Raw genomic sequence first — 144179 nt, 5'->3', positions numbered from 1 at the left:
ATATATATATATATATAACTACATCACAATATGCAGAACAGCCTCTGTGGAAACATTATTTTTTTCTGAATAGGTATATATTCAAGGAGAATATTTGACTAGTCCATCACACAAGGTGTACACCTGACCAGCACATCACACAAGGTGTACACCTGACCAGCACATCGCACAAGGTGTATACCTGACCAGCACATCACACAAGGTGTACACCTGGCCAGCACATCACACAAGGTGTACACCTGACTAGCACATCACACAAGGTGTACACCTGACCAGCACATCACACACGGTGTACACCTGACCAGCACATCGCACACGGTGTACACCTGACCAGCACATCACACAAGGTGTACACCTGACCAGCACATCAGAGAAGGTGTACACCTGACCAGCACATCACACAAGGTGTACACCTGACCAGCACATCACAGAAGGTGTACACCTGACCAGCACATCACACAAGGTGTACACCTGACCAGCACATCACACACAGTGTACACCTGACCAGCACATCACACAATGTGTACACCTGACCAGCACATCACACAAGGTGTACACCTGACCAGCACATCACACAAGGTGTACACCTGACCAGCACATCACACACGGTGTACACCTGACCAGCACATCGCACACGGTGTACACCTGACCAGCACATCACACAAGGTGTACACCTGACCAGCACATCACACACAGTGTACACCTGACCAGCACATCACACAAAGTGTACACCTGACCAGCACATCACACAAGGTGTACACCTGACCAGCACATCACACAAGGTGTACACCTGACCAGCACATCACACACGGTGTACACCTGACCAGCACATCGCTCACGGTGTACACCTGACCAGCACATCACACAAGGTGTACACCTGACCAGCACATCACACACGGTGTACACCTGACCAGCGCATCGCACAAGGTGTACGCCTGACCAGCACATCACACAAGGTGTACACCTGACCAGCACATCACACACAGTGTACACCTGACCAGCACATCACACAAAGTGTACACCTGACCAGCACATCACACAAGGTGTACACCTGACCAGCACATCACACAATGTGTACACCTGACCAGCACATCACACAAGGTGTACACCTGACCAGCACATCACACAAGGTGTACACCTGACCAGCACATCGCACAAGGTGTACACCTGACCAGTACATCACACACGGTGTACACCTGACCAGCACATCACACAAGGTGTGCACCTGACCAGCACATCACCCAAGGTGTACACCTGACCAGCACATCACACAAGGTGTACACCTGACCAGCACATCACACAAGGTGTGCACCTGACCAGCACATCACACAAGGTGTACACCTGACCAGCACATCACACAAGGTGTACACCTGACCAGCACATCACACAAGGTGTACACTGACCAGCACATCACACAATGTGTACACCTGACCAGCACATCACATAAGGTGTACACATGACCAGCACATCACACAAGGTGTACACCTGACCAGCACATCACACAAGGTGTACACCTGACCAGCACATCACAGAAGGTGTACACCTGACCAGCACATCACACAAGGTGTACACCTGACCAGCACATCACACAAGGTGTACACCTGACCAGCACATCACACAAGGTGTACACCTGACCAGCACATCACACACAGTGTACACCTGACCAGCACATCACACAAAGTGTACACCTGACCAGCACATCACACACGGTGTACACCTGACAAGCACATCGCACACGGTGTACACCTGACCAGCACATCACACAAGGTGTACACCTGACCAGCACATCACACACGGTGTACACCTGATCAGCGCATCGCACAAGGTGTACGCCTGACCAGAACATCACACAAGGTGTACACCTGACCAGCACATCACACACAGTGTACACCTGACCAGCACATCACACAAAGTGTACACATGACCAGCACATCACACAAGGTGTACACCTGACCAGCACATCACACAATGTGTACACCTGACCAGCACATCACACAAGGTGTACACCTGACCAGCACATCACACAAGGTGTACACCTGACCAGCACATCGCACAAGGTGTACACCTGACCAGTACATCACACACGGTGTACACCTGACCAGCACATCACACAAGGTGTGCACCTGACCAGCACATCACACAAGGTGTACACCTGACCAGCACATCACACAAGGTGTACACCTGACCAGAACATCACCCAAGGTGTACACCTGACCAGCACATCGCACAAGGTGTACACCTGACCAGCACATCGCACAAGGTGTACACCTGACCAGCACATCACCCAAGGTGTACACCTGACCAGCACATCACACAAGGTGTACACCTGACCAGCACATCACACAAGGTGTACACCTGACCAGCACATCGCACAAGGTGTACACCTGACCAGCACATCACCCAAGGTGTTTACCTGACCAGCACATCACCCAAGGTGTACACCTGACCAGCACATCACACAAGGTGTACACCTGACCAGCACATCACACAAGGTGTACACCTGACCAGCACATCGCACAAGGTGTGCACCTGACCAGCACATCACCTGGCCACAAGTGTCTCATTCTTCACCTGCCTTTGTATTTGACCAACATTAATACCACCACAAATGTTTAAAGTCCTCTGATTCACTAGAAAGTACAATAAATTGTTGTTGCAAAAATTCCACTAAGTTCTAAGTAATTTTAAAGTTGCCCGAGATGCTCCTCTCTCTACTGAACGTAAACACTTCTTTATGAAATAAAGATTATTTCTTCAGCTTCACGATTATGTCTACAGACATTATTACAGTGTGAGAACTGGGTCACCCATTGTGAACTTGCTTGTACAGCCTCAGCACTTAAAACTTGCTTATACAACCTCAGCACTTAAAACTTGCTTATACAGCCTCAGCACTTAAAACTTGCTTATACAGCCTCAGCACTTGAAACTTGCTTATACAACCTCAGCACTTAAAACTTGCTTATACAGCCTCAGCACTTAAAACTTGCTTATACAGCCTCAGCACTTAAAACTTGCTTATACAGCCTCAGCACTTAAAACTTGCTTATACAGTCTCAGCACTTAAAACTTGCTTATACAGCCTCAGCACTTAAAACTTGCTTATACAGCCTCAGCACTTAAAACTTGCTTATACAGCCTCAGCACTTAAAACTTGCTTATACAGCCTCAGCACTTAAAACTTGCTTATACAGCCTCAGCACTTAAAACTTGCTTATACAGCCTCAGCACTTAAAACTTGCTTATACAGCCTCAGCACTTAAAGCTTGCTTATACAGCCTCAGCACTTAAAACTTGCTTATACAGCCTCAGCACTTAAAACTTGCTAATACAGCCTCAGCACTTAAAACTTGCTTATACAGCCTCAGCACTTAAAGCTTGCTTATACAGCCTCAGCACTTAAAACTTGCTTATACAGCCTCAGCACTTAAAACTTGCTTATACAGCCTCAGCACTTAAAACTTGCTTATACAGCCTCAGCACTTAAAGCTTGCTTATACAGCCTCAGCACTTAAAACTTGCTTATACAGCCTCAGCACTTAAAACTTGCTTATACAGCCTCAGCACTTAAAACTTGCTTATACAGCCTCAGCACTTAAAACTTGCTTATACAGCCTCAGCACTTAAAACTTGCTTATACAACCTCAGCACTTAAAACTTGCTTATACAGCCTCAGCACTTAAAACTTGCTTATACAGCCTCAGCACTTAAAACTTGCTTATACAGTCTCAGCACTTAAAACTTGCTTATACAGCGTCAGCACTTAAAACTTGCTTATACAGCCTCAGCACTTAAAACTTGCTTATACAGCCTCAGCACTTAAAGCTTGCTTATACAGCCTCAGTACTTAAAACTTGCTTATACAGCCTCAGCACTTAAAACTTGCTTATACAGCCTCAGCACTTAAAGCTTGCTTATACAGCCTCAGCACTTAAAACTTGCTTATACAGCCTCAGCACTTAAAACTTGCTTATACAGCCTCAGCACTTAAAACTTGCTTATACAGCCTCAGCCCTTAAAACTTGCTTATACAGCCTCTGCACTTAAAACTTGCTTATGCAACCTCAGCACTTAAAACTTGCTTATACAGCCTCAGCATTTAAAACTCATTAACAGTGACATCCTCACTAACTTAAATTGATTATGTCACCTGAATCATAAACTTGTTATCGCCTATAAATGTTTGGACACCGAAGATTTAAATGGAAAACTTAACCAAACAGAATCTCTCATCCAATAGAACCTCTCTTCCAGTAGCACCTTCCATCCAGTGGAACCTCCCATCCAATAGAACCTCTCATCCAATAGGACCTCTTATCCAATAGAACCTCTCATCCAGTTGAACCTTCCATTCGCTAGAGCCTCCTTTTCTAACCATATAAACACCAAGAACAGATCTCTCAGACTGTAGTTGAAGGCTTCCCACAACACGCCATGAAGAATGATTCCCTACACTTTCATTCACCAACTAAGCTAGCAGTGGCAATAGGCTTTTCTCATCGTGCACACCCGGCCCAGGAATAAGCCTTGTTTCACCTGAATTCTCAGAATTGTAATTCCCATCATTTTTCTTCTCTGTAAGTCTGGGGAGCGGACTTTGCAGATTCTCTCAACATGCCTGGGACAAGAGTCTCTCATACATGATGTAGCTGAGAACATTATCAACATATGATAACTAGAGTCAACACTGGCACTCCCATCCCAACAAAATCTTAGCTAAAATTAAAGCAATTATCCGTGGTGTCAACAATGTCGGTGTATGAATTATGCTGTGTATGGTTGCCACATGGTATATGTGGCCCAAACATCCAAGGGATTTGAAAACGCGTATTGGAGAGCATAAATGCGCATGCACCATCTATAATGTGAATAACTGGCGCATGATCCCTCACTGCTCTGAAAGTCACCTCCTAAAATAGAAGAAAAATTAGAAAAAGAAACCATGAAAGACAACACAGCTTCACAGAAGGTGTCCAGACGCAGAACTCTCTCCAATTTCAGATACAGTTTCCCAGAGTAATGACAACTGTAATACTAGGAATAGACTTGAGGAGACACCTCAACATGGACGTCGCCAGCCACTGGTTGGCCAAACGTTTCCAGAATGAATATACCCAAATGTTGCAAAAGTGTCTCATTTATTAACCCTGTCGGTTTTCTAAAGGAATTTACGAATTTTGTCGGACAGAGCAACATCTTGGGATCTTGCTGACAAGGGGAAATTCTTCAACATTTGCCTAGCCTAAAGGCATGTCCTACTTCCACTACTGGGTTTTTACACTGAGGTCTCAGCGTACCAGTGTTTAAATTGTCTACAGTATATAAGTTGTGAATATGCTGCACTTTTATCAAGATTGATGGACTGAACACATTGACTCCAGGCTGAGGGACTGATTACCTCAAACTCCTCCTCATCTTCCTCCTTTCTTCTCTGTATGGGACTGAAGAAGCCACTGGTTGGCGAAACATTTCCACAATGAATGTACCCAAATGTTGCACTAGTGTCTCATTTATCAACTTGTCGGTTTTCTAAAACCAAGTTATTTGTACTAGAGCCCCACAAAAGTTGATAGTTGTGGGTCCCCAAAAGATACTTGTCCTAGGGCTTCTATAAACTGCTTATCCTGGGGCCCCCCATAAATTACCTTTTCTTGGCCCCAAGAAATTGCTTATGTCCTATTGCCCACACAAGTTTCTTGTTCAAGGGGCCCCATATGTTGCTTGCCCCAAGTCATCTACTAGTTACTTGTGTTGGGGACCCAATTTACTTGTTCTGGGGACCCCGTAAAAATTGTTTGTTCCTGGGCCCCACAAGTTGTTTGTCCTAGACCCCGGAAGTTGCTTGTCCCAGGACCTCCACAAATTGCTTGTTCTGGGTCCCAAGTGGTTTGTTCTGGGTCACAAGTTGCTTGTCCTGAGATACGCAAGCTGCTTGTCCTAGGGCACCTACAAATTACTAATCCTGGGGCCCCCTGGAGTTCCCAGCTTTAATGGCCCTACAACCCACAATACCGACATTATTTTGTCTTCGTTACAATGACACCTATCTCCTCCCTCGTGATTAGTAAGTAAGTACCTTCATTCAGGTAAACACATACAGTTACATAGATTATCATACATAGCAGCATGTGTAGAGAACCTTGGATAACCCCCAAAAAAGTCAGACAAAGTGATTTATTTCCATTGAGGCATAATACAACCTATATCTGAACCTTATTTTAACATTCAGGCCGCAAGTAACGTCTAGATTTCAACATGTGAAGTGCTACATAATGCAGCAGAGTCCAAACTCCATCATGTGAGGTGCTGGATGATGCAGTAGTGCCCAGATTCCATCATATGAGCTGCTGGATGATGCAGCGGTGTCCAGACTCCATCATATGATGTGTTGGATGATGCAGTAAAGTTCCAAGTCCATTATATGAGGTACAGGATGTTGCATTAGTAACCAGACTCCATCATGTCAGGTTATGCGTCACAATGATATAAAGATTTTTAATTTTGGACCAAAATTAGCTTACAAATCTTACCAAACATAACTTAAACTTAAGTTTGTAGATGAATGGTTCAGAGAACCGACATGTTGATAAATTAGACACATGTGCAACTCCTGTTCTTCAAGATTCTCCTTTGTATGGACTGATGAAGCCACTGTGTGGCGAAACGTTTCCTGAATAAAGATACCCAAGAGTTGCACATGTGTCTAATTTATTATACTAAAGTAATTATTTTCAGCAATATTCTGATATATGTATGTTTGACATATACATATGCCGTGCACGACATATGTATATATGCCTACACAAATAACCCGCACGTAAAAAACGTCGTCGTAAGCTTCTCTCTTTTATGTGCGGGTTATTTGTGTATCGTTCCAGTCACGGTATTGTGCCTTTTTTTGTTATTTAAGTATATATGCCTATTTAGCAAGGGTGTGTCTTCCCGAATTAACAGAATCAATTTTTTTTTTTTGCCATAAAGTGTCGGAAATCGATCAAGTATTATTGAAAAAAAATGCATATTATTAATTATAAGTAATATTAAGTGAATTTAAAATAATCCATAATATATATAGCAGAATTTAGCTTAGAAAAGTGACGTTAGTTGAAGCTTCAAAATTATTTTTCTTACAAAAATACAAATCTTCACATTATTGTTAGTGAAAAAAATCATATCATATTCTTTATAAGAATTTTTGGGAAAAGTTTATTTTTTAAGGGAGTTCAGCCTATTGGGCAAGTTTGTGTTATTAGGTACGACACACACACACACACACACACACACACACACACACACACACACACACACACACACACACACACACACACACACACACACACACGTATTTAAGAAAGGAAACAGAAACGAGGCACTAAACTACAAACCTGTGTCTCTGACATGTATTGTGTGCAAAGTCATGGAGAAGATTATCAGGAGGAGAGTGGTCGAACACCTGGAAAGGAACAAGATTATGAATGAAAACCAGCATGGGTTCATGGAAGGCAAATCTTGTATCACAAACCTCCTGGAGTTTTATGACAAGGTAACAGAAGTAAGACACGAGAGAGAGGGGTGGGTAGATTGCGTTTTCCTAGACTGCAGGAAGGCCTTTGACACAGTTCCCCACAAGAGATTAGTGCAGAAGCTGGAGGATCAGGCGCACGTAAAAGGGAGGGCACTGCAACGGATAAGAGAATACCTGACAGGGAGGCAGCAACGAGTCATGGTACGTGAAGAGGTACCACAGTGGGCGCCTGTTACGAGCGGGGTCCCACAGGGGTCAGTTCTAGGACCAATGCTATTTTTGATATATGTGAACGACATGATGGAAGGAATAGACTCTGAAGTGTCCCTGTTCGCAGATGACGTGAAGTCGATGAGAAGAATTAAATCGGACGAGGATGAGGCAGGACTGGAGTTTACCTGGAGTTTACCTGGAGAGAGTTCCGGGGGTCAACGCCCCCGCGGCCCGGTCTGTGACCAGGCCTCCTGGTGGATCAGAGCCTGATCAACCAGGCTGTTGCTGCTGGCTGCACGCAAACCAACGTACGAGCCACAGCCCGGCTGATCAGGAACTGACTTTAGGTGCTTGTCCAGTGCCAGCTTGAAGACTGCCAGGGGTCTGTTGGTAATCCCCCTTATGTGTGCTGGGAGGCAGTTGAACAGTCTCGGGCCCCTGACACTTATTGTATGGTCTCTTAACGTGCTAGTGACACCCCTGCTTTTCATTGGGGGGATGGTGCATCGTCTGCCAAGTCTTTTGCTTTCGTAGTGAGTGATTTTCGTGTGCAAGTTCGGTACTAGTCCCTCTAGGATTTTCCAGGTGTATATAATCATGTATCTCTCCCTCCTGCGTTCCAGGGAATACAGATTTAGGAACCTCAAGCGCTCCCAGTAATTGAGGTGTTTTATCTCCGTTATGCGCGCCGTGAAAGTTCTCTGTACATTTTCTAGGTCGGCAATTTCACCTGCCTTGAAAGGTGCTGTTAGTGTGCAGCAATATTCCAGCCTAGGTAGAACAAGTGACCTGAAGAGTGTCATCATGGGCTTGGCCTCCCTAGTTTTGAAGGTTCTCATTATCCATCCTGTCATTTTTCTAGCAGATGCGATTGATACAATGTTATGGTCCTTGAAGGTGAGATCCTCCGACATAATCACTCCCAGGTCTTTGACGTTGGTGTTTCGCTCTATTTTGTGGCCAGAATTTGTTTTGTACTCTGATGAAGATTTAATTTCCTCATGTTTACCATATCTGAGTAATTGAAATTTCTCATCGTTGAACTTCATATTGTTTTCTGCAGCCCACTGAAAGATTTGGTTGATGTCCGCCTGGAGCCTTGCAGTGTCTGCAATGGAAGACACTGTCATGCAGATTCGGGTGTCATCTGCAAAGGAAGACACGGTGCTGTGGCTGACATCCTTGTCTATGTCGGATATGAGGATGAGGAACAAGATGGGAGCGAGTACTGTGCCTTGTGGAACAGAGCTTTTCACCGTAGCTGCCTCGGACTTTACTCTGTTGACGACTACTCTCTGTGTTCTGTTAGTGAGGAAATTATAGATCCATCGACCGACTTTTCCTGTTATTCCTTTAGCACGCATTTTGTGCGCTATTACGCCATGGTCACACTTGTCGAAGGCTTTTGCAAAGTCTGTATATATTACATCTGCATTCTTTTTGTCTTCTAGTGCATTTAGGACCTTGTCGTAGTGATCCAATAGTTGAGACAGACAGGAGCGACCTGTTCTAAACCCATGTTGCCCTGGGTTGTGTAACTGATGGGTTTCTAGATGGGTGGTGATCTTGCTTCTTAGGACCCTTTCAAAGATTTTTATGATATGGGATGTTAGTGCTATTGGTCTGTAGTTCTTTGCTGTTGCTTTACTGCCCCCTTTGTGGAGTGGGGCTATGTCTGTTGTGTTTAGTAACTGTGGGACGACCCCCGTGTCCATGCTCCCTCTCCATAGGATGGAAAAGGCTCGTGATAGGGGCTTCTTGCAGTTCTTGATGAACACAGAGTTCCATGAGTCTGGCCCTGGGGCAGAGTGCATGGGCATGTCATTTATCGCCTGTTTGAAGTCATTTGGCGTCAGGATAACATCGGATAGCCTTGTGTTAATCAAATTTTGTGGCTCTCTCATAAAAAATTCATTTTGATCTTCGACTCTCAGTCTGGTTAGCGGCTTGCTAAAAACTGAGTCATATTGGGACTTGAGTAGCTCACTCATTTCCTTGCTGTCATCTGTGTAGGACCCATCTTGTTTAAGTAGGGGCCCAATACTGGACGTTGTTCTCGATGTTGATTTGGCATAGGAGAAGAAATCCTTTCGGTTTCTTTCGATTTCATTTATAGCTTTTAGTTCTTCCCGCGATTCCTCACTCCTAAAGGATTCTTTTAGCTTAAGTTCGATGCTTGCTATTTCTCTGACCAGTGTCTCCCTACGCATTTCAGATATATTGACCTCTTTTAGCCGCTCTGTTATTCTTTTCCGTCGCCTGTAAAGGGAGCGCCTGTCTATTTCTATTTTACAGCTACTCCTCCTTTTTCTTAGAGGAATAAGCCTTGTACATACATCGAGTGCCACCGAGTTAATCTGTTCTAGGCATAAGTTGGGGTCTGTGTTGCTTAGTATATCTTCCCAGCTTATATCGGTTAGGACTTGGTTTACTTGGTCCCACTTTATGTTTTTGTTATTGAAGTTGAATTTGGTGAATGCTCCCTCGTGACTAGTCTCATTTTGTCGGTCTGGGGCTCCACGCATACATGTCTGAACCTCAATTATGTTGTGATCTGAGTATATTGTTTTTGATATGGTGACATTTCTTATCAGATCATCATTGTTAGTGAAGATGAGGTCTAGTGTATTCTCCAGTCTAGTAGGCTCTATTATTTGCTGGTTTAAATTGAATTTTGTGCAGAGATTTAAAAGCTCGCGTGAGTGTGAGTTTTCATCAGAGCTTCCTCCTGGTGTTATTACTGCAACAATATTATTTGCTATATTCCTCCATTTTAGGTGCCTTAAGTTGAAATCCCCCAGGAGCAAGATGTTGGGTGCAGGAGCTGGAAGATTTTCCAGACATTGGTCAATTTTTAACAGCTGTTCCTGGAATTGCTGGGATGTTGCATCCGGAGGCTTGTAGACTACAACAATGACTAGGTTTTGGTTCTCGACCTTTACTGCTAAAACTTCCACTACATCATTTGAGGCATTAAGCAGTTCTGTGCAAACAAGTGACTCTGCAATGTATAGTCCAACTCCCCCCCTTTTGCCTGTTCACTCTGTCACATCTGTATAGGTTGTAACCTGGGATCCATATTTCGTTGTCCAAGTGATCCTTTATGTGGGTCTCAGTGAAAGCCGCGAACATTGCCTTTGCCTCTGCAAGCAGTCCACGGATGAAAGGTATTTTGTTGTTTGTTGCTGGCTTTAGACCCTGTATATTTGCAAAGAAGAATGTTATCGGACTGGTGGTATTGTTGGTACTGGGGGGGATTTTTTTTCCGGCATTAGTATCTGTATCTGTTGGTTTGGAGTGGAGGCCATCGACTGTGGTTCCACTCCAGGAATGACTGGATTTGGTGTACGATTTTTGCCATTTCCTGCCAGTTTTTTTTCCTTCCTGGCACTAAAAAACCTCTCCCTCTTGAGTGGCTGTGGCTACCCAGGTTTTCCCATGGCCTGGATGTTTTGTATCTTTTTGTCCCCTTTAGATGGTATGCCTGGCAATTTAAGTTATAGCACAGACTTTCCTGTACTGAAGAGGTACACAGTTCAGGGTGAAAAAGCTTACAGGAAGGGAGTTTGCATTTTCCTGTTGTCATATGTGCATGGCATTTTCTAGGGTGGTCATAGTTGCACGTCCCATCTGTTTTTCCAGATTTCCCATGCCAGCAGATACCAAGTGCATAGTATGTACACAAGCTTGGTTTCCGCTTGCCTTGGGTTTCTGTGACTGTATTCCCTGTTGGTGCATGTTTCCCTGTCTTACTTCTATCCTCCCTAGCACCAACAATGGAGCTCCCACCAGTTGTTTTTGGTAATATATCCTCACTATTGCTATTGGAGTCCTCTTGTTTGCTATTTCCTGCGGTATTTCTAGTTTGCAATATTGGTTTTATCTTATCTTTGACTACACTTGTTTCTCTACTATGGCTCCTGTCCCCTATGAGGTCACTTATATGTATTCCTTCCTGCGTATAATTCCCGACTACCTGGACAAAATCTCCAGCTTCACCATTACTGTCTCCCAGGACAGCATCTCCAGCTTCACCATTTCTGTCTCCCAGGACAGCACCTCCAGCTTCACCATTACTGTCTCCCAGGACAGCACCTCCAGCTTCACCATTACTGTCTCCCAGGACAGCACTATCAGCCCCACATTTACTGACTACCACATCACCTCCAGCCTTACAGTTTGTGACTACATGGCCAGTATCAAGGGCAGTACCATTCAGCCCAGACTTTTTATGTTCCCATCTGTTGTAGAAAGCTTCCAGGTTTTCTATGAAAGCAGCTTTGATGTTGTCCTCTTTTAATACCCTTGTGATTTTAGTCCACAGATTTTCCTCATTTGGGCATACCCAAAAACACTTCTCTGTTTTAATACTGCTTGTAGCTAGTTCTTGGATATCTGCACAAGGGGCGTGACACCAATTTCCACAAAAATGACAATTTATCCATGTGGAAGCCCGTTTGTTTGACTGACCACAGACTACACACAGCTTCATAATGATTTGAATGGTTGATTTACTGCAATTCTACTAGCAACCTCTTGAATATTCTATTAATAACCTTAAATGAAGCTCTAGCTATTTGTATTTCTGTTTCTGTTTTTGTATATTGGACAGCTTACCGTCACGTTCCTGATTTTTTTATGTTTGTGTTTATAAGGGCGCCTACAACCCCATCCGTTTACAGTCTGCTTTATTGTCCAACGAAACCGTTTGAAATCAGTCAAGGGTTCGGACCATCAAGGGTTCGGACCAGTCAAGGGTTCGGACCAGTCAAGGGTTCGGACCAGTCAAGGGTTCGGACCAGTCAAGGGTTCGGACCAGTCGATCTGATCTGATCAGTGGGTCACTTATTTAAAACATACTGGTCGGTGAATTGAGCTAACACATGAAGGATCTACTGGAAATTATCTACCCGAGTAATATGTGATTTGATTGATACAAAAGTATAACTTGCGTGTTGAAGAGCCGGTGACTGCTGGCAACTCCTACAGTGACGAACGGTCGACCTCAACCTTTGTTTATCAATCGCTGTATCTAGCTTTTCTATTTTTTTTTCCGTCTCCACCACAATAAATGCTATATTATCACTATAGTTGACTGGTGGAAATTTTGGAGGAAGGACGCTTTTTCTGTAGTAATAATTGCTTCTCGTAGTGTATATTGCGACCGCTGGTAACTACAGGTTATATGAAATTCACAGTATACGTCTGGTATTTCAAGAAAAAAGAAACTAATGAAAGTCACTCCACTCCACTAAGTACCATTATAATACTGGTTAGTTGCTACTACAACACTGTATTCTGCTATTCACTGGTATCACTAGATTATATGCGAGTACACTAGCAAGCCAGGAAGATTATTAAAAACAGCTGACCAGTGGTAAGTTTCTGGCGACTTCTGGCACCTGCCTCTATAGGCTTATCACTTCATTTACAAATTCACCTGTTTTCAAATGACACTTTAGCCTTTATCATCAATATACTAGGGAGCCACTGTAGTATACACTATACACTATGTATACTCAATGTTATCAGGGAGACTTTCTTTCCTCTGACACGAAAAGTTCAATTATTATTTTTTTTTCCACACGGGACACAGGCCTATGATTCCCCTCTGGCAGTAAACTGCAAAGAGACCTGGGCAGGCTGGACATGTGGTCCAACAACTGGCTTCTCGAATTCAATCCAGCCAAATGCAAAGTCATGAAGATTGGGGAGGGGCAAAGAAGACCGCAGACAGAGTATAGGCTAGGTGGACAAAGACTACAGACCTCACTCAGGGAGAAAGACCTTGGGGTGACCATAACACCGAGCACATCACCGGAGGCACACATCAACCAAATAACCGCTGCAGCATACGTGCGCCTAGCAAACCTGAGAATAGCGTTCCGATACCTTAATAAGGAATCGTTCAAGACACTGTACACTGTGTATGTTAGGCCCATACTGGAGTATGCAGCACCAGTCTGGAACCCACACCTGGTCAAGCACGTCAAGAAGTTAGAGAAAGTACAAAGGTTTGCAACAAGGCTAGTCCCAGAGCTCAAGGGAATGTCGTACGAGGAAAGGTTAAGGGAAATCGGACTGACGACACTGGAGGACAGAAGGGTCAGGGGAGACATGAAAACGACATACAAGATACTGCGGGGAATAGACAAGGTGGACAGAGATAGGATGTTCCAGAGAGGGGACACAGGGACAAGGGGTCACAACTGGAAGCTGAAGACTCAGACGAGTCACAGGGACGTTAGGAAGTATTTCTTCAGTCATAGAGTTGTCAGCAAGTGGAATAGCCTAGCAAGTGAAGTAGTGGAGGCAGGAACCATACATAGTTTTAAGAAGAGGTATGACAAAGCTCAGGAAGCAGAGAGAGAGAGGATCCAGTAGCGATCAGTGAAGAGGCGGGGCCAGGAGCTGAGTCTCGACCCCTGCAACCACAATTAGGTGAGTACTATTAGGTGAGTACACACACATATACACATACACATACACACACACACACACTCACACACACACACACACACACACACACACACACACACACACACACACACACACACACACACACACACACACGACACTGGAGGACAGGAGAGATAGGGGGGACATGATAACGACATACAAAATACTGAGAGGAATTGACAAGGTGGACAAAAACAGGATGTTCCAGAGATTGGACACAGTAACAAGGGGACACAGTTGGAAGCTAAAGACACAGATGAATCACAGGGATGTTAGGAAGTATTTCTTCAGCCACAGAGTAGTCAGTAAGTGGAATAGTTTGGGAAGCGATGTAGTGGAGGCAGGATCCATACATAGCTTTAAGCAGAGGTACGATAAAGCTCACGGCTCAGGGAGAGTGACCTAGTAGCGATCAGTGAAGAGGCGGGGCCAGGAGCTCGGACTCGACCCCCGCAACCTCAACTAGGTGAGTACAACTAGGTGAGTACACACACACACACACACATACACACACACACAGTTATGTATAACCCACCACAGAAATGCAGGAGGCCAAGAGAGGAATACGATGAATGCAACAGAGCAATGGTGGACACTAGCTGAGGTGGCAAGAAGGGCCCACTCAAGTAGAGCGAAGTTACTGGTCATGGGTGACTTCAATCACAGGGAGATTGATTGGGAAAACCTGGAGCCACATGGGGGTCCCGAAACATGGAGAGCAAAGATAATGGATGTGGTGGTAACAAATCTCATGCACCAACATGTTAGGGATACTACCAGAGAGAGAGGGGAGGATGAACCAGCAAGACTGGACCTCGTGTTCACCCTGAGTAGCTCAGGCATTGAGCACATCACATATGAAAGGCCCCTTGGGGCTAGTGACCACGTAGTTATGAGCTTTGAATACATCGTGGAGCTAAAAGTGGAGAGGGTAACAGGAGTAGAAAGAGAAAAGCTGAACTATAAAAGGGGGACTACACAAGAATGAGGACCTTCCTGCAGGAGGTACAGTGGGAACCGGAGTTGGTAGGAAAATCAGTAAACAAAATGATGGACTTTGTAACAACAAAATGCAAGGAGGCAGAGGAAAGGTTTGTTCCCAAGGGTAACAGAAATAACAGGAAGGACAGAACGAGCCCTTGGTTTATCCGATGGTGTAGGGAGGCAAAAACTAAGTGCCCTAGAGAATGGAAAAAGTACAGAAGGTAAAGGACTCAGGAGAATAAAGAGATTAGTCGACGAGCCAGAAACGAGTATGCACAGTTAAGAAGGGAGGCGCAGCGGCAGTATGAAAACGACATAGCATCGAAAGTCAAGTCTGACCCGAAACTACTCTACAGCCACATCAGGAGGAAGACAACAGTCAAGGACCAGGTAATCAGGCTGAGGAAAGAAGGTGGGGAGCTCACAAGAAACGACCAGGAGGTATGTGAAGAGCTCAACATGAGATTTCAGGAAGTATTTACAGAGGAGGCTGAAGGAACAACGGGAGGACAAAACAGTGGCGTACAGCAGGAAGGGATAAACCAACAAGTGTTGGATGAATTACACACAACTGAGGAGGAGGTGGAGAAGCTCCTAAGTGACCTTGATACCACAAAGGCGGTGGGACCGGACAACATCTCTCCGTGGGTCCTTAGAGAGGGAGCAGGGACACTATGTGTGCCACTAACCAAAATCTTCAACACTTCCCATGAAACTGGGCAACTACCTGAAGTATGGAAGAAGGCAAATGTAATCCCCATCTTTAAGAAGGGAAACAGAAATGAAGCACTAAATTATAGACCAGTGTCACTGACATGTATAGTATGCAAAGTCTTGGAAAAGATTATCAGGAGGAGAGTGGTGGAGCACCTAGAGTGGAACAAGATTATAAACGACAGCCAACACGGATTCATGGAGGGCAAATCCTGTGTCACAAACCTACTAGAGTTTTACGACAAGGTAACTGAAGTAAGAAATGAGAGGGAGGGGTGGGTTGATTGCATTTTCTTGGACTGCAAGAAGGTCTTCGACACAGTTCCTCACACGAGATTAGTACAGAAGCTAAAGGAACAGGCACGTATAACAGGAAGGGCACTGCAACGGATCAGAGAATACCTAACAGGGAGGCAACAGCGAGTCATGGTCCGTGATGAGGTATCACAGTGGGCGCTAGTGACGAGCGGGGTCCCACAGGGGTCATTCATGGGACCAGTGCTATCCTTGGTGTATGTGAACGACATGACGGAAGGGATAGACTCAGAAGTGTCCCTGTTTGCAGATGACGTGAAGTTAATGAGGAGAATTAAATCAGACGCGGACCACACAGGTCTACAAAGAGACCTGGACAGGCTGAATGTGTGGTCCAGAAACTGGCTCCTAGAATTTAACCCCGCCAAATGCAAAGTCATGAAGATCGGAGGAGGGCAAAGAAGACTGCAGACAGAGTATAGGCTAGGTGGCCAAAGGCTCCAAACCTCACTCAAGGAGATAGACCTAGGAGTGAGTATAATATCGAGCACATAGTCAGAAGCACACATTAACCAGATAACTGCTGCGGCATATGGGCGCTTGGCAAACCTGAGAATAGCGTTCCGGTACCTCAGTAAGGAATCGTTCAAGACTTTATACACTGTGTACGTCAGGCCCATACTGGAGTACGCAGCACCAGTTTGGAACCCACACCTGGTCAAACACGTCAAGAAATTAGAGAAAGTGCAAAGGCTGGCAACAATGCTAGTTCCAGAGCTAAGGGAATGTCCTATGAAGAAAGGTTAAGGGAAATCGGTCTGACAACACTGGAGGACAGGAGGGTCAGGGGAGACATGATAACGACATACAGAATACTGCGTGGAATAGACAAGGTGAACAGAGACAGGATGTTCCAGAGATGGGACACAGAAACAAGGGGTCACAATTGGAAGCTGAAGACTCAGATGAGTCAAAGGGATGTTGGGAAGTATTTCTTCAGTCATAGAGTAGTTAGGAAGTGGAATAGTCTGGCAAGTGATGTAATGGAGGCAGGAACTATACATAGTTTTAAGACGAGGTATGATGAAGCTCATGGAGCAGGGGGAGAGAGGACCTAGTAGCGGTCGGTGAAGAGGCGGGGCCAGCAGCTGAGTCTCGACCCCTGCAACCACAATTAGGTGAGTACACACACACACACACAGATAGGGGGTGGACATGATAACGACATACAAAATACTGAGAGAAATTGACAAGGTGGACAAAGACAGGATGTTCCAGAGATGGGACACAGCAACAAGGGGACAGTTGGAAGTTGAAGACACAGATGAATCACAGGGATGTTAAGAAGTATTTCTTCAGCCACAGAGTAGTCAGGAAGTGGAATAGTTTGGGAAGCTAATGTAGTGGAGGCAGGATCCATACATAGCTTTAAGCAGAGGTATGATAAAGCTCACGGCTCAGGGAGAGTGACCTAGTAGTGACCAGTGAAGAGGCTGGGCCAGGAGCTTGGACTCGGCCCCTGCAACCTCAACTAGGTGAGTACAACTAGGTGAGTACACACACACACACACACACACACACACACACACACACACACACACACACACACACACACACACACCCACAATTAGGTGAGTACACACACTACAAAATCTAGCCCATTATAAATAAAAAAAATGTGGCCCCAGCGAAGTCGAAGGCTCAGGGGATCAGAGGATGATGGGCTTGGAAAGGAAAAATGGTGGATGGAAGAGCAATGTAAAAGGATGGAACAAGAGTGGGAAAGTAAACAAAGCAAGCTTTCCGTGAAAATGGAGAATAGGCTGGAGGCAGAGAAGAAATGGGACTTGCGAGCTGAAGCTGCAGAAGCCAAGATACGGGTCCAAGAAGATGAAGTAAATATGCTGAAGCGGGTTACAGGGTCAGTGCCCAGCGGAGACATGATATCTGGAGCAGATACACCCCTATTAAAGGAAAGGAAGGAGACAAAACTTACATTAGGCCACCAGGCAAGGCTGAGGAATGAAGGGGTGAGCTGTTGGGTGCAGGGATAGTAGTATGTGAGGGGGTGCAGGTAGAGAAGGTGGCATGACCAGACCACCAAGAGTTAGGGGAAATAATAAGGGAGACAATGACTATGTACAAATGGGACCCAGAGGGAGGAGGAGAAGGAGAGGTCAGAATTTATTCGTGGGCTTCAGGAGAGCGAAATTAGGACATATAATGAAAGACAGCAGAAAGAAAAACGAAAGATTAAAAACATCATCTAACACATAAAATTTTAAGAGAATAGGGAGGTATTTGAAGGGGAGAAATTAGCCGGTCAAATCGATTCTCAAGACAGAAACAAGATCTTGCAACCACAACTAGGTGAGAAATAGGTGAGTACACACACACACAAGTACTGAAACTTTGGCACATCTCTTATATATATATATATATATATATATATATATATATATATATATATATATATATATATATATATATATATATATATATATATATATATATATATATATATATATATATATATATATATATATATATATATATATATATATATATATATATATATATATATATATATATATATTTATATATATACCAGAGTTTCAGTATTGGTTATAAAACATCCTATACCAGCCGATATTTGTAAACTATTAATATTACATATGTGCTTAAAAATATTAAAAATATCAATAATAGCATTCTAACTCACGACTGAGAGAGGAAAAGTAGGAAAACATACTGCAATGGATCAGGGAATACCTGAGAGGAAGGAAAGAACAAGTGTTGGTACGTAATGAAGTGTCAGAGTGGGCGCACATGTCTAGTGGGATTCCACAAGGGTCACTCCTTGGTCCGGCGCTGTTTCATGTAAATGTGAATGACGTGACATAAGGGACACATTCAGAGGTGTCCTTGTTCACAGACAATGTGAATGTAATGAAGAATGCATAAGTGTGCGAGGATCAGGTAAGCCTACGAGGGAATCTGGACAGGCTGCAAGCATGATCTGACAAATGGCTCCTGGAGTTTAACCCCAACAAGTGCAAAGTTATGAAGCTTGGGCAAGGACACAGGAGAATGCGGACTGAGTACAGCCTAAGAGGTCAAAGACTGCAAAACTCTCTCAAGAAAATGGATCTTGGGACGAGCGTCATACCAGACACATCTCCTGAGGGAGACTTCTACCAAGTAACTGCTGCAACATATGGGTGCCTGGCAAGCATGAGAATAGCGTTTCGACAGCTAAGTAAGGAATCATTCACGACACTGTACACCGTGTACGTCAGGCCCATGTTGGAGTATGCAGCACCAGTATGGAACCCATATCTGGTCATACACGTCAAGAAATTAGAGAAGGTGCAAAGGTTTGCAATAAGATTAGTCCCGGAGCTGAGGGGTATGTCCTACGAGGAGAGGTTAAGAGAACTCAATCTGACAACACTGGAGGACAGGCGAGATTGGAGGGTCATGATAACGACATAAAATTCTGTGACGAATTGACAAGGTGGAAAGGGACGTAATGTTTCAGAGATGAGACACTGCAACAAGCGGTAACAGCTGGAAGTTGAAAACTCAGGTGAGTCATGGGGATGTTAGGGAGTACTTCTTCAGTCACAGAGTTGTCAGGAAGTGAAACAGTCAGAAGATTGATGTAGTGAAGAATATATATGAATATAAATAGAGGGAGAGATAGAGAGAGAGAGATTGTTGCGCGTGAAAATCCCAGGAGATCAGCATTTTCTGAGATTCTCAAACCACCCCGACTGTCTGGCACCAACAATCATTCCACAGTCAAAGTCTTAACAACAACCGAACCTCCTGACCACGTCTGCATGCTTTTAGACAGTGAGGTGCATCCACGTGACTGGATGATTACACACACACATATATATATATATATATATATATATATATATATATATATATATATATATATATATATATATATATAAATATATATATATATATATATATATATATATATATATATATATATATATATATATATATATATATATATATATATATATATATATATATATATAGGTAGTAGGTTGGTAGACAGCAACCGCCCAGGGAGGTACTACCGTCCTGCCAAGTGAGTGTAAAACGAAAGCCTGTAATTGTTTTACATGATGGTAGGATTGCTGGTGTCCTTTTTTCTGTCTCATGAACATGCAAGATTTCAGGTACGTCTTGCTACTTCTACTTACACTTAGGTCACACTACACATACATGTACAAGCACATATATACACACCCCTCTGGGTTTTCTTCTATTTTCTTTCTAGTTCTTATTCTTGTTTATTTCCTCTTATCTCCATGGGGAAGTGGAACAGAATTCTTCCTCCGTAAGCCATGCGTGTTGTAAGAGGCAACTAAAATGCCGGGAGCAAGGGGCTAGTAACCTCTTCTCCTGTATATATTACTAAATGTAAAAGGAGAAACTTTCGTTTTTCCTTTTGGGCCACCCCGCCTCGGTGGGATACGGCCGGTGTGTTGAAAGAAAGAAAGAATATATATATATATATATATATATATATATATATATATATATATATATATATATATATATATATATATCCCACATGATGAGCTCTTACTGCCAGGAGGCGGGTTCCCTCCTTCCCCGAGACACTTTATTGAGACTATATTCACCATCATTGGGCCTTCCCAGTGTGACTGCTGTCAGAGCCTGGCTCCATTAATGAACTTTTGTCACAAACCCCAACATCGTCCCTTAGGTGTACAGGTGTGTAGCAGGTACACATGAAGACAGGAAAGCAGAGAGGGCCTTGTGGACAACAATACGTGCTTTATTGAAAAACGATATTCCTCTCAGTTTATTTACATTTACTGATAAATACATTTTTCTCGAGATATATACTACGATATACATAACGATAAGATAAGATTTTGGTCGGATTTTTAATCCTGAGGGGACAGCCACCTTGGTTAACCCAATCAAGTCTGGTCCTTTAATCTTCTCCCCCAGGATGCCACCCATATCAGTAAATTAACACCCAGGTGCCGGAAAGCGATCCCAAGCCCTCAGAGTGTGAGATGAGAACACTCTCACTGTGTGAACTTATTACATCAGTATGTGAGCTGAGGACACTATCAGCGTGTGAGCTTAGGACACTATGAGTGTGTGAGCTTAGGACACTATCAGTCTATGAGCTTAGGACTCTAACAGTGTGTGAGCTTAGGACACTATCAGTCTGTGAGCTTAGGACACTATCAGTATGTGAGCTGAGGACACAATCAGTATGTGAGCTGAGGACACTATCAGCGTGTGAGCTTAGGACAATATCAGTCTGTGAGCTTAGGACACTATCAGTCCATGAGCTTAGGACACTAACAGTGTGTGAGCTTAGGACACTATCAGTCTGTGAGCTTAGGACACTCTCGGTGTGTGAGCTTAGGACACTATCAGTGTGTGAGCTTAGGACTCTATCAATGTGTGAGCTTAGGACACTATCAGTGTGTGAGCTAAGAACACTCTCAGTGTGTGAGCTTAGGACACTATCAGTGTTTGAGCTTAGGACACTATCAGTGTGTGAGCTTAGGACTCTATCAGTGTGTGAGCTTAGGACACTATCAGTGTGTGAGCTTAGGACACTATCAGTGTGTGAGCTTAGGACACTATCAGTGTGTGAGCTTAAGACACTATCAGTCTGAGAGCTTAGGACACTCTCAGTGTGTGAGATTAGGACGCTATCAGTGTGTGACCTTAGGACACTATCAGTGTGTGACCTTAGGACACTATCAGTGTGACCTTAGGACACTATCAGTGTGACCTTAGGACACTATCAGTGTGTGAGCTTAGGACACTATCAGTGTGTAAGCTTAGGACACTATCAATCTGTGAGCTTAGGACACTCTCAGTGTGTGTGAGCTTAGGACACTACCAGTGTGTGAGCTTAGGACACTATAAGTGTGTGAGCTTAGGACTCTATCAGTGTGTGAGCTTAGGACACTATCAGCATGTGAGCTTAGGACACTATCAGCATGTGAGCTTAGGACACTATCAGCATGTGAGCTTAGGACACTATCAGCATGTGAGCTTAGGACACTATCAGCATGTGAGCTTAGGACACTATCAGCATGTGAGCTTAGGACACTATCAGCATGTGAGCTTAGGACACTATCAGCATGTGAGCTTAGGACACTATCAGTTGCAAGAAACACAAACATCTTGGTGTCTGTCCTCTGAGATTTACATGTCTTTCATTAAGTGTATACACACTTATAAGGTCTCTTGGCAATTATTCAGAGAGAGAGAGAGATACCTCGAGAGATAGACACCTCTCGGTGTATATACACTTATCGAAATTTTATTCTTGGTATTTATGCAGATAGAGATATACCTCTAATGTGTATTCGTTGAGAGATATACATCTCTCGGTGTATATACTCTAAAAGAAACAATCATTTTCCTGTTTTTTTATACACTGATATTTATACTCTGAGAGATACGAACTATTTGGTATATATATATTGAGGGTGGCACACCACGATGTAAATACACAGGAATACGAAAGTAAATGATATAGTGATCTGAAAGTATATTCAGTAGGGGACATGCAGCTCTCTGTATAAAAAATACTGATAGATTTTTCTGTGTATATACACTGACGGATACATGCGTTAAGAAGAGATAAAAACATGAGTTGGGGATACTGCAGCAGGTCCATGGAAGGTACTGTTGCTGTAAATAGTTGAGAGAGGTCAGGGAGAGCTTTACGCTGTGTACTGCGTGATAATATTCTGATGGGACCAACGTCTGTCTGGACCAGTCTTACTCAGGCCGTGATCGGGTGAAGGTTTCCAACATTGCTCTCTCTCTCTCTCACTCTAACTCACAAGCTCCTCCCTGTGTTGTGTACTGAGCGTTTGGCAGCTCAGTTCTGACGGGGGTGTTAGCAGCTGGCTGGATCAGTTGCACTCCAGCTGTGGTCAGGTGAAAGTCACTGTCCACCTCTGTCACACGCTCTCATCTTTGCTGCTCTCTGAGGCAGTGTTGGTAAGTACAACTTAAGAACACTGCAGTAGGCCTACTGGCCTATGCTACATAGATCTTTCTCGAACCAAACCCTTCTCGCTGATATTTATCCAACCCATTTTTAAAGCCACAAATATAATCTCATTTCTAGATACAAATAAATCTTTTTTTTTTTACTTTATTTAACCCAGTGTCTCGTCTGGATTTATTTTTTATTCATAAATTTGGTATTCTAATTAGTAATGCAATAAGCTTATTCTTGAAGTATATGGGATGGCAAACTTATCAAAAAAATATTTATATTAAAAAAAGATTTTAAAAAAATTAATATCGCGATGTTTTTCGCTCACGAAAAAACAATGTACATTATGAAAAAATATTTTTTTTTTTTGTGTGTGTGTGTACTCACCTATTTGTGGTTGCAGGGGTCATGTCATAGTTCCAGGCCTTCGCCTCTTCACTGGTCGCTACTAGGTCCTCTCCTGCCCCATGAGTTTTGTTGGATCACTTCTTAAAGCTATGTAAGGATCCTTCTTCCACTACATCACTCTCCAGATTGTTCCACTTCCTGACAACCCTGTGACTGAAGAAATACTTCCTAACATCCGTGTGACTCATCTAACTTTTCAACTTCCGATTGTGACCCCTTGTTGCTGTGTCCCATCTCTAAAACATCCTGTCCCTGTCCACCTTGTCAATTCCTCTCAGTATTTTATATTTTGATATTATGTCTCCCCTTCCTAACCGTTTAATTCCTTTCAGTGGCTTACCATACACTTACAATATCTCTTTTCAAAATCCTTAAATGCAACAAAAATTTCTTTTCTCTCATCTAAATACTGTTCACTTATTTGCTTCATTGTAAACGCTTGGTGTATACATCCTCTACTCTTCTTCCTTGTTGATCTGCGATCCTGTTCTGCGTTTTGCTCTTAATTCTTTCAATAATAACTCAGCCATACACCTTACTAGGTATACTCAACAGGTTTATTTTCCAATAATTCTTACAGTCTCTTTTGTCCCCTTTGTTTTTATACAAAGGAGTTATACACCGGGCCGCGAGGAGGCTGAGCCCTGGAACACCCTGCAGGCAACGCTCACTGCCAATCCCTAGGTACCTTCCCTTCCTTCATCCATTTATTAAATAAAAGCACCAGCCACTACAGAACTATATCTCCACCTGCTTTTAACATTTCTGCCATGATCCTGTCAATCCCAGCTGCTTTCATTATACCTAAATGCCTCAAGTTGCTCCCCCATGCCCACATCTGGCTCTTCCTTACTCCTAAAAGATGTTATACCTCCCTGGCTGATGCATAAAAATCACAGCTTCCCTCTCTTCATCAAAATGTCAAAATTAAAGTTTTTCTGATACCTCCAACTCCTCATGTAATAACTCTCCTCTTCTGATTTTAACAGTCAAATCCATTCGTTCCCTAGGCTTTCTTAACTTATTAATCTTACGCCAAAACTTTTTCTTATCCTCACATTTGTTGACAGCACCTCACCCACTCTCTTATTTGCTCTCTTACTGCATTCCCTTACCGCTCTCTTAACCTCTCTTTTTCTCCTCATATACTCCTCTCTCTTTATATCACTTTTGCCTTGTAATATGCTAACTTTTTCTCTCTTATCACTCTATTTACCTCATCATCCCACCAGGCGTTCCTCTTCCCTCCCGCACCCACCCTCCTATATTCTTAAATCTATCCCCTACCTCTTCAGCCTCGTTACCTATATTCTCACTAGCCCATCTCTACCAATAGTTGCTTACATTTTACCCAAACTACCTCGTCCTTTAGTTTATAAACCTTCACGTCTGTCTTACTTTCTGATACCATTCTCCCTGTATCCCATCTACCTTTCACTCTCACTATACCTACAACTAAATAATAATCTGATATATCCGCTGTCCCTTTATAAACATGCACATCATGAAGTCTACCCATCATCCTTTCATCCTCCAGCACATAATCCAACAACTACTGTCATTACGCCCTATATCATATCTTGTATACTTATTTATCGATTTTTTTTATTAAAATAGGTATTACCTATTTCTAAACCTCTTTCAGCACAAAATTCAGTTAAAGGTCCTCATTATTATTTACACTTGGCACCCAAAATTTGCCTACCACACCTTCTATAACAGATTCTCCCACTTTAGCATTCAGGTCCTTTCTCACTCTCACTTGGTTCAGAACTTTCTGAATACGCAGTTAACATCTCCAAAGAATCTGTCTCTCTCTCCTCTACACTCCTCTCTTCTCCAGGTGCATAAACGCTTATAATAACCTACTTTTTTACATCTGACCCTTATTTTAATCCACATAATCTTTGAATGTATACATTTGTATTCCCTCTTCTCCTGCCATAACTGATCCTTCATTATTATTGCTACCCCTTCTTTAGCTCTAACTCTCTCATACACCTGACTTAATCTCACTTATTTCTTCCCACTGAAACTCCCCTACTTCCTTCAGCTTTGTTTCTTTTAGAGCTACGACATCCAACTTCTTATCATTCATAACAATGGCAACCATTTCTTTCTTATCATCTGCACTACACCCACGCACATTCGAACATCCCAGTTTTATAAAGATTTTCTTCTGATTATTTTTCGAAATTTATAGAGGAGATTGGGGTTACTAGTCCATCCTCCCTTCGTAAGCCCGGCTTACGAAGGAAGGATTATTCTCCACTTCCCCACTGAAATGAAAGTATAATTACTAAGAACAAGAACTATTTAGAAAGTAGAAGAAAATTCAGATGGGTGTGTTTACATATACATGTACATGCATGAACAATACGACCTAAATGTAAGTAGAAACAGGAAGATGTACCTGAAATCTTGCGTTTTTATAAGACTTTAAAGAAAGGACGCCAGCAAACCTACCACTGTGTAAAACAATTACAAGTTACTCCCCGGCAGTGTCTCACCGAGGCAGGGTGATCAGAAAAAGAAGAAACACTTTCACTATCACTCACTCCATCACTTGTCCTGCCAGAGGCACGCCGATACTACAGTTCAGATCCGGAATCTGAAGTAGGTGTGTTTGAATGTGCGTGAGGGAAGCATGAAGGAGAAATAAGAATTGGTAATGCTATGACTGAGAAGACAGACGTCTTAGCTCCTAGCAAGACAAGGATATTCAAGATGCGATAAATTCATTGGGAAGAAGTAATTAAGGGTTATATTAGGAGTATTTGAGAGAACTACACCTAAGATGAAGTGTTGATATTACGAATTATTAACTCTGGAAGGAGAGACGGGTGTATAGGTGTTTATATGTAGTTGTCAGAGAGCGAGTAAATGATCACTGTGACACACTCTAAGACTGACTCTCACTAAGCTCTATAACACCACTCTTACTTGATGTTAACTCTTGTTGATGCTCGCTCTCTTGATGTTCACTCTCGTTGATGTTAGTAGTAATAAATGTGCCAGAGTGATGTATCAACGATGCCGCCTTTTTCACACCAAGATGTGAAAAATCGGACGTTTGTGTTAATGAACCTTCCGGTCCCATGCCGCGCGCCCGCGCCCACCCGCGCCCACCCGCGCCCCCCATCTGCGCCCCCACCTGCGCCCCCACCTGCGCCTACCCGCGTCCACCCGCGCCCACCCGCGCCCGCACCGATCCGCGCCACCTTTGCAGCGACTTCTGTAGCGCCGCCCGGATCGCCCCCGCTCCCCGATTTTTTCGAATTTTCAGATTTTTTTAAGTTTTACCCATTTTTCGAGAATGACACAAAATGTTTTCGAATTTTGACTTCACCCTCCATCTCCTTGGATCAAGATTTATCCCCCTTCTCCCCCCACCTCCCACCACCCACTTCCATCTCCCATACCCTCTATGCCCAAATATTCCTGCTCCACTTCCTTGGATCAAGATTTACTCTCCACCTCCTCGAATCAAGATCACCCCCACACCTCCCCCCACCCTCTCCATACCCCCAAATATTTCGGTTTTTTAATTTTCTTGTAATCTCCACTTCCTTGGATCAAGATCACCACCATCATCCTCTAAAACTCAATATTCCTGCTCCATCCCCTTGGATCAACTTTTACTCAATATCAATAATACAAAGATTTGAGTTACCCTCCACTTCCTCGGATCAACACCTCCCTCACACCTACCACCACCCTCTCCATCCCCCCAATTTCTTTTTCATTTTCTTGTAATCTCCATTTCCTTGGATCAAGATCACCCTCCCCATCTTCCTTACCCTCTAAAACAAAATGTCTCTGCTCCATCTCCTTGGATCAACATTTTCTCGATATCAATAATACAAAGATTTGAGTTGCTCTCCATCTCCTTGGATCAAATTGTTGGGTCCTCCCTATGGAGGTGCTCATACGTATGCCGGTCTAAACAAGTAACTTCCTCTTATTGACTTAAACCAACTACCATGCGTGACGTCACTGACCGATGAGTAAACACAGGTGGGGTATGACGTCACGTGACAACCAACCGTGACCTCACTCAGGACAGAACAGGTCGAACCAGGTCCGTCACCACAACCCCCACATCAACAACCCACAACTTATAACCTCTTTTCGGTTTCTATAATTCAAACACAACAATCCACAATTTTCAACATAATACGACAAAAGATTCACTTGTGAATTAAGATTTCAATTCTACAAACAAATTAAGAAAACTTAGGGAACAAATAGATTTGTAAGTTAAAAACAGAGTAGAGGAGTTAGTAGATGGAGAGCTGAAGGTATTGGGTAGCTGGCAGGAATATTTTGAGGAACTTTTAAATATCGATGAAGAAAGGGAGGCACTAATTCTATGCACTGGTCAGGGAGGTATAACATCTTTTAGGAGTGAAGAACAGGATGTGAGTTTGGGGGAGGTGTGTGACGCATTATGTAGAATGAAAGGGGGTAAAGTTAGTTGGGCGGTGTCTGTGTGTATTAGTTTTTTGGTGATGTTTCAAGTTATAAATGTATGACTTAGTTATGTCATGTCGTTCACAAATACCAGAAACAGCACTGGTCCTAGGACTGACCCCTGTGGGACCCCGCTGGTCACAGGTGCCCACTCTGACACCTCGCCACGTACCATGACTCGCTGCTGTCTTCCTGACAAGTATTCCCTGATCCATTGTAGCGCCTTCCCTGTTATCCCTGCTTGGTCCTCCAGTTTTTGCATCAATCTCTTGTGTAGAACCGTGTCAAACGCCTTTTTGCAGTCCAAGAATATGCAATCCACCCACCCCCCTCCCTCTTGTCTTACTGCTGTCACCATGTCATAGAACTCCAGTAGGTTTGTGACACAGGATTTCCCGTCCCTGAAACCATGTTGGCTGCTGTTGATGAGATCATTCTTTTCTAGATGTTCCACCACTCTTCTGATAATTTTCTCCATGATTTTGCATACTATACATGTCAGTGACACTGATCTGTAGTTTAGTGCTTCATGTCTGTCTCCTTTTTTAAAGATTGGGACTACATTTGCTGTCTTCCATGCCTCAGGCAATCTCCCTGTTTCGATAGATGTATTGAATATTGTTGTTAGGAGTATACATAGCGCCTCTGCTCCCTCTCTCAGGACCCATGGAGAGATGTTATCTGACCCCATTGCCTTTGAGGTATCTAGCTCACTCAGAAGCCTCTTCACTTCTTCCTCGGTTGTGTGGACTGTCCAGCACTTGGTGGTGTGCCCCGCCTCTCCGTCTTTCTGGAGCCCCTTCTGTCTCCTCTGTGAACACTTCTTTGAATCTCTTGTTGAGTTCCTCACATACTTCACGGTCATTTCTTGTTGTCTCTCCTCCTTCCTTCCTTAGCCTGATTACCTGGTCCTTGACTGTTGTTTTCCTCCTGATGTGGCTGTACAACAGTTTTGGGTCAGATTTGGCTTTCGCTGCTATGTCGTTTTCATATTATCTTTGGGCCTCCCTTCTCATCTGTGCATATTCGTTTCTGGCTCTATGACTGCTCTCCTTATTCTCCTGGGTCCTTTGCCTTCTATATTTCTTCCATTCCCTAGCACATTTGGTTTTTGCCTCCCTGCACCTTTGGGTGAACCATGGGCTCATCCTGGCTTTTTCATTATTACTGTTACCCTTGGGTACAAATCTCTCCTCAGCCTCCTTGCATATTGTTGCTACATATTCCATCATCTCATTAACTGGCTTCCCTGCCAGTTCTCTGTCCCACTGAACCCCGTTCAGGTAGTTCCTCATTCCTGTGTAGTCCCCTTTCTTGTAGTTTGGCTTCATTCGTCCTGGCCTTCCTGCTTCTCCCTCCACTTGTAGCTCTACTGTGTATTCGAAGCTTAAAACCACATGATCGCTGGTCCCAAGGGGTCTTTCATATGTGATGTCCTCGATATCTGCACTACTCAAGGTGAATACTAAGTCCAGCCTTGCTGGTTCATCCTCTCCTCTCTCTCTTGTAGTGTCCCTTACGTGTTGGTACATGAAGTTTTCCAGTACCACCTCCATCATCTTAGCCCTCCATGTATCTTGGCCCCCATGCGGCTCCAAGTTCTCCCAATCGATCTCCTTGTGGTTAAAGTCACCCATGATCAGGAGCTTTGCCCTGCATGCATGAGCTCTTCTGGCCACTGCAGCCAGTGTGTCAACCATCTCTCTATTGCTCTAGTCGTACTCTTGCCTTGGCCTCCTGCTGTTCTGTGGTGGGTTATACATCACTGCTATTGTCGTATTATGTAGAAAATTGTGGATTGTTGTGTTTGAATTATAGAAACCGAAAAGAGGTTATAAGTTGTGGGTTGTTGATGTGGGTGTTGTGGTGACGGACCTGGTTCGACCTGTTGTGTCCTGAGTGAGGTCACGGTTGGTTGTCACGTGACGTCATACCCCACCTGTGTTTACTCAGCGGTCAGTGACGTCACGCATGGTAGTTGGTTTAAGTCAATAAGAGGAAGTTACTTGTTTAGACCGGCATACGTATGAGCACCTCCATAGGGAGGACCCAACAATTTGATCCAAGGAGATGGAGAGTAACTCAAATCTTTGTATTATTGATATCGAGAAAAAGTTGATCCAAGGAGATGGAGCAGAGACATTTTGCTTTAGAGGGTAAGGGAGATGGGGAGGGTGATCTTGATCCAAGGAAATGGAGATTACAAGAAAATGGGGGAAAAAATGGGGGGATGGAGAGGGTGGTGGTAGGTGTGAGGGAGGTGTTGATCCGAGGAAGTGGAGGGTAATTCAAATCTTTGTATTATTGATATTGAGTAAAAGTTGATCCAAGGAGATGGAGCAGGAATATTGGGTTTTAAAGGATGATGGTGGTGATCTTGATCCAAGGAAGTGGAGATTACAAGAAAATTAAAAAATCGAAATATTTGGGGGTATGGAGAGGGTGGTGGGAGGTGTGGGGGTGATCTTGATTCGAGGAGGTGGAGAGTAAATCTTGATCCAAGGAAGTGGAGCAGGAATATTTGGGCATAGAGGGTATGGGAGATGGAAGTGGGTGGTGGGAGGTGGGGGGAGAAGGAGTGTAAATCTTGATCCAAGGAGATGGAGGGTGAAGTCAAATTTCGAAAATATTTTGTGTCATTCTCGAAAGAGAGTAAAACTCAAAAAATCTGAAAATTCGAAAAAAAAAATCGAAGAAATCGGGGAGCGGGGGCGATCCGGGCGGCGCTGCAGAAGTCGCTGCAGGGGTGGCGCGGGTCGGTGCGGGCGCGGGTGGGCGCGGGTGGGCGCGGGTGGGCGCGGGTGGGCAATGATCACTGTGACACACTCTCAGACTGACTCTCACTAAGCTCTATAACACCACTCTTACTTGATGTTCACTCTTGTTGATGTTCACTCTTGTTGATGTTCACTCTTGTTGATGTTCACTCTTGTTGATGTTCACTCTTGTTGATGTTCACTCTTGATGTTCACTCTTGTTGATGTTCACTCTTGTTGATGTTCACTCTTGTTGATGTTCACTCTTGTTGATGTTCACTCTTGTTGATGTTCACTCTTGTTGATGTTCACTCTTGTTGATGTTCACTCTTGTTGATGTTTCTTGTTGACACTCTTACTTGATGTTCACTCTTGTTGATGTTCACTCTTGTTGATGTTCACTCTTGATGTTCACTCTTGTTGATGTTCACTCTTGTTGATGTTCACTCTTGTTGATGTTCACTCTTGTTGATGTTCACTCTTGTTGATGTTCACTCTTGTTGATGTTCACTCTTGTTGATGTTCACTCTTGTTGATGTTCACTCTTGTTGATGTTCACTCTTGTTGATGTTCACTCTTGTTGATGTTCACTCTTGTTGATGTTCACTCTTGTTGATGTTCACTCTTGTTGATGTTCACTCTTGTTGATGTTCACTCTTGTTGATGTTCACTCTTGTTGATGTTCACTCTTGTTCTTCACTCTTGTTGACGTTCACTCTTGTTCTTCACTCTTATTGATGTTTACTCTTGTTGATGTTCACTCTTGTTGATGTTCACTCTTGTTCTTCACTCTTGTTGATGTTCACTCTTGTTGATGTTCACTCTTGTTGATGTTCACTCTTGTTGATGTTCACTCTTGTTGATGTTCACTCTTGTTGATGTTCACTCTTGTTGATGTTCACTCTTGTTGATGTTCACTCTTGTTGATGTTCACTCTTGTTGATGTTCACTCTTGTTGATGTTCACTCTTGATGTTCACTCTTGTTGATGTTCACTCTTGTTGATGTTCACTCTTGTTGATGTTTACTCTTGTTGATGTTCACTCTTGTTGATGTTCACTCTTACTTGATGTTCACTCTTGTTGATGTTCACTCTTGTTGATGTTCACTCTTACTTGATGTTCACTCTTGTTGATGTTCACTCTTGTTGATGTTCACTCTTGATGTTCACTCTTGTTGATGTTCACTCTTGTTGATGTTCACTCTTGTTGATGTTCACTCTTGTTGATGTTCACTCTTGTTGATGTTCACTCTTGTTGATGTTCACTCTTGTTGATGTTCACTCTTGTTGATGTTCACTCTTGTTGATGTTCACTCTTGTTGATGTTCACTCTTGTTGATGTTCACTCTTGATGTTCACTCTTGTTGATGTTCACTCTTGTTGATGTTCACTCTTGTTGATGTTCACTCTTGTTGATGTTCACTCTTGTTGATGTTCACTCTTGTTGATGTTCACTCTTGTTGATGTTCACTCTTGTTGATGTTCACTCTTGATGTTCACTCTTGTTGATGTTCACTCTTGTTGATGTTCACTCTTACTTGATGTTCACTCTTGTTGATGTTCACTCTTGTTGATGTTCACTCTTGATGTTCACTCTTGTTGATGTTCACTCTTGTTGATGTTCACTCTTGTTGATGTTCACTCTTGTTGATGTTCACTCTTACTTGATGTTCACTCTTGTTGATGTTCACTCTTGTTGATGTTCACTCTTACTTGATGTTCACTCTTGTTGATGTTCACTCTTGTTGATGTTCACTCTTGATGTTCACTCTTGTTGATGTTCACTCTTGTTGATGTTCACTCTTGTTGATGTTCACTCTTGTTGATGTTCACTCTTGTTGATGTTCACTCTTGTTGATGTTCACTCTTGTTGATGTTCACTCTTGTTGATGTTCACTCTTGTTGATGTTCACTCTTGTTGATGTTCACTCTTGTTGATGTTCACTCTTGTTGATGTTCACTCTTGTTGATGTTCACTCTTGTTGATGTTCACTCTTGTTGATGTTCACTCTTGATGTTCACTCTTGTTGATGTTCACTCTTGTTGATGTTCACTCTTGTTGATGTTCACTCTTGTTGATGTTCACTCTTACTTGATGTTCACTCTTGTTGATGTTCACTCTTGTTGATGTTCACTCTTGTTGATGTTCACTCTTGTTGATGTTCACTCTTGTTGATGTTCACTCTTGTTGATGTTCACTCTTGTTGATGTTCACTCTTGTTGATGTTCACTCTTGTTGATGTTCACTCTTGTTGATGTTCACTCTTGATGTTCACTCTTGTTGATGTTCACTCTTGTTGATGTTCACTCTTGTTGATGTTCACTCTTGTTGATGTTCACTCTTACTTGATGTTCACTCTTGTTGATGTTCACTCTTGATGTTCACTCTTGTTGATGTTCACTCTTGTTGATGTTCACTCTTGTTGATGTTCACTCTTGTTGATGTTCACTCTTGTTGATGTTCACTCTTGTTGATGTTCACTCTTGTTGATGTTCACTCTTGTTGATGTTCACTCTTGTTGATGTTCACTCTTGTTGATGTTCACTCTTGTTGATGTTCACTCTTGTTGATGTTCACTCTTGTTGATGTTTACTCTTGTTGATGTTCGCTCTTGTTGATGTTCACTCTTGTTGATGTTCACTCTTGTTGATGTTCACTCTTGTTCTTCACTCTTGTTGATGTTCACTCTTGCTGATGTTCACTCTTGTTGATGTTCACTCTTGTTGATGTTCGCTCTTGTTGATGTTCACTCTTGTTGATGTTCACTCTTGTTGATGTTCACTCTTGTTGATGTTCACTCTTGATGTTCACTCTTGTTGATGTTCACTCTTGCTGATGTTCACTCTTGTTGATGTTCACTCTTGTTGATGTTCACTCTTGTTGATGCTCAGGCACCAATCTTACGGGTTTAGCGCTTCCCCCTTAATTATAATAATAACGTTCTTATTGATGTTCACTCTTGTTGATGTTCACTCTTGTTGATGTTCATTCTTCTTGATGTTCACTCTTGTTGATGTTCACTCTTGTTGATGTTCATTCTTGTTGATGCTCACTCTTGTTGATGTTCATTCTTGTTGATGCTCACTGTTGTTGATGTTCATTCTTGTTGATGCTCACTCTTGTTGATGTTCATTCTTGTTGATGCTCACTGTTGTTGATGTTCATTCTTCTTGATGTTCACTCTTGTTGATGTTCACTCTTGTTGATGTTCACTCTTGTTGATGTTCATTCTTGTTGATGTTCATTCTTGTTGATGTTCATTCTTGTTGATGTTCATTCTTGTTGATGCTCACTCTTGTTGATGTTCACTCTTGTTGATGCTCACTCTTGTTGATGTTCATTCTTGTTGATATTAAGTCTTGTTTATATTCACTCTTGATGTTCACTCGATGTTCACTTCTGTTGATGTTTACTTTTGTTGATGTTCGCTTTTGTTGATGTTAACTCTTGTTGATGTTCACTCTTGCTGATGTTCACTCTTGTTTATTAAGTTTCGCCAGCCAGTTGCTTCTTCAGTCCCATACAGAGAAGAGCGATGGGAGATAAGGACGAATCTGAGATAATCAGTCTTTAGGTGTCTCAGTCTTCAATTAAAGAGAGAAATAAAAACAGGAATAAGAAAAGCAAAAAGGGATTACGAGGTTAAGGTCGCAAGGGATTCACACATTAACCCAAAAGGGTTCTTTCTGGTATACAGACGTAAGATAAGAGACAAGATAGGCCCACTTAAGAGTAACTCAGATCAGATCACTAACAGTGATAAGGATATGTGTGAAATTTTCAATACCTACTTCCTCTCAGTTTTTGCCCAGGAAAATACTAGTGAAATTCCTGAAATACTAATAGATTATGTAAAACAGAACGCTAATAAACTATTGCGGTAACTAGTGACATGATCCTCAGATAAATAGAGAAAATAAAACCTAACAAATCCCCAGGCCCTGATGAACTGTTTGCAAGGGTGTTAAAGGAATGTAAAGAAGAACATAGCAAACCGGCTAATCTTTTCAACATATCACTACAAGATGAAAGTTAAGACACATGTGTAACATCTGTTTATCTTTATTGTAGACGTTTCGTCATGCAGTGACTTTATCATTACAGATTCTGACATAATTAGAAGACAGTAGAATTATATACAAAAGTTGAGGTAACCAGTCCCTCAGCCTTGCAGTTGGTGTTGAGAGCACCGTGGTGGAAGAGAATCTGGAGCAAAGGCAAGAAGACTGGCGTTTATTTAGGCGTCAGTGGATAGGGACGTGTAGCAGACGCAGACCTGTCTTGCACAACATATCACTACAAACTGGCATAGCGCCTGATAAGTGGAAAATGACAAATGTAATACCACAGTGGGAAAATTTATGCAATCAATAATTGCCGAAGCAATTCGTAGCCATCTTCATAGGCATAACTTGATTAATGAATCTCAACACGGTTTTACAGAAGGGCGTTCCTGTCTTACGAATTTACTAACTTTTTTCACTAAGGTGTCTGAGGAGGTAGATTATGGTAATGAATATGATATTGTGTATATGGACTTCAGAAAAGTTTTCGATGGAGTTTCACATCAGAAGCTATTGAGGAAACTTAAGGCACACGGAATAGGAGGAGAAAATTTTTCCTGGGTAGAAGCATGGGTGACAAATAGGCAGCAGAGAGTTTGCATAAATGGGGAGAAATCAGAATGTTGGGCCCGTTGTTATTCACAATTTACATAAACGACATAGGTGAGGGAATAAATAGCTACATAAGCAAATTTGCTGATGACACGAAAATAGGCCGTTCAATTCATTCTAATGAGGACACTAGAACACTTCAGGATGATTTGAATAGACTGATGAAATGGTCGGAGAAATAGCAGATGCAGTTTAATATAGACAAATGCAAAGTTCTAAATGTTGGACAGGAAAATAACCATGCCACATATAAACAAAATAATGTAGATCTTAATACTATTGATGGCGAGAAGGATTTAGGAGTTCTGGTTAGCAGTAATCTAAAACCAAGACAACAGTGCATTAGTGTTCGCAATAAAGCTGAAGGAATCCTTGGCTTCATAACTAGAAGTATAAATAATAGAAGTCCTCAGGTTGTTCTTCAACTCTATATATTCTTGGTTAGGCCTCATTTAGACTATGCTGCACAGTTCTGGTCACCGTATTACAGAATGGATATAAATGCTCTGGAAAACGTACAGAGGAAGATGACAAACATGATCCTATATATCAGAAATCTTCCCTATGAGGATAGACTGAGGGCACTTAATCTGCACTCTCTCGAAAGGCGTAGGGTTAGGGAGGGATATGATCGAGATGTATAAATGGAAAACAGGAATAAATAAAGGGAATGCAAATAGCATGCTGAAAATTTCCCGCCAAGACAGGACTCGCAGCAATGGTTTCAAGTTGGAAAAATTCAGATTCAGAAAGGATATAGGAAAGCACTGGTTTGGTAATAGAGTTGTGGATGAGTGAAACAAACTCCCGAATACAGTAATAGAGGTTAAAATGTTGTGTAGTTTTAAAAATAGGTTAGATAAATAGATGAGTAGGTGTGGGTGGGTGTGAGTTGGACCTGACTAGCTTGTGCTACTAGGTCTGTTGCGGTGCTCCTTCCTTAAGTGGAAGTGACCTGACTTGGTAGGTCATTGGGCTAATCCGGGGGAGGCACATGAATCTGCTTATCGGTTTTCAGAACCACTTACATCATAGTCCTTAATTAATGAAGCACATTAACCGTATTCCGCTTAATTAGGATGAGTGCTCATGGATCTGTCTGCGTCCACATGGTTTTAAATTAAACCCAGGAAATGATTTTAGGAGATATTTTCACGCAAGTGTATTGCATTATCTAAGTTCATATTGTGTTCTACATAAGCACTAATGGCGAGCACCTAGTGCCTGTATTCCAGCTTTCTCTTAAGCTCATGCGTCCTCTATAGTGAACTTGGTAGGTCCCACACAGACACTTAACGGTATGTTGTTGGGCGAGGAACGTTCACTGAATAACTTCACCTGGAACGTTTGCCAAATTAACCCCAGCCTACTGGTGTCCGTGTACACCGTGTCTCTGGGTCTTCCCAATATTACAGTTCGGAGAGTATTCTCGTGCCCAAGGTATGTATAACTGATCTATAATATGCAATGTTGTGATACTGTCACCCACTAATGGTCTCAGTGATGAGAATGATTGTTCACTCTCAGAATGACAGAATGTGTCATTCCTGGTGCATGGTTTACTGGTGCATAGTTCACTGGTGCACGGTTCACGTGTGTACGGTTCACTTGTGCATGGTCCACTGGTGCATGGTACACTGGTGCTTGGTTCACTGGTGCATGGTTAACTGGTGCATGGTACACTGTGCACGGTACACTGATGCATGGTACATTGGTTCATAGTTCACTGGTGCATGGTTCACTGGTGCATGCTACACTGGTGCATGGTTCACTGGTGCACGGTTCACGGGAGTACGGTTCACTTGTGCATGGTCCACTGGCGCACGGTTCACTGGTGCATGGTCCACTGGTGCATGGTACACTGGTGCTTGGTTCACTGGTGCATGGTTAACTGGTGCATGGTACACTGGTGCACGGTACACTGATGCATGGTACATTGGTTCATAGTTCACTGGTGCATGGTTCACTTGTGCATGCTACACTGGTGCATGGCTCACTGGTGCAGGGTACAGTGGTGTAGAGTACACTGGCACATAGTACACTGATTCCTGGTACAGTGGTGGGTGGTACACTGGTGCACTGTACACTGGTGCATGGTACACTGGTTCGTGGTTTACTGGTGCATGGTCCACCGGTGCATGGTACACTGGTGCACGGTTCACTGGTGAATGGTTCACTGGTGCTTGGTCTACTGATGCATGGGTCACTGGTGCAAGGTTCACTGGTGCATGGTTCACTGGTGCATGGTACACTGGTGCACGGTAAACTGGTGCATGGTACATTGGTGCATGGTTCACTGGTGCATGCTACACTGGTGCATGGCTCACTGGTGCAGGGTACAGTGGTGTAGAGTACACTGGCACATAGTACACTGATTCCTGGTACAGTGGTGGGTGGTACACTGGTGCACTGTACGCTGGTGCATGGTACACTGGTTCATGGTTTACTGGTGCATGGTCCACCGGTGCATGGTACACTGGTGCACGGTTCACTGGTGCATGGTTCACTGGTGCTTGGTCTACTGATGCATGGTTCACTGGTGCAAGGTTCACTGGTTCATGGTTCACTGGTGCATGGTACACTGGTGCACGGTAAACTGGTGCATGGTACATTGGTGCATGGTTCACTGGTGCATGGCACACTGATGCATGGTTCACTGGTGCATGGTTCACTGGTGCAAGGTTCACTGCTGCATGCTACACTGGTGCACGGACCACTGGTGCACGGTTCACTGCTGTATATTTCACTGGTGCATGGTTCACTGGTGCATGGTTCATTGGTGCAGGGTACAGTGGTGTAGAGTACACTTGTGCATAGTACACTGATTCCTGGTACAGTGGTGGATGGTACACTGGTGCACTGAACACTGATGCATGACACACTGGTTCGTGGTTCACTGGTGCGTAGTCCACCGGTGCATGGTACACTGGTGCACGGTTCACTGGTGCATGGTTCACTGGTTCTTGGTCTACTGATGCATGGTTCTCTGGTGCATGGTTCACTGGTGCATGGTTCACTGGTGCATGGTACACTGGTGCATGGTACAATGGTGCATGGTTTACTGGTGCATGGTACACTGATGCATGGTTCACTGGTGCATGGTTCACTGGTGCAAGGTTCACTGCTGCATGCTACGCTGGTGCACGGTTTACTGGTGCAAGATTCACTGGTGCATGGTTCACTGGTGCATGGTTCACTGGTGCTAAGTACACTGGTGCATGGTTTACTGGTGCATGGTATACTGGTGCACGGTACACTGGTGCATGGTACACTGGTTAATGGTTCACTGGTGCATGGTTCACTGGCGCATGGTACACTGGTGCACAGTTCACTGGTTCATGGTTCACTGGTGCTTGGTCTACTGATGCATGGTTCACTGGTGCATGGTTCACATTGTGTAGGGTAGAGTTGTGTAGAGTACACTGGTGCCTAGTACACTGATGCATGGTACAATGGTGTGTGGTACACTGGTGCACGGTTCATTGGTGCTAAGTACACTGGTGCATGGTTTACTGGTGCATGGTATACTGGTGCACGGTACACTGGTGCATGGTACACTGGTTCATGGTTCACTGGTGCATGGTTCACTGGCGCATGGTACACTGGTGCACAGTTCACTGGTTCATGGTTCACTGGTGCTTGGTCTACTGATGCACGGTTCACTGGTGCATGGTATATTGGTGCATGGTTCACTGGTGCATGGTTCACTGGTGCATGGTACACTGGTGCACGGTATATTGGTGCATGGTACACTGGTTCATAGTTCACTGGTGCATGGTTCACTGGTGCATGGTACACTGGTTCACTGGTGCATGGTTCACTGCTGCTTGGTCTACTCATGCATGGTTCACTCCTGCATGGTTCACTGGTGCATGGTACACTTGTGCATGGTTCACTGGTGAATGGTTCGCTGGTGCATAGCACACTCGTGCACTGTACACTGTTGCATTGTACACTGGTGCATGGTTCACTTGCGCATAGTACGGTGCTGCATGCACTACTGGTGCATTGTCCACTGGTGCATGGTCCACTGGTGCATGGCTCACTGGTGCATGGTACACTGGCACATGGTACACTGGTGAATGGTACACTGGTGCATGGTTCACTGGTTCATGGTTTACTGATGCAAGGTACACTGGTGCAGGATACACTATTGCATGGTAGACTGGTGCAGGGTACACTGGTGCAGGGTACACTGGTGCAGGGTACACTAGTGCTGGGTACACTGGTGCTGGGTACACTGGTGCAGGGTACACTGGTGCAGGGTACACTGGTGCAGGGTACACTGGTGTTGGGTACATTGGTGCAGGGTACACTGGTGCAGGGTACACTGGTGCAGGGTAAACTTGTGCAGGGTACACTGGTGCAGGGTACACTGGTGCAGGGTACACTGGTGCTGGGTACATTGGTGCAGGGTACACTGGTGCGGGGTACACTGGTGCAGGGTAAACTGGTGCAGGGTACATTGGTGCAGGGTACACTGTTGCAGGGTACACTGGTGCAGGGTACACTGGTGCTGGGTACACTGGTGCTGGGTACACTGGTGCAGGGTACACTGGTGCTGGGTACACTGATGCAGGGTACACTGGTGCTGGGTACACTGGTGCAGGGTACACTGGTGCTGGGTACACTGGTGCTGGGTACACTGGTGCAGGGTACACTGGTGCTGGGTACTCTTGTGCAGGGTAGACTGGTGCAGGGTACACTGGTGCTGGGTACACTGGTGCAGGGTGCACTGGTGCTGGGTACACTGGTGCAGTGTGCACTGGTGCAGGGTACACTGGTGCAGGGTACACTGGTGCAGGGTACACTGGTGCTGCGTACACTGGTGCAGGGTACACTGGTGCAGGGTACACTGGTGCAGGGTACACTGGTGCTGCGTACACTGGTGCAGGGTGCACTGGTGCTGGGTACACTGGTGCAGTGTGCACTGGTGCAGGGTACACTGGTGCAGGGTACACTGGTGCAGGGTACCCTGGTGCTGGGTACACTGGTGCAGGGTACACTGGTGCAGGGTACACTGGTGCTGGGTACACTGGTGCAGGGTACACTGGTGCTGGGTACACTGGTGCAGGGTACACTGGTGCAGGGTACACTGGTGCAGGGTACTCTGGTACAGGGTGCACTGCACCTTTTTAAATCACTTGTTCTCTCTAGGCTGGAATACTGCTGTACATGAACATCCTATTCAAGGCAGGTGAAACTACAGATTTAGCGAATGTACAAGGAACCTTTCCTGTATATATAAGTTCCATCAAACACTTTAACTACTGGAAACGCCTAGAAGTACTTGACTTGTACTCACTGGAGCGCAGGCGAGAGAGATGTATCATAATCTACACCTGGAAGATCCTGGAGGGACTGGTCCCTAATCTGCACACAGAAATCACTCCCTACGAAAGCAAAAGTCTTTACAAGCGACGCAACATATCCCCAGTGATAAGTATGGGCGCCATTGGTGCACTAACAGAAAACAGTAAGTGTCCGGGGCCCAAGACTGTTCAACAGCCTCCCACCAGTCATAAGAGGAATTACCAAAAGGCCCCTGGTTGTCTTCAAGAGGGAGCTGGACAGATACCTAAAGTCAGTGCCCTATCAGCCGGGCTGTGGTTCTTACGTTGGACTATCTGCGGCCAGCAGTAACAGCCTCGTTGGTCAGGCCCTGATCCACCAGGAGGCCTGGTCATGGACCGGGCCGCGTGGGCGTTGATCCCCGGAATGCCCTCCAGGTAGCAGGTAGATAGACCCAGGACCAGTCACTGGTGTCAGACCTCTCAGGACCAGACACTGGCGTCAGACCTCTCAGGACCAGTCACTAGTGTCAGGCCACCCAGGGCCAGTCGCTGCTGTCAGACCATCCAGGACCAATCAATGATGTCAGACCACCCAGGACCAGTCACTAGTGTCAGACCACCCAGGACCAGTCACTGGTGTCAGACGTCTCACGACCAGTCAGTGGTGTCAGACCCCCAGGGCCAGTCACTGGTGTCAGATCACCCAGGACCAGTCACTGGTGTCAGACTTCTCACGACCAATCAGTGGTGTCAGACCCCAAGGGCCAGTCACTGGTGTCAGACCACCCAGGACCAGTCACTGGTGTCAGAATTCTCACGACCAGTCAGTGGTGTCAGACCCCCAGGGCCAGTCACTGGTGTCAGACCACCCAGGACCAGTCACTGGTGTCAGACTACCCAGGACCAGTCACTGGTGTCAGACTACCCAGGACCAGTCACTGGTGTCAGACCACCCAGGACCAGTCACTGGTGTCAGACCCCCAGGACCAGTCAATGGTGTCAGACCACCCAGGACCAGTCACTGGTGTCTGACCACCCAGGACCAGTCACTGGTGTCAGACCACCCAGGACCAGTCACTGGTGTCTGACCACCCATGACCAGTCATTGGTGTCAGACCACTCAGAACCATTTACTGGTGCCAGGCCACTCAGAACCAGTCACTGGTGTCAGACCACCCATCACCAGTCACTAGTGTCAGACCACTCAGAACTAGTCACTGGTGTCAGAGCACTCAGGTCCCGTGGCCTGGTGGCTAAAGCTCTTGCTTCACACGGTGAGGGTCTCGGTTCGATTCATGGCGAGGGTAGAAACATTGGGCGTGTTTCCTTACGCTGGTTGTCTATGTTCACCTATCAGTAATAATGGTACCTGGGTGTTAGTCGATTGGTGCGTGTCGCATCCTGGGATAAATCTGACCTAATTTGCGGGAATTGCTCTGCGCAACAAGTGGCTTTCTATATAGTAGTATGTCATTGATGTCAGCTAGACTTGTATACCTTGTACATGTACTTGTAGTAATTAAGATATTATTATTATTATTATTATTATTATTATTATTATTATTATTATTATTATTATTATTATTATAATCAATGTTGCCAGACCACTCAGGACCGGTCATTGGTATCTGACCACACAAGACCAGTCATCGGTGCTAGACCACCCTAGACCGGTCATTGGTGTTTAACTACCCAGGAACGTCCGGTGATCCCAGACCAACCAAGGATTACCAGTGGTCCCAGACCACGCAGGGATGGTCAATAAAATACCACAGATCACTATTATCACATTCTCCTGTCACTAGTAAGATAACATGCACCTATCACAGATAAGATCACATTTAAAATTGATTGGTCACTTGTGGTTTTCATATCTCAAGTCTGATAAAACATAGCTTGTCAGCATTAAATTGACGATGTTAAGGTTAGTCTTGAGCTCGCGGAGATTTTCTTATGAAGATTGATTTAAATAATGAAACATTTTAGTTATTTTGGTGGAAAAGGGCGGGGGTAGGTGAAGGTTTTGACTGGTAAGGGCTTGATCACCTAGCAGTCTTGTTCGAGTGAATTTGATCGAATTGAGCGGAGATAAAGAGTTTTTTTTTTTAAATTGAGGTGCTGTTGGGGTGTAATCCAGGTAATATTTCCGAGTTGGGTGGAATTTCAGCTTATCAAAGCCCTTCCCTCTATCGCTTCTGGAATAAAATAGCTAGTGCCTTTTTTTCTGTGTTTCACAAAATATCAAAATCGTAACGCAAACGCTACATACATTCCTTCAAACATTGATGGCAGACTAAGAACGTAGAGGAGAAATCTTCCTTGATTACCCGATTCTGCAACCAGTCTTTACTGGTTAATTATTGTATTAAGTAATTTTATTAACACCTTTAACAGGAAGGGGACAGTTTATGGTCTCTTAACTGCAAAGATTCCAAATTGAAATTGCTTCTAATCAACTCATTCTCATCCTCAAGTAAGCAATCAGAAAACTCACTTCTTCCCAGGGAAAGTAATGAGACGAAATGTGTAGCCGTGTAGCTCGAGACTTGTGATACGGTGGTCCCCCAGTCACTCCTAGGTTAGAATAATGACTCACTGGACTCTTACCAATTTATAGAAAGGAAACTTTGATTAGATACAATTAAATTCACAGGAATAAAAAGGTGTTAGAATGGGCCAGTCTTTAACACATCAAAAACGCATCTAAATCCTTCTTGTGTGTTTGAGTGTGTGCTTGTATAATAATGGGCAACTGGTTCGATTCCTTACAAGGGTTGAAACATTGGACGTTTTTCCTTACACTTACTGTTCCTGTTCACCCATCAGTGAAATGGGTACCTGGGTGTTAGTGGACTGGTGTGGGTCGCATCTTATTATTATTATTAAAGATTAGCCGGTATTTTCCCGGCCCGGGCCTTTTCCAAGTGGTGGCCCGGCCTTGGCTCCCTCTTTAGGGAGTGTCTGAGACCTAAGTCTCCCATGGGAGGAGGCACAAGTACCTCCTCATCTTTGGGACCAACTGTCCCCAGGCCTAGTCACAAGCTAGGCCTCTCTGGTCTGCCATCCCCGCCCAAAGGGGGCAAATGGGAATGACAGTCTTATGAGCTAAAAGCTCGGGCTCAGGCACCTACCCTACCCTAGAAGGGTTAGGCATGGTGTCGATGTGGGTCGCATCCTGGGACAAAACTGACCTAATTTGCCCGAAATGTTCTGCATAACAAGCGGATTTCTATATAGTAGTATGTCATTTATATCAGCTAGGCTTGTATACCTTGTACTTGTAGAAATAACAGTATTTTTATTATTATTATTATTATTATTATTATTATTATTATTATGATGATGATGATGATGATGATGATGATGAGTAATGGAGGTGTTTCTGCCACATTAAAGAAAACGGAGAGTTATGTTCATAAACTGTGTTATTAGCGTTGTAATGTGTTAATTCTCCAGTATTTACTAATACCAGAGGTCTCTGAGAGAGGACTTGGCGTCACTGTTATACAATATATGGCTTTTTAAAGCACTTAAAGCATTGAAATTTAACTAACTAGTTATTTATCAGCTCTAGAACCAACCTAGAGTGCATGTGTGAGCATAAATGTGTGTAAGGACCTGCCTCGTATGGGCCAGTAGGCCTCCTGCAGTGTTCCTACATTCTTATGTTCTTATGTTCTTATGAAACGTTTCGTCACACAGTGGCTTCATCAGTCCATACAAATGTGTGCATGCACACATGCATGCACACATGCATGCACACATGCATGCACGTAAGTGTGCATGCGTGCAGACATTGCAGTTTCAGACCATCCTGAGACAGAAGAAATACTTTATGATATTCCTTGACTCACGAAATCGTAATGACACGATTGCAAACAAACCATACCACGGGCGGGATTGAACCCGCGGTCAGAGAGTCTCGAAACTCCAGACCGTGGCTAGCTGATCCAGTGGCTAACGCGACGGTCTGGAGTTTTGAGACTCTCTGACCGCGGGCTCAATCTCGCCCGTGGTATGGTTTGATATTCCTTCAACTTGTAGATGTGTCCCCGAGTTCCCGCCTTATCGCCTCTCCAATAGCCTGTCCTTGTCTACCCAATCAATTCCCGTTGATTATTTTTCATGTTGTTATTATGACTCCTCTAGTTTTCTATCCCCCAATGACGTTAGATTAAATTTCAATAGTCTCTCCTTATTGGTCACGACCCTTAACTAAGGAACAAGCCTTGGTGCTTACTTTTGCATTTCCTTTAGAATTTTAACATGCTTCGTCAGATGTGGTTTCCACACTGGTACTGCGTAATCCAAGATGAGCCTGACATATGTTGTTCGGTTGACGTGAGCCTTTGTCGATATGCTAAGTACTATGCTTACCCCTAAGTTATTCTGTGAGTGAGGTCTGCAACCTGTCTCCCGAGACTATACACTGTATCCGACCTTCTGTCCCCTTTCCCGGTCTTCATGGCCTTGCATTTGCTGTGGCTGAATTCTAGCAAATACTTATCTGATCAGTCTTGTAGTTTGTCCAGATACATTTGTGGCCTTTCCCTGTCCTCGTTTCCTTTTTATTCTTCTCATCAGTTTTCATCAGTAAACATGGATACCTCTGACTAAATTCCATCTGGAATATTATTTACATAAAAGTACTGGCCCTAATATAGATCCTTGTAGCACTACGCATGTAACACTTTCCCATTACGACGTCTTTTCCTAGACATTCATTCTCTGCCTCCTTCCTCTGAGGTACTCTGATCCACTGTAGTACATTCCCTGCTATTCCTGCCTACAACACAAGATTTGCCCCAGTCTCATGTGTGGTATTAAGTCAAATGCCTCCTTGCAGTCTAAGAAAATGTAATCAACCCATTTCTTCTCTCCTGTTTTACCTCCATTATTTTGTCATAGAATTCCAATAGGCTAGTAGGAAAAAATTTACCATCTTTGAGCCCGTGCCCGTTACTCTTTATGAAACCACTTCTCTCCAAGTGCTCTACTACTCTCCTTCTAACTATCTTCTCCATAACTTTGCAAGCTATGCATGTTAATAAAACTAGCCCGTAGTTCAACGCATTCTGTCTCTCCCTTTTTTTTCTGAATATAGGTACTATACTCTCTGTCTTCCAGATCTCTGGCGACTGTCCCCATGTTGACTGACGTGTTGTAGATCTTAACTAGAGGTACTGGCAATACTTCTACTCTCTCGTAGAATTCATGGTGACACCTTGTCAGATCCCACTGTCTTTGACGTATCCCGTTCCACCAAAAGTTTTTTTTTCCTCTTCCTTTGTTGTGTGTAAGGTGGACGTCCAGTACCTGTTGCTGTACTCTTTCCCGAAGGTTTTCTGGCATTGTCCTCGTTTCTACTGAGAAAACCTCGTTGAATCTTTGTTCAGTACCTCGCAGACTTTATCATTTTCCTTAAGCTCTCCTCCTTCCTTCTTGAGTCGATTTACCTGGTCTTGCATTGTCTTCTTCTGATATGGCTGTGAAGTAGTTTTGGTTTAGACTTGGCTTTGGCTGCTGTGCCTTTCTGGAATCGTCTCTCATCCTCTCTCCTTACCCTTTCATATTCATTTCTGGAGATGGGAAGTATAGTGCCTGCACTCTGAAGGAGGGGTGTTAATGTTGCAGTTTAAAAACTGTAGTGTAAAGCACCCTTCTGGCAAGACAGTGATGGAGTGAATGATGGTGAAAGTTTTTCTTTTTCGGGCCACCCTGCCTTGGTGGGAATCGGCCGGTGTGATAATAAAATAAAAAATTCTAGCTAATTTGCTCACTGTTCTGTTTTCATCTGTATGTCTCTTTCTTTAGTTTTCCGCTTCTTATGCTTCTCGTTTTCGACTCGTCCTCTCTGGTTAAACCAAGAACTCTGTCTTAGCTGTTTCCTGACATTTTGCAGCTACGTACTTCATTATCTTACTTCAATATCTTATTATCTTATCTTTTCTTCACAGTGCTACACACAAACTACTACTAAATTTATAACTACAACTATTCTAACACCTACTTCTACAACTATTACGAATGTTGCTACACCTACCACAACTACTGTTGCAACTACCACAGCTACTATTATAACTACCACAACTACTACAACTACCACAGCTACTATTATAACTACCACAACTACTACAACTACCACAGCTACTTCTACAACTACCACATCTGCTACAACTACCACAGCTACTACAGCTACTAATTTACGACAACTACTATAACCACAACTACTACCATTACCCCCAACTACTTCAGCAACTACCACAACTACTACGAATGCCACAACTACTATTTCTACAACAACCGCAACTTCTATAACTACTATTTATACAAGAATTACCACATAACTGTCACAACAACAATCACCTCACAACTACCACAATACCAACAACCACCACTACAATCACTACAACAAGAATTACCACATAACTGCCACCACAATAATCACCACATAACCGCCACAACATTCATCACACAATCACAACAACAATAACCACGCAACTGTCATCACAACAATCACCAGTAAACAACAGCCACAACAATTACCACACACCAGCCACCACAGCAACAATCACCATACAACTACAGCCATAACAATCACCACACAACAACCACCACAATTTTCACCACACAACCATAACCACAACAATCACCACAGCAACAATCACCACGTAACTACCACCACAACAATAAGCACATAACCACTACAACAATCACAACACAACAACTACAACAATAATCTCCACACAACAACCACCACAATAATCACCACACAACCACCAATCACCCACCACAGCAAGTCACCACACAACTACCAGCCCAATAATCACCACACATTAAACACCACAACAAATCACCACAATGCAATCACCACAACAACCACCACGCAACTACCACCATACAATTACCACAACACAGCTACCACAACAACAACCACCACACAACCACCACTAAGCAACAGCACCAATCACCACACAGCCACCGTCACCATAACAACAATCACCACACAACCACCACCACTGCCACAACAACAATCACCACACAACCACCACCACCACAACAACAACCACACAACCACCACCACAACAGTGACTGTTACCATCGTTGTCAGTGTTGAAATCCGTCCAGGAATTTTCCCCCTGGTAAAACAGGAAAAAATTGAGACTACAAATTATGGTCTTTATATGAAGAGTGCATTAAGGCTGTGATTGCGTGTACTTGCCAGAACGGTGGTATAGTTTATGGGTGTCTGACTGGATACAAAAAAAATATCGTTTTGCTTTTAATTCTTGGTTATTCTTTATTTCTATATTAATTTATTCATGTTTTTTTGATAAAAACATATATTCTTCTTCTTTCAACGCACCGGCTGTATCCCACCGAGGCAGGGTGGCCCAAAAAGAAAAAAGTTTCTGGTTTTAACTAGTAATATATACAGGAGAAGGGGTTACTAGCCCCTTGCTCCCGGCATTTTAGTATGATTCTGCTTCCTGACAACCCAACACTCAACGAATATGACTCACTCCTGAGGTCAATTTTTAAGAAGGCACTGAATCTGTCACTGGAAGATCAACAATGGGATCAGGCAACCCTCCCCATGCGATTGGGAGGTATAGGGGTGTGCAAAGCAACGCAGGTAGCTTTACCCGCATTTCTGTCTTCGCGTTTGGCTTCCAGTGGATTAGTCATGGATACACAAATAACCCGCACATAGAAGAGAGGAGCTTACGACGACGTTTCGGTCCGACTTGGACCATTTACAAAGTCCCACTAACGAGAAGTAGAGCAGGACGGCTATATATAGGCGGGAAGTGGTAGTGGAAGTAGAACTAGTAGTAGTAGTAGTAGTAGTAGTGGTAGAAGTAGTAGTAGTAGTAGTAGTAGTAGTGGTAGAAGTAGTAGTAGTAGTGGTAGAAGTAGTAGTAGTAGTGGTAGAAGTAGTAGTAGTAGTAGTAATAGTAGTAGTAGTGGTAGAAGTAGTAGTAGTAGTAGTAGTAGTAGTGGTAGTAGTAGTGGTAGAAGTAGTAGCGGAGGTGGAAGAAAGTAGTAGTGGGGAAGTAAGGAGGCGCAAGTCAAATACTAAGAGAAGGGAGCACTGTAAAGGAGGTAGGTGCCCACAAGGGAGTTAGGTGCCCACAAGGGAGCTAGTTGCCCACAAGGGAGCTAGGTGCCCACAAGGGAGCTACGTGCCCACAAGGGAGCTAGGTGCCCACAAGGGAGCTAAGTGCCCACAAGGGAGCTAGGTGCCCACAAGGGAGCTAGGTGCCCACAAGGGAACTAGGTGCCCACAAGGGAGCTAAGTGCCCACAAGGGAGCTAGGTGCCCACAAGGGAGATAGGTGCCCACAAGAGAGCTAGGTGCCCACAAGGGAGCTAGGTGCCCACAAGGGAGCTAGGTGCCCACAAGGGAGTTAGGTGCCCACAAGGAAGCTAGGTGCCCACAAGGGAGCTAGGTGCCCACAAGGGAGCTAGGTGCCCACAAGGGAGCTAGGTGCCCACAAGGGAGCTAGGTGCCCACAAGGGAGCTAGGTGCCCACAAGGGAGCTAGGTGCCCATAAGGGAGCTAGGTTCCCACAAGGGAGTTAGGTGCCCACAAGGGAGCTAGGTGCCCACAAGGAAGCTAGGTGCTCACAAGGGAGCTAGTTGCCCACAAGGGAGCTAGGTGCCCACAAGGAAGCTAGGTGCCCACAAGGAAGCTAGGTGCTCACAAGGGAGCTAGTTGCCCACAAGGGAGCTAGGTGCCCACAAGGGAGCTAGGTGCCCACAAGGGAGCTAGGTGCCCACTGAGGGAGAGCGAGAACACAGAGGTGGGGGGTGGGGTAAATAATAAAATAAATGATGAAGGAACAGAAACAAGGCAGAGGAAAGAAAGACAACCCAGAAGAGAAAAAGGAAAGAGGAAAGGGGAAGAGGGAGAAGAAGAAATAGGAGGAATCAGGTTAAGTCACGGGTGTTCTGAAGTTTGGAGCATTTTACAATGTCGTACTACTTCCACTACCACTTCCGGCCTATATATACCCGTCCTGCTCTACTTCTCGTTAGTGTGACTTTGTAAATGGTCCAAGTCGGACCGAAACGTCGTGGTAAGCTCCTCTCTTTTATGTGCGGGTTATTTGTGTATCGTTCCAGTCACGGTATTGTGACTTTTTTGTTATTTATGATTAGTCATGGAGAGTGTCCCCGAACACTTGAGAGGCGCGGTAGGAGTTCAAGACCTCAGGTTCATTGAAGCAGCCAAGTGGTGGGACACCCTTGCAGACTCCTCCAGTAGACCAGCTCCTCCCAAGGAGCACAAACAGTCCGGAAAAAAAGTTGCCAACACAATGCTCTCCAGCGCTTCAGGAAAGGACAAAGCTCGTCTCCTAGCGGTGAAGGCTTCACATTCAGAAGATTTCCTTCTAGCTGTTCCCAGTTCCTCCCTGGGCACTCGACTCGACCCACAGGTAATTCGGATTGGTGTTGTTATTCGCCTAGCCGCCCCCATACTCACCGAACATAGGTGTATTTGCGAAAGGGCGACGGCTGATCAATTCAGACTTCATAGTCTCGTGTGTCGCACATCAGAAGGGAAGTATGCTAGACATTAAGAGGTCAATGACATCATAAAGAGAAGCCTTAACAAAGCCCATTGCCCAGCTCAACGGGAACCCCAAGTACAGAGGTCTGACGGAAGCTCTTTGCATGCCACACCCCCACCCAGAGAGGGCTCAGGATTAGGCTCCCACCTCCCAGTGGTAACCGTGCCGCCATGGCACAAAATAATGGAACCGCAGGTATAGGTTCCTACACCAACACCTTCTCTCCTCGATGGAAGGAGCGGAATTGTGCATTTCTGTCATACCTCTGTTTTATCTCATTTTGAGCTGCCGTTAGGTTAGCCTTGGCTAACTGACGTGCCACCTGCAACCTTGAAGACGGGTTGTAGAGTGTTGAGCTAACGTTTTCTCCCATCCATCCTTCTATGAGCAACCGAAAAAGACCTCGTACATTGTGCCCACAGATCAGCTCAAACGGACTATACCCTGTAGACTCCTGCACAGTTTCTCGTACTGAGAACAGCAACAAAGGTAGTGATTCATCTCAGTCTGCAGGAAAATGCATGCAAAAAGTTCTCATCATGGTTTTTAACGTCTGATGGAATCTTTCCAAGGCGCCTTGGGACTGAGGATGATAGGCAGTGGATAAGTTGTGGATTATCTCTAATCTAGTTAATGCTTCCCTAAATGCTTTGGCAGTGAAATTAGTACCTTGATCACTTTGATAGATTCAGGAATGCCAAAACAAGAATTAAATCTGGTTAAAGCTTTGAGAATAACTTTAGTATTAATACTGCGCATGGGAATTGCTTCAGGGTATCTAGTTACTCTATCCATAATGATAAATAAATACTGATTTCCCGACTTTGACCTAGGAAGTGGACCTACACAATCTATAATTAAATCTGCAAAAGGTTCTCCATTAGCAGGTATAGGTTGGAGAGGTGCAGGTTTAATGGAATGTCCAGGTTTCCCTACTTGCTGACATTCTCGGCAACACTGGATATAATTCTTCACATCCTGCTTTAATTTTGGCCAATAAAATTCTTTTGTGGTTCTATATAAAGTTTTAGTAATTCCTAAGTGACCTCCTAATGAAGTATTATGAGCTATATTCAATATTTGAGGTCTAAACTTTGTTGGAACTACTAACCTGTCTGACAATTGCCGGCCCTCTATCTCCTTACCAGTCTCAGTGCAGATCAAATAGTCGTTTTTAACTTCATACTTGACCGGATGATCCAAAGAGGATTTACCCATGGCTGCCTGAAAAGCGAAATTTAAAGAAGGGTCCTTTCGTTGCTCCTCCCGGAAGGACAGTCCCTCGGGCATGGAAACAGAGATATCTGGCAATCCTGCAACCTTGGAATAGGAAGGCTTGATCGGGGTTTGTTTACTTGATCTACGAGGCCCTGGCCAGTTTTCCCCGTAAAACAAAGTGGCTATTCCGAGATCAGAGTCGTCTAAGGATAGGTCAACATTCTCGCCAGACAACCCTTGGGATGTTGCCCGAGTTATGGCCAACACCGGAGAAGAATTAATCATTATGGGTTCAGGACATACACTAGCAGTGGTAATGTTATTACCCAGTAATAACATGGCATCTTTCATGGGGAATCCTTTTGAGACACCCACAGTCAAGTACCCAGTGTAATATTTGCACTGTACATAAATTTTATGCAAAGGGACAGAATATTTAGCTCCTCCAAATGCTTCCAGGAAAACAGAGGAGTTTAAGGAGGTGTTCTTTGAAAGGGGTAATATTCCCTCTCTTATAAGTGAGCAATATGCTCCAGTATCTCTAAAGGTTTTGACTTCAGTTGTTTTGGAGTTTTCCTGAAGGGAAATAAGACTCTTACAGTAATAAGGGGCCATCCCTTTCTCTACTTCTTTCAGGGACATGTTACTAGGGATATTAGAGATTTTCCCAATTGGTTGGGGTTTGTGGGGGCAGTTGGGATGGATGTGACCTACTTTATTGCACAGGAAGCAGACGACAGGTTTGCCCTTAACTCCCTGCTGACATTGCAACTGGTATCGCTCTGGCTGGTGTCTCTCTGGATACTGTTGTCGAGTTGCACCATGTTGAGTAGTTTGTCTCTCACCAGGTAGACCATAAGTTGAGAAGCGTGGCTCACCAGGTGACTTTGTTGGCTGACGTAGACGTTCTCCCTCCGACTGGGACTTCATCCTCCAAGGTTGACGATCTCTGCTCTTGCCAGGCTGTTGAAAAGAGAGATGGGACCGCTCGGAGGAGGTTAGTTTCAAAGGTATCAGCCAACCTGGCTGCCTCCAATGCAGTGGTTAAGTCACGATCCTGCAGAAAGACTCGAACCTCTGGTCCCACAGACTCCAGCAGGTTGTCAATCAGAATAAGCTGCATAAGATCATCGAAGGTAGCAACACCACTTGCTTTATACCAGCTGGTAAAAGCTTTGGTCTGCTGTCGCACAAAATCAACCAGGGATTGACCAAGCTGTCGTCTGCCTAACTTGAAAATTTATCCTATACTTAGCTGGGATACAAGTATATGCTCTCAAAACTGTGATCTTCGCCACTTTACAATCGGAAAATTCAGTGTCATTTAACACTGACGTAAATTTCTGTGCCTTACCAAACAACGTTGTGTGAACTAACGACGCCCAATGCTGTTCCGGCCACCTCAAGGCTCGAGCCTGATTTTCGAAAGCTTCGAGAAATTGTTCTGGTTCGGCCTCATTGAAGTGGGGAACAAGCTGTACTGCTTTCTGTAAACTAAAGTCATTTACAAGATGCGAAAACTGCCTTCTTTCTTTTTTCCTATCAAACTCTTCCTTGGCAAATGCCCTCTGTTCCCTAGTCTGCTCAAGATTTATTTTTGCCAGCTCAAGTGCCAACGCCGCTGATTCACCTTGAGACAACCCTGCTACACTAGACTGACGATTTTGCTCCATTGATGTATCATCTTCCTCCTGCGAGAACATCGGAGTTTTATTCCTGGCTCCCGTAGAGGGAGGAGTCTGATGTGCCATCTCCTCTTCCCGAAGTTTGTCAGTGATCAGTGAACGCAGTTGCGCAGCTGTGAGGGTGCGTTCGTAATCAATGCCAATGGAACGGGCAATTTGCCAACAACGATGTAGGAACAATTTAGGCAAATTAAATAAGGTATATGCCGACACCAGACGTCTGACTCGTCTAGGTGGCATACCCCAATGTACAAGTTATTTGCTATGCACAGTACGGTTGCAGAATATGCATACGCTTACAAGGTAGATAAGCAATAGCAAAGCTGACTGCAAAATCTTCACACCGAACAAACTAGTATCGAGCTATTGAACGATCATACAATAGCAAGGCTGGCCATAGCAAAGCAATTGACACGCAAAGTTTGTAAAGCGTTGGCAAAGCTAATGCAATGCCAGACAGCAAGCTACACAATGTTCCCGCTTCCAGCTTCACCCTAGGCTCAACCCGTTCTCTAAGTCCAGCTCCAGCTCTCGGACAGGCTACCAATATTACAACCCAGGAGTCCCAAAGGCCTGTTATCCTGGGTGTAAAGGGAGCAAAATAAACACAGCAGAAAACTTTTGACTTATATTATCCTTCACCAATTTAGAACAGAAGTGTGTACGCTATTTACACTATGTACAACAATAGGTATTAGTGCACTCCACAGAAAGCAAGGCAGAATAGAAGCCACTAGAGAGCAGACCGTGCTTCAACCAGCTCTAGAATGGCAATGACAAGGGCAGACAGGAGAGTGGTACCCACATAACCTCTGCGATTGCCAAAACCATCTTCTTATTGGCTGGAACCTGGTCACTAGTTGAACGACGGGGCCCCATCATCAACTCTCAGCAACCTGGTTCGCTGGTTGGGGGAGATAGCCTGTAAATGAGGGTGTGTACATGCGCCGAATAAAGGTTACGTACTCTTTGCATGCCACAATAAACATTGTCCAAATAAATTTTCTTATTATTTGATGCTGCGTCTTTAGGTAACAACTACTGGTATAAAAATATTATTTGTTGTTATATACATCAGTACCAGTAATGAAAACAACAGGTGCAGCAGCAACAATAACAGAAGCAGGTTATCAGTCTCCACTATTCACTGCTTCAAGACGTGTGTGTCTTGAAGTTACAGTTTTCTCATCAACATGTGTATGTTTCGATGTCAGTGTTAATGTGTTAGCTATTGTTGTTCTTCTGTCTTCACCGCCCAACTTTAAGCAATAATTTGATCCATAGATTACGAAATTTGGCCGCAACAATTTTTCCTGTACTCAACGTCAGTCCTTCTGAGTACACACTGTGGAGTCACGCAGACAGTTGGATATCTTTATTGTTTAAGCGTGTCGCCTACATAGTAGACTTCTTCAGTCAACTACAGAGGCAACAGCTGTAGTAGTGAAATGAGGATGTAATAGGTCCATCAACCTTGATAAAATAGTATTTGAGGTGGTCAGTCTCTCAAGCTGGAGAAGAGTTCATTTTCATGGTCTGGAATAATATGAAGCTAAAACATGAGAATGGGTCTTACATACTGTCGAAGGTGAGATGCAAGATCTTGAACATGTTGCAGGGGACAGAGTTCACTAGTAGAAGCAAGAAGGCAAGAATTGTTGAGCACTTCAGCAAGCCTACTGGCCCATGCTAGGCACATCCCTCTGGAATCCAACCCTTCTCACTTACAGCTAGTGGTTATGTGACGGAGTGTGGAAGATATTCTCTGTACCAAGATGCCTTGCGTTGCTGTGTTTGACAGTGATGTCAGACACATGTCTAGTAGTTAGGGAGGCGACACGTTTCAGCAATAAAGACACCCAGATGTTGCACATGTGTCTTGCTCGTCAACTTGTCAGTATTTTATACCATTTGCAACAATACAGGTTAGCATTATTAAACATAAACTAAATTTTCCCATTATTTTCGTAGCGTCCATTGGTCTCAGTACCGGGACAATGGTCTCAGTACCTGGACATTGGTCTCAGTACTTGGACATTGGTCTCAGTGCTTGGACATTGGTCTCAGTACTTAGGCATTGTTCTCAGTGCTTGGACATTGGTCTCAGTACTTGGACATTGGTCTCAGTGCTTGGACATTGGTCTCAGTACTTAGGCATTGGTCTCAGTGCTTGGACATTGGTCTCAGTACCGGGACATTGGTCTCAGTACTTGGACATTGGTCTCAGTACTTAGGCATTGGTCTCAGTGCTTGGACATTGGTCTCAGTACCTAGACATTGGTCTCAGTACCAGGACATTGGTCTCAGTACTTGGACATTGGTCTCAGTACTTAGGCATTGGTCTCAGTGCTTGGACATTGGTCTCAGTACTTGGACATTGGTCTCAGCACTTGGACATTGGTCTCAGTGCTTGGACTTTGGTCTCAGTACTTGGATATTGGTCTCAGTACTTGGACATTGGTCTCAGTACCTGGACATTGGTCTCAGAACCTGGACATTGGTCTCAGTACTTCGACATTTGTCTCAGTACTTGGACATTGGTCTCAGTACTTGGACATTGGTCTTAGTACCTGGACATTGGTCTCAGTACCTGGACATTGGTCTCAGTACTTTGACATTGGTCTCAGTGCTTGGACATTGGTCTCAGTACCTGGACATTGGTCTCAGTACCTGGACATTGGTCTCAGTACTTGGACATTGGTCTCAGTACTTTGACGTTGGTCTCAGTACTTTGACATTGGTCTCAGTACCTGGACAATGGTCTCAATACCTGGACATTGGTCTCAGTACCTGAACATTGGTCTCAGTACTTGGACATTGGTCTCAGTACCTGGACATTGGTCTCAGTACTTGGACATTGGTCTCAGTACTTGGACATTGGTCTCAGTACCTGGACATTGGGCTCAGTACCTGAACATTGGTGTCAGTACCTGGACATTGGTCTCGGTACTTGGATATTGGTCTCAGTACCTAGACATTGGTCTCAGTACCTGGACATTTTAAGATACATGACTGACCTAAGTGTTTCGTGGTATAATCAGTACAGTAACGTGGCTTCGAAAAGATAAAGTCAAGGGTGGCAGAAGTGGCTGACAACCAGTCCTACAAGACTAGATCATCCAAACTCAGTTGCATCATTCAGTCCACCATCACCCAACATCACAGAGACAATTTTCTCTCACTTGTGTCTGTGGCAATGCTTACATCATTCCCTAACTATTAACCTGCCCACAATTACACAGCAACCTGCCATTCCCACTAATGTATTACTCTCAACAAACGTACATTCTATTTCTCTCCAGGATCTCCTTTTGCGTGTGGTGCTTCCTGCCTGACAAAAAAATCTTTCTTATGCACACGACTTTCTCCCTGGTACCCTTGCAAGAAGCGGCATCTCTGCCCCTTCTATCTATACACTAAGTTGGTTCAACATTAGCTGTATGCTTACGCAATGAACGTGACGAACCTGACCCATGGTCGGGCTCTGGAAGTTAAAAAAAAAAAATTTCCTATGTCTTCAATGATATATCAGAGATATTTGAAGTCTCCTGGAAACACGTTGCTTAGTCTGGTTTAAATGGTAAACTCTTTGTTGGTGTTAATTAAACTGTTGTTAACCTAGACACTAACTTGAAGGATAATTAATTTCTAAAATAAGGAGTTTATTAAATTATTAATGAACAGTCTCTGATACACACTATTTATCTGATATACACTGAGAAATATACACTGCTCAGGTTATATACACTGAGAGATACACACTGCTCAGTGTATATGCAGTGAAAGACAAACATTATTTCGTATATATACTGTGAGAAATACATACCACTCTGTGTAAATACTCTGATATATACTCAATATACGGTGCATATAACCTCCCCCCCCCTAAAAAAAAAAAAAAAAAAATTCTCTTCCGAGAGAACTTTCTCTACCACACATTACTATGACATATTTCTTATGGAAAATTCACTATCAGACAATAATACCCAACTTGACTCTCCTGTAGCCTGGTAGTCATACTATCAAATAGTTTGTTAGTTGCACTGTCATGTGATATGATAGTTACACAATACATGAGCCGTATCAATGTTATTAGGGCCCAGAGAGAAAGTGGTGAAAGTTTCTGAGATGTTAGTGTAATTTATGGGTTATTAATTGACTCTTGCAGAGTCACTGCTCAGCAGTGAAAATTGATTGCATCACTGTTACGGTGTAGTGTATTAAAAATTTTATATAAAAAATAATAATCCATAGTTACGGGATTGTACTGAAACCAGACGCGTATTATTCCTGGTCAGGAATAATACACGTACCAACACCCGTGCTGGGGACTACCTAGATGGGAATTTCCCAAATTCCTTCTATCTTGTACCAACTGAGCCCACGGAAGTCACCGAGATTATAGAGTCACTTAAAAATAGCTCAGGCAATCTGTCTCACGTCCCACCATTATTGTACAAGCGAGCGGCCCATGTCCTCTCGCATGCTATCTCATTACTTTTTAACAAGTCACTAGAAACTAGCACCTTCCCGATACTACTCAAGGTGGTGACCCTACAGATGTAAACAACTATAGGCCAATATCAAACTTACCATTGCTATCCAAAATCTTCGAGAAACTCGTGCACAGGAGACTATATTCATTTATAACTGCACAAAACATACTCAACTCCTGCCAATTTGGATTCAGGAAAAATAAAAGCACTAATGATGCAATTATAAAAATTCTAGATCTGCTTTACACACCACTGGAAAAGAACGAATATCCTCTAGGAATTTTTATTGACCTAAGAAAAGCTTGGTAGCAGAGCAGGTGTTGCACAACTTAACATTAAGATCGACAACACTCTAATTGCCAGACATAATGAGGGCAGATTCCTAGGCCTATGCATCGACAACAACCTAAATTTCAGTACCCATATCCAACACATAACAAAAAAAGTATCCAAAACGGTTGGAATCCTCTCCGAGATACGATACTACGTGCCGGAAACTGCCCTTCTCACACTATACCATTCACTCATTTATCCATACCTCACATATGCTATTTGTGCTTGGGGATCAGCTGCAGCAACACACCTAAAGCGAATAATAACCCAACAAAAAGCCGCAGTAAGAATAATCACTAAATCCCATCCCTGGCAACACACCCCCTGCTATTCATAAATGTAAACTTACTCCCCGTTCAGAGCATCCACACTTACTACTGTGCAATCTACATCTACAGGACCTTAAATTCCAATAATAACCTTTACCTAAAACGCTTTCTTGATAGTTGTGACAGAACCCACAGGCATAATACCAGACACAAACATCACTACGACATTCCCCGTGTCCGCCTAAACCTTTACAAAAATTCTATGTATGTCAAAGGGTCTAAAATATGGAACAGCCTACCTGAAAGCTCTAGAACTGCAGACACATTCATCACCTTCAAAACTACCGTTAGACAACATCTTATTTCCCTGATACTCCCCGACAACTAACTACAAGAAAACCACCTGTTCGCACTTACACTCACTCACCCACTTGACTATAGTCACAGAAATACGAATCTTAATCATAAAATAATGAATCCTAACTAGTCATAAGTTTGCCTGTGATTCTACAAGATAGAACCTGTGTATTGTGCCAAAACAAAAGCATTTACATTGATAAACCCACAAACTATAATGTAGTCACTTAGCCTTAATACCAGCTTACTCCATAATCTGCATTAATTTAGAGTTAAGAATTAATCTAAGTCTGCCCGAAATGCCTAGCCATGCCAGGTGCCCTAGTGGCCTTCTCTGTAATTAGTATTTTATAACATGTAAGCCACACAATATCCAAAATTTGCAAACCCCGCATTGTAATCTTTATAGAGAATAAACTTAATTCATTGACTGATTGATTAGCTTTAATTATTAACGTTATTGGTGCACAGTAAACAGCCAGTGCCCCCTTATTTCTTGCATAATTGACCAGGCTGTTGGTGCCGACCACACGCTTTCCAACGTATGCACCACAGCCCGGCTGTTCAGGAACTGACTAGAGGAATATATCAAGTTTCCTCTTGTAGACAGCCAGAGGTTGTTGGTAGTGTCCTTTATGAATGAAGGAAGAACGATGAAAATCCAAGATATTCTTACACTTATTCAATGTTATAAAACTGTATTTAAGAGTTTTCTTTTTTTAATGGTGGTATTAGGGACCGTCTGCCATGTTTCTTATTTTGAAATGGAATGATTTACAAGTGCAGGTTTATAACCAGTGCAGGTTTATAACCAGTGCAGGTTTATAACCAGTGCAGGTTTATAACCAGTGCAGGTTTATAACCAGTGCAGGTTTATAACCAGTGCAGGTTTATAACCAGTGCAGGTTTATAACCAGTGCAGGTTTATAACCAGCGCAGGTTTATAACCAATGTAGGTTTACAACCAGTGCAGGTTTACAACCAGTGCAGGTTTATAACCAGTGTAGGTTTATAACCAGTGCAGGTTTATAGCTAGTGCAGGTTTATAACCAGTGTAGGTTTATAACCAGTGCAGGTTTATAACCAGTGCAGGTTCATAACCAGTGCAGGTTTATAACCAGTGCAGGTTTATAACCAGTGCAGGTTTACAACCAGTGCAGGTTTACAACCAGTGCAGGTTTATAACCAGTGTAGGTTTATAACCAGTGTAGGTTTATAACCAGTGCAGGTTTATAACCAGTGTAGGTTTATAACCAGTGCAGGTTTATAACCAGTGTAGGTTTACAACCAGTGCAGGTTTACAACCAGTGCAGGTTTATAACCAGTGCAGGTTTACAACCAGTGCAGGTTTACAACCAGTGCAGGTTTACAACCAGTGCAGGTTTATAACCAGTGTAGGTTTATAACCAGTGTAGGTTTATAACCAGTGCAGGTTTATAACCAGTGCAGGTTTATAACCAGTGCAGGTTTATAACCAGTGTAGGTTTACAACCAGTGCAGGTTTACAACCAGTGCAGGTTTACAACCAGTGTAGGTTTACAACCAGTGTAGGTTTATAACCAGTGTAGGTTTATAACCAGTGCAGGTTTATAACCAGTGCAGGTTTATAACCAGTGCAGGTTTATAACCAGTGCAGGTTTATAACCAGTGTAGGTTTACAACCAGTGCAGGTTTACAACCAGTGCAGGTTTATAACCAGTGCAGGTTTATAACCAGTGCAGGTTTACAACCAGTGCAGGTTTACAACCAGTGCAGGTTTACAACCAGTACAGGTTTACAACCAGTGCAGGTTTATAACCAGTGCAGGTTTATAACCAGTGCAGGTTTACAACCAGTGCAGGTTTACAACCAGTACAGGTTTACAACCAGTGCAGGTTTATAACCAGTGCAGGTTTATAACCAGTGCAGGTTTACAACCAGTGCAGGTTTACAACCAGTGCAGGTTTACAACCAGTGCAGGTTTACAACCAGTGCAGGTTTATAACCAGTGCAGGTTTACAACCAGTGCAGGTTTACAACCAGTGCAGGTTTACAACCAGTGCAGGTTTACAACCAGTGCAGGTTTACAACCAGTGCAGGTTTATAACCAGTGCAGGTTTACAACCAGTGCAGGTTTACAACCAGTGCAGGTTTACAACCAGTGCAGGTTTACAACCAGTGCAGGTTTACAACCAGTGCAGGTTTACAACCAGTGCAGGTTTACAACCAGTGCAGGTTTACAACCAGTGCAGGTTTACAACCAGTGCAGGTTTACAACCAGTGCAGGTTTACAACCAGTGCAGGTTTACAACCAGTCCTGGAAGGATTTTCCAGGTGTATATTATGTTGTTAGGTAAAAGGACACAAGTGCAACTAATGTAGCATTTTACTGTGGCAACGTTTCGCTCTCCAGGAGCACTGAATTACCGGCATGCAGCCGGTAATTCTACCATGTTAATTATGTTGTATCTCTCTCGCCAACGCTCCAAGGAGTACAATTAGGGGGATTTGAAGCATTTCCAGTAGTTCAGACGTCCGACTCAATCAGCTCTAGAAGTGAAAGTTCTCGGTACCTTTTCCGGCTCAGTAATCTCTCCTGCCCTGAAGGAAGACACAAAGACATAGCAGTATTTCTGCCTCAAGGAAACATGTTTACCTGGAGTTTACCTGAAGAGAGTTCCGGGGGTCAACGCCCCCGCTGCCCGGTCTGTGACCAGGCCTCCTGGTGGATTAGAGCCTGATCAACCAGGCTGTGGGTTGAAGAGTGACTTCAAGTTCTTGGTGCACAAAACTAAGCTGGTAAATTCTTGGTGCGCAACACCAAGAATTCACTGGCTGTGTTGAGCTTCGTCAAGTTTTGGTAAAACCTCCACAAAGAGTTAAGACGTTGTTCCAATACCTGCTTTTGTGACACATGCAACACGTGACACATGCAACACGTGACCCATGAAGCACGTGACACGTGCGCCACGTAGCACATGCAAAGTAGGACTCATGGTACACGTGATACATGCAATGTGGTACACATGCAACGTGTGGCACGTGCAATGTAACACATGAAACTTGTGTGACACATGTAACATGACACTTACAACGTGAATGACACAACATGCAACGTGAGTGACACTTGCAACATGACAGACACACTCAAGGGGACGTCACTCGTGCTTCAAGCACATATAACTAGGTTGTGTATAATACAATAGTGAATAATATAAACATGTATAATTCAGTAGTCTATAATACAGTAGCCTATACTACAACAACATATATTAGTCTATAAAACAGTAGAGTATAATACAATAGTCTATAATACATTAATCTATTAGTAGATTAGTGTTTATTACAGTAGTGTATAATACAGTAGCGTATAATACAGCAGTAGCGTATAATACATAACTACTTTATTCATTTCTTCCAATTGTAGGTTTAAGTATACAGGAAATGTTTTAGGGAGTTTAAAAACTAAATTTAAGACATCTTGGACCGACGTAATACTCTGCCTATCAGAAATTATTCAGAGACCCTCGACCAATCATTGAGTTTTATGAATGCAAAGGCACGGAATTTTTTGGATTTAAGAATTCTAGAGAGCTTATAGGGTTATGTAGATGAAGGTATAAACCTGGACCAAGTGACGTTGATTCCGTAGTTCACTTGCTCTGAAATATATTTAATTTATTACCTTTTTTTCGTGGCTACTCAGGTTGTCCTGTTACTGTAAGCTGCCAAGATTTTTTTTTTTCGTGTTGCGTTTACACTAAATAAGGTCATAAAAACAGACTTTCCATATTTTACTGTTGCTTTATTTCAACTCTTTCACTATATATGTTAATATATATATATATATATATATATATATATATATATATATATATATATATATATATATATATATATATATATATATATATATATATATATATATATATATATATATATATATATATATATATATATATATATATATATATATATATATATATATATATATATATATATATATATATACGCAATAAGATCACAGTAAACAGGTGATTTCAGAATATGCAAAACAACCACTGTGAAAGAATAGAGAAATTCCAAGCGCTTTCGTGACTACTCACATTATCAAGGAACTACGAAAGTAAAGCATCCAAGGAAGGTATATAAGCGGTCTGGCCAACACCTCACTATCAGATCCCAGAACAGTTAAACACCTGATGCTCGCCGGCCAAACTGGACAGGTCCTTCGCACAACCCACCAACAAATTATTCTACCCAAGAAATAAGAAAATTTTAAAAATTATTATTTATCCAGTGTATTATTAAATTCTTCCCAAATTCTATTAATTATAAATGGATCTAATTTACATAAACCAAAGGAAATATTCATATTATTGTCAAAACTGCTTTTTATGAAACAAGATTCAATTATATTCCTGTCGACCATGGACTTGCTTGATACTACTTTCTCAACTTTTTGAAAATCAATTGGATGGTTAAAATCTCTTACATGAATAAATAGAGCATTGGAATCTTGTCCAGTTCTAATGCTACATTTATGTTGTTTTAATCTTAGTTCGAGATTTTTACCAGTTTGACCGTAATAAACTTTATCGCAAATTTTACAAGGAATCTTATAGACACATCCATCAGCATTTTGGGGGTAATTCTTTATCAAAAGTTTTTTTACTGTGGCAATGGTAAATCATAGTTAACGAGTTCTTCAGATAAGAAACTTAATAAATCACCAACAGGAACTTTCGTAAACAAGGAAGTAACATCAAAACTAATAAAAAATAAAAAATAAAAAAAAAATAAAAATAAAAAAATAAAAACACACAAACCAGGGAATCCAGTCAGACCAATTATTAGCTCCATAGTCAGTTTCATATAAATTATCCAAATGGCTTGTTGATATTTTGAGCCCTATTGTTGGCAAAATTTCTAACTTTAATGTTAAAAACAACATAGACTTGGTTGATAAATTAAGCTCCTTGACTGACTTAAATGATTTTAACATGGTTAGTTTTGATGTTACTTCCTTGTTTACGAAAGTTCCTGTTGATGATTTATTAAGTTTCTTATCTGAAGAACTCGTTAACTATGATTTACCATTGCCAGTTCCTACTATCATTAAACTTATTAAACTTTGCATTGTTGATGCAAAATTTGTATTTAATGATAAGTTTTACACTCAGAAGTTTGGTATGGCAATGGGAAATCTTCTTTCACCTGTTCTTAGTAACCTATACATGGAATTTTTTGAAACAAGGTTGCCTAACACAATCCTCCCTAATAGAGCTAAATGGTTCAGATATGTTGATGATATTTTGTGTCTTATGCCCAAAAATGTAGATATACACCATTTCCTTGGCAAATTAAATAGCTTAGCCCATTCTATAAACTTTACTGTTGAGTTTGAAGAAAATAACTCATTGCCTTTTCTAGATGTTTTAATTATTAAGGGTAATAATGAATTCAAACTTAAAATTTACAGAAAACCTACAAATAACTGTTCCTATGTTCACTATTATTCTTCGCATCAAGATAGAGTTAAACTGTCTGTTTTCTCATCAATGTTTTTGTGAGCTTTACGAATTTGTAGTCCTGAGTTCATAGATGAGGAAATATCCAAAATTTATGAAATAGGTAATGATTTAAAATACCCAAGAAATGTAATTGATAAATCTTTTAAAGATGCTAGAAATACTTTTTACAATCCAAAAAGGGACAACCAGCCTTATTCAACTAAAAATATAGATGAATGGTTCAGAGAACCGACATGTTGATAAATTAGACACATGTGCAACTCTTGGTTGCACATGTGTCTAATTTATCAACTAAAAATATGTTGGTTCTCCCTTACCATGAAAATTTGGTTGATATGCCTTCTCTTCTTAAGACTTTTAATATTAAAGTTGTATTCAAGAATCTTGATACAGTAAAAAAAAACTTTTGATAAAGAATTCTCCCCAAAATGCTGATGGATGTGTCTATAAGATTCCTTGTAAAATTTGCGAAAAAGTTTATTACGGTCAAACTGGTAAAAATCTCGAACTAAGATTAAAACAACATAAATATAGCATTAGAACTGGACAAGATTCCAATGCTCTATTTATTTATGTAAGAGATTTTAACCATCCAATTGATTTTCAAAAAGTTGAGAAAGTAGTATAAAGCAAGTCCATGGTCGACAGGAATATAATTGAATCTTGTTTCATAAAAAGCAGTTTTGACAATAATATGAATATTTCCTTTGGTTTATATAAATTGGATCCCTTTATAATTAATGGAATTTGGGAAGAATTTAATAATACACTGGACAAATAATAATTTTTTAAATTTTCTTATTTCTTGGGTAGAATAGTTTGTTGGTGGGTTGTGCGAAGGACCTATCCAGTTGGGCCGGCGAGCATCAGGTGTTTAACTGTTGTGGGATCTGATAGTGAGGTGTTGGCCAGACCCCTTATATACCTTCCTTGGATGCTTTACTTTCATAGTTCCTTGATAATGTGTGTAGTCACGAAAGCGCTTGGAATTTCTCTATTCTTTCACAGTGGTTGTTTTGCATATATATATATATATATATATATATATATATATATATATATATATATATATATATATATATATATATATATATATATATATATATATATATATATATATATATATATATATATAACAAGTCGGCCGTCTCCCACTGGGGCAGGGTGACCCAAAAAGAAAGAAAATCACCAAAAAGAAAATACTTTCATCATCTTTCAACACTTTCACCTCACTCACACATAATCACTGTTTTTTGCAGAGGTGCTCAGAATACAACAGTTTAGAAGCATATGCGTATAAAGATACACAACATATCTCTCCAAACTGCCAATATCCCGAACCCCTCCTTTAGAGTGCAGGCATTGTAATTCCCATTTCCAGGACTCAAGTCTGTCTAGACGAAAATAACCGGTTTCCCTGAATCCCTTCACTAAATATTACCCTGCTCACACTCCAACAGATCGTCAGGCCCCAAATACCATTCGTCTCCATTCATTCCTATCGAACACGCTCATGCACGCCTGCTGGAAGTTCAAGCCCCTCGCCCACAAAACCTCCATTACCCCTTCCTTCCAACCTTTTCGAGGACGACCCCTAGCCCGCCTTCCTTTCCCTACAGATTTATATGCTCTACATGTCATTCTACTTTGATCCATTCTCTCTAAATGAGCAAACCACCTAAACAACCCCTCTTCAGCCCTCTGAGTAATACTTTTATTAACTCCACACCTTCTCCTAATTTTCACACTCCGAATTTTCTGAGTAATATTTACACCACACATTGCCCTTAAACAGGACATCTCCACTGCCTCCAACCGTCTCCTCGCTGCTGCATTTACCACCCAAGCTTCACACCCATATAAGAGTGTTGGTACTACTATACATTCATACATTCCCTTCTTTGCCTCCATAGATAACGTTTTTTGCCTCCACATATACCTCAACGCACCACTCACCTTTTTTCCCTCATCAATTCTATGATTAACCTCATCCTTCATAAATCCATCCGCCGACACGTCAACTCCCAAGTATCTGAAAACATTCACTTCTTCCATACTCCTCCTCCCCAATTTGATATCCAATTTTTCTTTATCTAAATCATTTGATACCCTCATCACCTTACTCTTTTCTATGTTCACTTTCAACTTTCTACCTTTACACACACTCCAAAACTCATCCACTAACCTCTGCAATTTTTCTTTAGAATCTCCCATAAGCATAGAGTTCCTCAAAGAGCTGGGTGAAAAGCTCATCATAGAAACCAAGGACCACAGGGCGACCAGCTTCCTCTTTCAGAGACTCAGTGTCGCAATCCAGAGAGGAAATGCCTGCAGCATTCTGGGCACGCGGCCCACCACAGGGGAGCTGGACGAAGTATTGGAGATGTAGCTCTAGAGTTACCTATGTTGTTTTACTTTCTGTTGTATTTTTGTGAATGTTTGGCCAATGTATTTTGTCTTTAAATAAAACATACTTGAAATATAGGGGATGGCAGGAGAAAATTCTCAAACAGCTTCAGGGAGAACCTTGAGTTTTCCCTGAAGCAAGTTTATTCTTTTCTCTGAGGATGAGGGTCCCTTCGACAGTTCTAGAGGTGGTACCTCCATATATTCTATATATATATATATATATATATATATATATATATATATATATATATATATATATATATATATATATATATATATATATATATATATATATATATATGTATATATATATGTATATATATATATATGTTTATATATATATATATATATATATATGAAGATTGAGACACTTATGCAGCATATGGGAATCTTTATTCAGGAAACGTTTCGCCAGACAGTGGCTTCATCAGTCCAATACAAAGAGGAAGGCGTAAGGAGAGGACTGATTACCTGAGGGACTGATTACCTCATACTCCTCCTCTCCTTACGCCTTCCTCTTTGTATTGGACTGATGAAGCCACTGTGTGGCGAAACGTTTCCTGAATAAAGATTCCCATATGCTGCATAAGTGTCTCAATCTTCAACTTGTCGGTTTTTCAAACCATTCATCACACACACATTATATATATATATATATATATATATATATATATATATATATATATATATATATATATATATATATATATATATATATATATATATATATATATATTTATATTATTTATTTATTTATTTATTTATTTATTTATTATTGTAAATATCTAACGAACAAATTCATTTTTTTTCAGTAAGATTGGGAGGTGTGACACTAGTGCCATCGCTAAGGTTTGGCACTAGAGTGTCAGTATGGGACACAATAAGAGTCAAGGTGGAGGGTGTGAAATGTGTGTTGTGAGACCAACACTCAACATCACCCAGCGTGCCTCCAAGTACCACTACACTCCACCACACAAGCTAGGTAATGTATCCCTGCCACAGTGTTACAGTACCTCTACACTCCACCACACAAGCTAGGTAATGTATCCCTGCTACAGTGTTACAGTACCACTACACTCCACCACACAAGCTAGGTAAAGTATCCCTGCTACAGTGTTACAGTACCACTACACTCCACCACACAAGCTAGGTAATGTATCCCTGCTACAGTGTTACAGTACCACTACACTCCACCACACAAGCTAGGTAATGTATCCCTGCCACAGTGTTACAGTACCACTACACTCCACCACACAAGCTAGGTAATGTATCCCTGCCACAGTGTTACAGTACCACTACACTCCACCACACAAGCTAGGTAAAGTATCCCTGGTACAGTGTTACAGTACCACTACACTCCACCACACAAGCTAGGTAAAGTATCCCTGGTACAGTGTTACAGTACCACTACACTCCACCACACAAGCTAGGTAATGTATCCCTGCTACAGTGTTACAGTACCACTACACTCCACCACACAAGCTAGGTAATGTATCCCTGCTACAGTGTTACAGTACCACTACACTCCACCACACAAGCTAGGTACTGTATCCCTGCTACAGTGTTACAGTACCACTACACTCACCACACAAGCTAGGTACTGTATCCCTGCTACAGTGTTACAGTACCACTACACTCCACCACACAAGCTAGGTAATGTATCCCTGCTACAGTGTTACAGTACCACTACACTCCACCACACAAGCTAGGTACTGTATCCCTGCTACAGTGTTACAGTACCACTACACTCCACCACACAAGCTAGGTAAAGTATCCCTGGTACAGTGTTACAGTACCACTACACTCCACCACACAAGCTAGGTACTGTATCCCTGCTACAGTGTTACAGTACCACTACACTCCACCACACAAGCTAGGTAAAGTATCCCTGGTACAGTGTTACAGTACCACTACACTCCACCACACAAGCTAGGTAATGTATCCCTGCTACAGTGTTACAGTACCACTACACTCCACCACACAAGCTAGGTAATGTATCCCTGCTACAGTGTTACAGTACCACTACACTCCACCACACAAGCTAGGTAAAGTATCCCTGGTACAGTGTTACAGTACCACTACACTCCACCACACAAGCTAGGTAATGTATCCCTGCTACAGTGTTACAGTACCACTACACTCCACCACACAAGCTAGGTAATGTATCCCTGCTACAGTGTTACAGTACCACTACACTCCACCACACAAGCTAGGTAATGTATCCCTGCTACAGTGTTACAGTACCACTACACTCCACCACACAAGCTAGGGAAAGTATCCCTGCTACAGTGTTACAGTACGTCTACACTCCACCACACAAGCTAGGTAATGTATTTATTAAGTTTCCTTGCATTGCGTAAAAATTTGCAGCTATCTTTTAAATGTATGTATGTAAAGAAAATATTTTAAAACTACTAATAACTGAACTAATATCGCCGCTAGTTCATCCTTTCAAAGATACGGTACTATATACCCCAATCAGCTCTTCTTGTTCTGTACCACACTCTCAATTACCCTTACCTCACCTATGGTATTTGTGTATGGGGCTCAAACGCAGCAAATCACTTCAGACCTTTAATAACCCAAGAAAATGCTGCAGTCCGATTGATTACCTGCTCCAGCACTAGACAGTATACTCCGCTGCTTTTCAAGAGTCTTAACTTGCTTCATATACAAAACATCTACACTAGTTATTGTGCTTACTACATACACAGAACACTATACTCAAATATAAACCCTCCTCTCAAACTCCTCCTTAATAACTACAACAGAACACACAGCCATAATACAAGACAAATCACTCCTCGACATCCCTCGTGTCCATCTCTCCCTATGTAAAAATGCTGTGCACATAAGGGCCCTAAGATCTGGAATTCATTGCTATTAAATTGTTCCATTGTAATATTTCCACATTATAAAATAATTCAAATTGTACCATTGTTTGTAATAACGTAATTTTTATAAACTAACTTTAAACCTTTAATTATGAGTGGGTGTGGGTGGGTGTGAGTTGGACCTGACTAGCTTGTGCTACTAGGCCGGACGCCGTGCTCTTCCCTTAAGTGACGTGTCTGACCTCACTAGGTCAAGGCATTGGCTTAAGCCGGTGGGAGAATTGGACCTGCCTCGCATAGGCCAGTAGGCCTGTTGCAGTGGTCCTTCTTATATTCTTATATTCTTATTGTACTGACTATAATTCATCAAATGTCCACATAATTATCTGTTAATGCCTTACTAATCTAAAGTTAATATTAAGTTTGCCAAGTGCTAAAATATAATACTGTAACTATCTCTGTTGATATATAAAAAAAATAATGTTCAAGTCGAACCAACTGTGACATATCTAGTATTTAGTATAGTCTTTAATTTTTTTTTTTTTTTTTTTTTTTTATTCGCCGGTATTCTCCCGGCCCGGGTCTTTTCCAAGTAGTGGTGACCCGGCCTTGGCTCCCTATCTGGGGAGTGTCTCGAGACTTAAGTCTCCCATGGGAGGAGGTACAGTACCTCCTCTTCTTTGGGACCAAGTGTCCCCAGGGCCTAGCCACATTCCCCGCCCTCACGGGGCTCGTAGGGAGAAGCTAGGCCTCTGGTCTGCCATCTACCCCGCCTCAAAGGGGCTTTAATGTTTCAGGTTCAGTCTGCCCGAGAAGCCTCGGCATGATAGGGGTTTTCTTTGCACTTGCAAATCAATATTGTAATTTAGCATTTTAAACTATGCATGGAAACAGACTCCTTATAACATGTCAGTTACACATTGTAAACTTGCAAGGAAATCAAAATTTGAATTTCAATTCGAATTTAAACTATTTGGGTTGACTTTGTCATTACGGCAGAAGTTTACTCACAGGATGAGAAAAATGTTGCTTCGTAGATAGAAATGGGAAATACATGGGCCTGATGATGATAAATTATGCAATATCAGTCACTACTGAATTGGTTATCAAACAAATAGACCGGTTAAAGCAAAATAAATCCCCGGGTCCTGATGAACTTCTCTCAAGGGTTCTTAAAGAGTGTAAAATGGAACTTTGTGAACCATTGACTAATATTTTTAATTTATCTCTTCAAACAGGTGTAGTGTCTGATATGTGGAAGATGGCTAATGTAATTCCTATTTTTAAAACAGGGGACAAGTCGTTACCGTCAAATTACCGCCCAGTAAGCCTGACCTCAATTGTAGGCAAATTACTAGAGTCAATTATAGCTGATAATATAAGAAGCCATCTCGATAAGCACAGCTTGATTAATGATACTCAGCATGGATTCACGAGGTGCCGTTCCTGCCTAACTAATTTATTAACCTTCTTCAGTAAATCTTTTGAGGCCGTTGATCATGATAAAGAATACGATATTGTTTATTTAGATTTTAGTAAGGCTTTTGATAGAGTACCGCACCAGAGACTGTTAAAAGAAATGGCAGCTCATGGCATTGGGGAAAAGTGCTGTCACGGATCGAGTCATGGCTCACTAATAGGAAGCAGAGAGTATGCTTAAATGGGGTTCAATCCGAGTGGGGGTTTGTAACAAGTGGTGTACCACAGGGATCAGTCTTAGGCCCGTTGTTGTTTATAATATATATCAATGACCTTGATGAGGGTATTACTAGTGATATGAGCAAATTCGCCGATGACACAAAGATAGGTAGGATAATTGATTCAAACGTAGATATCAGGGAACTTCAGGAGGATTTAGACAAACTCTACTCTTGGTCAGAAAAGTGGCACATGCAGTTCAATGTAGATAAATGCAAGGTTCTGAAGCTCGGGAGTGTCCATAACCCTAGCACTTATAAATTAAATAATGTAGAACTTAGCCATACAGATTGCGAAAAGGACTTGGGGGTTATGGTGAGCAGCAACCTTAAACCAAGACAGCAATGCCTAAGCGTACGTAATAAGGCAAATAGATTATTGGGATTTATATCAAGAAGTGTAAGCAACAGAAGTCCAGAGGTCATACTGCAGCTTTATACATCATTAGTAAGGCCTCACCTAGATTATGCAGCTCAGTTCTGGTCTCCATATTACAGAATCGATATAAATTCGTTAGAAAACATTCAGCGTAGAATGACTAAATTAATACATAGCATTAGAAATATTCCTTATGAAGAAAGATTGAAGACTCTTAAATTACATTCACTTGTTAGACGAAGAACGAGGGGAGACATGATCGAAGTGTATAAGTGGAAGATGGGTATTAATAAAGGGGATATTAATAAGGTCTTGAGGATGTCTTTACAAGAGAGAACCCGCAGTAATGGATTTAAATTAGATAAGTTTAGATTTAGAAAGGACATAGGAAAGTATTGGTTTGGAAATAGGGTAGTTGATAAGTGGAACAGTCTACCTAGTTGGGTTATTGAGGCTGGGACTTTGGGTAGTTTCAAATTTAGGTTGGATAAGTACATGAGTGGGAGGGGTAGGATTTGAGTGGGATTTGCAAATGAGTGGATAGAGTTATCAGAGATTATTTTTTGGGTAGCATTGAAAATTGTGTAAGAATGGTATATAATACCGACAAGATGAAATTAAGACACAAGTGCAACATCTGGGTATCTTTATTGTAGACGTTTCGCTATCCAGTGGCTTTATCAATACAAATTCTAGGACATAACTTGAAGACAGTAGAACTATGTACAGAAGATGAGGCAATCAGTCCCTCAACCTAGAAGTAGGTGCGAAGAGCACCATAGTCGTGGAGATTCTGAAGCAGAAGAAAGGAGCCTGGCGCTTATATAGTAACGTCAGGTGCAGCAGACGAGGGCATAGTCATTGGTAGGCGGGATTCCCCAGTGGAAGTAGGTCCTTCCTAAAGAGATGGGTTAGTTGTAGTAGTAGTTGTCGTAGCCGTGAAGGTTATGTACATGTTGAGGGACTGATTACTTCATCTTCTGTATACATAGTTCTACTGTCTTCAAGTTATGTCCTAGAATTTGTATTGATAAAGCCACTGGATGGCGAAACGTCTACAATAAAGATACCCAGATGTTGCACATGTGTCTTAATTTCACATTGAAAATTGGGTTGGGCAGATGTTTTGTTAGTGGGATGGATTGTAAAGGACCTGCCTAGTATGGGCTAACAGGCTTGCTGCAGTGATCCTCCTTTCTTATGTTCTTATGATATCATCACCTTCAATACTGTTTTGTGTCACGTATCCTCAAAAAACCTGGTTGTGCCAGCAGCTGTATCTCTTATAAATCCAGTGACTTATACAGTGAAGGATTTTGTTTAACGTTTGCTGCCTTGTGGAGCGACAATTTCTCGCACCTGTGAAGCCAGTGATCGCATTCCCGTAATAAAAAATTACATGGTAACTGTTACATAAGGAGACAGAAAACTAACTAGATTGTGCAAGAAAGGTATAAAATACCGACAATATGAAAGTTAAGACACATGTGCAACATCTGGATATCTTTATTGTAGACGTTTCGCCATCCAGTGGCTTTATCAATACAGATTCTAGGACATAATAGGAAGACAGTAGAACTATATACAAGGCCGAGGGACTGATTACCTCATCTTTTGTATATAGTTCTACTGTCTTCCTATTATGTCCTAGAATCTGTAATGATAAAGCCACTGGATGGCGAAACGTCTACAATAAAGATATCCAGATGTTGCACATGTGTCTTAACTTTCAACTAACTAGATTGCCCTGACATACTTTATCAAACAGGATGGAATTAATACGTCAGTTATGAAAATTTTCAGCCTCGTACAGTATGCAGTTGTTCACCAGTTCGATATTTTTCCTTCCTGGAATGCTAAATGTTTCTGCATAGGTTTTCAGAATAAATTTCAGTACAAGAAAATCTTAAAATTCCTCTGGATAATTATATTTTGTGCTTTATATTTACAGGACTTTTTGAGAGTCTTCAAATAAATTCAAAGAAATCATGTGCGTGCTCTGGAAGATGTTTAAAGTCAGCAATTACTGCGAGGGTTCCAATCCTCTCTTGGCTGCCTTCATACGACTTCCGATCATCCCTGCTAGGAGACGTTTTGTCTGGCATCACTGTAGCTATTATGCATATACCTCAAGGTGAGTTATGTCTGGCATCACTGCATCACTGAAAATGTTTATATATATATATATATATATATATATATATATATATATATATATATATATATATATATATATATATATATATATATATATGTATTTAACACGTCGGCCGTTTCCCACCGAGGCAGGGTAACCCAAAAAGAAAGAAAAAACTTTCATCATTCAACACTTTCACCATCACTCATACATAATGACTGTCTTTGCAGAGGTGCTCAGACAGATGTCCCTCCAAACTGCCAATATCCCAAATCCCATTTCCAGGACTCAAGTCCGGCTAACAGGTTTCCCTGAATCCTTTCATAACCTATTACCCTTGTCATACTCCAACAGCTCGTCAGGCCCCAAAAACGATTTGTCTCCATTCACTTCTATCTAACAAGCTCCCTCATGCTTGCTGGAAGTCCAAGCCCCTCGCTCCCAAAACCTCCTTTACCCCCTCCCTCCAACCTTTTCGAGGACGACCCCTACCCCGCCTTCCTTCCCCTACGGATTTATACGCTCTCCATATCAATCTTTGTTCCATTCTCTCTAAATGACCAAACCACCTCAACAACTCTTCACTCCTCTGACTAATACTTTTAGTAACTCCACACCTCCTCCTTATTTTCACACTACGAATTCTCTGCATAATATTTACACCGTAACAGCCTGGTTGATCAGACCCTGATCCACCATGAGGCCTGATCTCAGACCGGGCTGCAGGGGCGTTGACCCCCGAAACCCTCTCCAGGTAAACTCCAGGTAACCACACATTGCCCTTAGACACGACATCTCCACTGCCTCCACCGCCTCCTCGCTGCAGCATTTACCACCCAAGCTTCACACCCATATAAGAGTGTTGGTACCACTACACTCTTGTACATTCCCTTCTTTGCCTCCATGATAATGTTTTTTGTCTCCACAGATATCTCAACGCACCCCTCACCTTCTTTCCTTCATCAATTCTATGGTTAACCTCATCCTTCATCAACCCATCCGCTGACAAGTCAATTCCCAAATATTTGAACACATTCGCTTCTTCCATACTCCCTCCAATGTGATATCTGTTTTTTTCTTTATCTAAATCGTTTGATACCCTCATCACCTTACTTTTATCTATATTCATTTTCAACTTTTTGCTTTTACACACCCTCTCAAACTCGTCCACTAACCTCTGCAACTTTTTTTTAGAATCTCCCAAAAGCACAGTTTCACCAGCATAAAGTAACTGTGTCAGTTCCCATTTTGTATTTGATTCCTCATAATTGAATCCCACCCCTCTCTCCAGCACCCTAGTATTTACTTCTTTTACAACTCTATCTATAAATATGTTAAACAACCATGGTGACATTATACATCCCTGTTATTACTGGAAAGTAATCTCCCTCTCTCCAGCACACCCTAACCTGAGCCTCACTATCCTAATAAAAACTCTTCACAGCATTTAGTAACTTACTACCTATTCCATATACTTGTAACATCTGCCACATTGCTCCCTATCCACTCTATCATAAGCCTTTTCTAAATTCATAAATGCATTGAAAACTTCCCTACCTTTAAATACTGTTCACATATATGCTTCAGTGTAAACACTTGATCTACACATCCCCTACCCATTCTAAGCCTCCTTGTTCATCTGCAATCCTGCTCTCTGTCTTACCTCTAATTATTTTAGTAATAACCCTACCATACACTTTACCTCAGTAAACTTATTCCCCTATATATTTTACAGTCTCTTTTCCCCCCTTTCCTTCATATAAAGGAACTATACACGCTCTCTGCCAATCCCTAGGTACCTTTCCCTCTTCCATTCATTTATTAGACAATAATACCAACTACTCTAACACTATACCCCCTCTCCCCTTCCTTGCTTTTAACATTTCTCTCATGTTCCGGACAGATCCAGCTGCTTTACCCCCTTTCATTCTACATAATGCCTCATGCACCTCCCCCACACTCACATCCTTCTCTTCTTCACTCCTAAAAGATGTTATACCTCCCTGACCAGTGCATGAAATTACTGCCTCCTTTTATTTATTTATTTGTTTTATGTCTTTGCAAACAGTACATTGAGATTTTGTATTTACAATAATGGGTTGCAATGCAAAGAGAGCCTCTATTATGCCTAGGCATTATGGGCCAACTTAACATTATTTGCTTACAGACTACTTAATACTATGGATTATATCATTTTCTTCATCAACATTTAAAAGTTCCTCAAAATATTCCTGCCAGCTACCCAATACCTCCAGCTCTCCATCTACTAACTCCCCTACTGGTGGCTAAAGCTCTCGCTTCACACACGGAGGGCCCGGGTTCGATTCCCGGCGGGTGGAAACATTTCGACACGTTTCCTTACACCTGTTGTCCTGTTCACCTAGCAGCAAATAGGTACCTGGGTGTTAGTCGACTGGTGTGAGTCGCATCCTGGGGGACAAGATTAAGGACCCCAATGGAAATAAGTTAGACAGTCCTCGATGACGCACTGACTTTCTTGGGTTATCCTGGGTGGCTAACCCTCCGGGGTTAAAAATCCGAACGAAATCTTATCTTATCTTATCTTATCTTGTTTCCTAAGCTTTCTTAACCTGTTTATCTCACTCCAAATTTTTTTTCTTAATCTCAGCAAAATTTGTTGACAGTGTCTCACCCACTCTATCATTTGCTCTCCTTTTGCACTCTCTCCCCACTCTCTTCACATTTCTTTTACTCTCCATATACTCCACCAATCTTATATCACTTCTGTTTTGTAAAAAAAAAAAAAAAGCTCATAAGCGACCCTTTTCTCTTTTATCGCACCCTTTACCTCGTCATTCCACCAACAACCGACAGCAACCGCCCAGGGAGGTACTACCGTTCTGCCAAGTGAATGTAAAACGGAAACCTGCATTTGTTATACATGATGAGGATTGCTGGTGTCTTTTCTCTATCTCATAAACATTTAGGTACGCTACCCATGCATGTACACGTTTATGTATACACTCAACACTGAAGAAAGTTCGTCTTCAGTGTTACTCGAATGAGTAACATATATTTAAGAACAGAGTAAGAAGCTTATTCTTTATTTCATCACAGAAGCTCAAGTTTCTTATGATAACTTCGTTCATATTTTGGTATCTCAGAAGTTATTTCCTTCAAAAGTGGTGGTTTTATTTTCATAACTGCACATTTAACTGCTACATAGGTGGTGTATAAGACTAGTACAAACAACACACTGCTGCAAAGGTGACGTCTGAGACTAGTAATGAACCTCCTAGTAATGAAGGAAGTGAGTCGAAAGAATTGAGTGACAACATAAATACGAGATTTAGACACTCAGAGATGAGTAAACCATTGGTTACCAGTACTGTCGCCGACAGTGAAGACAAACGTTCTGACACCAGGATTTTTGAGACATTTCGCTCGACAAGAGCCTCATTGGAGTCATGACTTAATAGAGTTTTACACAGCATCGCTGTGTCAGTAACAGAGTCATCCGTAACCCGAGTTTTGCCTCACTATTGTCGACAATTCAACTTTGGCATAAAGAGACATTATCGATTCTGAATGTCCCTGTAATACACGTCAACATACAGAGGTTCTACATGAATGCAAGTGTTTCTCATTAACATACAGGCGTTCCACACCAAAATACAAGAGTTCCACACCAATATGCAAAAAACTTCCGTCAACAATCGCTTCCCATCAAGATGAGTGTTCCACATTAACATGCAGAACACACATCAACATCATGTGTTCACATTAGTATGTAAATGTAACCCAAACATACTCGTCTTCCATACATATCTGACACAGTATTTAGGGATACACATGTATACACAAGCATATACATACACACTTAATTTTATACACAAGTATACTCAACTCAGGCAGACACAGGCATATATTGGTAGTGTTAAATTAATGCCTAAATATAGAACGACTGGGGAATTTATCACAATTAGACAAAAATACTTACCGTCTAACAACTGGTTACAACACTGGCATTTGTATGATTACAACACTGGTATTTGTATGATTACAACACTGGCATTTGTATGATTACAACACTGGTCTTTGTATGATTACAACACTGGTATTTGTATGATTACAACACTGGTCTTTGTATGATTACAACACTGGTATTTGTATGATTACAACACTGGTCTTTGTATGATTACAACACTGGTATTTGTATGATTACAACACTGGTCTTTGTATGATTACAACACTGGTATTTGTATGATTACAACACTGGTCTTTGTATGATTACAACACTGGTCTTTGTATGATTACAACACTGGTATTTGTATGATTACAACACTGGTATTTGTATGATTACAACACTGGTCTTTGTATGATTACAACACTGGTATTTGTATGATTACAACACTGGTCTTTGTATGATTACAACACTGGTCTTTGTATGATTACAACACTGGTATTTGTATGATTACAACACTGGTCTTTGTATGATTACAACACTGGTATTTGTATGATTACAACACTGGTATTTGTATGATTACAACACTGGTCTTTGTATGATTACAACACTGGTATTTGTATGATTACAACACTGGTATTTGTATGATTACAACACTGGTCTTTGTATGATTACAACACTGGTATTTGTATGATTACAACACTGGTCTTTGTATGATTACAACACTGGTATTTGTATGATTACAACACTGGTATTTGTATGATTACAACACTGGTATTTGTATGATTACAACACTGGTCTTTGTATGATTACAACACTGGTATTTGTATGATTACAACACTGGTCTTTGTATGATTACAACACTGGTATTTGTATGATTACAACACTGGTCTTTGTATGATTACAACACTGGTATTTGTATGATTACAACACTGGTCTTTGTATGATTACAACACTGGTCTTTGTATGATTACAACACTGGTCTTTGTATGATTACAACACTGGTATTTGTATGATTACAACACTGGTCTTTGTATGATTACAACACTGGTCTTTGTATGATTACAACACTGGTCTTTGTATGATTACAACACTGGTCTTTGTATGATTACAACACTGGTCTTTGTATGATTACAACATTGGTCTTTGTATGATTACAACACTGGTCTTTGTATGATTACAACACTGGTCTTTGTATGATTACAACACTGGTCTTTGTATGATTACAACACTGGTATTTGTATGATTACAATACTGGTCTTTGTATGATTACAACACTGGTATTTGTATGATTACAACACTGGTCTTTGTATGATTACAACACTGGTATTTGTATGATTACAACACTGGTCTTTGTATGATTACAACACTGGTATTTGTATGATTACAACACTGATATTTGTATGATTTCAAAACTCGGTACACTGATATCAACACTGGATCATAGACTGGTTACAACACTAGTCATCGATTAATTACAACACTGGTCACACTTCTAAACCTCACATCAAGGTGTCCTCTCATCAAGGTGTCCTCTCATCAAGGTGTCCTCTCATCAAGGTGTCCTCTCATAAAGTTGCCCTCTCATCAAGGTGTCCTCTCATCAAGGTGTCCTCTCATCAAGTTGTCCTCTCATCAAGGTGTCCTCTCATCAAGTTGTCCTCTCATCAAGTTGTACTCTCATCAAGGTGTCCTCTCATCAAGGTGTCCTCTCATCAAGGTGTCCTCTCATCAAGGTGTCCTCTCATAAAGTTGCCCTCTCATCAAGGTGTCCTCTCATCAAGGTGTCCTCTCATCAAGTTGTCCTCTCATCAAGGTGTCCTCTCATCAAGTTGTCCTCTCATCAAGTTGTCCTCTCATCAAGGTGTCCTCTCATCAAGGTGTCCTCCCATCAAGTTGTCCTCTCATCAAGGTGTCCTCTCATCAAGTTGTCCTCTCATCAAGTTGTCCTCTCATCAAGTTGTACTCTCTTCAAGGTGTCCTCTCATCAAGTTGTACTCTCATCAAGTTGTCCTCTCATCAGGTTGTCCTCTCATCAAGTTGTCCTCTCATCAGGTTGTCCTCTCATCAAGTTGTCCTCTCATCAAGTTGTCCTCTCATCAAGTTGTCCTCTCATCAAGTTGTCCTCTCATCAAGTTGTACTCTCATCAAGTTGTCCTCTCATCAAGTTGTCCTCTCATCAAGTTGTACTCTCATCAAGTTGTCCTCTCATCAAGTTGTCCTCTCATCAAATTGTACTCTCATCAAGTTGTCCTCTCATCAAGTTGTCCTCTCATCAAGTTGTACTCTCATCAAGGTGTCCTCTCATCAAGGTGTCCTCTCATCAAGGTGTTCTCTCATCAAGGTGTCCTCTCATCAAGGTGTCCTCTCATCAAAGTGTCCTCTCATCAAGTTGTCCTCTCATCAAGGTGTCCTCTCATCAAGGTGTCCTCTCATCAAGTAGTACTCTCAACAAGGTGTCCTCTCATCAAGGTGTCCTCTCATCAAGTTGTCCTCTCATCAAGTTGTACTCTCATCAAGTTGTCCTCTCATCAAGGTGTCCTCTCATCAAGGTGTCCTCTCATCAAGTTGTCCTCTCATCAAGGTGTCCTCTCATCAAGGTGTCCTATCATCAAGGTGTCCTCTCATCAAGGTGTCCTCTCATCAAGGTGTCCTCTCATCAAGGTGTCCCCTCATCAAGGTGTCCTCTCATCAAGGTGTCCTGTCATCAAGGTGTCCTCTCATCAAGGTGTCCTCTCATTGATCAGTATTCATTATCAAAGATAAGCTGGTCTTAATTACGTGATTATTAACCCTAAACGTCTTAGACTAATTACGATTTGTTTATGGAAATTATTTGTAGCAATGAATTGTATCGTTTATGGTAATTTAACGGGAAATCAAGAGCTACTTCATTTATTACCGGTTATTTCAGCGCGGCATAACTGGAGCTAGTATAAGCAAGGCCATGTTCTAACAAAATCAAGGTCACTACGTATATTAGTAAGCAACCACCATTCCTGTGTTAGTTACCACCATTCTTGTTACCACTACTTCCTGTGTGGTTTGTGGTCGTACGGGACACTGGTAGACAGCTGATGACTGCTGCTGCTGGGTTGGTAGGTAAGACACAAAGGCAACAGTTAGGCAACTTTATTCCGAAACGTTTCGCCTACACAGTAGGCTTCTTCAGTCGAATACAGAAAGTAGGCAGGAACATTAGAGATGTGAAGACGATGTAATCAGTCCATCACCCTTAAAGTCTGTATTCTGTATTTCTGTATTCGACTGAAGAAGCCTACTGTGTAGGCGAAACATTTCGGAATAAATTTGCCTAACTGTTGCCTTTGTGTCTTACCTACCAACCTGTCGGTATTGTATACCATTTTGATATTCATACTGCTGCTGCTGCTCCTTGACAGTTGCTGAATTGTTCCCGTTGAACGACTACGATGACAGGCAATTCTCACTGCTGCAGGAAGTCACTGCAGTTCCAGTGTGTCCTGGTGGTTGCTGGATACTTCTTGAATATGATAATGGTATACATAACTGACAAGTTGATAAGTGAGACACATGTACAACAGTTAGGTATCTATATTCCGGAACGTTTCGCCTACACGGTAGGCTTCTTAGTCGGGGTTGAGGGACTGACCACCTCAAAACTACGTCTACAGACCCTGAGCTGCTTTGGGGATTAGCGTGGACGGTTACAAAGCATGGCTTGCTTCTGCAGTGTTTTAAAAATTGAGGTTGGAGAGTTGAAGGAGGAGGCCTTGCTTCTCCAGGAGGAGATTAGGAGGCTGAAGGTCCACCTCAATGGGTCTGGGAGAGAGTGTGAGGTGGCTGGAGTTGTGGGGAATGAGGCTTCTAGCAGTGAGGTGCAGTCTGTCTCTCGCTGTGAGGAGGCTGTAGGTGGGGATGTAGAAACGGCTACCAGCAGTGAGGTGCAGTCCAGCACCTGCTACAAGTGGCGAGTGGTAACCAGTAATGGGAGGAGAATCAGAATAAGGAAAGTTAAGAGTGAAGATCTGAAGGTAGGAAATCGCTTCTCTGTTCTTCAGGATGAATGTACTTCAGTGGCCAGTGAAGGTAAGGGCACTACTGCCCCTGCTAACAGAGGTAAGCGCATTCTTGTGGTTGGTGACTCTCAGGTAAGATATATTGACCGTGCTTTTTGTAACAGGAATAAGAAGATGAGAGATAGAGTGTGCTTCCCTGGAGCTGGTGTTGGGGACATAGTTAACAGGCTGGATAATATCATGTCAGGTAATGGGAACAAGCCCATTATCTGTCTCAGTGCTGGTGGAAATGATATTGGGAAGGGTAGGAGAGAAGAGCTGCTAGATAAGTACAGGTCAGCTATAGATTTCATTAAGTCTAAGGGAGGGGTGGCAATCATATGTAGCATCTTGCCTAGAAGGGGAGTAGGAAATGAATGGTTGTCTAGGGCAATTGGTGTAAATTGCTGGCTAGAGATACTGCAAGGAACTTGCAATCCCATTCATTGACAACTGGAACAACTTTTATGGCAAACATGATATGTATGCAAGGGATGGGGTACATCTCTCTGGGGCTGGGGTGGTAGCACTTGCAAACTTAATTGAGAAGGCCATTGGTGAAATGCCTGTGATTTTATACTGATAGAAGATAGAGGTATGGGTGTGTGTGGGAAACAAGCAGGTTGCAACACTAGGGTTGGAAACAGTAAATGTATAAAGGGCATTCAGCATGAAGTTATAAATAAAGACAATAGATCAGGTCAGCAAACAAAGGGGGACAGCAGAGGGCAGCAAGGGACTAGCTCCCTTAAGGTTTACTATACTAATAGCAGGAGTGTAAGAAATAAGATAGATGAGCTAAGATTAATTGCAAGTGCAGGAAACATAGATATTTTTGCTATAACAGAGACCTGGCTCAATCTGAAAGATAGAGAGATGCCCTCTGAATGTCACATACAAGGCTATAAATTATTCCACACTGACAGGGTCAACAGGAAGGGTGGTGGAATAGCGATGCATGTCAGAGACAATTTAAATTGTTGTGCTACACAAGATATAAAATTGGAAGCGTCAGCCACTGAATCTGTTTGGTTACAGCTTCTCGAGGGCAGTGAAAAACTAATTTTGGGTGTGATTTACAGGGCCCCAAATCTTGATAGGGAGCGCAGTAAACTTCTATGGGACGAAATTCGTAAGGCATCTACATACGAAAATGTTGTGCAAATGGGAGATTTCAACTATAGACAGATTGACTGGAGCAATTTGACAGGAAATTTAGAGTCAGGTGACTTTCTTGATACGATCCAGGATTGTTTTTTAAAACAGTTTGTGACAGAGCCAACTAGGGAAAATAAACTCCTTGACTTGGTTCTTGCCAGTAGGGAAACACTAATTAATAATCTTGAGGTTAATGATGAGCTATGGGAAAGTGATCACAAATCACTCAGTTTTAATATATTATGGAATTCCCCTAATAATGGCAATCAAGTCTCTGTCCCTGACTTTCGCTTGGCTGATTTCATAGGACTGAAAAATTACTTAGGTGGGCTGAACTGGAATGACCTGACTAAGGGTCAGGTAGGTGGTGATGGTTGCCGATATGACGCTTTCCAGGGCATAGTTCTAGTTGCTCAGTCAAATTATGTTCCAAATAGGGAAATCAGATCATCCAAAAATGGATGAACAATAGATTAAAATATCTGATTGGTCAAAAGACAGGCATATATAGGCAAATCAAAAGAGGAGAGGGGCATTTAAGAAATCGATATATTCAGTTAAAGAGAGAAATAAAAAAGGGAATTAGAAAAGTAAAAAGAGATTATGAGGTTAAAGTTGCAAGAGAATCGAAGACTAACCCAAAAGGATTCTTTCAGGTATACATAAGTAAGATCAGGGACAAGATAGGCCCACTCAAAAGTTCCTCGGGTCAGCTCACTGACAGTTAGTTTAATATGTTTATTATGCACCCCATACCCATCCTGTGGGCGGTAGTCAAAAGATTACAGAGGTACATAATTGGTCCAGGGACTGGACTCCAAAGTTTTGATAGCTGAGCAAGCTACAGAGGCAATGAACTCACAATTTACAAAGGTAATGAACTCACAATTTACAAAGGTAATGAACTCACAATTTACAAAGGTAATGAACTCACAATTTACAAAGGTAATGAACTCACAATTTACAAAGGTAATGAACTCCAGGTAAGTCTGGTCACAATCATGACAAGTTACAAAGGTATTTACAGATTACAGAGGTACGTAATGGGTCCAGGGACTGGGCCCCCAAAGTTTTGATAGCTGAACTAGGTACAAAGGCAACGAGCTCACAAGTTACAAAGGTAATGAATTCTGTAGAATGGTTACTTACGTTTATACTTTGGCTACAATCATGAACAAATTATAGAGTAATGAGCAATTCACACTTCCACACCCGGTCACAACTGTAATGAGTTATTGGTGCAAATATTGATTGTTGAGTCACACACACCACACACACACACACACACACACACACACACACACACACACACACACACACACACACACACACACACACACACACACACACACACACTTTAGTTTAATATCTTTATGCACCCCATACCCATCCTGTGGGCGGTAGTCAAAAGATTACAAAGGTACATAATGGGTCCAGTGACTGGACCCCAAAGTTATGATAGCTGAACCAGTTACAAAGGTAATGAACTCCAGGTAGATCTGGTCACTAATCATGGCAAGTTACAGAGGTAATGAATCAGCTTCACTCCTATACATGGTTACAGTCATGAACAAATTACAAAGTAATGAACCACTGATACGTCCACACCTGGTCACAATTGTAATGAGTTATAAATACAAATATTAAGTGGATCATACACCCACACTAGCGCGCGCGCGCACATACACACACGAGGGCGCACGCACGGACATGTGCACACTAGCGTACAAATATATGCATACACACAAGGACGCACACCCACACACACACACCCACACACACACACACCAACACCCACACACACACACCCTCACACACACCCACACACACACCCTCACACACACCCACACACACATACACACACACACACCCACACACCCACACACGCACACACACACCCACACACGCACACACACACACACACACGCACACACACACACACACCCTCACACACACCCGCACACACACCCTCACACACACCCACACGCACGCACGCACACACACACACACACACAAGGAGGACCAAGGAGTGAAAGGGAAGATCAACTGGTTGCAGATGGAGAGGGTGATAGGTCGAATGCTGAGGCACAACAAGGCTATCAAGAGCCACTGGAAAAATCAAGGGAGAAACTGACCACATACAGGCAGGATCCAGAGCCACAGAGGGTGAGGCAATGCGAGGAAGAAAGGGCAAAATCAGTGTTTATCCATGGGCTTCAGGAGAGAGAGGAAAGGACACACACTGAAAGGAAGCAGGAAGAAAGGAAGGAGATTGAGAAAATCATAACAGAAATAGGTGAAGAGAGGGACGAGATTGTAAATTTTCAGAGAATAGGGGGGTACTCGAAGGTGAGAAACCGACCAATCAAGCTGATTCTCAGGACGGAAACAGTGCGGAACAGGATCCTCCAAGAGAAACCACGATTGAAATACTCGGAAGAGTACAAGAGGGTGTTCCTAGACAGAGACAGAACAAAATCAGAACGACAGCAGCTGAGGGAGAGGACAAAAAAGCGAAAGGAGCTAGGAAAAGAGACAAGGAGGGAACCAGCAGAGGTCTGTCAGAGCAGGACAGAACAGCAAGGGCAAGCACACACACAACTACTCTCAGAACCATACAACCTATCACACCATCCCAACACACCCTACAATCCATACCCACAGCCTCCACCCAACACCAAGCTATAGAACCCCACAGTATGCCACCAGGTCTCCCACCCTCACAGGCCCCCCAAACCACAGTGTTGGAAAGGAAACTGAAGGTATGGTACACAAACGCTGATGGAATAACAAATAAGTGGGAGGAGTGGCAAGAAAGAGTCAAAGAAGCATCACCGGACATCATAGCTCTCACAGAAACCAAGCTTACAGGTATGATAACAGATGCCATCTTTCCAACGGGATACCAAATCCTGAGGAAAGACAGAGGGAACAGGGGGGGTGGAGGAGTGGCGTTGCTGATCAAAAATCGCTGGAATTTTGATGAGCTGGAGAGAGAAGATAGCGGAGAAGAAAGTGATTACATAGTGGGAACACTTCACTCTGGAGGTCCCAAGGTGGTAATAGCAGTGATGTATAACCCACCACAGAACAGCAGGAGGCCAAGGCAAGAGTACGACGAGAGCAATAGAGCGATGGTTGACACACTAGCTAGAGTGGCCAGAAGAGCTCATGCATGCAGGGCAAAGCTCCTGATCATGGGTGACTTTAACCACAAGGAGATAGATTGGGAGAACTTGGACCCACATGGGGGCCAAGATACTTGGAGGGCTAAGATGATGGAGGTGGTACTGGAGAACTTCATGTACCAACACGTAAGGGACACTACAAGAGAGAGAGGAGAGGATGAACCAGCAAGGCTGGACTTAGTATTCACCTTCAGTAGTGCAGATATCGAGGACATCACATATGAAAGACCCCTTGGGGCCAGTGACCATGTGGTTGTAAGCTTCGAATACACAGTAGAGCTACAAGTGGAGGGAGAAGCAGGAAGGCCAGGACGAATGAAGCCAAACTACAAGAAAGGGGACTACACAGGAATGAGGAACTACCTGAACGGGGTTCAGTGGGACAGAGAACTGGCAGGGAAACCAGTTAATGAGATGATGGAATATGTAGCAATAAAATGCAAGGAGGCTGAGGAGAGGTTTGTACCCAAGGGTAACAGGAGTAATGAAAAAGCCAGGATGAGCCCATGGTTTACCCAAAGGTGCAGGGAGGCAAAAACCAAGTGTGCTAGGGAATGGAAGAAATATAGAAGGCAAAGGACCCAGGAGAATAAGGAGAACAGTCGTAGAGCCAGAAATGAATATGCACAGATAAGAAGGGAGGCCCAAAGACAATATGAAAATGACATAGCAGCGAAAGCCAAATCTGACCCGAAACTGTTGTACAGCCACATCAGGAGGAAAACAACAGTCAAGGACCAGGTAATCAGGCTAAGGAAGGAAGGAGGAGAGACAACAGGAAATGACCGGGAAGTATGTGAAGAACTCAACAAGAGATTCAAAGAAGTGTTCACAGAGGAGACAGAAGGGACTCCAGAAAGACGGAGAGGTGGGGCACACCACCAAGTGCTGGACACAGTGCACACAACCGAGGAAGAAGTGAAGAGGCTTCTGAGTGAGCTAGATACCTCAAAGGCAATGGGGCCAGATAACATCTCCCCATGGGTATTGAGAGAGGGAGCAGAGGCGCTATGTGTACCCCTAACAACAATATTCAATACATCTATCGAAACAGGGAGATTGCCTGAGGCATGGAAGACAGCAAATGTAGTCCCAATCTTTAAAAAAGGAGACAGACATGAAGCATTAAACTACAGACCAGTGTCACTGACATGTATAGTATGCAAAATCATGGAGAAGATTATCAGGAGAAGAGTGGTGGAACACCTAGAAAGGAATGATCTCATCAACAGCAGCCAGCATGGTTTCAGGGACGGGAAATCCTGTGTCACAAACCTACTGGAGTTCTATGACATGGTGACAGCAGTAAGACAAGAGAGAGAGGGGTGGGTGGATTGCATTTTCTTGGACTGCAAGAAGGCGTTTGACACAGTTCCACACAAGAGATTGGTGCAAAAACTGGAGGACCAAGCAGGGATAACAGGGAAGGCACTACAATGGATCAGGGAATACTTGTCAGGAAGACAGCAGCGAGTCATGGTACGTGGCGAGGTGTCAGAGTGGGCACCTGTGACCAGCGGGGTCCCGCAGGGGTCAGTCCTAGGACCAGTGCTGTTTCTGGTATTTGTGAACGACATGACGGAAGGAATAGACTCTGAGGTGTCCCTGTTTGCAGATGACGTGAAGTTGATGAGAAGAATACACTCGATCGAAGACCAGGCAGAACTACAAAGGGATCTGGACAGGCTGCAGAACTGGTCCAGCAATTGGCTCCTGGAGTTCAATCCCACCAAGTGCAAAGTCATGAAGATTGGGAAAGGGCAAAGAAGGCCGCAAACGGAGTACAGTCTAGGGGGTCAGAGACTACAAACCTCACTCAAGGAAAAAGATCTTGGGGTGAGTATAACACCAGGCACATCTCCTGAAGCGCACATCAACCAAATAACTGCTGCAGCATATGGGCGCCTAGCAAACCTCAGAACAGCATTCCGACATCTTAATAAGGAATCGTTCAGGACCCTGTACACCGTATACGTTAGGCCCATATTGGAGTATGCGGCACCAGTTTGGAACCCACACCTAGCCAAGCACGTAAAGAAACTAGAGAAAGTGCAAAGGTTTGCAACAAGACTAGTCCCAGAGCTAAGAGGTATGTCCTACGAGGAGAGGTTAAGGGAAATCAACCTGACGACACTGGAGGACAGGAGAGATAGGGGGGACATGATAACGACATACAAAATACTGAGAGGAATTGACAAGGTGGACAAAAACAGGATGTTCCAGAGATTGGACACAGTAACAAGGGGACACAGTTGGAAGCTAAAGACACAGATGAATCACAGGGATGTTAGGAAGTATTTCTTCAGCCACAGAGTAGTCAGTAAGTGGAATAGTTTGGGAAGCGATGTAGTGGAGGCAGGATCCATACATAGCTTTAAGCAGAGGTACGATAAAGCTCACGGCTCAGGGAGAGTGACCTAGTAGCGATCAGTGAAGAGGCGGGGCCAGGAGCTCGGACTCGACCCCCGCAACCTCAACTAGGTGAGTACAACTAGGTGAGTACACACACACACACACACACACACACACACACACACACACACACACACACACACACACACCCTCACACACACACCCACACACACACACACACACACACACACACACACACACACACACACACACACACACACACACACACACACACACACATGCACACATGCACACATGTGGTAATGCTTTATTTACAGCTAGCAAAGTCAGGGTATTTCTCCAGAATGGTCTGCAATATACCACTGTGGATAAAATGCTTAGCCATTTCTTGAACACTTCTGAGTGAGTTGTTTCTAAATTCATTAATTTTATCACACTCCAGTACATAATGACGCAATGTGTGACAATAGTCCATCTGGCAAAGTTTACATTTCGTTTGGTCTACATCTGGTGGTGGTGATTTAACCTGCCAAAGATACTTGTAACCCAGCCGGAGCCGGGCAGTAGTGACATCCAAGAGTCTGCTTTTCTTGTTGGATGCACCATAGACATGTGGCTCCTCCTGCATGATGGAATGATGATAGATGGACTGACTTGTGTCAATCTCCCTAAGTCTTAAGTCAATAAAGTTCATTTGAAGTTCTTTTCGTATTATTGTTCTCAAACTGCTAACTGACAACCCAAGATTGTAATCTACCCCCTCTTTGAAAGCATACAGCTTAGCCAATTTATCAGTTCTATCATGCATCTGAAGACCAATGTGAGATGGAATCCACAGCATGTGCACTCTGACTCCACTGTCCACAATCTTACCATATCTATGTCTGGCTTCTGACAAAAGCATGCCACAATTTATACTTAATGAGTTGAGAGCATTTATGGATGACAGAGAATCAGTTACAATTAAAGTGTCAACCTTAGATACATGGACACATTTGAGTGCAAGGAGTATGGCAAACAGTTCTGTTTGAAGGGTAGAGGCCCAGTTATTGATGCGTGCTCCAATTTCTTTATGAGAGCCATCACTCTGTGTGACAACAGCAGCACTACCAGCTGCACCAGTGGACTGGTGAACAGAACCATCGACTTAAATAATTTGTGAAAGATTGTTCTGTGTGACTAAGTTATCAATACAGCTTAAGGCATCATGTTTGGCTTCAAGACGAAGCTTTGGTTGTGATTTAAGAAGAGTTTTGGGGGGAAATGGAGGAATGGTAGTTTGGAATGGGGTAATATCCCATGGAGCAGGGAAATGTCTCTGTTGTCCAACTTGATATAGATCATGTAGCTGGTTCATGCGGAGGTCGGTTCCAGTTTTTTCGATCCATCTGGAAGGATGTTCACCAGTGCTGAGGAAAGTTTGGAGGGCTTCTGTGCAGGGGTTTGAATGGGCTAGCCTAAGCATATTGACCCCAATAAGGATATTTCTTTCAGTAACACGATCTCTAATGCTTGGAATATTAAGTTCTTTCCGCATATTTAAAATTTTGGCAGTACGAGGGCATCCTAGGATGATCCTCATTGCTTCGTTTTGCAGTTTTTCCAGCCCTCCAAGCTTCCAGTCAGACACGAGTGCAAGTAGTGGCGCTGCATAATCAACCAATGATCTAATATAAGCAAGATACATCATTTTCACAATTTTAACATTAGCACCATACCTGGGATGAAAACCTGCCACAACTCTAAGTGCTCTCAGCCTTTCTTTGTATTGGCGACAAAGTCTCGTTACAACAGGTCCAAGTAGTGGAACACACTGACAGTGATAAGGAAATGTGTAGAAGTTTTAACACATACTTCCTCTCAGTTTTTACACAGGAGGAAACCAGCGATATTCCAGAAATGATAAATTATGTAGAACAGGACGATAATAAACTGTGCACGATTAGGGTCACAAGTGACATGGTCCTTAGGCAAATAGATAAATTAAAACCTAACAAATTCCCAGGCCCTGATGAACTGTATGCAAGGGTTCTAAAGGAATGTAAAGAGAAGCTTAGCAAACCTTTGGCTAATCTTTTCAACATATCACTACAAACTGGCATGGTGCCAGATAAGTGGAAAATGGCAAATGTGATACCTATTTTCAAAGCAAGTGACAGGTCCTTAGCTTCGAACTATAGACCAATAAGCCTAACCTCCATAGTGGGAAAATTTATGGAATCAATAATTGCCGAGGCAGTTCGTAGCCACCTTGAAAAGCATAAATTAATCAACGAATCTCAGCATGGTTTTACAAAGGGGCGTTCCTGCCTTACGAATTTATTAACTTTTTTCACTAAGGTATTTGAGGAGGTAGATCATGGTAATGAATATGATATTGTGTATATGGACTTCAGTAAAGCTTTTGGCAGGGTCCCACATCAGAGACTATTGAGAAAAATTAAGGCACATGGAATAGGAGGAGAAATTTTTTCCTGGATAGAGGCATGGTTGACAAATAGGCAGCAGAGAGTTTGCATAAATGGGGAGAAATCAGAGTGGGGAAGCGTCACGAGCGGTGCTCCACAGGGGTCAGTGTTGGGCCCCTTGCTGTTCACAATCTACATAAACGACATAGATGAGGGCATAAAGAGCGACATCAGCAAGTTTGCCGATAACACCAAAATAGGCCATCGAATTCATTCTGACGAGGACATTAGAGCACTCCAGGAAGATTTGAATAGACTGATGCAGTGGTCGGAGAAGTGGCAGATGCAGTTTAATATAGACAAATGCAAAGTTCTAAATGTTGGACAGGACAATAACCATGCCACATATAAACTAAATAATGTTGATCTTAATATTACGGATTGCGAAAAAGATTTAGGAGTTCTGGTTAGCAGTAATCTGAAACCAAGACAACAGTGCATAAGTGTTCGCAATAAAGCTAATAGAATCCTTGGCTTCATATCAAGAAGCATAAATAATAGGAGTCCTCAGGTTGTTCTTCAACTCTATACATCCTTGGTTAGGCCTCATTTAGATTATGCTGCACAGTTTTGGTTACCCTATTACAGAATGTATATAAATGCTCTGGAAAATGTACAATGGGGGATGACGAAGTTGATCCCATGTATCAGAAACCTTCCCTATGAGGATTGACTAAGGGCACTGAATCTGCACTCTCTAGAAAGACGTAGAATTAGGGGGGATATGATTGAGGTGTATAAATGGAAGACAGGAATAAATAAAGGGGATGTAAATAGTGTGCTGAAAATATCTAGCCTAGACAGGACTCGCAGCAATGGTTTTAAGTTGGAAAAATTCAGATTCAGGAAGGATATAGGAAAATACTGGTTTGGTAATAGAGTTGTGGATGAGTGGAACAAATTCCCAAGTACAGTTATAGAGGCCAGAACGTTGTGTAGCTTTAAAAATAGGTTGGATAAATACATGAGTGGATGTAGGTGGTGTGAGTTGGACCTGATAGCTTGTGCTACCAGGTCGGTTGCCGTGTTCCTCCCTTAAGTCAATGTGACCTGACCTAACTAGGTTGGGTGCATTGGCTTAAGCCGGTAGGAGACTTGGACCTGCCTCGCATGGGCCAGTAGGCCTTCTGCAGTGTTCCTTCGTTCTTATGTTCTTATGTTCTTACGTCGTCGAGGGTGACGGACTGATTACATCGTCTTCACATCTCCACTGTTTCTGCTGCCTCTATTGCGTCGACTGAAAAAGGCTACGGTGTTGGCGAAACGTTTCGGAATAAAAAATACCTAACTCGTACCTGTATCTTACTGATCAACTTGCAGGAAGTCATTGCACTTCCATCTCAGCCCTGGCATTGTGTGTGACTCGTCTAAATCACTGCTTCTACGGTGATTACACTGTTACTGTGCACGGTTACTATTGGAGTCACTGGGTTGACTCTGGAACTACGTTGCTTCTGCCGCACCTGCTGACTGTCAGTAGACTCAGCCAACACTATTGATGCCGTTACTGTCTCAACTACTAGTCACTATAGCTGATACCGTTACTATAGCTGTTACCGTTACTATAGCTGTTACCCCAACTGAATCAACTGGTCGTTGCTATAGCTGCTACCGCTGTGCTACCACTGTGGCTACTGCCTCTAGACTTGTTCACCTCTACACAGCATCTCCCTACAGTTTACACATATGTTACTAAGTATGATAATTGTTCTTATGTGTACCTGTACCTAAATAATATTACTGACTTCACTCCACAACCGCCTCATTCCACACCACCTCTCAACATAACTTCGTAAACCCTTTGACAAGGGTTTGACAAGGTTAAGGATCCCTAGCTTTATTGACAAGCTATTTACAGGTTAAGGATTCCTAACTTTATTGGCAAGCTAAGAGCTTTTACCTACATCAGCTCATTTGAAAGTATTTTTATTGCTACGAGACATACAAGTAGGGAACAGGATGATGTTGGAGCCATCTGTGGGCCAGCATTTTCATTTGATCAACTGACTTTATCTTGTTGACATCATTATGCTGTACGAATGTGTTCCATACTCGAGTCATCCTGGGCATATAGGATCTCAGATGGAGTGAAGTTCTGGAGAAGGGTACAGCCAGAGTGAAGTTGCTGCTTTCTGCCCGTCTTGTGGCATAAAAGCTTGTACATCACAATTTCCCTTCCCAAATAACTGGTAATTATAACAGTGACTGAGCCGTCCAAATCACAAGGTTTATAGAGGTGAATTTTTTTGCTGATAAAACAGATTTTCGAAAGCTAATGATGCTAAGCTATCATGATATTTACATGCTAGTGTAGGTGGCTCCACCAACCGTTTTCTGTGACTGACTCAAACATCCGCTTACTCTCCATCTTCTCCCAAGAAACATTAATTTCCCCTTCTCATTATATAGAAACTTTAAATACAGATTTAACCACAATAAATATTACCTGGTATATACAGAAACCAGTCGTATGTGTAATAATTTTCACAGGTATACAAGGGTGTAATAACGTAACACAAGCATAATTCCGTGGCAGGAATTATGTTTGTGTTGCATTGAACAAAATTAGGATTTATTGGTCGTGATTATTGAACATCTCTGTTCAATAACCAGAAACATTTAGCAGTGTAATGTTCACTTGTCATAGATGTCAGAACAAGACACAGTGATTGAACTCTTGTAAATTGTTTGATACTAGTATACTAGGACCTAGATGTTCATCTAGTTAGGTCATTACTGCTGAAAACTTCGTAACGATTCTTGTTGCTTTCCCTTCCAATTATAAAGACTTGTACTTTTCTTATTATTAGTATAAAATTATTTATTGCGTCAAAAATTAGTATACGGATTATTTGGTATATGCATCAGTGGTCACAAATGTCACATATTTTCTCTCATGTTCTTATTCGGGAAATTATTATTTTTTTTTATTTCAGGAATGGCTTTTGCACTGCTGGGTGGACTACCTCCTATTACTGGAATATACATGGCATTCTTCCCTCTTCTTATATATGCATTACTTGGCTCCTCAAGGCACTGCTCAATGGGTAGGTTCATGCTCCCATGACCCTCCTTAACACGTGTCTAATTTATCACCTCAGTAACCAGCCTAACCCACCAACAAATGTCATTCGCTCTATATAGAGTGACCGATGAATATACCTTTCTTGAAGTGTATGCACCGACAACAACTAATGTGACGTGAAATATATCTCAGAATATTGGCCAATATTTTGGATTAAAATATGATGGACTGGTGATGTATAGGCGACATGGGGTCTTAATAGTAATAGTACGGCTATGTTTAATAAACTGTATCGATCAACTTAGCAACTAAGCAAGGCATGATGAAGTTTCACACATTCTCTCTCTCTCTCTCTCTCTCTCTCTCTCTCTCTCTCTCTCTCTCTCTCTCTCTCTCTCTCTCTCTCTCTCTCTCTCTCTCTCTCTCTTTTACACAGCGTTTGACAAGGTTAGGTTAAGGATCTCTAACTTTATTGGCAAGCTAAGAGCTGTTACCTACATCAGCTCATTTGAAAGCATTTTTATTGTTTTGAGACATACAGGTAGGGAACAGGATGAAGTTGGAGCCATCTGTGTGCCAGCATTTTCATTTGATCAACTGACTTTATCTCGTTGACATCATTATGCTGTACGAATGTGTTCCATACTCGAGTCATCCTGGGTATATAGGATCTCAGATGGAGCGAAGTTCTGGAGAAGGGTACAGCCAGAGTGAAGTTGGTGCTGGCTGCCCGTCTTGTGGCATAAAAGCTTGCTTCTCTGTCTCTCTCTCTCTCTCTCTCTCTCTCTCTCATATATACATTATCTTCATATATATATATATATATATATATATATATATATATATATATATACATATATATATATATATATATATATATATATATATATATATATATATATATATATAGAGAGAGAGAGAGAGAGAGAGAGAGAGAGAGAGAGAGATTGGGAAGTGGAATGATCTCCATGAAGACGTGGTAGAGGCAGGCATGATGCACAGCTTTGAGAGTAGGTATGATACCTACTCTCAAAGCTATGCATCAAGCCTGCCTCTACCACGTCTTTGTCAGTATAGCTACTGAATCCCCTTGTATGTATACTTGGGTAGTATATTGTGGATCGTGTCATCCATGTATATATTTGGGTTCCCTGGTCAGTAGGCTCAGTGACTAGCATGTGTGATGTCACGTGACGCTGTTGTGAGCCCTTCGCGCCTGGGATCCCTCTCAGTTCCCGTTAGACCTACCAAGTAGCTACAGGCAGGCTGGACCTCCCTCTTCCACACTCTGCTAATATATGTGATACCATCCAACAAGTGTGTTTAACTCCAACCATCACATCTCCTACGAACCCCCACTACATCTTCAAAGAGATCATTCCACTTCCCAATCACCCTGATTCTGAAGAAATACTTCCTAGCATTCCAATATTTTTAGTTTCTAGCTGTACCCTGGGTTACGTGTGTTCTAGCAAACATTTGTCCCTGACTTCCCTATCATTTTCCCTAAGTATTTTCCATATTGCAGTCATATCTACCCCGGTTCTACTGTTTTCCAAAGAAGTTAGATTCAGTTTCGAAAGTCTGTCTTCACAGCTTATAACCCTTAATTCAGAAACAAGCCAAGTTTTTAATACGTTTTCTCAATTATATATTAAATACTGGTGTTGCATACCCCAAGACTGGCCCTGTCTATGTTGTACAATGAGTCCGGAATGACTCTGTTGAGATTCCTAATGGCCATTCCTAGATTTACGAAACGGACATTGGCTGCACAGGATATTCGGTTGACATGACCCGCAGAGAGAGAGAGAGAGAGAGAGAGAGAGAGAGAGAGAGAGAGAGAGTAAAATGTTTGCTGTAAATCAAGTGGACGTTATATATCACTAAGGATATTTTCCTTAACATTACCGTATATGATTTCCGTCGTATAATCTTTTTCCATAACATTTTTACCAGGATCATTTGCCGTGGTGTGTTTGATGACTGGGAAAGTTGTAGGAGAATTAGCTACATCACCAGACACTGATGGAGCCTCGATTCTAAGCGGCAACGATACTGAGAGTTTACTGATGGACACCCGGCAGACATATACTGCCGTTCAAGTAGCAGCGATTGTTGCTCTCATGAATGGAATTGTTGAGGTGAGACTTATTTGTGATTTTATTTAAATATACATTATAATGAATTGGTTAGTATCAAAACGTATCATATATTGTAATTTACATATGAATATGTAAATTACTGTACTTGTAGAATAACTCTGCTGTTAGCTAGCTAAGGATATCATGTTATTACCAAGATGGTAGGGCTCTCACGTAACTATCACTATGGTAGGGCTCTCATGTCACTACCTTGAGGGTAGGGCTTTCACGTCACTACCATGATAATAGGACTCTCACGTCACTACCATGACAAATGACACTCTAACAAGCTTACTAACTACTGACATCTGAGTTCCCCGGAGAGCCTTTCCTGCCCACACTCCTCTTCCATATACCAGGAGGTGTATATATCTCAGTGTACTTACACTCAGTCAATGTCTCTAAGTGTATATACATCGAGAGATATAAATCAGAGGTACATATTTCGAAATATATATATTCGAGCACTCCAGGAAGATTTGAATAGACTGATGAAGTGGTCGGAGAAGTGGCAGATGCAGTTTAATATAGACAAATGCAAAGTTCTAAATGTTGGACAGGACAATAACCATGCCACATATAAACTAAATAATGTAGATCTTAATATTACGGATTGCGAAAAAGATTTAGGAGTTCTGGTTAGCAGTAATCTGAAACCAAGACAACAGTGCATAAGTGTTCGCAATAAAGCTAATAGAATCCTTGGCTTCATATCAAGAAGCATAAATAATAGGAGTCCTCAGGTTGTTCTTCAAATCTATACATCCTTGGTTAGGCCTCATTTAGATTATGCTGCACAGTTTTGGTCACCGTATTACAGAATGGATATAAATGCTCTGGAAAATGTACAAAGGAGGATGACAAAGTTGATCCCATGTATCAGAAACCTTCCCTATGAGGATAGACTAAGGGCCCTGAATCTGCACTCTCTAGAAAGACGTAGAATTAGGGGGGATATGATTGAGGTGTATAAATGGAAGACAGGAATAAATAAAGGGGATGTAAATAGTGTGCTGAAAATATCTAGCCTAGACAGGACTCGCAGTAATGGTTTTAAGTTAGAAAAATTCAGATTCAGGAAGGATATAGGAAAGTACTGGTTTGGTAATAGAGTTGTGGATGAGTGGAACAAACTCCCAAGTACAGTTATAGAGGCCAGAACGTTGTGTAGCTTTAAAAATAGGTTGGATAAATACATGAGTGGATGTGGGTGGGTGTGAGTTGGACCTGATAGCTTGTGCTACCAGGTCGGTTGCCGTGTTCCTCCCTTAAGTCAATGTGACCTGACCTGACTAGGTTGGGTGCATTGGCTTAAGCCGGTAGGAGACTTGGACCTGCCTCACTTGGGCCAGTAGGCCTGCTGCAGTGTTCCTTCGTTCTTATGTTCTTATGTTCTTATATATATATATATATATATATATATATATATATATATATATATATATATATATATATATATATATATATATATATATATATTCCCATATAATATAAAATATAGGGGATGGTAGGAGAAGAAAATATTCAAACAGCTCCGGGAAGAACCTTGAGGTTTCCCTGAGGTACGTTTATTGTCTTCTCTGAGGATGAGGGTCCCCAGTCCAGTTATAGAGGTGGTATATGTATATATATATATATATATATATATATATATATATATATATATATATATATATTGGGAGATTCTGAAGAGAAGTTGCAGAGATTGGTGGATGAATTTGGTAGGGTGTGCAAAAGAAGAAAATTAAAGGTGAATACAGGAAAGAGTAAGGTTATGAGGATAACAAAAAGATTAGGTGATGAAAGATTGAATATCAGATTGGAGGGAGAGAGTATGGAGGAGGTGAACGTATTCAGATATTTGGGAGTGGACGTGTCAGCGGATGGGTCTATGAAAGATGAGGTGAATCATAGAATTGATGAGGGAAAAAGAGTGAGTGGTGCACTTAGGAGTCTGTGGAGACAAAGAACTTTGTCCTTGGAGGCAAAGAGGGGAATGTATGAGAGTATAGTTTTACCAACGCTCTTATATGGGTGTGAAGCGTGGGTGATGAATGTTGCAGCGAGGAGAAGGCTGGAGGCAGTGGAGATGTCATGTCTGAGGGCAATGTGTGGTGTGAATATAATGCAGAGAATTCGTAGTTTGGAAGTTAGGAGGAGGTGCGGGATTACCAAAACTGTTGTCCAGAGGGCTGAGGAAGGGTTGTTGAGGTGGTTCGGACATGTAGAGAGAATGGAGCGAAACAGAATGACTTCAAGAGTGTATCAGTCTGTAGTGGAAGGAAGGCGGGGTAGGGGTCGGCCTAGGAAGGGTTGGAGGGAGGGGGTAAAGGAGGTTTTGTGTGCGAGGGGCTTGGACTTCCAGCAGGCATGCGTGAGCGTGTTTGATAGGAGTGAATGGAGACAAATGGTTTTTAATACTTGACGTGCTGTTGGAGTGTGAGCAAAGTAACATTTATGAAGGGATTCAGGGAAACCGGCAGGCCGGACTTGAGTCCTGGAGATGGGAAGTACAGTGCCTGCACTCTGAAGGAGGGGTGTTAATGTTGCAGTTTAAAAACTGTAGTGTAAAGCACCCTTCTGGCAAGACAGTGATGGAGTGAATGATGGTGAAAGTTTTTCTTTTTCGGGCCACCCTGCCTTGGTGGGAATCGGCCGGTGTGATAATAAAAAAAAAAAAATATATATATATATATATATATATGAAGGATTTATGAAGGATGAGGTTAATCATAGAATTGATGAGGGAAAAAAGGTGAGTGGTGCGTTGAGGTATATGTGGAGTCAAAAAACGTTATCTATGGAGGCAAAGAAGGGAATGTATGAAAGTATAGTAGTACCAACACTCTTATATGGGTGTGAAGCTTGGGTGGTAAATGTAGCAGCGAGGAGGCGGTTGGAGGCAGTGGAGATGTCCTGTTTAAGGGCAATGTGTGGTGTAAATATTATGCAGAAAATTCGGAGTGTGGAAATTAGGAGAAGGTGTGGAGTTAATAAAAGCATTAGTCAGAGGGCAGAAGAGGGGTTGTTGAGGTGGTTTGATCATTTAGAGAGAATGGATCAAAGTAGAATGACATGGAAAGCATATAAATCTATAGGGGAAGGAAGGCGGGGTAGGGGTCGTCCTCGAAAGGGTTGGAAAGAGGGGGTAAAGGAGGTTTTGTGGGTGAGGGGCTTGGACTTCCAGCAAGCGTGCATGAGCGTGTTAGATAGGAGTGAATGGAGACGAATGATACTTGGGACCTGACGATCTGTTGGAGTGTGAGCAGGGTAATATTTAGTGAAGGGATTCAGGGAAACCGGTTATTTTCATATAGTCGGACTTGAGTCCTGGAAATGGGAAGTACAATGCCTGCACTTTAAAGGAGGGGTTTGGGATATTGGCAGTTTGGAGGGATATGTTGTGTATCTCTATACGTATATGCTTCTAAACTGTTATATTCTGAGCACCTCTGCAAAAGCAGTGATAATGTGTGAGTGTGGTGAAAGTGTTGAATGATGATGAAAGTATTTTCTTTTTGGGGATTTTCTTTCTTTTTTTGGGTCACCCTGCCTCGGTGGGAGACGACCGACTTGTTGAAAAAAAAAATATATATATATATATATATATATATATAATATATATATATAATATATATATATAATATATATATATATATATATATATATATATATATATATATATATATATATATGCAATAAGATCACATTAAACAGGTGATTTCAGAATATGCAAATCAACCACTGTGAAAGAATAGAGAAATTCGAAGTGCTTTCGTGACTACTCACATTATCAAGGAACTATGAAAGTAAAGCATCCAAGGAAGGTATATAAGGGGTCTGGCCAACACCTCACTATCAGATCCCACAACAGTTAAACACCTGACGCGTGCCGGCCAAACTGGACAGGTCCTTCGCGCAACCCACCAACAAACTATTCTACTCAAGAAAATTTTAAAAATTATTATTTATCCAGTGTATTATTAAATTCTTCCCAAATTCTATTAATTATAAATGGATCTAATTTATATAAACCAAAGGAAATATTCATATTATTGTCAAAACTGCTTTTTATGAAACAAGATTCAATTATATTCCTGTCGACCATGGACTTGCTTGATACTACTTTCTCAACTTTTTGAAAATCAATTGGATGGTTAAAATCTCTTACATGAATAAATAGAGCATTGGAATCTTGTCCAGTTCTAATGCTATATTTATGTTGTTTTAATCTTAGTTCGAGATTTTTACCAGTTTGACCGTAATAAACTTTATCGCAAATTTTACAAGGAATCTTATAGACACATCCATCAGCATTTTGGGGGGAATTCTTTATCAAAAGTTTTTTTACTGTATCAAGATTTTTGAATACAACTTTAATAGTAAAAGTCTTAAGAAGAGAAGGCATATCAACCAAGTTTTCATGGTAAGGGAGAACCAACATATTTTTAGTTGAATAAGGCTGGTTGTCCCTTTTTGGATTGTAAAAAGTATTTCTAGCAACTTTAAAAGATTTATCAATTACATTTCTTGGGTATTTTAAATCATTACCTATTTCATAATTTTTTTATATTTCCTCATCTATGAACTCAGGACTACAAATTCGTAAAGCTCTCAAAAATATTGATGAGAAAACAGACAGTTTGACTTTATCTTGATGCGAAGAATAATAGTGGACATAGGAACAGTCATTTGTTCCTATGTCCACTATTATTCTTAATTACAGAGTACTAATAAACCACGGTACATATGGGGCTAGAATCCATAACAAGTAAATTGTAAAACTTGCCTGGAGTTATACGACTCACTCGCCAGGGGTTCTAACCCATAACGATTTCGTGAGTCTTGCGGAATACTGTTTGCATTAACAATATTAAATTTGAGTACGTTTTTAGTCCTCATTTGCTGTTATTAATCAACATATTGTTTTCAGATAATCCTAGGTATGCTTAGTGTGGGCAGCCTGTGTGTCTTCCTCTCAGACATGCTGGTGTCTGGCTTCACCACTGGAGCTGCCTTCCACGTACTAACATCACAGATCAAGTACCTTCTAGGTATACAAGTACCAACGTACAACGGCCCATTGAAAATTATTCACGTAAGGAATTTTCAGATCTTTTTAATTATCTTCCGTTTCCTCGTAACACCTTCAGGCATGGATTAATTATAACACCTCCAGGCATGAATAATTATAACACCTTCAGGCATGAATAATTATAACACCTTCAGGCATGAATAATTATAACACCTTCAGGCATGAATAATTATAACACCTTCAGGTATGAATAATTATAACACCTTCAGGCATGAATAATTATAACACCTCCAGGCATGAATAATTATAACACCTTCAGGCATGAATAATTATAACACCTTCAGGCATGAATAATTATAACACCTTCAGGCATGAATAATTATAACACCTTCAGGCATGAATAATTATAACACCTTCAGGTATGAATAATTATAACACCTTCAGGCATGAATAATTATAACACCTTCAGGTATGAATAATTATAACACCTTCAGGCATGAATAATTATAACACCTTCAGGCATGGATAATTACCGTACTGAAGAAAATTGAATGAGGAAACGTTTTTGAGCAGAGCGAAACGTTGACTCGATTACAATTTATGGTAAAACGTGTATCTGGCTACTGTGAGCAGTACACGGCAGATCTTTATTCAGCTAAACATTATAAAGTAGTTATTTTAAGAATTAAGTAATATCGATGTTTCATCAAGGAAAAATGACCATAAAAGCATAAAAAGCTATCAGAGATTTTAAAAAGAAAAATTCTAAATTTTCATATATATTTTTTTTTTTGCATTTCATCCCCTGATGGCAGTTGCTTGTCATGGTGAGGGATTATGGCTTTGTTTTATACCATAACTCTTTTGGGTAAGACTTTACCTCTCAGGGTAGACTTAATCGTTGTTTAATGAGGTTATTATTATATTATAATCATAACTAAGGGCTATACCCAGAGTTATTGGGGTTTAAAGTCTATCGGCTACAAGAGGGTTTTAAGGCCGCATGTCACCTGGTCATCACCAATCATGGATACTTTGACAACTAAATCAAGGATTAAAGCAAATTCTCGGTGTATATACACAGATAAACCTATACGTTTCGGTATATATGCACTGGAAAGATATGCATTCACCTGTATACAGTATACTGGAAGATTGGTGAGCACACAGTTATTCCAGAAATATCTCCTGGAAGCATCCTGGCTCAACAGGCATATACTAGAGAACTAATGAGGCTGTGTGATAAGTACTCATTGAACCAACAGATAACTGATCCCGCTAGAAATTAAAATACCCTGGATTTGATTTTCACAAACAACGAGGAACTAATCAGAGACATAGCAATCACAAAAAAAAAAAAAAATATTTTCTGACCACAACATCATAGAAATGCATACGAGTATAAACTCAGGGTTAGTGAATTACAGCACTAATGTAGGAGAAGGAATGTTTCGGTTAGTTTAATTTCAACTACTATAGGAATGACTGAGACAAAATAAACCAAGAACTATCAGACAAATCCTGGGAAACAGACTTGAGCACTCTACGTTCTCACCAGTGCCTGGACCAGCTAAATACAGCAGCATACAAGGTCTGTATTAATTTGTACCACTCAAGAAACCCAAAAGAAGATCAGATATAGAAAGAGAGTAGGAGATTGTACATATGAAGAAAATGGGTTACCGAAATGCTTGAAAGTGAAGGAAAGACAGTCTTAGCCGAGAGATCACTGATTTAGAACAAAAACTTAGGATGTTATACCAAACAGAAGAGCACAAAGGGAACAAAAGCCCATCCAGGATATTGCAAGAAACCCCAAAAACTTTTATACATATGCAAAATCCAAGCTATGAATTACATGTAGAATCGGGCCATTGACTCGTTACTGACGACGATCAGGAAATGAACGAAATTCTAAAGGAACCGTATGAGTCGGTGTTCAGGAGTCCACTAAATGACAGCAGGGTAGGGAATGCAGAGATATTTTTTACTCCAGCGGAAGGCCGCGCAGACCAACTAACAGTAGTACCAGTCCCATAGATTACGTAAAAGACATTGAAATCATGCCCACTCACTCAGCACATGGACCAGATTCATGAATGCCATATTTATAAAAAAAAGTGAAAAGTAGTACTAGCAAAAGCCGTCAGTATTCCCTGGAGAAAGAACCTAGATATAGATGAACTTAAAGAACTTAAAGATTGCAGACATAGCTCCTTCGCATAACGGAAGCAGTAGAGCACTAGATAAAAAATTACTTACTAGCAGCCCTAATTTCCTACATCATAAAAATCTTAGAAAGAGTGATGAGACGGCAGATGACAGATTTCATGGAACAGCACAATCGGCATAACCTAAACCAGCATGGTTTTAGAGCAGGACGATCATGCCTATCACAGCTGCTGAACCACTATAAGAGAATTACTGAGGCTTTCGAAGACAACCAAAATGCAGATTTGATATACACAGACTTTGCAAAGGCATTTGACAGATGTAATCATGGGAAGATTGCTCATTAAATGAGGGCCATAGTCATTACGGGGAAGGTAGGCAAATGGATTTTTTGGATCCTAACACACAGAACACAAAAAGTAGTAGTAAATAAACCAAAATCGAGCATCCGTGACGTAAAAAGCTCGGTTCCCTAAGGCACTGTCCTGGTACCTCTGCTGTTTCTCATCCTCATAGCAGACATACATGTGAACACCTGTCACAATTATGTATCATCATTTGCAGATGACACTAAAATAAGTATGAAAGTCACTTCAGTAGAAGACAATGAAAAATTACAGGAAGATATAAGCAGTATTTTTCAGTGGTCAGTGGAGAACATGACGTTCAGTGACGATACGTTCCAGCTGCTTAGGTATGGAAAGAATGAAGAGTAAAGTAAAAGGACACAAGTGCAACTAATGTGACATTTATTGTGGCAACGTTTCGCTCTCCAGGAGCTTTATCAAGCCATTACGTAATGGCTTGATAAAGCTCCTGGAGAGCGAAACGTTGCCACAATAAATGTCACATTAGTTGCACTTGTGTCCTTTTACTTTACATATTGTCGGTAATTCTACCAACTTTATTACAAGAATGAAGAGCTCAAAAGGAACACTGTATGCCAAACTCAAGAGGATAGTCAAGTAGGACGACAGGAACACGTGAAAGGCTTGGGAACAATTATGTCACGACAGCCAGGAGGATGACGGGGTGGGTAGTGAAAGCTTTCAAAACAAGGGAAATGATGTCAGTGGTGATTCTTTTCAAATCGCTAGTGCTCCCTCATTTGGAATATTGTTCAGTGATGACGGCCCCAATCAGGGCATGAAAAGTATCAGAGCTGGAACAAATACAGAGATCGTCTAAGGCCCGCATAGAACCAGTATGTACTCACTGGAGCGGGAGAGAGATACATGATAATGTATACCTGGAAAGTACTCGAGGAAGTACAAAATAAACCCAGTGAAAACCAGGGGATTATTCAACATCTTACCAGAAGATATCAGAAACACTGCTGGAACAAGTGTAGAAGTTAGAAGTTTTCAAGAGGAAACTCTACAAGTATCTTCACCAGGTGCCAAATCAACCAGGCTGTGATGGATGTGTGGGTAACGGGCCTCCAACCGCAACAATCTGATTGATCAGACTTACACCAGACAAGCCTGGCCTATCGCCGGGCTCCGGGAGTAAAAAAGAAAACTCTCGAAACTTATCACCAGTAGTGACACAAATATACGTCGATTTCTGCGTTTGGTGATGTTTTGTTCGTCAGTAAACAACAGTAAACAACAGTAAACAACAGTAAACAACAGTAAACAACATGAACTAAGACCTGTGTCTCATGACACAGGTCTTAGTTCATGACCCGTTCAGTGGTAAGGCATCCACCGGGTTACCAAGGTTAGAAATCCACCGCTGCAGTGTCACGGCTCCTCAGTGAAGATAACTTGAGTTGTTTATAGTGAAGATAACTTGAGTTGTTTATAGTGAAGATAACTTGAGTTGTTTATAGTGAAGATAACTTGAGTTGTTTATAGTGAAGATAACTTGAGTTGTTTATTTAATTAAATACTATTATTTACTTACATTTACATCATTTAAACTTGGAAGATGTTCTGCATTTAGAAAAATATTCATATTAATGGGGTTTCAACTATTTATAATTAGTTGTACAATACTCATTTTATCCTAAGTATTTTTCTTTCACGAAAGTTAAAAAACTGAAGCTCACATGAAATAAAAAATAATACTTATAAATATATTTATTCTTTTTTCCAGACATATGGAGGAATCTTCAGTCAAATAATGTCTTCAAACCCAGCAGAGGTAGTGATTTCCGCCATCACGATATCTGTCATGGCGATCAACAGTGAGGTTCTCAAGGTAACTACTCACCAGGGTATCTTTATTGTTGTATTTAGATACTCAGATATCTTTATTAGTGAGTGGAGATACCCAGCTATCTTTATTGATGTATGGAGATACCCATCTATTTTAATTGATGAATGGAGGTACCCATCTATCTTTATTGATGCATTCAGATGCCCAGGTATATTTATTGATGAATGGAGATGCCAGGTATCTTTATTGATGAATGGAGATACCCAGGTATCTTTATTGATGAATGGAGATACCCAGGTATCTTTATTGATGAATGGAGATACCCAGGTATCTTTATTGATGAATGGAGATACCCAGGTATCTTTATTGATGAATGGAGATACTCAGGTAGCTTTACTGATAAATGGAGATACCCAGGTATCTTTATGGATGAATGGAAATACCCAAGTCTTGCCAATTATCCTTCTAATTGTGGGTATGGTGTACCAATAAGCTTGAACTGTAATGGGGTCACTTTCATCCAGCAACATCTAGGCCTATAACAGCTAGGCCTACAACAGATAGTCGTACAACAGCTAGGCCTACAACAACTAGGCCTGCAACAGCTAGGCCTACAACAGCTAGGCCTACAACAGCTATGCCTACAACAGCTAAGCCTTCAACAGCTAGGCCTACAACAGCTAGGCCTACAAAACCTAGGCCTACAACAACTAGACCTACAACTAGGCCTACAACAGCTAGGCCTACAACAACTAGGCCTACAACAGCTAGGCTTACAACAACCAGACCTACAACAACTAGGCCTACATCAGCTAGGTCTAAAATAGCTAGGCCTACAACAGCTAGGCTTACAACAGCTAGCCCTACAACAACTAGGCCTACAACAACTAGATCTACAACAACTAGACCTAGTTGTAGGCCTAGTTGATAAATGTTAATTTCATCCTTCTGTTTCTACAGCCTTGGTTCCGCAAGAAGACGAAGATACCCATCCCCATCGAGCTCATTGTTGTGTCCATAGGAACCACAGTGTCCTATCTGGCCAATCTTTATGACGTGTATCACATAAGAATTGTCGGGGAGATTCCAACTGGGTAAGTCAACTAGTTGGTAAGAATCTATAAACGTTCATACACACACACACACACGTTAAGAAATTAGAGAAAGTACAAAGGTTTGCAACAAGGCTAGTACTGGAGCTCAGGGATATGTCCTACGGAGAAAGGTTGAGGGAAATCGGACTGACGACGCTGGAGGACAGGAGGGTTAGGGGAGACATTATAACGACATACAAAATACTGCTATGAATTGATAAGGTGGACAGAGACAGAATGTTCCAGAGAAGGGACACAGAAACAAGGGGTCACAACTGGAAGCTGAAGACTCAGACGAGTGAAAGGGATGTTAGGAAGTACTTCTTCAGTCGTAGAGTTGTCAGGAAGCGGAATAGTCTAGCAAGTGTTGTAGTGGAGGCAGGAACCATACATATGTTTAAGACGAGGTATGAAGAAGCTCAGGGAGCAGAGAGAGGACCTAGCAGCGATCAGTGAAGAGGCTGGGCCAGGAGCTGAGTCTCAACCCCTGCAATCACAATTAGGTGAGTACGGTTAGGTGAGTACGGTTAGGTGAGTACACACACATACACGCACGCATAGTGCGTGCACATGTGCGAATCTCACAGCAAAATAGTGATGCCAAATTCCTACAGGGTCAACAGATGATAAACAGACGATAAAGACTCGGAATTAGCACAGATGAAAAATCTGGTTCACCTGGATACACAATTTTAAAGACTACATAATGAGCAGAGTCGTATTAGCAGTAACATAGAGGTGAACAATACGTAGATAAAGATAAGGAATCTCTTTATTGCATTTATGGATTTAGATGAGGCATATGATGGGGTTGATAGTGGAGCAATGTGGCAGATGATGCAAGTGTATGAAAAAGGTGGTAGGTTACTGGCATTTAATTAAGCAGTAAAGAGTTATGAGGATAGTGAGCTTCACGCTAGGGTACATAGAGGAGAGGCAGATTATTTCCCAGTAAAAGTAGGCCTTAGACAGGGATGCTTGATGCCACCTTGGTTGTGTAACATATTTATGGATGGGGTTGTTAAAGAAGTGAATGTAGAAGTGTTAGGAAGAAGTGTGAGATTAAAAAATTAAACATAGAGATTGAGAGTTGTCACAGCTGTTTTTTGCCGATGACTCTGTGTTTTTGGGAGATTCTGAAGTGAAGCTGCAGAAGTTGGTGGAGAAATCTGGGAAGGTATGTAAAACAAAGAAATTAAAAGTGAACTTAGGAAAGAGCAAGATGATGAGGATAACAAAAAAAAATAGGCAGTGAGAAATTGGATATCAGATGGAAGGGAGGGAGTATGGAGGAATTGAACAAAAGGGGAATATACCAGAGTATAGTGGTACCAACACTGTTGTATGGGTGTGAAACATGGGCTCTGAATTGAAAGAGACTACACGAAGTGTTTGATAGACTCCAGTTATTGTGTCAAACAAGTAGTCACTGGAAATACAGAAAAAAAACTAAATTGTAGAGGGAAAAAGATCTCAGACGAAGTAGAGCTTTAGAGGTGAGAATCTATAAATACGCTACTTGGAGACAGTTCTTGAGGTGAATATCAGACCGAACACATTGCGACAGGTGCACATACAGTGCACGAGATCGGTAGCATAGACGAGGGTAGTTAATTCCAGAGGCTGCTATAAGGGTTATTAATACAGTTCTTTAGTATTTTAAGGAAATTTAAAGAAAAATCTTAGTAATAAGGATGAACGAATTAAAATAATGGGGGGAAAAAAAAAACAGCAGGAATCAAGTATGACCAAGATGAATTGGCCATAATTAAATTTCAATTAAATTTAAATATTTACAAAATGTTCAACAAAATTATTAATTATCAAAAGCTCGTAAAGAATAAGATGGTCGTTTATCACTTATCTACTAAACCAGGGTCATTAGTAGGGTTTATAACCCATCTACTAAACGAGAGTCATTAATGGGGGTTTATAACCTATCTACTACAGGAGCGTGTTTCCTGTCAACCATCAGACAAGAATACTTTCATAAACTATATGATAAGGATTAAAAGTAAATTTTCAGTTCATATATACACAAAGAAACACACATGAGGGGCTACTGTCTCACAGGCATCGTTAAACAGACAATAGTTGCTGCTAGTTTGGGTTTAGTATTGCAATCCTTGCTGTGGACAATAACTGCAGAAATATTCAGGTTTGGCGTGTTGTGGGAGTGTGCGGACAGTAACATTTATGTAGGGATTCAGTGAAACCGGTTAGCTGGACTCGAGTCCTGGAAGTGGGAAATACATTGCATGCACTCTGAAGGAGGGGTGTTGATATGATGCAGTTTTTTAACTGTAATGTAGGCACGCCTATGATAAGACAGTGATGGAGTGAATGATAATGAAAGTGTTTCTTCGTCTTCGGGTCACCCTGCCTTGGTGGGAAACGGCCGATGTGTTAATAGAAAAAATTCAGCTTTTCAGTTTCGTTTGAATAATTAAAATTTTATTACTTTTTCCACTTTAAATGCAGTTGGGAGAGTATCTTTTAATTATTTTAATTCATGTTTTTTTACGCCATTTTAAATTAATACTCTCAGCACTACACTGTATGTTACTTTATCTGGTATTTAAACTTATAATTACATTCAGTCAGGATATTGGTAATAAAATAATATTTGCTGTTTCTTTCAGGTTACCTGAACCTACGTTACCACCTTTCGAGCTGATGCCAACAGTGTTAGTGGACTCTATAGTGATCAGTGTGGTGGCTTATGTAGTCTCCTTCTCTATGGCCAGGATATTTGCCAAGAGACACAACTACAGTATTGATGCTAATCAAGAACTATATGCTCTGGTAGGGATTTAAACTGCATTTGTTTGTGTTGTATTTACTTGTAAAATGATTTTTTAACACCCCGGCCATCTTCCACCTAGGCAGGGTGACCCAAAAGAAAAAAAATGCAAGTTTTCTTTCCTTTTATATTAATAATTTATACAGGAGAAAGGGTTACTAGCACCTTGCTCCCGGCATTTTAGTCGCCTCTTACAACACGCATGACTTACGCAGGAAAAATTTGTTCTCCATTTCCCCATGGGGTCGTAAAATTATATATGAACTATATTTGTTAGAAATGTATTGACAATGGATACATAGCCTTACAGGCTAACTCTTACTTACTAAAGATACACAGAACTCTATGTAAAGAAAAGAACTGGTCTGTAAGTGAGGTAAAGACGAGTGAACAAGGCTGTTGTAGTCTCGTAGTTATAAAACAACAACTACATCTAGTTTTAATAAGAAACTATTTGGTTCGTGAAACAGGATTCACCAGCTTCAAAATCTTGCATTGATGCCTTCCACTTGGACCCTGAACTGATATCCTGCATTAAGACATTACAGTTAGGCTCTGCCGTCCTGAAGTCCTTCGTCGAGGAACTGTAATAAGTCATTGCAAGTGGGAGTAATGCACTGGTGCACTTTACTTGGGCAAGATCCGCTTACGTGTCAGAATAACCGAGTGAAGATAGACTTGTTCTGCGCTTTAAGTTCTGAGTTTTAAGAAATGGGTACATTGGGAACAGTGGCAAAAGTAGGCAAGGATATATACACTGAGAAGCATATCTCTATGTATATATGATAAGAGTATGCTTTAATCTCTATTTGTAAGGAAAGTTTTCTTGCAACTAATTATGAAGGATATTTATTGAACTCAAACAGGCTTTCAAGGAAACCCAGGAATATGCAGAACCCAGTTTAAAATCCAAAGTCAAAGTACACGATAGCTGGTATATCCTTCTAATTTCAGGAGTGTTGATCCTTAAACCCCTGTGTGTCCTGCTACAAACAAAAAGCAAGACTTTGGTACTTTCCAGTCAGTAAAGTAATGAATAGGTTTTATGCTCAAAACTTAAATTTAAAATCATCTCATACTTACTGTATTTCTTCCAGGGCGCCAGTAACGTGTTTGGATCGTTCTTCGGCTGTGCTCCCATCGCTGTGTCACTGGCTCGCTCTCTCATACAGGAAGCTGCCGGTGGTGTTACACAGATAACTTCCTTTGTCTGTTGCTTCCTACTGCTGTTTGTCTTACTGTTTATTGGGCCCGTCTTTGAAACTCTCCCAAACGTGAGTATTATGTTTATCTGTTGTTGTCATCCTCTAGCCTACCTAACTGGTTATTTGGGCCCTGTCTGAGTCACCTGCAAACTTGCAAACCAAGAACTACCAATATTCAAGTATCATTGTTGCAAATCACGACACTGGGACTGGTGTGTGTGTACTCACCTAATTGTGATTGCAGAGGTCGGGTCATAGCTTCTGGCTCCGTCTCTTAACTGGTCGCTATTAGGTCACTATCTCCTTGCTCCACGAGCTCCATGTGTAATTACCTATTTACAATTATCTGCATTTACCAGTAATTACTCTATTCATCATATATTTATTTTAAATTTTATTGGCTATAACACTCATTAATTCCTCATTTAATGCATTCCACTGGTCAACCACTCGATTCGAGAAGGAAAATTTAATATTATCCTTTCCACTATACTTTTTCTCACTTTTTAACTGTTGCCTCATGTTGTCCCTGTTGCAGGCGCAAGGAAGTGATCCTTTTCTATTCTTACAAGTCCTGTCAAGGCTTTATGTGGTCATCATATTTCCTATCAATCAACATGGGCATCTATAATGTTTTTCAACGTTACATCACAACACATACTGATTAATTAGACATATGCAATATCTGGGTATCTTTATTTCGTAGACTTTTCACTATCCTATGGCTTTATCAATACAACATATGGACATAATCTGAAGACTGTAGAAATATATACAGAATACAGTGGAAGATGAGGTAATCAGTCCCTCATCCTAGGAGCGAGTGATGAGCACCGTAGTCTTAAGAATCTGAAACACAAGAAGGAAGATTGGTACTTATATACTGGAGTCAGATGAGATGCAGTAGATGAAAGAATTATCCAGACTCCAGAATATATATATATATATATATATATATTTTTTTTTTATCACACTGGCCGATTCCCACCAAGGCAGGGTGGCCCGAAAAAGAAAAACTTTCACCTTCATTCACTTCATCACTGTCTTGCCAGAAGGGTGCTTTACACTACAGTTTTTAAACTGCAACATTAACACCCCTCCTTCAGAGTGCAGGCACTGTACTTCCCATCTCCAGGACTCAAGTCCGGCCTGCCGGTTTCCCTGAATCCCTTCATAAATGTTACTTTGCTCACACTCCAACAGCACGTCAAGTATTAAAAACCATTTGTCTCCATTCACTCCTATCAAACACGCTCACGCATGCCTGCTGGAAGTCCAAGCCCCTCGCACACAAAACCTCCTTTACCCCCTCCCTCCAACCCTTCCTAGGCCGACCCCTACCCCGCCTTCCTTCCACTACAGACTGATACACTCTTGAAGTTATTCTGTTTCGCTCCATTCTCTCTACATGTCCGAACCACCTCAACAACCCTTCCTCAGCCCTCTGGACAACAGTTTTGGTAATCCCGCACCTCCTCCTAACTTCCAAACTACGAATTCTCTGCATTATATTCACACCACACATTGCCCTCAGACATGACATCTCCACTGCCTCCAGCCTTCTCCTCGCTGCAACATTCATCACCCATGCTTCACACCCATATAAGAGCGTTGGTAAAACTATACTCTCATACATTCCCCTCTTTGCCTCCAAGGACAAAGTTCTCTGTCTCCACAGACTCCTAAGTGCACCACTCACTCTTTTTCCCTCATCAATTCTATGATTCACCTCATCTTTCATAGACCCATCCGCTGACACGTCCACTCCCAAATATCTGAATACGTTCACCTCCTCCATACTCTCTCCCTCCAATCTGATATTCAATCTTTCATCACCTAATCTTTTTGTTATCCTCATAACCTTACTCTTTCCTATATTTACCTTTAATTTTCTTCTTTTGCACACCCTACCAAATTCATCCACCAATCTCTGCAGCTTCTCTTCAGAATCTCCCAAGAGCACAGTGTCATCAGCAAAGAGCAGCTGTGACAACTCCCACCCTGTGTGTGATTCTTTATCTTTTAACTCCACGCCTCTTGCCAAGACCCTCGCATTTACTTCTCTTACAACCCCATCTATAAATATATTAAACAACCACGGTGACATCACACATCCTTGTCTAAGGCCTACTTTTACTGGGAAAAAATTTCCCTCTTTTCTACATACTCTAACTTGAGCCTCACTATCCTCGTAAAAACTCTTCACTGCTTTCAGTAACCTACCTCCTACACCATACACTTGCAACATCTGCCACATTGCCCCCCTATCCACCCTGTCATACGCCTTTTCCAAATCCATAAATGCCACAAAGACCTCTTTAGCCTTATCTAAATACTGTTCACTTATATGTTTCACTGTAAACACCTGGTCCACACACCCCCTACCTTTCCTAAAGCCTCCTTGTTCATCTGCTATCCTATTCTCCGTCTTACTCTTAATTCTTTCAATTATAACTCTACCATACACTTTACCAGGTACACTCAACAGACTTATCCCCCTATAATTTTTGCACTCTCTTTTATCCCCTTTGCCTTTATACAAAGGAACTATGCATGCTCTCTGCCAATCCCTAGGTACCTTACCCTCTTCCAAACATTTATTAAATAATTGCACCAACCACTCCAAAACTATATCCCCACCTGCTTTTAACATTTCTATCTTTATCCCATCAATCCCGGCTGCCTTACCCCCTTTCATTTTACCTACTGCCTCACGAACTTCCCCCACACTCACAACTGGCTCTTCCTCACTCCTACAAGATGTTATTCCTCCTTGCCCTATACACGAAATCACAGCTTCCCTATCTTCATCAACATTTAACAATTCCTCAAAATATTCCCTCCATCTTCCCAATACCTCTAACTCTCCATTTAATAACTCTCCTCTCCTATTTTTAACTGACAAATCCATTTGTTCTCTAGGCTTCCTTAACTTGTTAATCTCACTCCAAAACTTTTTCTTATTTTCAACAAAATTTGTTGATAACAGCTCACCCACTCTCTCATTTGCTCTCTTTTTACATTGCTTCACCACTCTCTTAACCTCTCTCTTTTTCTCCATATACTCTTCCCTCCTTGCATCACTTATACTTTGTAAAAACTTCTCATATGCTAACTTTTTCTCCCTTACTACTCTCTTTACATCATCATTCCACCAATCGCTCCTCTTCCCTCCTGCACCCACTTTCCTGTAACCACAAACTTCTGCTGAACACTCTAACACAACATTTTTAAACCTACCCCATTCCTCTTCGACCCCATTGCCTATGCTCTCATTAGCCCATCTATCCTCCAATAGCTGTTTATATCTTACCCTAACTGCCTCCTCTTTTAGTTTATAAACCTTCACCTCTCTCTTCCCTGATGCTTCTATTCTCCTTGTATCCCATCTACCTTTTACTCTCAGTGTAGCTGCAACTAGAAAGTGATCTGATATATCTGTGGCCCCTCGATAAACATGTACATCCTGAAGTCTACTCAACAGTCTTTTATCTACCAATACATAATCCAACAAACTACTGTCATTTCGCCCTACATCATATCGTGTATACTTATTTATCCTCTTTTTCTTAAAATATGTATTACCTATAACTAAACCCCTTTCTATACAAAGTTCAATCAAAGGGCTCCCATTATCATTTACACCTGGCACCCCAAACTTACCTACCACACCCTCTCTAAAAGTTTCTCCTACTTTAGCATTCAGGTCCCCTACCACAATTACTCTCTCACTTGGTTCAAAGGCTCCTATACATTCACTTAACATCTCCCAAAATCTCTCTCTCTCCTCTGCATTCCTCTCTTCTCCAGGTGCATACACGCTTATTATGACCCACTTCTCGCATCCAACCTTTACTTTAATCCACATAATTCTCGAATTTACACATTCATATTCTCTTTTCTCCTTCCATAACTGATCATTTAACATTACTGCTACCCCTTCCTTTGCTCTAACTCTCTCAGATACTCCAGATTTAATCCCATTTATTTCCCCCCACTGAAACTCTCCTACCCCCTTCAGCTTTGTTTCGCTTAGAGCCAGGACATCCAACTTCTTTTCATTCATAACATCAGCAATCATCTGTTTCTTGTCATCCGCACTACATCCACGCACATTTAAACAACCCAGTTTTATAAAGTTTTTCTTCTTCTCTTTTTTAGTAAATGTATACAGGAGAAGGGGTTACTAGCCCATTGCTCCCGGCATTTTAGTCGCCTCATACGACACGCATGGCTTACGGAGGAAAGATTCTTTTCCACTTCCCCATGGACAATAGAAGAAATAAAAAAAGAACAAGAGCTATTTAGAATAAGGAGAAAAACCTAGATGTATGTATATATATATATATGCATGTGCGTGTCTGTGAAGTGTGACCAAAGTGTAAGTAGGAGTAGCAAGATATCCCTGTTATCTATATATATATATATATACATATATATATATATATATATATATATATATATATATATATATATATATATATATATATATATATGTCGTGCCGAATATGTAAAACTGGTCAATTAGCAAGAACTCATTTAAAATTAAGTCCTTTCTGAAATTTTCTCTTATACGTTTAAAGATATATTTTTTTCATTAATGTTAATGTAAAAAATTTAATTTTGCAACAAAAGAATCTTAGAAAACTTACCTAACCTTATTATAACAAGCGCAATTTATTTTATCCTAATCCTACTAAATATATTTTAAATACGTTTACAGTAATTTAATATTAAACAAACACAGTGAAATATATATTTTTCGTTAGGTTCAGAATTATTTTTGCGAAATTATTGCATACACAAATTTTCACTTGTCCTATATGGCAAGATGAGCGTTGGTATTTAAGCCATCCCAAGTTCTGCCTATTCGGCACGACATATTTGTATATATATCTACGTACAGGATGGAATAATTAAACACACAAAATGTGACCAATTTATCGAGTCATCTAAAACTGTCAAGGGAGAAAGGCGGTGAAGGGCTCTTAATTCAAGAAATTGGAGTAATTTTTCATTTCCTTTACGGATTCTTCCCATTTTTTCAGGCTGTACTGTCTTCCATCATCGTAGTGGCACTGAAGGGAATGTTCATGCAGGTGAGAGACCTGAAGAGGGTGTGGGGTGTGTCTCGTCCCGACGCAATGATATGGCTGGCTTCCTTCCTCGGTGTTGTAATTATAGACATAGACTATGGCTTGTTGTTGGGTATCGTCACATCACTGGTGGTTCTGCTCTATCGTTCACAACAACCCAAAACTGCTCGTCTCGGACGTGTTCCAAACACCGATGTTTACCTAAACGTCAACAAATATTCCATGGTAAGTTTTCCATCTCTTGTTTTTTTATCACTGTAACTTTTTTTATTGTTTATTATGAGCATCGCTTGTGAAATTTGAAGCTCATAGACTACTCGAAGGTAATTAAGGATGAATGTCGCCTGTTCATTACCAGTCAATACTTTAGTCTCTTCAACCAGGGATTACAATAACCTCTCAGTGTGTATATATATTCACTGAAAAGTACGCACTCTTTCTGTGTATATACACTGAAATGTACAGGCTTCCCGTCTTCTTACTAACAGACAAATTTGACTGTTGTAAAGACAGTTAAACAGGGGACTGATAAAGCCCCTTAAACAGTCTGAATCTCAGTTTTTTCTACAGCGCTCAGTGGCTCACACTTATCTATTACGCTCAGTGGCTCACATTTCTCTGCAGCGCTCAGTGGCTAACACTTCTCTACGGCGCTCAGTGGCTAACACTTCTCTACGGCGCTCAGTGGCTAACACTTCTCTACGGCGCTCAGTGGCTAACACTTCTCTACGGCGGTCAGTGGTTCACACTTTTGTGTTCGTGAGGAAGAACTTTTATCTCCTTTATCTTATAGTCTTATTTTTTACGTTGTGAGATGTAATTGGTTATTTTTTATGGATAGAGGATAACCCAAACTAACCTCACCTAAAATGTCCTAAGTTAACCTAACCTAATCTAACATAACCTAATCTAAACTAATCTAACCTAACCTAATATAACCTAATCTAACCTAACCGAGAAATTTGCTGAAAACGTTCGTGAGAAAAGCCACTTAGATTTTGTATGGGAGTTTTGAGGACAGGTTGGGAATATATACCAGATCATACATACTTCACGATGTATATATACACTGAATGATACGAACTTCTTGGTCCTTGTTTTATTTCAAAAGTTCTAATTTTTATATCAGCAGAATATATTTTAAATAAAAATTATTACGAATATTGTGAATAAGAAAAGAAAAATTATTTCTGTAAATATCTTTAATACAAAGAACATGTAAACTGAGAGGAATATATATCTCAATGTATTTACACTGAAAGATTACTTTAATCCCTATTTCTTGATGTTAAAAGTAATCTTGGCTGGTGGTGAACAGATTACATGCAACTTTAATTGATGACCCTTTACTTTAAACTCAATTAGCCAAACACCCATGCACTTTATTATATCAGTGACTCTTAAGTACATCCTGTATGTACAATGAATTTATGGATTCTTTCTTTTTATATATAGACAGCAGAAGTGCCGACAGTGAGTATCTTCCAGTTTATCGGTCCGCTGCACTTTGCTAACAGTGAATATTTCCGTCGGGAGCTGATGTCTGTCACTGGTCTCAACCCAATCACTATTGCTGCAAGCAAGTCACTAGTTGAGAAACAGCAGCAGCTGGAGGCTGACCTCACCACCCAGCTGACCAAGGTAGTATTCACCTAAAATCATTGCCTAGCTAAACGTGAATGGGATATGAATGGCGTGTACAGGAAAACTCAAACTTGGTGACTTCCTCGAGAGAGGGAATAACGTAACATTCTTAAAATAATAATAATCCTCCCAAATTAGCATTGAATTCAGCTAATATTAAGAATTTGAACATGGCGAGAGGATTGATTTCGATTGTCTCCGCCATACATCAAGTGCTCTTAGTAGGAAGAATTTGCACTTACACCTTATATTAATGCTTGATGACCTTCGTGAAGTGTGTCGAAAATGGTTTTGATAAACCACAAGTTGAAGAACGAGACACTTGTGCGACATTGGGAATCTTTACTGATGTTTCTTTATGATGTTACCTTGTGTATATATCACATCACTCACTGTAGGACTGGTGATGTTATTTCTGTGATGTGTCACGTAGGAGTGAGATTACTAGGTACTTCCCTTACGGAATGTTTCACATCGGATGTGGTAATCTCTTTTCACATCAGACGCAGTGATGTTGAGGACTTCACCTCTCGTTTCACATCAGACGTTTCACATCACGTCCTCATCAGTACACACAAGAGAGAGAGAGAGAGAGAGAGAGAGAGAGAGAGAGAGAGAGAGAGAGAGAGAGAGAGGGAGGTACATCAGAAGAGAGAGAGGTGTCATGTTACCTGGTAAGGTGTTATCACTGGAGAATCAGATTATCTGCACTTAAGTTATCTCTTGTCTCACCTGGTCTCACCTGGTCTCACCTGGTCTCACCTGGTCTCACCTGGTCTCACCTGTCCCTCACTCTCCTTGAAAGGTTTACTACAAAGATAAAAAAAATAGATGGTATAAACCTTGGCAATAGATACCGACAAATTGGTTTACAAAAACACGTGAACAAACACTATGCCGTATTTATTAGAAGACGTTTCGGTCCTGGAACCTTGATCACTTCTGAAGGAAGGAAGTGATTACTTCTGAAGTGATCAAGGTCCCAGGATCCGAAACTTTTTTCTAATATGTCCTAGTGTTTGCTTACGTGTCTTTTTAAACCAAAACTAGACGTAGAAGGGTAAATTCGCCGAAGAATTAAGATGTAAAATTAACATCTGGAGAAGGAGAGTTCCTGGACGTCTTCTTCGCATCCTGGTTGTCGGCAACAAGACAAAGCTGTACTAACGTTGTAACTCAAGAAATCGTAATAATACAATTGCAAACAAATCAGAGAATGGGTGGGACTCGAACCCATGGTAGACCTGCCAGTTTTAGGAGACACATTTCCATGGTTTCGAGCCCCACATGTTTTGTGGCTTGTATAAACGTTGTTTTAGGTACTTACGGTCAATACTGACCGTGAACAGTTGTCTGACAGCGTTCAATTACCTTAATAAAACGAAAAAAATGTTTCAGTACTATTACAGTGGAAACATTAAACTAAACATCTAAATATTACATTGGCAATTATAATGTTTATATTTCAAAATATAATAATGGTTACCGTACATATTCTTTTTGTAGCAGGTACAGTACCTGGTGGTAGAGATGAGTGGTGTATGTTACACAGACTCCAGTGGTGGTTACCTACTGTCTCAGCTGTGTAAAGAATACCAGGAGGCTGGTATTACTGTGTGTCTGGCTTCTCTCTCAGGTATGTTGTCTATGTTGTTTGCCAATCCGTATATATATATATATATGTATATATATATATATATATATATATATATATATATATATATATATATATATATATATATATATATATATATATATATATATATATATATCGTGCCGAATAGGCAGAACTTGCGATCTTGGCTTAAATAGCAACGCTCATCTTGCCATATAGGACAAGTGAAAATTTGTGTATGCAATAATTTCGCCAAAATCATTCTGAACGTAACGAAAAAAATATATTTCACTGTGTTTGTTTAGTATTAAATTATTGTAAACAAATTTAAAATATATTTAGTTGGGTTAGGCTAAAATAAATTTTTCTTGTTATAATAAGGTTAGGTAAGTTTTCTAATTTTCTTCTGGAGCAAAATTAAAAATTTTTACATTAAAATTAAAGAAAAAATATATCTTTAAACGTATAAGAGAAAATTTTAGAAAGGACTTACTTTTGAATGAGTTCTTGCTAATTGGCCAGTTTTACATATTCGGCACGACATATATATACTCGTCGATAATTGAATAAGTAAACACCGCATTTTAGTTTAAAATTGTTACCATGAAACATCTTCGTCTGGTTTTCAGAAAATGTACTGGAAACCCTGGAAGTGTGTGGAACACTCAAAGTTATTCCTCCAGAGAACATTTTCCACTCAACGCATGATGCTGTTATGGCCCTCACTCACCCGGACTCTCCTCTCCCTGTACATGATACGTGCACTAAATTATAGGACCTACCTCGTAGTACCAGGAGTAACAGTGACACAATGGTTATAAAATTATAAGACTAACCTTGTAGTAAAAGGAGTAAGTCGCACGTTGGTGATGAAATTATAGGACCTATAAAAGTCACACTGGAGATGAAATTACTGACTGGTTGATCAGACCCTGATCCATCATGAGGCCTGGTCTCAGACCGAGCTGCGGGGGAGTTGATCTCCGAAACCCTCTCCAGGTAAACTCCAGGTAAACTTGTTGTATCAGGAGTAAGAGTGCCACTCTGAAGACTATTATCATATATCTCACATTGCTTACGTTTTTAATATTTTTATGTTGTAACAGAGATCTTCACTGAAGAAATCAAAGCATCATCAACTTAAGCCTTCAGAACAACCACTATTTCTGACAAATGTCCTTGAATACTGTCATTGCTATTAACAAATACAGTGGACCCCCGGTTAACGATATTTTTTCTCTCCAGAAGTATGTTTAGGTGCCAGTACTGACCGAATTTGACCCCCAAACATACACGTACAAACGCACTTACATAAATACACTTACATAATTGGTCGCATTCGGAGGTGATCGTTATGCGGGGGTCCACTGTATAACGTTTCCTAAACTGCCGCCTTACATTTACGCATTCACTGCTTCGTTGCCTGCTTCTTAAATTTATATATTAAATATTTATATATTTATATATATTTGTGAATTTATATATTGGTGAAATAACAAAAGATGGGATGGTAGAGGAAGTGGAATATTTAAATGGCTAAATGAAGTCGCAATTTTTCCTTGAGGCCTTTTTGTGTGTATCTCCAATGTTGTGGGTCCTCAGAGTGAACTACAGGAGGCCCTCATTCCTTTTATTCAAGTAAAGTACTTTATTACGTAACTTGTTTCTTCAGATAATTTATACGAAACATTAGCACGTTACTCTTTCTCTATAATAACTTAAAACGTTGATATTTCTCATCTTTCTAAAGGACTTTTTTTTTAGATTTTATTTTTGGAAATCACAATAAACCTGTCTGTATTTCTCCAGTTTATCAGTGAACAAAACAACGTTTTATTATAGGAAAAACAAGCCTTAGAGATCACAAATTACTTATACAGTGGAGAAGTTTGTAGCTTGACAGTGGTCGGTCTGGAACCATTAACAAAACACAACTGAGCCAGGAAGAAAAAATTATTGAATTGTAACGCCTCTGCCCCTAACTAGGCAGCCAAATGTTCCAGCTTCCGTCACTCCTAAGTTTATTATTCAGGTGGATTAAAAACATCCATTTTCGGTCCACGATAGATCGAAAGTGGTCCGAATTTTTATCTGTAAATTCTGGGTAATTTGTGAATTATTCAAGCAGTGTTTCCAGTTGGACTGAACTGTTCTGTCGAAGGTACTGTATGTTAGTTGTGAATTGTTCCAGCCACTGTAGTAAGTGCTACATAGCCAGTGTTATGAGCTATGCAGTCAGTGTTGTGAGCTATGCAGTCAGTGTTGTAAGCTATGCAGCCAGTGTTGTAAGCTATGAAGTCAGTCACTATTTATGAATAGATGTATGAGTCAAGTTTTCAGTTATCTGTATTCATATAGTTAAGAAAAAGAGATACAATATGTATCACTGTATTACAGGTGATGCAGTACGTATCACTGTATCACAGGTGATGCAGTACGTATCACTGTATCACAGTTGATGCAGTACGTATCACTGTATCACAGGTGATGCAGTACGTATCACTGTATCACAGGTGATGCAGTACGTATCACTGTATCAAAGGTGATGCAGTACGTATCACTGTATCACAGGTGATATAGTATTTATCACTGTATCACAGGTGATACAGTACGTATCACTGTATCACAGGTGATACAGTACGTATCACTGTATCACAGGTGATACAGTGTGTATCATAGGTGACACAGTATTATCGCAGGTGATACTGTATGTATCACAGGTAATACAGTATCACTGTATCACAGGTGATACTGTATGTATCACAGGTGATACAGTACGTATCACTGTATCACAGGTTATACAGTGTGTATCATAGGTGATACAGCATTATCACAGGTGATACAGTATGTATCACTGTATCACAGGTGATACAGTATGTTTCACTGTATCACAGGTGATACAGTATGTATCACAGATGATACAGTACGTATCACTGTATCACAGGTGATATAGTATGTATCACTGTATCACAGGTGATACAGTATGTATCACTGTATGATACAGTACGTACAGTGTGTATCATAGGTGATACAGTATTATCACAGGTGATACAGTATGTATCACAGGTGATACAGTATGTATCACAGGTGATACAGTATCACTGTATCACAGGTGATACAGTATGTATCACTGTATCACAGGTGATACAGTATGTATCACTGTATCACAGGTGATACAGTATGTATCACTGTATCACAGGTGATACAGTACGTATCACTGTATCACAAGTGATACAGTGTGTATCATAGGTGATACAGTATTATCACAGGTGCTACAGTATGTATCACAGGTGATACAGTATCACTGTATCACAGGTGATACAGTATGTATCACTGTATCACAGGTAATAGAGTAATAGCCAGCCATATCACTATCACCTGTCAGTTACTGTATCATGATTACAGTGACAGACAGTCCTGTCACTGTATTACCTGTCAGTTATAGTGATACAGTGACATTTACTCTACCATAAGTAATACAGTGATTCCTGTCACTGTATTACAGGTAAGAAATATGTAGCATCAAGACATTTCATTATATTGTTATATTGTTTATTGTACCGCACTTGTTATACATAAAAAAATTTTTATTCAAGAATTTATTTTTGGCATAAAAAAATATTAATATTTTTCTATATGCTTGAAGGATTTAGGTATTCATCAAATTAAAACTTGCTGTTATGTACCAGTTTTTTATCAATATTTTTTTTTTCAGTTTCCAAAGCAACTATGAAAATGTTTGTAACTTGGTGAGAGATTTTTTATTATATTGATTGTGCTAGTGATTACAGGATCAGATTTATGCTGGTAGTGCCCCGTCCTCAACACTTAGTTTGTCTGAGAAATGTTCGTAGTTTGCATTGTTTGTTACACATACAACTGTCTTAGCATAAACCAGAAAGTCTTCCATTCTTATGTTAGTTCTAGACGAAAACAGAGACGTGTTCTTGATGTCATTATAAAAATATTATATGACATATTACTGAGCTTGTTTTATTAGTGACTTAAGTTAGAGAGGCGCACTCTATGGGGCACAAAAAATGCACTAAGTTTACAGTATGAGTTATGGACGTGTGCTATGTGTACTCGTTGTTGATATACAGAATCAGATAGAGTAATCTATTTCAAACAAAAATAATCAATGCATTATCAAAGGATCTGCTCTCACCATTCCCCACCCCATAAAATAAAAAGTCAGTGAAAATGCCTCAGCTTTTGTCCTGATAATGTTAGTCCATACCTCAGGGTTATGGATATATGTGCTGAATATTGTTGTTAGTGGTACACAGAGAGCCTCTGGTCCCTCTCTCGGGACCCATGGAGAGATGTTATCCGGCCCCATCGCCTTTGAGATATCTAGCTCGTTTAGCAGCCTCTTCACCACCACCTCGGTTGTATGTATTGTGTCCAGCACTTGATGGTGTAATCTACCTCTCCGTCTTTCTGGATTCCCTACTGTCTCACTTCTCGGTCGTTTTTTGTAAACTCCCCTCCTTCCTTCCTGAGCCTGTTTACCTGATCTTTGACCGTTGTTTTATTCCTGATGTGACTATACAACAGATTCAGGTCAGACTTCACTTTCGCTACTTTGTCATTTTCGTATTGTCGTTGGGCCTGCCTTTTTTTTTTTTTTTTTTTTTTTTTTTTTACACAGGGTTTGACAAGGTTAATGATCCCTAACTTTATTGACAAGCTATTTACATTCATTTCTAACTTTTCTACTGCTCTCATTATTCTCCTGGGCCCTTTGCCTTCTACACTCCTTCCAGTCTCTTACACACTGTTCTGGCCTATCTACACCTTTGGGTGAACCAAGAACTCGCCCTGGCCTTCTCATTATGTCTGTTGCCCTTGGGTACAAACCTCTCCTTTGCATCCTTGCATATTGTTGTCACATATTCCATCATCTCATTTGGTGATCTCCCTGCCCATTTTCTGTTAAACTGAACCTCGTGTAGGAAATTCTTCATGCCTGTGTAGTCGCCTCTCTTGTAGTTTGAATACATTCGTCCTGCCCTTCCTGCTTTCCTTTCCACTTGAAACTCTACTATGTATTCGAAGCTCAGAACCAAGTGATCGCTAGCCCCTAGAGGTCTTTCATATGTGATGTCCTTAATATCCGCACTACTGAAAGTGAATACAAGGTCCAGTCTTGCTGGTTCATCCTCTCCTCCCTCTCACTGGCAGTGTCCCTTACGTGTTGGTACATAAGGTTTTCCATTACCACCTCCATCATCTTAGCCTTACACATTTCTGGGCCCACATGTGGCTCCAGGTTTTCCCAGTCAGTTTCTTTGTGTGTATGTGTTTGTGTGTGTGTGTGTGTATGTGTCTGTGTACCGTATAAGGAGCTACCACAAATGGTATTAACTAGGGACCCACAGCCTCTGATAAGAGAATAAACGTTCTATATATTAAACTACGAGTCTAATAAATACTTTATAAGCTGGCATATACCCGGAAGGACTTCTGGGTATTTCCTATTTAAGTAACATTAAAGTATATATTATTTTTGCTTTATTTATTTATCCTAAAGGATTTTTTTAATACGAATTCTATACTGATTTCGTTACACACACACACACGCACACACACACACACACATACATACATATATACATACATACATACATACATACATACATACATACATACATACATACATACATACATACATACATACATACATACATACACAGTGGAGACAGGAAGGCCTCTGGGGGGACAGAACAGAGGGGGACACCAGCAAGGAATATACCAACAAGTGTTGTGGATGACATACATACAAATGAGGAGGAGGTGAAGAAGCTGCTAAGGGACATCGATACCTCAAAGGCAATGGGACCGGACATCTCCCCGTCGGTCCTTGAGAGGGAGCGGATATGATGTGTGTGCCACTTACCTCAATCTTCAACACATCCCTGGAAACTGGGCAACTACCTGAGGTATGGAAGACGGCAAATGTGGTTCCCATTTTTAAAAAACGAGACAGAAAAGAGGCACTAAACTATAGACCTGTGTCACTGACGTGTATAGAATGCAAAGTTATGGAGAAGATTATGAGGAGGAGAGTGGTGGAGCACCTGGAACGGAACAAGAGTATAAACGTCAACAAGCACGGATTCATGCAAGGCAAATCCTGTGTCACTAACCTTCTGGAGTTTTATGATAAAGTAACAGAAGTAAGACACGAGAGAGAAGGGTGGGTTGATTGCTTCTTCTTGGACTGCAAGAAGGCCTTTGACACAGTTCCTCAAAACAGATTAGTGCAGAAGCTAGAGGATCAGGTGCATATAACAGGAAGGGCACTGCAATGGATCAGAGAATACCTGACAGGGAGGCAACAACGAGTCATGGTACGTGATGAGGTATCACAGTGGGCACCTGTGACGAGTGGGGTCCCAAAGGGGTCGGTCCTAGGACCAGTGCTATTTTTGGTATATGTGAACGACATGATGGAAGGGTTAGACTCAGAAGTGTCCCTGTTCGCAGATGATGTGAAGTTAATGAGGAGAATTAAATCAGATGAGGATCAGGCAGGACTTCAAAGATACCTGGACAGACTGGACACCTGGTCCAGCAACTGGCTTCTTGAATTTAACCCCGCCAAATGCAAAGTCATGAAGATCTGGGAAGGGCACAGAAGACTGCAGACGGAGTATAGGCTAGGTGGCCAAAGACTGCAAAGCTCGCTCAGGGAGAAAGATCTTGGGGTGAGTATAACACCGAGTATGTCTCCAGAAGCACACATCAACCAGATAACTGCTGCAGCTTATGGGCGCCTGGCAAACCTGAGAACAGCATTCCGATACCTTAGTAAGGAATCGTTCAAGACACTGTACACCGTGTATGTCAGGCCCATACTAGAGTATGCAGCACCTGTTTGGAACCCGCACTAGATCAAGCACGTCAAGAAATTAGAGAAAGTGCAAAGGTTTGCGACAAGGTTAGTTCCAGAGCTAAGGGGAATGTCCTATGAAGAAAGGTTAAGGGAAATCGGCCTGACGACACTTGAGGACGGGAGGGTCAGGGGAGACATGATAACGACATTAAATACTGCGCAGAATAGACAAGGTGGACAAAGACAGGATGTTCTATGGAGGGGACACAGAAACAAGAGGTCACAATTGGAAATTGAAGACTCAGATGAGTCAAAGGGATGTCAGGAAATATTTCTTCAGTCATACAGTTGTCAGGCAGTGGAATAGCCTAGAAAGTGACGTAGTGGAGGCAGGAACCATACAGTTTTAAGACGAGGTTTTGATAAAGCTCATGGAGCAGGGACAGAGGGCCCAGTAGCAACCAGTGAAGAGGCGGGGCAAGGAGCTAAGACTCATCCCCTGCAACCACAAATAGGTGAGTGCATACATACATATATATATATATATATATATATATATATATATATATATATATACATACATATATATATACATACATATATATATATACACATACATATATATATATATACACATACATATATATATATATACACATACATATATATATATATATATATATATATATACATATATATATATATATATATATATATATATATATACATACATATATATATATATACATGTATATATAAACGGAAAACACCATAAGTGTCCGGGGCCCAAAACTGTTCAACAGCCTCCCATCAAGCATTAGGGGAATTGCCAATAAGCCCCTGGCTGCTTTCAAGAGAGAGCTGGACAGATACGTAAAGTCAGTGCCGGATCAGCCGGGCTGTGGCTCGTACGTTGGACTGCGTGCGGCCAGCAGTAACAGCCTAGTTGATCAGGCCCTGATCCATCGGGAGGCCTGGTCATGGACCGGGCGGCTGGGGCGTTGATCCCCGGAATAACCTTCAGGTATAACCTCCAGGTATATATATATATATATATATATATATATATATATATATATATATATATATATATATATATATATATATATATATATATATATATATATATATATATATATATATATGTGGAAAATATTTTAATTTTCCGAAACTATAGTGCCTAATAGGTGTTTAATGTGTCTATATGGGTCAAAAATGTATTTGAAAATAGAGTAGAACCAAGAGTTCCCTTTGCGCATGCGCGGATGTGCGGGGGGAGAGGTGGACGCGGGCCATAGGGGGAGGCGGATTGTTTTGAATGTGGTGAGGAGGCTGAGGAAACCGGGAATGAGGAAACTGGCGTTCACGGGGGCCTAAGGATCAATATAGGCCTCAATTCATAATAGGAAGTGTCGTGACTGTCCCTAGTGAAGAGTGAGGGAACGTGATTTACGGGACCACTGTAAAGGGGTGGTTAAATTAGTGAATAATGTTCGACCGGGTGGCAGGTGCACGGCCAGGGTGTGTGTCCAGGGGACATACCCGTGTGTTAATCCTCGCTCATCGGCCTCAGATCTTAATGGAGTGACCTCTAATTTGTATAATAATTATGAGACGTTAAATCGTCTTGTGAATGGTAATGTAATCAGTGATAATAACATTGAGTTAAGAGGATGCGGGATGTGAAATAAGTCGCCTTGCTCCGAGTGAACACGTTAGACCTTGTTGTTCCCGAGACGAGGAAAGTGAAGCTCATTGAGTCAAGACTTCTAAACCGGGACAAACCGACGGATACCTCGTCCTGCCGGAATGAGAACCATGTCGGTGTTGCAGGACATCGAGATGAGATGGTGAATGGAGGAAATAAGGAGTATTAATCACCCACAGTTAAGTAACCCTTCTAGTTATAACAGACTCATGCTGGCCAGTTATGTTATGTTGTAATTGGATAGGTTATGAGTAATCCAGCTACATCAAGTGACCACCAGAGAACAACTGGTAAGTTGTGGGATTATGTACAAATGTTTTCCTTGATGGATGTATCCATGTGTATCCTACCCCCCCCCCTTCATTCAGCTAAACTAATATAATATATACAGTCCACAATTAATTAGTAGCACCGTACTTGTGGGTGCTATCCAATCCATACTGGTCTCGGATAGATATGGATAAGATTGTGAGGTCGAAGGGACCACCTGTAGTGACCAGAGGTGGTTAAGTTTTCTCACATGTCTACACGGGGTGACTACGGTAAACAATATGGTTGTCTCCCAATGAGATTACTTGTATGTATATAATGTTGAGGTACATACAGATAAGCAATCTAGAAAATTTTCCATATCTGCCCGTTGGTCCTTCTTGAACCGGATGCAATCAGTGAAAAAATTAATTGAATTAATTACTTAATAATTAAGTGACTGATTGAAGGAAGTGGGTGTAGGGTGCACAAGTTTAATCGATCGGGTGATGGATGATAATTAGCCCAATAAATTGCTAGCACATGGGTGGCTAGGATTTATACAAGAGTAAAGTGCAAGAATTACTCTTATAAGGCGCCTACTTAAGTTGTATAATCAGTGATTAATAATTCTCTAACCATGACTGGATCTAATGGAGTTAATGTGGCTGACAAGTCCGTGAATTTTAGAGTAATGAAAGCATCATTACAGGCTATTAAAAGCCATGTGACGAAGGCATTTGATTTAGTGAATCAAAGAACCGTGAACCCTAATGAATTAAAGTTATATTTAGATGCTTTAGAGAGTAGATTTGATTGGTACAAATTGTGGTTTAAAGACTGTGAAAGAGATCTGCTAGAGAATTGTGCAGATGGAACGGAAATGAATGTTTTAATTAATCAACATTACGAATTGGAAGAAAAACTGTCTTGTAAAAGTAAGGCTTTGAATAAATTAAAGGGTGTAAGCCAGGCAGTTGATCAACCTATTAATGCAAAGGGTGGGTTTGCCAAAACCTCCATAGTACGGTCTGGAGGAAATCAGACTAGGTCGGCAGGAATTAATTGTTCAATTGCAGACCAGTCAGCCAAACAGTTCTAAGGATATAACACATAATGACTCTGAAGTATCTGTCAAGCCTCAAAAGGGAAAAATAATCCCAGTGGTAATAATCATAGTTAAGAGTTAAATAGGCACATATCAAGTCAGGAATCAGTAATAGTGGTTCCTCACATCAAGGTAAGAGGAATAAGTACCTCAGTAAGTGTAACCCAGTTAATAAGAGGTCAGGCAAGGAAAAGAGAGACTGCCTCTTCTGCTAGGGTACTCATTTCACTAAAAATTGTGATGCCTGTAATTCATGGGATATTAAAGTGGAAAGAATGAAAGAACTTAACAGATTTATCAGATGTCTAGACAATCATAATGTAAAGGATTGTCATACCAAATTGAACAGTTGCTATCAATGCAACAAGGGAAAGCACCATACAGTTATGTGCAGGGTTGTATGTGATTCTTATAATAATGGTGACAATAATGATAATGTTAATAACCCTGACACTACAGTGACTGATGTAAAGGTTGCAGCTAATGGCAATAATGATGGCCTAGCTGAGGTAGCCTTGCCGGTGTTGGATGTAAAAATTCAGGATAAAGGGCATAAATCCAAAACCATGCGGCGTCACTCTCCTCAACACTGGTACGGGCCATGTAATATATGGCAGACTACCGCCTAGTAATAATGACTAGAGGAAGTAGTGAATACAGTCACGGTGTCTTACTCATAAAAGGTCAACCCAGTACAAGTATTCTTCTATCGAGAATGATGTTGAACCAGTCTAATTTGTGGGAGCTGGACAGCATAGGGATTAATGTAAATGAGGAAAGTCCAAATGATTCCTTTACTCAGGAACAATACCTGAAGGATGTTAAATGTGAATCTGGACATTACTGGGTGCGACTTCCGTGGAAGCTCGACCGTCCAGAATTACCTACTAATTATAGGATGGCGTATGGACAGTTAAAGGGCCCAGCTCTGCGAACTGAGCAAGACACCAAAATTGTTGACTGCTTATAATGATATAATTAATAAACAGTTAAATAATAAATTGTTCTTACTTCAGGCGACGATAAATGCACACCTTAAGTACACAGGTGGTCCACTGAGCGAAGTAATATGGTAAATAATCTTATGTGGACAATTTCCGGGTGTGACGTCAACTGAAGAGGAACTAATGAGGATATGTGAAGGGGTTAATGAAATAATGCAGTAAGGTGCTGGGACTGACTTGGGATACTGAGAGAGACTCGTTATTGTTAAAGTCTCAAAATTCCAGTACGCCCAATAACTTAATCCAGGGAGCATAGGCTTATGCCCCTGAGAGAATGGAACAGTATTTAGTCCATTTTGAGGGTTCAATAAATATGGATGGCCATGGAGTTGGTGCCTATATGCAGTAATGTGCTGGGGCTGACTTGGGATACTGAGAGAGACTTGTTATTGTTAAAGTCTCATAATTCCAGTATGCCCAATAAATTAATCCAGGGAGCATAGGCTTATGCCCCTGAGAGAATGGAACACTAATTAGTCCATTTTGAGGGTTCAATAAATATGGATGGCCATGGAGTTGGTGCCTATATGCAGTAATGTGCTGGGGCTGACTTGGGATACTGAGAGAGACTTGTTATTGTTAGTCTCATAATTCCAGTATGCCCAATAAATTAATCCAGGGAGCATAGGCTTATGCCCCTGAGAGAATGGAACACTAATTAGTCCATTTTGAGGGTTCAATAAATATGGATGGCCATGGAGTTGGTGCCTATATGCAGTAATGTGCTGGGGCTGACTTGGGATACTGAGAGAGACTTGTTATTGTAAAGTCTCATAATTCCAGTATGCCCAACAAATTAGCCCCGAGAGCATAGACTTAGTGTCATACCTTACAATAAGAGGGAAATTGTTAATACCAGAAGCATGGAGGCTTGAGTGTGCTTTGGATGGAGCCCTACCTGAGGAGTTAACAGGTGGAAAGAATTAATGGGTGATTATGTAAATATCAATGTTGGAGTTCCCAAGCCAGGTGGCCAGTGAAGATGGGAAAAATTGTACTCCACATTATGTAAGTCGTCTAGCAACGACCTCCGCCCGGCCGCAGTGTGGAAAATATTTTAATTTTCAGAAACTATAGTGCCTAATAGGTGTTTAATGTGTCTATATGGGTCAAAAACGCGCGGATGTGCGGGGGGAGAGGTGGACGCGGGCCATAGGGGGAGGCGGATTGTTTTGAATGTGGTGAGGAGGCTGAGGAAACCGGGAATGAGGAAACTGGCGTTCACGGGGGCCTAAGGATCAATATAGGCCTCAATTCATAATAGGAAGTGTCGTGACTGTCCCTAGTGAAGAGTGAGGGAACGTGATTTATGGGACCACTGTAAAGGGGTGGTAAAATTAGTGAATAATGTTCGACCGGGTGGCAGGTGCACGGCCAGGGTGTGTGTCCAGGGGACATACCCGTGTGTTAATCCTCGCTCATCGGCCTCAGATCTTAATGGAGTGACCTCTAATTTGTATAATAATTATGAGACGTTAAATCGTCTTGTGAATGGTAATGTAATCAGTGATAATAACATTGAGTTAAGAGAATGCGGGATGTGAAATAAGTCGCCTTGCTCCGAGTGAACACGTTAGACCTTGTTGTTCCCGAGACGAGGAAAGTGAAGCTCGTTGAGTCAAGACTTCTAAACCGGGACAAACCGACGGATACCTCGTCCTGCCGGAATGAGAACCGTGTCGGTGTAGCAGGACATCGAGATGAGATGGTGAATGGAGGAAATAAGGAGTATCAATCACCCACAGTTAAGTAACCCTTCTAGTTATAACAGACTCATGCTGGCCAGTTATGTTATGTTGTAATTGGATAGGTTATGAGTAATCCAGCTACATCAAGTGACCACCAGAGAACAACTGGTAAGTGGTGGGATTATGTACAAATGTTTTCCTTGATGGATGTATCCATGTGTATCCTACCCCCCCCCTTCATTCAGCTAAACTAATATAATATATACAGTCCACAATTAATTAGTAGCACCGTACTTGTGGGTGCTATCCAATCCATACTGGTCTCGGATAGATATGGATAAGATTGTGAGGTCGAAGGGACCACCTGTAGTGACCAGAGGTGGTTAAGTTTTCTCACATGTCTACACGGGGTGACTACGGTAAACAATATGGTTGTCTCCCAATGAGATTACTTGTATGTATATAATGTTGAGGTACATACAGATAAGCAATCTAGAAAATTTTCCATAATATATATATATATATATATATATATATATATATATATATATATATATATATATATATATATATATATATATATATATATATATATATACATACATACATATAGTGGAATCTCTGGTCACGAACGCTTCCGAACACGAACAAATCGGTTCACGACCAAAAAATTAGCCAAATTTTTGCATCTGGTCACGAACACATAATCGGCTGCCTTACAAACACAGCCGCGCCAGTTTTCACATTCCACGCCATTTTTTTTCCCCACGCCAATTTTCCCCACTTCCTGTTGTTTGTGTGCACCTAACAAAGACTCTCGCCTTGTAGTCGGTATTGGTCAGACATGCGTTCATTCACTGTGAACTCGACGATAAAGGATGAAGTACCATCCTCTTATTCCTTCCTGGGTATTTAGAGAAAACGTAGTGTATTACTTTGTTAACTATGATATGCACTCGCAATGCGCCATAAAACTAAGTTTATTCAGGTACATACAAATACAGTTACATAGAGTATCATACACAGCAGCATACGCATAGCGGCATATGTGTAGAGAACCTAGAATAACCCAAAAAAGCCAGACAGAGTGACTTTCTCGATTTTTTTTTTCGGTGCGCACTCGTTTTCATCGATTATCTCGTAAGTTATTCATAAATTACAGTAATTACGACCGTGATAAATTTGGATTAACAATGTTTTATCAGCAGGTAGTGCACAAAGAGCTTCTCGCAGTGCCATGTATCTCTTGGGCTTGCCATATATGATTTTTGGTAAATATTTTTTTCTCAGTTGTTTGGCTATCTTAATGAAACCTGGGCAATGTATGATAGAGAGAGATGCTTCTTAACCTACACCAAAACTGAAAGAAATTGGACGATAAATAACAAGAGTTCACTTTTCAGCCATTAGACGTCTCTTAAAACTCTTAAAAAAAAAACTTTCTACAGCGAACGGCTCGTAAGAGTCTAGAACGGAATCGTGCAATGTTAGTTTTCTCTGTTGTTCAAGGTTTTCTCAGTGTTATTCAAGGTTTTCACATTTAGTTTACTGTTACACTGTGCATATTGTATAATTAACTATTTTTGTGCTTAAAAATTTTGAAAAAACAATGTTGACATGCAGTTCGTAGGAGTTTGGAACGGATTAATCGTATTTACATACAATCCAGTGGGAAAATTAACTTCGGGTCAGGACCAAATCAGGTCGCAACCAGAGTTTTGGAATAAACTATGGTCGTGACCAGAGGTTCTACTGTATATTATATATATATATATATATATATATATATATATATATATATATATATATATATATATATATATATATATATATATATATATATATATATATGTCGTGCCGAATATGTAAAACTGGTCAATTAGCAAGAACTCAATTAAAATTAAGTCCTTTCTAAAATTTTCTCTTATACGTTTAAAGATATATTTTTTTTTCATTAATGCTAATGTAAAAATTTATAATTTTGCAAGAAAAGGAACTTAGAAAACTTACCTAACCTTATTATAACAAGCGCAATTTATTTTAGCCTAACCCAACTAAATACATTTTAGGTTTGTTTACAATAATTTAATACTAAACAAACACAGTGAAATATATTTTTTTCGTTAGGTTCAGAATGATTTTGGCGAAATTATTGCATACACAAATTTTCACTTGTCCTATATGGCAAGATGAACGTTGCTATTTAAGCCAAGATCGCAAGTTCTGCCTATTCGGCACGACATATATATAATCAATAACAATACTGCACTAGCCAAGGACTCGAACCCATACTGCTTTGGCCTTCCTCATGTTGGGCAAAAACACATGACGCCCTTATCCACTGGACCATACGATCCTTAAGAGTAGCACATCTAGCGGAACTAAATGTTGTACTCGCTACCCAAGAACACATGATGGTGTGGATGACCCTAGGCTAATTTCATTCTAGTCCCTGTTTGGTATTCCAGTTCAACGAGCAGTATTCTATATTATTGTGACCACGAACGAGTGGTTATTGAACGAGTGGTTATGGTACCTTGGTAGGTTATACCTACCAAGGTACCATAACTGACTACATATATCTAGTGTTATACCTACCAAAGTACTATATTTGACTACAAAGAATAAAAAAACCCACAATAATGTGTCTGGAACAACACACAAATAACCCGCACATAGGAAACTTGGACCATTAACAAGTCACAATTAATGGTCCGATACCGACCGATACCTTGTCATAAGTTTCAGTCTCCTATGTTCGGTATAATACAATAATAATAATAATAACAATAATAATAATAATAATAATAATAATAATAATAATAATAATAATAATAATAATAATAATAATAATAATAATATATCTTTATTTACTACAAGTACATGTACATGTAACTGACATCAATGACATACTATTATACAGAAAGCCCCTTGTTATGCTGAGTATTTCCCGCAGATTAGGTCAGTTTTGTTCCAGACTGCGATCCACGCCAGTCCACTAACACCCAGGTACCCGTTTTACACTGAAGGGTGAATACAGTTGAGTACAGACATCATTACTACGTCTACCAAGGTACTAGAGTTGAGTACAGACATCATTACTACGTCTACCAAGGTACTAGAGTTGAGTACAGACATCATTCAGTTGAGTAGAGACATCATTCACAATTTGATTTACCAAGGAGCTACAACTGAGTAGAGATATCATCCACTCCTAGAGGCTGGTCAGGATTAGTGAGAGCAACAACAGCATCATGGAGGGAGTGAAAGATGTCCTCAGGTGGAATAACGTTGTCTGTTCCACAGGCGTCTAGGGTTTGAAGAACACTTCCTGAAACCCAAATAAACGTCCATTTAATAAATGCTGGTTTTACTGATAATCTATAATAATATTTCTAAAAATCTGAAAAAAATTGATAATTCAAAGTCTAATAATTCCAAATGTTCATCGCTCTCTTTTGATAATTTCAAATTAACATAAAATTAAATGACAGAAATAACTACTTATTCGAGATAAAGAGGAGACTATATAATACCAATCACCTGGATTCTATGGATGAAAAAGCCACGTAAGTGTATTTAGATAAACTGGTTTGAAGCCTATCATATATACGAAGATCATGTACAGGACATGTCACTTGTTCACTGCTAGTTAAAGAAACTTTAATACCTAAAGAAGGAATAAAAGTAAATTACTAATGTATATATACAAGGGGTGAGAAAGTTCTTCGATAAGAAGAAATATATATAAAACTTTTCACACATTTTTTAATGCTCAAGAGCCATAGACAATATTATTTTAAAACTGTATTAATAAATAATAAAAAATGCATCGATATAATAGTTCAACTCAACAGAGCAGAATATGTTTAATTTCTGCTCGTTGAAGACTTTGAGTCTTCATGGTTTTAACTTTTTTAGTTTCTCAAAACTGTTCTCAAAATCATTATAAATTATTTCTAAGTTTCCTTCGTATTGTTTTAATTTACTGTCTTTAATTTCAACACTAGAAAAAACAGTTATTCTTAATTTAAGGTTGGGAAAGTGGTCAAATTTCTGTTTCCAGATCTGTTTGAAAATCTTTATTTCATTCTGAAAACTGAAAGCTGATTGTTCAAGTTGTGTAATAACTTTGTTCCTTCCTAGAAGTGCCAAATTCAAGCTTTTCTTCAAGCTCCAGCTCCTCAATAAAGTTTCTTAATTCACGCTGTGCTTTTGCACTTATCAGAATGAAAATTAAAATTTTTAAAACGCAATTTATGACATTGCTGAATTTGAAGTGTTTGCTTACTAAATGTTCAAGGTGGAAGATACAATGGATAGACATTCAGGATAGTTGAAATCATGTGTCAATTTCCCAACTTCTTCTTGATTCGCCGGTACTCTCCCGGCCCGAGTCTTTTCCAGATGGTGACCCAGCCTTGGCTCCCTTCTTGGGAGTGACTGAGACCTATGTCTGCCATGGGAGGAGGTACAAAGACCTCCTCATCTTCTGGGACCAACTCTCCCCAGGTCTAGTCCCATTCCCCGCCCTCACGGGCTCGTAGGGAGAAGCTAGGCCTCTGGTCTGCCATCTTCCCCGCCCCAGGGAGGCTCGTGGGAACGGCAGTCTTGTGAGCTGCAGGTGGTAACAAGCTCTGTGTTTCGTACCTTCCCTGCCATAAGAGGGCTCATGGGAGTGGTGTCCTTCACCCATTTTGCCCAACTAGGCCAGTATTTTGGTAGTTGAGCATTTAACAAAGCGTTGTTATATGCATTTTTGATGTCAATAATTTTTGTGGTCTTCTTTAAGCTTATCAGGTCTTTTACATTTCCATCGTTTGTAACATAGCGAACAAATATAGATTCATCCAATGCTAAGTGAAGCTTTTCAGATCACTGCATTGAACATAAGATTGTAGAACAAATTTCAGAAATGCGTCTCTCAGTAGTGCGGCGAGAGATAAAAATGTGCTCTATTGCCTGCTTAAGTTTTGAGTTCTCTGGAGAGAGAATTGCAATCACATCACTAATATTCTTTTTTTATAAATTCTCCATGACTGTAACTTGGAACAATATTCCAAGATATAACAAAACAAGCTTCAGTAGCCAAATCACTTTGCATATAGAGGCAAAAGAAGCTAAATTAGATTTCAAAAAAATTATCGTATTTTTTCGCAGTTCTGATTTAGGAGGAAATTCAGATGCAAATTTTTTATAATTACATTCATGATGACGCTTTAAATTACTGGCTTTAAAGTGGCTGATGGTTGTTTGACAGATAAAGCAACACAGCTTTTTCACCCTTAACAGTAAAAGCAAAATCGCCTTCCAGTTATTGCTTACTCTTTTTTTGTTGTTGTTGTTCGAATTTTCGTTTTATAATCTGTTATTTGATAATTTTAAACAAAGGTTTTATAACTTTAACTAAAATCAGTCTTAGGTATTAATTAATCAGAAAAATAGTTATGCACTCTGCCCCAGGGCCAGACTCATGGAACTCTGTGTTCATCAAGAACTGCAAGAAGCCCCTATCACGAGCCTTTTCCATCCTATGGAGAGGGAGCATGGACACGGGGGTCGTCCCTCAGTTACTAAAAACAACAGACATAGCCCCACTCCACAAAGGGGGCAGTAAAGCAACAGCAAAGAACTACAGACCAATAGCACTAACATCCCATATCATAAAAATCTTTGAAAGGGTCCTAAGAAGCAAGATCACCACCCATCTAGAAACCCATCAGTTACACAACCCAGGGCAACATGGGTTTAGAACAGGTCGCTCCTGTCTGTCTCAACTATTGGATCACTACGACAAGGTCCTAAATGCACTAGAAGACAAAAAGAATGCAGATGTAATATATACAGACTTTGCAAAAGCCTTCGACAAGTGTGACCATGGCATAATAGCGCACAAAATGCGTGCTAAAGGAATAACAGGAAAAGTCGGTCGATGGATCTATAATTTCCTCACAAACAGAACACAGAGAGTAGTCGTCAACAGAGTAAAGTCCGAGGCAGCTACGGTGAAAAGCTCTGTTCCACAAGGCACAGTACTAGCTCCCATCTTGTTCCTCATCCTCATATCCGACATAGACAAGGATGTCAGCCACAGCACCGTGTCTTCCTTTGCAGATGACACCCGAATCTGCATGACAGTGTCTTCCATTGCAGACATTGCAAGGCTCCAGGCGGACATCAACCAAATCTTTCAGTGGGCTGCAGAAAACAATATGAAGTTCAACGATGAGAAATTTCAATTACTCAGATATGGTAAACATGAGGAAATTAAATCTTCATCAGAGTACAAAACAAATTCTGGCCACAAAATAGGGCGAAACACCAACGTCAAAGACCTGGGAGTGATTATGTCGGAGGATCTCACCTTCAAGGACCATAACATTGTATCAATCGCATCTGCTAGAAAAATGACAGGATGGATAATGAGAACCTTCAAAACTAGGGAGGCCAAGCCCATGATGACACTCTTCAGGTCACTTGTTCTATCTAGGCTGGAATATTGCTGCACTCTAACAGCACCTTTCAAGGCAGGTGAAATTGCCGACCTAGAAAATGTACAGAGAACTTTCACGGCGCGCATAACGGAGATAAAACACCTCAATTACTGGGAGCGCTTGAGGTTTCTAAACCTGTATTCCCTGGAACGCAGGAGGGAGAGATACATGATTATATACACCTGGAAAATCCTAGAGGGACTAGTACCGAACTTGCACACGAAAATCACTCACTACGAAAGCAAAAGACTTGGCAGACGATGCACCATCCCCCCAATGAAAAGCAGGGGTGTCACTAGCACGTTAAGAGACCATACAATAAGTGTCAGGGGCCCGAGACTGTTCAACTGCCTCCCAGCACACATAAGGGTGATTACCAACAGAGCCCTGGCAGTCTTCAAGCTGGCACTGGACAAGCACCTAAAGTCAGTTCCTGATCAGCCGGGCTGTGGCTCGTACGTTGGTTTGCGTGCAGCCAGCAGCAACAGCCTGGTTGATCAGGCGCTGATCCACCAGGAGGCCTGGTCACAGACCGGGCCGCGGGGGCGTTGACCCCCGAAACTCTCTCCAGGTAAACTCCAGGTCTACACTGCACTGTACTTGTTATGTTCGGCTGCCGCCACAAGCGTGTAACTTGTGTGTACCGAGTGAACACTGATGGTGCAGAGTCCACTTATATTATTCGTGCTTATTTAAAACATGTTTTGTTTATGTTCCGTAAGTTTAAACAGCAGTTTGGGCACGTACTGTGAATTACCCCTGTATATATATATATATATATATATATATATATATATATATATATATATATATATATATATATATATATATATATATAACACTGATCTCTGGTTAAGGAGACTCGAACCTACGAACCTTAGGACAAGGTACGCAGTGCTTTACCAATCTTCCCACACTGGACAATACCTTGGCGTGTAGCTTGCGCTACACGTTTGAACCAAGGCAGCCAAGGTAGCACAAGCTACACGCCAAGGTATTGTCCAGTGTGGGTAGATTGGTAAAGCACTGCGTACCTTGTCCTAAGGTTCGTAGGTTCGAGTCTCCTTCTGCCAGAGATCAGTGTTTGTGTATATTTCGCCTGCTCTCGCGAATTCCTTGCATTGTTCAAATCTCTAGTAAGGCTGATGCATGCAGGGGATGAGATGAAAAGCTGTAAGCCTTCTCCCTGAAAGCTGGCTGCCTTGGATCAAACGTGTAGCCAAGCTACACGCCAAGGTATTGTCCAGTGTGGGTAGATTGGTAAAGCACTGCGTACCTTGTCCTAAGGTTCGTAGGTTCGAGTCTCCTTCAGCCAGAGATCAGTGTTTGTGTATATTTCGCCTGTTCTCGCGAATTCCTTGCATATATATATATATATATATATATATATATATATATATATATATATATATATATATGTTTGTTCCCATAGGCTCAGAGACCCTTGGCTCATGGGGAAAGAATGCATCTAAATTCCTTAAGGAGCTGGGAAAAAGACTCATCAGGGTAACTAGGGATCCCAGGGCAGCTAGTTTTCTGTTCCAGCGGCTCAGTGCGGCTGTTCAAAGGCGTAATGCCTGCTGTATTTTGGGCACACGCCCCAGCTCTGAGGAGCTGGATGAGATTTTCGCCTTATAATCGGTGACACACAATTAACATGTCCTGTGTATGCCAACTTTATATCAACAATGTATCTCTTAAATCTTCTGTACCATATTATGTAATAAAATATTCCTATTGGTAAAAAAACAATGAAAAGATGGGGTGGTAGGGGAAGTGGAATATTCAAACGGCTTCAGTAGAAATTCAAATATTCTTCCTTGAAGCCTTTTTATCCACTTCGAGGCTGTGGGTCCCACAATTTACACCAGAGGTGGACCCCATCCTACATATATATATATATATATATATATATATATATATATATATATATATATATATATATATATATATATATATATATATATATATATATATATATATATATATATATATATATATATATATATATATATATATATATATATATATATATATATATATATATATATATATATATATATATATAAATATATATACATGTATATATATATATATATATAAATATATATATATATATATATATATATATATTATTATTATTATCACACTGGCCGATTCCCACCAAGGCAGGGTGGCCCGAAAAAGAAAAACTTTCACCATCATTCACTCCATCACTGTCTTGCCAGAAGGGTGCTTTACACTAGAGTTTTTAAACTGCAACATTAACACCCTTCCTTCAGAGTGCAGGCACTGTACTTCCCATCTCCAGGACTCAAGTCCGGCCTGCCGGTTTCCTTGAACCCCTTCACAAATGTTACTTTGCTCGCACTCCAACAGCACGTCAAGTATTAAAAACCATTTGTCTCCATTCACTCCTATCAAACACGCTCACGCATGCCTGCTGGAAGTCCAAGCCCCTCGCACACAAAACCTCCTTTACCCCCTCCCTCCAACCTTTCCTAGGCCGACCCCTACCCCGCCTTCCTTCCACTACAGACTGATACACTCTTGAAGTCATTCTGTTTCGCTCCATTCTCTCTACATGTCCGAACCACCTCAACAACCCTTCCTCAGCCCTCTGGACAACAGTTTTGGTAATCCCGCACCTCCTCCTAACTTCCAAACTACAAATTCTCTGCATTATATTCACACCACACATTGCCCTCAGACATGACATCTCCACTGCCTCCAGCCTTCTCCTCATTGCAACATTCATCACCCATGCTTCACACCCATATAAGAGAGTTGGTAAAACTATACTCTCATATGGTGGCCCGGTGGCCTGGTGGCTAAAGCTTCCGCTTCACACACGGAGGGCCCGGGTTCGATTCCCGGCGGGTGGAAACATTTCGACACGTTTCCTTACACCTGTTGTCCTGTTCACCTAGCAGCAAATAGGTACCTGGGTGTTAGTCGACTGGTGTGGGTCGCATCCTGGGGGACAAGATTAAGGACCCCAATGGAAATAAGTTAGACAGTCCTCGATGACGCACTGACTTTCTTGGGTTATCCTGGGTGGCTAACCCTCCGGGGTTAAAAATCCGAACGAAATCTTATCTTACATTCCCCTCTTTGCCTCCAAGGACAAAGTTCTTTGTCTCCACAGACTCCTAAGTGCACCACTCACCCTTTTCCCCTCATCAATTCTATGATTCACCTCATCTTTCATAGACCCATCCGCTGACACGTTCACTCCCAAATATCTGAATACATTCACCTCCTCCATACTTTCTCCCTCCAATCTGATATCCAATCTTTCATCACCTAATCTTTTTGTTATCCTCATAACCTTACTCTTTCCTGTATTCACCTTTAATTTTCTTCTTTTGCACACCCTACCAAATTCATCCACCAATCTCTGCAACTTCTCTTCAGAATCTCCCAAGAGCAGTGTCATCAGCAAAGAGCAACTGTGACAACTCCCACTTTGTGTGTGATTCTTTATCTTTTAACTCCACTGGTGGCTGACACGTTCACTCCCAAATATCTGAATACATTCACCTCCTCCATACTTTCTCCCTCCAATCTGATATCCAATCTTTCATCACCTAATCTTTTTGTTATCCTCATAACCTTACTCTTTCCTGTATTCACCTTTAATTTTCTTCTTTTGCACACCCTACCAAATTCATCCACCAATCTCTGCAACTTCTCTTCAGAATCTCCCAAGAGCACAGTGTCATCAGCAAAGAGCAACTGTGACAACTCCCACTCTGTGTGTGATTCTTTATCTTTTAACTCCTCTGGTGGCCTGGTGGTTAACGCTCTCGCTTCACACGGTGAGGGCCTGGGTTCGATTCCCAGCCAGAGTAGAAACATTGGACGTGTTTCTTTCCACCTGTTGTCTATGTTCCCCATCAGTAAAATGGGTACCTGGGTGTTAGTCGACTGGTGTGGGTCGCATCCTGGGACACTGACCTAAGGAGGCCTGGTCACAGACCGGGCCGCGGGGGCGTTGAGCCCCGGAACTCTCTCCAGATAAACTCTCCAGAAACGCCTCTTGCCAAGACCCTCGCATTTCCTTCTCTTACAACCCCATCTATAAATATATTAAACAACCACGGTGACATCACACATCCTTGTCTAAGGCCTACTTTTACTGGGAAATAATTTCCCTCTTTCCTACATACTCTAACTTGAGCCTCACTATCCTCGTAAAATCTCTTCACTGCTTTCAGTAACCTACCTCCTACACCATACACCTGCAACATCTGCCACATTGCCCCCCTATCCACCCTGTCATACGCCTTTTCCAAATCCATAAATGCCACAAAGACCTCTTTAGCCTTATCTAAATACTGTTCACTTATATGTTTCACTGTAAACACCTGGTCCACACACCCCCTACCTTTCCTAAAGCCTCCTTGTTCATCTGCTGTCCTATTCTCCGTCTTACTCTTAATTCTTTCAATGATAACTCTACCATACACTTTACCAGGTATACTCAACAGACTTATCTCCCTATAAATTTTGCACTCTCTTTTATCCCCTTTGCCTTTATACAAAGGAACTATGCATGCTCTCTGCCAATCCCTAGGTACCTTACCCTCTTCCATACATTTATTAAATAATTGCACCAACCACTCCAAAACTATATCCCCACCTGCTTTTAACATTTCTATCCTTATCCCATCAATCCCGGCTGCCTTGCCCCCTTTCATTTTACCTACAGCCTCACGAACTTCCCCCACACTCACAACTGGCTCTTCCTCACTCCTACAAGATGTTATTCCTCCTTGCCCTATACACGAAATCACAGCTTCCCTATCTTCATCAACATTTAACAATTCCTCAAAATATTCCCTCCATCTTCCCAATACCTCTAACTCTCCATTTAATAACTCTCCTCTCCTATTTTTAACTGACAAATCCATTTGTTCTCTAGGCTTTCTTAACTTGTTAATCTCACTCCAAAACTTTTTCTTATTTTCAACAAAATTTGTTGATAACATCTCATCCACTCTCTCATTTGCTCTCTTTTTACATTGCTTCACCACTCTCTTAACCTCTCTCTTTTTCTCCATATACTCTTCCCTCCTTGCATCACTTCTACTTTGTAAAAACTTCTCATATGCTAACTTTTTCTCCCTTACTACTCTCTTTACATCATCATTCCACCAATCGCTCCTCTTCCCTCCCGCACCCACTTTCCTGTAACCACAAACTTCTGCTGAACACTCTAACACTACATTTTTAAACCTACCCCATACCTCTTCGACCCCATTGCTTATGCTCTCATTAGCCCATCTATCCTCCAATAGCTGTTTATATCTTACCCTAACTGCCTCCTCTTTTAGTTTATAAACCTTCACCTCTCTCTTCCCTGATGCTTCTATTCTCCTTGTATCCCATCTACCTTTTACTCTCAGTGTAGCTACAACTAGAAAGTGATCTGATATATCTGTGGCCCCTCTATAAACATGTACATCCTGAAGTCTACTCAACAGTCTTTTATCTACCAATACATAATCCAACAAACTACTGTCATTTCGCCCTACATCATATCTTGTATACTTATTTATCCTCTTTTTCTTAAAATATGTATTACCTATAACTAAACCCCTTTCTATACAAAGTTCAATCAAAGGGCTCCCATTATCATTTACACCTGGCACCCCAAACTTACCTACCACACCCTCTGTAAAAGTTTCTCCTACTTTAGCATTCAGGTCCCCTACCACAATTACTCTCTCACTTGGTTTAAAGGCTCCTATACATTCACTTATCATCTCCCAAAATCTCTCTCTCTCCTCTGCATTCTTTTCTTCTCCAGGTGCATACACGCTTATTATGACCCACTTCTCGCATCCAACCTTTACTTTAATCCACATAATTCTTGAATTTACACATTCATATTCTCTTTTCTCCTTCCATAACTGATCATTCAACATTACTGCTACCCCTTCCTTTGCTCTAACTCTCTCAGATACTCCAGATTTAATCCCATTTATTTCCCCCCACTGAAAGTCCCCTACCCCCTTCAGCTTTGTTTCGCTTAGAGCCAGGACATCCAACTTCTTTTCATTCATAACATCAGCAATCATCTGTTTCTTGTCATCCGCACTACATCCACGCACATTCAACATCCCAGTTTTATAAAGTTTTTCTTCTTCTCTTTTTTTAGTAAATGTCTACAGGAGAAGGGGTTACTAGCCCATTGCTCCTGGCATTTTAGTCGCCTCATACGACACGCATGGCT

The 144179-nt window shown here is 41.4% G+C and overlaps 3 protein-coding genes across 9 annotated transcripts in view; 1 reads left to right on the top strand and 2 right to left on the bottom strand.

Moving 5' to 3' along the window:
* The first annotated feature begins 22972 nt into the window (after positions 1–22972).
* LOC128684289 (prestin) lies at positions 22973–124359 on the top strand. Of its 3 annotated transcripts, XM_070089143.1 has the most exons (15): positions 22973–23188; positions 23593–23688; positions 67467–67636; positions 73516–73698; positions 93787–93897; positions 95835–96019; positions 100953–101117; positions 105327–105431; positions 106350–106483; positions 109126–109288; positions 110384–110560; positions 115540–115812; positions 117043–117228; positions 118738–118867; positions 119476–124359. In XM_070089143.1, exons 3-15 carry the CDS (start codon positions 67525–67527, stop codon positions 119619–119621), a joined length of 2070 nt encoding a protein of 689 aa, XP_069945244.1. In that variant the 5' UTR covers positions 22973–23188; positions 23593–23688; positions 67467–67524; the 3' UTR covers positions 119622–124359. The 3 variants fall into 3 exon arrangements, with proteins under 3 accessions (XP_069945244.1, XP_069945248.1, XP_069945243.1); XM_070089147.1 differs by lacking the exon at positions 23593–23688 and having other exon boundaries at positions 118741–118867; XM_070089142.1 differs by lacking the exon at positions 23593–23688.
* Positions 39340–46347, bottom strand: LOC138853385 (uncharacterized). Its single transcript, XM_070089737.1, has 2 exons — positions 46254–46347; positions 39340–40613 (listed from the first exon to the last, which is right to left on the bottom strand). The coding sequence occupies exons 1-2, from the start codon at positions 46345–46347 to the stop codon at positions 39340–39342; spliced, it is 1368 nt and encodes a 455-aa protein (XP_069945838.1).
* Positions 124360–134312: 9953 nt separating the features above from the next.
* LOC128684267 (prestin-like) overlaps positions 134313–144179 on the bottom strand; it is a 125838-nt gene continuing 115971 nt past the window's right edge. For 3 of the 5 annotated variants that reach the window (XM_070089162.1, XM_070089181.1, XM_070089171.1), the window contains one exon: positions 134313–134775. In XM_070089162.1, the coding sequence (XP_069945263.1) occupies positions 134630–134775 (146 nt within the window). In that variant the 3' untranslated portion in view covers positions 134313–134629. The remainder of the gene's footprint in view (positions 134776–144179) is intronic. The other 2 variants (XM_070089154.1, XM_070089158.1) reach the window with 1 other exon arrangement.

Source organism: Cherax quadricarinatus, chromosome 2 (assembly GCF_038502225.1).
Source record: "Cherax quadricarinatus isolate ZL_2023a chromosome 2, ASM3850222v1, whole genome shotgun sequence".
Classification (NCBI taxonomy): domain Eukaryota; kingdom Metazoa; phylum Arthropoda; class Malacostraca; order Decapoda; family Parastacidae; genus Cherax; species Cherax quadricarinatus.
This window is presented reverse-complemented; position numbering and strand designations above follow the sequence as displayed.

Bases quoted from the DNA above. Each gene is read 5' to 3' on its own strand.
- LOC138853385 (XM_070089737.1), bottom strand. From the start codon at position 46,347: ATGAGAGACGATTCCAGAAAGGCACAGCAGCCAAAGCCAAGTCTAAAC. The intron at 40,614-46,253 runs GTAAATCGACTC...ACCCTGTACCAG, and splicing joins AGAAGACAATGCAAGACCAG to AGTACCCTGCACCAGTGTAC.
- LOC128684289 (XM_070089142.1), top strand. From the start codon at position 67,525: ATGGGACACAATAAGAGTCAAGGTGGAGGGTGTGAAATGTGTGTTGTG. The intron at 101,118-105,326 runs GTAAGGAATTTT...TCTTTTTTCCAG, and splicing joins GCCCATTGAAAATTATTCAC to ACATATGGAGGAATCTTCAG. The intron at 110,561-115,539 runs GTGAGTATTATG...CCATTTTTTCAG, and splicing joins TCTTTGAAACTCTCCCAAAC to GCTGTACTGTCTTCCATCAT.